This window comes from Patiria miniata, unplaced genomic scaffold (assembly GCF_015706575.1).
Source record: "Patiria miniata isolate m_02_andy unplaced genomic scaffold, ASM1570657v1 HiC_scaffold_7, whole genome shotgun sequence".
Taxonomy (NCBI): Eukaryota; Metazoa; Echinodermata; class Asteroidea; order Valvatida; family Asterinidae; genus Patiria; species Patiria miniata.
Genome location: NW_024037074.1, coordinates 22,313,595 through 22,416,774, shown reverse-complemented (window position 1 = coordinate 22,416,774; position 103,180 = coordinate 22,313,595). Strand labels below are relative to the sequence as shown.

The 103,180-nt window shown below is 42.5% G+C and overlaps 2 protein-coding genes across 5 annotated transcripts; one reads left to right on the top strand and one right to left on the bottom strand.

Annotated features, from left to right (window-relative positions):
* Positions 1 to 11,436: 11,436 nt before the first annotated feature.
* LOC119745289 (rho-related protein racA-like) lies at positions 11,437 to 48,463 on the bottom strand. Of its 4 annotated transcripts, none has more exons than XM_038221541.1 (12): positions 48,235 to 48,463; positions 42,653 to 42,748; positions 41,455 to 41,638; positions 22,052 to 22,220; positions 20,693 to 20,826; positions 19,713 to 19,818; positions 18,205 to 18,392; positions 17,341 to 17,536; positions 15,093 to 15,323; positions 14,041 to 14,138; positions 12,924 to 13,163; positions 11,437 to 11,875 (listed from the first exon to the last, which is right to left on the bottom strand). In XM_038221541.1, exons 3-12 carry the CDS (start codon positions 41,635 to 41,637, stop codon positions 11,663 to 11,665), a joined length of 1,758 nt encoding a protein of 585 aa, XP_038077469.1. In that variant the 5' UTR covers position 41,638; positions 42,653 to 42,748; positions 48,235 to 48,463; the 3' UTR covers positions 11,437 to 11,662. The 4 variants fall into 4 exon arrangements, with proteins under 4 accessions (XP_038077469.1, XP_038077468.1, XP_038077466.1 ...); XM_038221540.1 differs by lacking the exons at positions 15,093 to 15,323; positions 17,341 to 17,536; positions 18,205 to 18,392; ... (1 more) ...; positions 20,693 to 20,826; positions 22,052 to 22,220 and adding exons at positions 33,994 to 34,224; positions 35,657 to 35,852; positions 36,243 to 36,430; ... (1 more) ...; positions 38,199 to 38,332; positions 39,824 to 39,992 and having other exon boundaries at positions 11,456 to 11,875; positions 48,235 to 48,451; XM_038221538.1 differs by lacking the exons at positions 11,437 to 11,875; positions 12,924 to 13,163; positions 14,041 to 14,138; ... (4 more) ...; positions 20,693 to 20,826; positions 22,052 to 22,220 and adding exons at positions 27,537 to 28,356; positions 30,145 to 30,384; positions 31,327 to 31,424; ... (4 more) ...; positions 38,199 to 38,332; positions 39,824 to 39,992 and having other exon boundaries at positions 48,235 to 48,449.
* A 9,327-nt stretch (positions 48,464 to 57,790) lies between these two features.
* LOC119745851 (homeobox even-skipped homolog protein 2-like) lies at positions 57,791 to 68,773 on the top strand. The gene is made up of 3 exons (XM_038222485.1): positions 57,791 to 59,194; positions 64,380 to 64,540; positions 66,692 to 68,773. Exons 1-3 carry the CDS (start codon positions 58,810 to 58,812, stop codon positions 67,259 to 67,261), a joined length of 1,116 nt encoding a protein of 371 aa, XP_038078413.1. The 5' UTR covers positions 57,791 to 58,809; the 3' UTR covers positions 67,262 to 68,773.
* The last annotated feature ends 34,407 nt before the right edge of the window (positions 68,774 to 103,180 follow it).

Genomic DNA, 103,180 nt, shown 5'->3' with positions numbered 1-103,180 from the left:
TTTGAGTGGTGTAGCAAAAGAAGAAATTCTATGTGCTCCTGTGGGAGAACGGGACACCTTTGCAAAAATAGCTTCCCTCCTCCAAAGCCGGTTTGGGCCGCTAGAGAGCGTTTCCTCACTAACAAGCGCATTGTACGCGCGCATGCAACTTGAGGGTGAATCAATCGCGGACTACAGCAGAGCGCTTATGAGGCTCCATGATAGAATGGAGCAAGCTTGCGGTGAACAAGAACGTGCTGCACTGCGATTGTTGCGCGATGGGGTATTAAAGGAACAATTTGTAAAGGGAACTAGAGACATATCGGTGCGCAGGGAACTCCGCCGTATTCTAGTAGAAAAGCCTCAACTCGAGTTCTTCCATTTCAGGGAACACGCACTTGCCTTGCTGCCTGAGGTGGATAAAAATAGTGCCCGTCGACCCAAGGTCCGCTCTACTTTAGTCGCAGCGGGAGAAAGTGACCACTTCGAAGCAGCGTCGGTGGCGAAGCCTAGCAGCGACGGGTCGCCCAAAATGGCGGCTTCGGACAAGTTGATTTTGGAGAAGCTAGACAATTTGGCGAAAGCGCAATCAGAAGCAGCGAGTCAAATTCAGAATCTGACCAGTGTGTTAACGCAAAAATTGGACTCTGCAATATCCGCTTCTGCTCAAAAGTCGAATGCGCGGTATACATGCAACTACTGCAAGAAAGTGGGGCACATTTCCCGCTATTGCAGAAAACGCAAAGCGGAAGAAGAAGCGCAACAAAAGGAAATGCCAAATGTCACCCAGGGAAACTCAAGTCCTCTGCCTTAGCGGGCACGACGGTAGAGGAAAGCAATGTGCCCGGAGATAATTTTAGTGTAGGGGCTAATGCTGGGAAGGGATGTGGGAGGAGATCAGGGAGACCTTCAGTGAGTGAGGAGGAGTTGCACCGAAAATTAATTGCTCGCAGTCCTTCGGCCAGTATTGAAATTGGCGGTAAAACTGTGAAATGTGTACTAGATACTGGCGCAGAGACCTCCTTGATCTCATCCACGTTCTACCACCAGCATTTGGCCGGGAGTACCGGAGAATTGGGTACAGTAGGAACGCTCTTAAAAGTCTATGGGGCAAATAACTTGGAGATACCTATTGAGGGGTACTTAGACACTACTATCCGGGTTTTGGGGTCATTGGTAGATGCGAGTTTCTTGGTGATGTCCGACCAGTTTTCACTGACCGAACGGAGAAGGGAATTCCCTATTTTGTTAGGGTGCAATGTATTAAGGGCAATTCATTCCATGGGAGTAACACCGTCTGGGCCGTCTGGCAGTGATTGGGATATTGCGTTGCAGTGGTTAGGTGTTGATGAGTTAGAGAAATCTTGCAGGCCTGCAGATTCACAGAGCATAGCAGGAGCGCTATTAAGGACGGAGCGAACTGAGGTTCTTCCATCCTGTACAGCGAAGTTAGTGTCTTGTCGACTAGAGAAACTTCCGGCCGTCTGTGAGCACATTATGGTGAAAGCCATCCCTTTGTGTTTACAGGATGGCAGGACAATACCTCTAGGTTCTTGGTCGTTGGACGAAGCAGAGTTGTCCAATATACATGTTGTCGAAGGTGTGCAACAGGTTAGTGAGGAAAGTACCATGGAGGTCCTAATTTGTAACAATGGTCCAGAGGTGACCATCCCAGCATGTTTTGAAATTGCCACAGTCGATGAAGTTCAATTTTCGGAGAAGATTTGTCTGCAGTATACAGCAGAAGGTTTGGAGGTTTCTGTCCAGAATGTGGTCAGTGAGGGAGAAGATAATATGTGTAACATATTTCAACCCCAGACTGGCACAGAGTCTGTGATCACCAGTGCTAAGGAGCAGGCGGACACTAGTGGGCCGTCGTGTGAGTCACGGGAGGAATTCATATTTCCAGATGGGACGCAATACCTCTTGCCTCCGGGGATTAACTTAGATGGTCTCAGCAGAGAGGAATCTGCTAAAGTGGCAGAAATGATCAGAAAGCATGATGCTGCCTTCTCCAAAGGGCCTTTTGACCTTGGAGAATGTGATCTTATTCCACACCAGATACATGTCACGAGCGACAAGCCAGTTAACTTGCCATATCGGCGTATTCCACCACATCTCATGCCTGAGGTCCGCAGGTTGCCTCAAGATTTGCTAGCAAAGGGAGTTATTCGGAAGACTGCAAGTTCATATGCCAGTCCGGTCGTCCTTGTCAGAAAGAAGGACGGCACGGTCCGTCTGTGTATTGATTATCGGAGACTCAATGCTCTGACAGTAAAAGATTCATTTCCCTTACCTCGCATAGAGGAGACCTTGGAAGCACTGGGTGGGTCGCGGTTTTTCTCATCTCTTGATCTTACCCATGGGTATTTTCAGGTTGCCATGCACGAGAACTCGATTGACAAGACAGCCTTTCGGGTTCCCTGGGGGTTGTTCTCGTTCAACCGACTGCCTCAAGGTTTATGTAACAGCCCCAGCACTTTTCAGAGAATTATGGAGGTCATATTTGGCGATTTGAATTTGTCCCAGCTAGTGTTATACCTGGATGACATTCTTGTTTTCTCTAAGACGTTCGAGGAGCATCTGACAAGACTTGGTCTGGTATTAGAGAGGTTGATTTCTCATGGCTTGAAATTGAAGGGGAATAAGTGTCAACTTTTCAAGACAGAGGTGAAGCATCTGGGGCACGTTGTTAACAGTTTGGGAGTCTCCGTAGATCCAGACAAGGTGGAGCGAGTCGCGTTGTGGCCAGTCCCTCAGACTAGTGAGCAGCTGCGGTCCTTCCTGGGGCTTGCGTCGTATTATAGACGCTTCATACCTCACTTTGCGGCTATTGCCGGCCCACTGCACTCGCTGACCAACAAGACCAATGAAAAAGCGGGGAAGTCCAGCCGACCTCTCCCATGGTCAGAGGAGGCCGACTTGGCCTTCAGAGAACTCAAAGGGCTCTTGTGTCAAGCTCCTGTATTAGCCTATCCTTGTTTCAGTAAGGAGTTCACGTTGGAAGTTGACGCATCATTGAAGGGCTTAGGTGCATGCCTCACCCAAGTCGGGGAAGACGGATTGAGGCATCCCGTCGCGTATGCCAGTCGCAGCTTGCGAGGTGCTGAAAAGAACTACTCAGACCTCTCAAGCTTCAAGCTTGAGTTGTTAGGATTAAAGTGGGCCGTCTCTGACAAGTTTAGGGACTATCTCCTTGGGACTCATTTCGTGGTGTATACAGACAATAACCCGCTCGTTCATATCCAAACTGCCAAGCTTGGGGCCACCGAACAGCGATGGGTCGCTCAACTAGCACCATTTGATATGGAAATCAGGTACCACCCAGGAAAGTCAAACCGTTGTGCAGACGCACTCAGTCGACATCCGTCACATGCAACCCCGGCTGGAACCGAGGAGGTCCTTCAAGGACAAGTCAGAGGCACATTTATTCCTAGGGAAGTTCGTGTTCTTGAACAGACACAGGCTCAAGCAACGACTGAGGTAAATGGTCAGACCTCATCAGTACTACCTTTGTTTTCTTCCGAGGAACTTGGACTGCTACAAAGGGAGGACGATGAACTCGGAGAGATCTGGAGGCGTTGGTCGATCAGATGGGAACCAGGACAGGAAGAACAGAATGGAGATGCAAGGTCCCCTGGCCTGAGTGGTTGGTTAAGAGAGTGGCCTCGATTAATAGAGAAAAATGGCATTCTATACAGACAAGTGGAGGATTCTGTGTTGGGTCCACTTCTACAGTTCTTGGTTCCTAGGAAACTACGAGATTCTATGTTGGAGTCTGCTCATGACAAATGGGGGCATCAGGGGGTGAGTCGTACCCAGTCACTGTTAAGGAGACGCGCATTTTGGCCGGGAATCAGTAAGCATGTGAAGGAGCATATTCGTAAGTGTTTCCGATGCACAGTCTCCAAAGCTCCAACACCAACGGTGAGGCCCCCGATGCGCCATCTACTTGCCTTCAAACCCATGGAGAGGCTCGCGATAGATTTTCTTCAGCTTGAGAGAGGTCGGGGTGGCTTTGAACATGTCCTTGTAATGACTGATTGTTTCACTAAGTATGCATTGGCAGTCCCGTGCAAAGATCAAACTGCACCAGTTGTTGCAAGAGTGTTACGTGAGGAGTGGTTTTCGCATTATGGGATCTCTGTTCAAATCCACTCTGACCAGGGCCGTAACTTCGAGAGTAACCTGGTTAAGAAACTATGCAAGTTGTACGGCGTGCAGAAGACCCGAACGAGCCCATATCACCCGCAAGGGAATGGCCAGACGGAGCGTTATAACAGAACGCTTTGTTCTCTCATTCGATCTTTAGACAGCAAAGAGAGGATGCGGTGGCCCGAGCTGTTATCACATCTAACCTTCATCTACAACTCCACGCCACATGGCATTACGGGTGTTACACCGTATACCTTACTGTTTGGACGAGAACCAACGATTCCTTTGGACCATCTGATCGGCAATGCCCAACAGGACCACAGCGATAACTTCGTACAGCAGCAAGCTCAGCTGATTCAACGGGCGTATGACATCACCAAAGATCGTCTTCTCAAGGCAGCCGAATCCAGGAAGAAATATCATGACTCTCGTAGCTGGGGTGAACCGATCAAAGTGGGAAGCAGAGTCCTTGTAAAGAAATGTGCTTTCACAGGCAGGCATAAATTGAGTGATGCATTCCATGAGGAGCAGTACATTGTTGTGAAATTTAACGAGGAGAAAGACCTGTTGGCAGTCCGCCCAATTTATGGTGGCGCCGAGAAGTGGCTGAATCGCAAAATGGTCATCCTGGATCCAAGGGGAGAGTTAGAGGTACCTGAGACGACCTTCGAGGTATTGCCACCTATAGTTGAGTCTTCCGATGATGAGGACGAAGTAGACAACGAATCTTCTTCCGACGAAGAACTAATGATAATCCCACAGAGCCTTTTCATTCCAACGACAGAAAACGAATCAAACTGCCCTACCTTGCCCAGGTGTAATAACACCATCAAGAGAGAGGACAACGTTTCAAGCGCCCCAAGAAGATCTAAACGCATTGCCAAGAGGCGCGAACGGTGCGGTGCAGTCACGTAGATATCATAATTAAAAGTAATCGGGGGATGCCTGCTTAGCGGGCTACAACATCGTTGCCTCCATAATGATTACTTATTCTTTTTATAATTTTCCCGTTCTCCACAGGTTGGTGCACCGTTCGCCTGCCGTCGACGACTCCCTGAGAAAGTTTCGAAGTTAAACTGCCACAAGAATTATAGTACAGTGTGGGCACAGGAGTACATCAGAAGAGACAGCCTGCTTCTCTTGGGTGTTGCGAGACGGGGGAGTTTTCCCGCACGTCACTCTAGGATAGTACTATATCTTTCTGATTTATCTACATGTTGTTGTTTGTTTCTTAAATTGTTCATGTGAATATTGTTCAGAGGCCCAGATTTAGGCCATTTTATGCATTATAGGGCAGACTTGCGATGGCAGAAGGGACATCTGCGATCTTGTTTGGTCACTCTTTCCCCTGCAGGCTTCGTAGAGAGGCACATAGACGCTGTGTACCACTTGAACAGTTAGTAGGTCTTCCTGAGGGGTTTAGTCTGGAGACTGACGGTTATTCGGGACTTACATTCGAAAAGGTCCTAGGAAATCCTAGTTTCTATTTGCGAAGACTTAAAGCGCGCACTGTTGACACTTTATGTGTAGATCTAGGTACCAATGATTTGTGCAACCGGAAGAATTCTCCAAGCGTGGTTGTTCGGCGTTCTGTTGAATTTTTGGATTTGCTGCGCATTGAAGATATCAGGTCCAAGCGCATTGTGATGCTTTCAGTCATACAACGTTCCGGGACAAACCGGCCTGGACAAGTATCCGTAGGTACGTTTAATCATCGCGCGCATCGCTTTAACTTGCTGCTCAAGCGGGCTATGGAGGTGGGATACCCTTCAGTCGAGACATTTGTCCAGAAGCGTATAAACCATCCAAAATGGTTGAAAGATGGCTGCCACCTAAATGAAGTTGGTATGCAAAAGTATTGCAAAGGCCTGAGGAGTGCATTGTTGGGTTTAAAGACCTAGATGCTGAATAGCAAGCTGTTAAGTGATTAAATGTAATTGTGAAATTTATGCAGAGTGGACACTCTCTATAAACTGAGAGGCAGGGTTTTACCCACACTCACCAAGTAGTGTGCCCAAGCATCAGCTGAGGACACAGTAGCTAACAATAGTATCTGCTCTCTCTTTAAGCGTAGGCTTATAACATAATTTTGTCATTTTGAAGTGTTATTGTTCAAGGTTTAGTAATTGTAATACAAGAATTTATTGTTCACATATTAATGTGAAATGTTGAACTGACGAGAGATTCAGATTTCTTGCACGCACACTAAAATATGGAGTAGAAAAAAATCAGGTGAAAATGCCTGAAGGTGTCTGCCCTTTCTAGCGAAAGATGATTTAGGATCGATGTGGTTGTCTAAGTCAATTGTGATGAGGAAAATAGTGTACAGGTGCACACTTAATCTTTGAGATTTATGTTGATGTATGCAGATATAGTCATTTTGAATATTAATTCTAGATTTCTAGTTCCAAAACGGAAAATGTGTTAATCGTTCTTCGCTTCTAATGGTGTTTATTGTGTAAACTTTGCCAAGTGTTTTATCTTGATGCAATTCATGTTTGTTAAGTATTGCACCTTTGGTGCTTGGGTCTACCATCCGAGGGCGTATGGTTCTAAAGCGGGGAAATTGTGGGGATTTGATAATGATGACTAGTTGCCCCTTTAATGATAGCGCAGCGTGCTCCTTTAATAGGGAGTTGCCGCCGCAAAGTGCTCTGCACGGTCTAATCAAAGATGTCCGTGCGCCGTTGGAAAATAGACCCACACTTTACTTCAAATAACTACGAGATCTTTTGTATTAATTGATTTTGTAATGATTCTATTATGTGGGGTAGTTAAGGAAATCCCAATTTATCTAGTTTCAAGGGGATATATTTCATACTAGGCTCTCTTTCATTAAGCTATGTTTATGTAAACAAAGCGCAGTGATACATAAGTTTGCCATCGTTCGGTCTCTTTCAGCGTCGCTTTGACAAAAGTCAGAAGGACATCTCTGTTTGAGGGAAGCGAGGCGAGAGCCAGCCCTGGCCGGCTGTTTACATTGACAAGAACGAGTGTTGGGGGTAATAAATTAGACGCAAAATAAAAACATCTGAACCACCGTCCTGGTCTGTGTGTGTGAGTGACGTTCCTTCGAATTATCTGCTCTCCCTTACCATCTCTGGGAACAACTTCCCCTCCCGTTGATCTTCAAACTTTCAACAACCTATTTCCATGGCAACGTGGGATTACTACATGTCATTAAGGTTTTAATGAGACACATCTACCAAAATATAATCCTAGACATTATGGCACAATACTACTGCAGCAGCTATTCCAAAAATGTGTTACAGTACAAAAAAATGCTCGAAGGGAAAAACATATGGTTTAAAACTGGTTAGAGGCCTGGCCGCCAATCTGTGTGCCTGAGCTAAACGCGAGGGTTATTACTGGAGTGCAGAGTGCATGTGTTTTCTTACAAACAAATATTCTATAGTATTGAAACCGTCCAACTTTATGGAATTTTTGTGGCGATGTAGTGGGGCAGGGTCAGGGGAAATACATCCTCTACCGCCATTTGTTTACACATTGGATAGTGTGGCCATATGATGTCAACTTTCAGCAAACGGTTCTCTTCTGCACTGTGTGTATATATTGTGGCGAAAATTACTATAGCGGCAGAGTCCAAAGAGGGCGCGCTAGCGGCTGCGGGCCCCTATATATAAGAGGCCGCGGGATAGTTGCTAGAAGGAGACGTACATTGTAGACGCAGACGGAGACACAGCCCTCATCAGAGCTCACGCTATTGCGCGCTGACGGCGTGCTGGGTGGTGCGGTGGAGTCGGGCTGGCATAAGGAGGCACGGAGTCCGCGTAGCTAGGCTACTGGAGGCGGAGCGATGTACAGCTATCTGCCGATTGTAGGATGGGGCCGGGAGTGTGCGCTCACCTACCCGCCGCCTCAAGGAAGGATCGAGACTGGAAACGCCGGGTGGCGCGGTCGAGGGCGGGATAGTGGAGGCGGAATACGCACAGGAACGCTATCTAGAGGCGTACGGTTCACGGGATTCACGAGGCTATCCCCAGCCAGGCATCGCCGTGCTGCCCAGCACTGCCTAACCGTAGCGGCTAATGCGAGGCTACCCATAGAGATAATTGAGAGGCTCAGAGACCAATCACTTATTAGAGGCTAATTTAACGAGAGGTCCATCATATGACATGATTTGGTGTAAATAAATCAATCAGTAATTGAGGTCATTGACTGTTGTGCACTTAATTGTTTGTCCTTGTCCATCTTGAAGGTTGAGGGGCATGGGTGAGTGCCGCTACGCGTATAGGGCGGTAATTTATATTTCCATCCAAACAGGCCTGCATTCCCGGCTGCTGGGGTATTGATCCTAAGCTAGGTTGTCTGGGTAAAGGTACTACGGATCGGGTCACAGATATTCCCGCCACAAATGGTGTCAGAAGTGGGATTATACGCCTAGCTACCATTTGCCAACGTTCTCATCCTTGGGGAGGCGAGGACAATTATTAATTAATAAATATGACGCCTCAAATAGATAAGACTTAATTTAAATAAGACGAAGACACAAACTCATAATGACAGACAAGACTGCTAAGGAACTTCAGGAGGAGGTTGACAGTCTCCGAGTGGACCTCCAGGGAAGGGAGGATGAGCTCCAGCGTTCAATGGAGGAGAGTTCACGCCAGGAGGCTACAATAGAGAAACTAATGAGTAGGATATCTCGACTAGAGGATACTTGGAAGAGCATAGGTCAGGGGACTTCGCTGGATCCAGGTGTACACACTGGACTTGCCTCCATTTCCCAGGTGCAGGACATAGGGCAGGAGGCAACTGGAGGTAACTGGACACCTCCGAGGAGTATCATGAAGAAGAATAAGTCTTGGATGCCACAGGCACAATCTACTGGCATTAGAGGAGACACAACGCCACCTGTGGAGGCAATCGTGGAGTTAACGAAGCCAGTGGAAGTCATAAGTGAACTAGAGAAAAGTGAGGAGCCAGCTCGTGAAATAGGAGACGCAGGAGCCTCTAATAAGGAGACACCATGGCCTCTCAAACGAGATCAAAAATAACCGGGGAGAAGCAGTTACAGGAGAGGCTGACTAAGAGCTCAGGTCGCCCAAGGATTGGCCCAGACCGCTTCGGAGGTTAAAACAACCGTGGATAGACTACAATGAACACTTTCGAGTCATGTAAAATAGCCAATAGATGGGATGACGAAGAGGCGGCGGTGTTTCTGTCGGCGAGGCTCCAGGGTCCGGCACTAAAGATACTTCTTCACCATGGAGACGGAGAGAAGAAGAGGCATTCATACAGAGAACTTCTCAAGCTTTTGGATGGGCGTTTTGGACCTGGAGAGCGCGCAGAAAATTTCCTCCTGAAGTTAAGGACTAGGAGGCAGAAGCCGAAGGAAACCATTCAGGAGCTCGGCCAGGCGGTACGTGAATTGGCGTCATTTTCGTACCCGGAGCTAACGGAAACCGCAAGGGACCGCCTTGCAAGAGGACACTTCTCTGATGCGATAGCTAGTCAGTCTATTCGAGAGGGGGTATGCTGGGCCAATCCTTCTACACTTGATGTGGCGATACGGGCAGCCTTAGCAACTGAAAACTGTCGTTCAGCATGCCATAGAACAACAGATAGACCAAACAATGGAAGAGGCGGGTTAAACAAAGTAGAGGAAGACACACAAATTCACCCAGAACGTGACATGGGGGCAGTAAGGAAGACGTAATGACCGAGAGAGCGGGAACAGAGGCGACGTGAGGATTGAGAAAACAAGTCAAAGGAGACCAGATGGTACGGTGTTGAAGAGACTGGATGGACGGAAGGTGAAGGATCTTGGAGATGCTGAGACATGGGCAGAGGCACTACGTTTACTCCATCAGGAAGGCGACATCAACGAATAACCACGAGAAGAGAAGCGACCGACTCAAGGCAAACCGGAGGCACAGAAGGAACTGTCAGCCAAGCTACTCAGCGCCCAACAACGTAGCAGCTGCGCACATCCGAGAGGATCTAGGCCCAATCCACGTGACATCCCTGGAAGGGGTACTGAGAGGCAAGGTTAACCGAGTGAAGGAGGTATCGACCACCCTCGAGTACAAGGAGGGTGTGAAAGTTTGTGAGCAGCGGTTGGAGAGGGTGTACGATGTCCAGTTCGACCGAGATTTCCGCAAGAAGTAACAGCGCATCCGAGAGATCACAGAGGCAACATTTTTCGTACGGTTTCCTATGAGTTAGGCTCGTTTATCCAAGCAACCATTTCTTGAAGTTTAAAAAAGAGTTTTCTATAAAGTTTATATAAACTTTTCTTTAAAGTTTGCCAAAAGATTTCATAAAGTTTCCTATACAGTTTTATTAAAGTTTATAAACTTAAGTAAACTATATTTCTTTTATAAGGCACATGTATAAAGAGGCGCCGACTTGTTGAAGTTATGGACCCGGTCGTCGATTCGATTAAAAGTTAGATAAGGGTTTTTATAGTAATTTGCTTTGAATCTCAGGTCTTTAGCTGTTATGAACGAGGATGTTCATGCTAAGAAGGAGGCTTTGTGGCGAAAATTACTATAGCGGCAGAGTCCAAAGAGGGCGCGCTAGCGGCTGGGGGCCCCTATATAAGAGGCCGCGGGGCAGTTGCTAGAAGGAGACGTACATTGTAGACGCAGACGGAGACACAGCCCTCATCAGAGCTCACGCTATTGCGTGCTGGGTGGTGCGGTGGAGTCGGGCTGGCATAAGGAGGCACGGAGTCCGCGTAGCTAGGCTACTGGAGGCGGAGCGATGTACAGCTATCTGCCGATTGTAGGATGGGGCCGGGAGTGTGCGCTCACCTACCCGCCGCCTCAAGGAAGGATCGAGACTGGAAACGCCGGGTGGCGCGGTCGAGGGCTGGATAGTGGAGGCGGAATACGCACAGGAACGCTATCTAGAGGCGTACGGTTCACGGGATTCACGAGGCTATCCCCAGCCAGGCATCGCCGTGCTGCCCAGCACTGCCTTACTGTAGAGGCTAATGCGAGGCTACCCATAGAGATAATTGAGAGGCTCAGAGACCAATCACTTATTAGAGGCTAATTTAACGAGAGGTCCATCATATGACATGATTTGGTGTAAATAAATCAATCACAATATCTTTTAAAATTTCAATAGTTTAACCCTAGCCCTCCAGGGTATTTTGGCTAGAAACTCTGCCAAACGCAGCAACATTTGTCTAAGTGACAAGCCTGCCCAGTGTAGCAAGATCCATCAGGTCTAACAGGCCAAACTGCCTCACAGTCCTGCGGCATTCTATGGGATTAGCTCTCATTGTTTCAGAACTGGCTATTTATGCACTGGTGTTGATAGTTGAATGCATCAAAGTGCACCAGACTTTTCCACCTTGTGCACTGTGTTGCGTCTGACGGGGTTAGGGTTAAAAGTGTTGACATGTAATGGTTAATGTGGGCCAATTAACAGGCAAAAGATGACTGTACATGTATGTTTGGGTTGTCTTTAATACACAAACTGGCAAGTACATGTGATCTTCAAAACAGCTCAGCCGGATGAGCACTGAGTGGTGTGGATTACTTTTTGATCTTTTTCACTGCACTTTACACTTGTCTTCCTTCTGCCCGTATTTGGCGTTGTACTTCTCCATTGCCTCTAGGTAGCTGACGGGAGGCCAGCGGTTCTCGCTGACATACTTCAGGTTCTCCCCCTCCAGAGTCTTAAACTCCGCCCGCTGCTGGAAGGCCAAGAAGTTACTTGAGATGAAATGAAGGCACCATGCGGCCAGCTGGGTTGTGTTGTACATCTGTGGAGGAAAAAGTCTGGCTACATCAGTACGCATTACTCGTTGAGTACATGGCTGTATATGAAACTTCACAAAAGGTTATAGCCATTAGCATTTGTAACACACTGGGCACGTGTGGTCTAACGGTAGAGCATAGGATTCATGATCGTGAGATTGTGGGTTCGAGTCCCGCCGTGCCCTTGAGTAAGGCGCTTTACCTCAATTACTCCTCTCAACCCAGGTGTTAAATGGGTACCGGCATTATTCAATGCTGGGAAGATAAGACTCGCTGTGGAGGATCCCCCCACAGCAGCATTTCATGGACTCGAGTCTGGCCCAACCGCTTCAAAAGAGAGATGGTCACTCCGTTCCTGTGAACACAGGTTTGTCCCCCCCCCCCCCTTACTTTGTATTTAATAATCCTGGAATTGTTTCGGGTGCCACAGGGACTTAAGTTTAAAACTAAAAGGCAAAACCAGCCATACTAGAACACTTTGAAAATTAGGAAGGGGTGGGTAGCAGCAAACCTGATTTTTTGTGCATAATGTGAAAGGAGGGGAGGGTGTCATAGGCACACCATTATTCTGCCAAGAACGAAACCAGACAATGTGTAATTTGGATTGTTATTTCTTGTGCTTTAATACTGTAATCTAACTGGTCTAGAATAGCCACGTGTTCATAGTCTGTAAAAATGCATACTGAGTGATCCATTTGCTGCATGTAAATTGTGGGCATTACACACGCGTGTAGAACATGCCCATGCGCCCATGACTGGGAACTGCAAGTGCTCATTCGTGTCCAGCAAGAAAGCCTGCAGTTATCAGAGCTCAAATTGTAGTCATTTCATATTTCTCAAATAGTTACAACCAATTTTATATCTCTTCGACTTAGGCACAATATAACATAATTGTTGATTGCTGCGATGTGGGATATAATCCGTTTTTAACATCCTCGGGGTGCAGTTTGCCTCGTGTGCTATGCATCCCTCAGGTGTTAATCACAGCATATCTCACATATCACAGCAGTCAACACTTGTTAAATGAACTTGGGAATATCATCAGCTACAAACCTGAGCCGTGTGCAGCAGTCCAATGACATCCACGTGTGCCTCTGCTATGCTGTTTGCCACAGCTACATCCACACCCTTGGTGATGTACAACTCACAGAGATTCTTCAGTCGTTCTTGGCCGTACCGATCAGCAGCCACCATGATGCCCACGGCATCTCCCTCCTCTATAGGGGCGTGGTCAGTATACAGGTACTCCAAGAGGGCTAGGAAACACTCCGGACTCGCGTCTTCTATTCTGATCTACGTACAAGGGGAAATTGGAAATAACGATAACACCACACAAATAGTCTGTCTTATATTTACTCCAAATATACATGTATTCTCTGGAAGCTTTTGTGAATTACATGATCGTAAGGTGACTTAGGCGTTTGAATATGAAATATATAATTCAGCGAGTTGTATCTCTACAATGCGTCGCAGTTGCGACGTGTCCTGCGATCAAGTTCACAAAACATGTCATAAGTGCGACGCGTCGTAGGTGTATTTATAGCACAATTAACTCGGTGACTGTTTTTTTTTGTATAAAGTCAGCGTACAGTAAATAGTTGTCTGATTTTCAACAAAGAGTCGTCAGAAATTTGTTAAAATGTATAACAAAATGGTGGCCGTGTGATGCAGTTTTAAAGAAAAACAAGCTCTCCGTGGATTGTATAGCTACTTTGAAATTTCAACTGCAACATTCCAGGCTAATTCATCATTATTTAATGATTTTTCTATTTACAACTTTACACACATTGCCTCGGTATTATAGTCTCGTTTATGTAATGTTTATGGCATAAAACTGGCTAAGAAAAGGACCCTCCTTATTTTGCAATGACCACTAGACACATCGTAACTTGTGACGTGTTTTAAGCCGTTGTCAAGGAACTTACGACACGTTCAACTCATCGCATGTTTCGTGAAATGGATTATACGACGCGTCGCGAGTTGCGACGTGTTACACATCGTAAAATCATTCGTGAAATCAGGTGCTGGTGTCATATGAAAACTTTAAGGCGCAACAAGCATATTTCGTCTTGTAGTTCAAGAAAAGGAATCCCACAAACTCAGTTTGACATAAAATGGAGTTGCCCCCCGAAAATATAAAGTGTTACATAATTCTGTTTTTTTTTATTACCTCATCTTTGCTGCTTTCTGTGAAGACGCCACTAAACATTCCAGCCATGAATTCACAGCGAGATGTCAGCATTATCTTGTGGGCATGGATCGTTGTCTCTGCACAATGAGAAAGACAGGTCATTTTGTTTGAGTACACACAAAGGCACACGAATACATTCGAATTCAACTCGCAATGGTCTGCGAGACTAACCCCCACCTCCAATAACTTTGGATACATTCAAATTATGCAGTGGATGGATCGGGAACCAGTCTACATGTAGGTCAACCCCCAACTCTCTTTTTCTGGCTGTTGATGGGGTACTAGTGTGCACCGAACCCATGGGGTACAGAGAAATATGTTTCAATAAAATTTGTACTACAAAATGCAAAATAATGGCGCGGAAGACACCCAATAGTGTGACATCACAGGAGGGTGTTAAATAATGTAAAAGCAATGGCAGTCAAAATCGTTTGGTCATCCTGCCCTCAAAAACTTGTTTGTGCACAGGTAATGGCAATGTTGGTGTTGGCTGCCTAATGTGCAATGTACATGTACCCCTCATCATGTGAACACTGTCACTACTTATTTGACAGTTTCTTACAATGCTGAAGATCAATTGATGAACTTTATTTTAGCATAAAGCCATATAGGATCATTTGCCTTGCATGCCTTTTGTGCATTTCGAATAACACAAAATCCAAAGAAGAATGTTCAAAGCCCAAACATTTTGAAGTTTCAGCTTAGCCGATATTACACTTTTCAAGAAAACAGTGAAAAACCTTGCTTGACATTTTCATTACGAAACACGTTTTGTCTATAGCACTCTTTTTTCCAAATACATGTGCACCAGTCAACTGACTGATCATTGGAAATCACCTACATTTCTTGAGTTCTTCTAAATGACAGCAAGCCAGACGGTATAATTTCACAGGGCGTTTTACCAGTACGATCCTGAATCCAAGTAAGCTTTTCGATAATAATTTGGTACGTTACTTTTGGTACAAATGGTAATGATCCTTTATGCCTTTAGGCTATCCCATTTAATCACAGTCTACTGACAAGAAACATACCTTCAACTTTGAATTTGATGTCAGACAATGCCTGTCTGTTGAGGAACAACCACTTGGTTCTCTGGCCTGTCTGATCGTTCAGGAAAGTCCCGATGCTGGGATTCAAAAACTCCTCTTCGTTCTGTAAGTTCTTGGCGATGTCGTCAAGCTGGGGTAAGCGGAGTGTGCTGGATGCCTTCCGCAAAGCCACTATGTCCTCCATACTTGCCTCCTCCGTGATGTTAGGCAGGCCTTAATTTAAAAAAAGGGTATTTATATAAGAACCTGAATTTGCACAAGAATGTTTTCGATTGGGTTATATAACTGTTGCAGACTCTTACTCTTCAAAGGGTGGGGTTAATTGGACACCATTTGGAAAAAATGCTGCGACCAAGGGCTTCTGAGGGAGTGCGGGATTGTCCCCGATGTCATTGCACAGCTCTTCGATTGTGTGTTGACGTCATGGAAGGTCCTGCATTCCTTCAGAAGCTTTTGTAATTTATGTAAATTCTAATTATTTTTTGGTGAAAATAAACCATAACCATTACCAAAGCTGATTGCAGGAAGCAATGAGATGACTCTCCGAAAGTATTATACCATAAATTACAGCAATCAGCAATGCCATTGGGTTTTTGCTCCAGGGGTTGAAAATATGACATGATTGCAATACACCATACACGTACAGTATTCCTACTTTGCCGGGCAGTATTGGAATTCCCACTTTGCCCAGCCAGACAGAGTGTGAATTCCAACTTTATGCGGATTCCAACTCGCGACATGTCGTATGATCCATTTCATGAAACTTGCCATATGTTGAATGTGTTGTAAATTCCTTAACAATGGCTTAAAACACGTCGCAAATTATGACGTGTCTAAGTGGTCATCGCAAATAAGAAGCTTCCTTCTCTTTAATGCCATAAAAGTACATAAACGAGACTATTATACCTATACTAAGGGAATAAATGTGTGCTCCGGAGGTTTTTATCACTCTGTTTAAGACCACTTAGAGTCTGGGTGCTGGTAATTACCCGAGCTGGAGGCGAGGGTAATTATCTGGCGAGTAAGATGTAAACAACCCTTTTATGGAGATTGACGCGCACGTATCATGTTCTGCGCGATGTCGCGCAGAACGCACCTGGCGCGTTGCGTTTTGAATTTAGAACTATAAAATTCTGACTCCCTGGTAGTTTTGCGCATGCCTACGTGAGGATTGTGAACGTTCAACCAATGAAACGATAAGAGGCACTGGATTTTTGGGAGTCCACATTTCATTGTGACACTGGAAAAGTGTTTAAGACCAGCTAGCCATGTCTTTATCATCCGTTTAAGACTGGCTACGTGACGGGCTCTCGACCAATAGGAATGCGTAAACTGTCTTAGGTATTTATGAATATAAGTTGTTAATAGAAAATGCATTGAATAATTATGAATTTGCCTGGAATATTGCAGTTGTTATTTCAAAGAAGCTATACAGTCCACTGAGAGCTTGTTTTCCTTTAAAAAAAAATGCATCACATGTCCGCCATTTTGTTTTACGTTTTAAAACTTTTCAAGAGATCTGACGACTCTTTGTTGAATATCAGACAATTTACTGTACACTAAATAAATGCATAAAACAGTCACCGAGTTGTGCTATAAATACACCTACGACGCGTCACACGTACAACATGTACATGTACGATGGGTCGTAGGATCCATCGCAGCAGCGACGCATTGCAGGGATACGATGCGTCGCAATCTGCGATGCATTGTAAGTTACGATGACTTTCATGAAATTGAGTGCAGTGCGTACCTTTTCTTTTTAAACTATCATTCACCGCACACATGTGAATGCAGTGCAGTGCAGAAAATTCAACTTTGATCGAGCGCACTCGGAACAAGTCCAGCATTTGACAGGTGACCAATTTTCTGAGTGACTCATTAGCAACCAAACAATACACAACAAATTTCCTCTTGGCTGAACGACGATATGTAGCCTCGTTTCCTTCATCGAAGGGATGTAGTGCTGGGAAATTTTGTTTCCAAAACATGAAAAGCCTGAATTATGGCTGCATGTAGCCGGAAGACTAGCATCTTTGAGAAATCAATGACTGTTGATGACAATTTTGCATTGGGGTGATGTTAATTTTATTGCTGGGTTTTGCCCTCGTACAGTTTAGTCTGAAGTTTGATTTCCAAGCTTAGTTCTCAACGCTGAAATGGTGCATTGATATTTCTTCTTCTTTTTTTAAACGTGATCTCAAAGGTTTGAGAGAAGCAAGTGTCTCACCAGTGTAGAGAAACTCCAAGACATGACGGAAGGTCTTGTAAGAGATGTCTTCACTGATTGTAACCTGGGTCTTAGGTTTGTCACATGGGCTACCGTCTGGGGTCACTACATCAAGGATACCAGCTAGACCGGCTATCTTGCCCTCGTTAATGTCCTGCCAAGTAAAGTTCCACACTTTGGAGCTGCTCCCTGTATCCTGCAATGGGAAATGTAAGAGATTTCTATTTTACCAGAGTTTGACTCACTCTGATCGAATGCTGGATAGTCAATGATAGTCAACATGTCTAATCGCCAGTTCTGTGAACTATGAGATTTGAAGGTTTGCATGGTGGAAAGATACTGAGACAAGATAAGTTTGCGGTAGCACCATGTGAATAAATCTCTTTTGTGAGTACGTGTGGTTCTGAAAAGAACCGGAGGGACTCAGCGTTTCTCCTTATAACATCGCATCATCGTTGGAATCCCTCATTCTCCTGACGACGGGCAGAGCATACTTTTCAAAATGTTGAGTCCCTCCAGTTCTTTTCAGAATCACACATACTCACAAAAGAGATTCATTCACATGGTGCTTCCGCAAACTTATCTTGTCTTAGTTCTGTACTAGCCAATTGAGGGTTGCTTATGTTTTCTTTTCAGAATGTTGTCGAAATCAGTAAAGGTGGTTTCGGGGATATGAAACCAAGAAACGAAAATTGGTAACTGCCACTTTCAGTAGGACATCTGGTACCCATTATCTGTCCTGGCCCTAGACATAAACAAGCATCTGAATACAACTTCAAGAATCTTTCAAGTAATTGCACAAAAAAAAATGGGTTTAGCGCTGTTTGCATGTATGGACTGAGCAAGACAAAACATAAGACAAACCTGGTCTGGCGGTTTCAGGCCAAAGACACGACAGAAGAAGTTGGAGGAACTACACAGTACCACTTTGTGAGCCCTGATGCTCTTCCCTTCAACCATGAAGGTGACGTCAGAGTAAGATGGCTGCTCCAACGCCTTGCCTAAGTCCCCTGCAATTGTTGATGTTTGGATTTCTATCCGCGGGGCTTTACCTGAAGATTATATACAGAAAAACATATGTAAGGACACTATAGCTAGGCCTTTTGCCATCGCCATTCACTGGTTCCCACCGCGTGGTAACAGAATGAAAGCTATATGATAAAGGACCTGAACCAGTGACTACAGCCTACATTATGCATGTTTACGCATACACACAAAGCGTAAGTGGTCAAATTTAGATCATAAAAAATACCGAAAAAAACATCAATGGAGAAGGGGAGTTTCTGTGAATTAATTCCCAGAACGGGATATCTCTATTCTGTGTATGTATTTTCTGTTATAAAGAGGTTTTACCGCTTGTACTTGAAGCATAAGAGCCGCGTGTTTCTGTAAACCTTTCGGTAGTCATCGGTCACAGCCAGGGACAGCATGTGGGTCGTTGCGCAGTGCAGGTATTTACAATGATAGTGTGCCGTGTGTGCGATGCGATATACGGCCAGTGCTGGCCAGATGCGGTCATCATGAATTTCCGACTGTCGTGAGCATCATGGTGAGGAAGCCTTAAATTGTCGATCTTGCCATTATTTTTAAGAATCATCCGCCTTGGGTATATTTTTACATACGGTAAGGCAAGTTTTTATTACTTTTGATGGACAGTCTTGATAGCTTTTCATTGGCGCGAATGAAAATAATCCAGGCACGATTACGCATGATTACTTGCTCTATCCATTCAAACAGCACAAACAAAAATTTGCGAAATAAAAAAAACCTGAACCCCTTCACAAAACTTCACAAGGCTTCACAAAGTGGTGTATCACAACAAAACTTCCCCCACAGGCTTGAAAAAAATCCTGGGGGGGGGGGGGGGGAACCCTGCGCAGCAGTTATCCTGAAAAAAATCATCATCTTGCTGTGCACTAGACTTATACTGGCTTATTACACCCCAAAAATAATGTAGTTGTTTCAGCGGATACATTAGAAGCCTAATCTTGGTGGTTGGTTGGTTCATCTCCTAAATACTCCGCGTGGGAGTTTATACAGGAGACCAGAAACACCGGGGCAAACCCCTTCTCTTAGCGATAAGTGTCACTGGGTTCTTTTACGTGCATTGGATTACACAACACACGGGACCTACGGCTTTACGTCCCATCCGAAGGACGAAGCAATAATGGTTAATTGCCCTGCTCAAGGGCACAAGTCTCCGCCCAGCGGGCTTGAACCCATACCACTGTTGCCTCTGAAACACCAGAGTATCAGTCCGGTGTTCTTAACCGCTAGGCCATGACCCTAAAATGGAATATAGTCATTTGAAAAATATTTTTAAGAGCTAAAAACCCTGTTGGTGTCTCGGTGTGAGCGAGGATTCATCTCACCTGCTGGGGGCATCTCTGGTGGCAGGGGTACAAACTTTTTCCCGCCAAAGCTAAAGAGGCCCTTCTTCTTGCTTACTTTTGTCCCGCCCCGCGAACCCATGTACACCTTCACAAAACAAAAACGGAGGGAAAAGATAGCCTCATTGGTTCTGCCATTATTTCTTTCAAATGAATTTAGCTCCAAAATCCTTGTACAATTCTTGTACATGTACAAACTTCTCTCTTGCATCAAACTCTTTTTTATCTGAATGAAAACTTGTTCACACACATTACGTGCCAGGCACATACAGTGGCTGTAGATTCAAGTGTCTCTCATATTATTCTTTCAACTTTGTCACTGTTGGGGGGGGGGGGTACTTATGCATGGAGCCAGTATGCCGAGATCTTACTTATCCAAATGAAATCCTTCCAAACCCTTCAGTAGGATCTGTGAGGGTTAGGAACCTTTTGTCAATATCTATGAACAAAGCTCAAAGTATACCAGTATGCAATGCATGGCTTGAGGGTCGATATTGATATTAGCTCCGCGAGGTAAACTAGTTCCTGAGGCAAAGCAAAGGGAACTAGTTCTTCAGCTTTCAATACCGAGGGGAGCTTATATCGACTATCCCCTTAAACAAACCATGCTATTTGATTTACTTTACTCTGACATATTCACAACTTTTCTTGTCAAAATTATGTTCGTCTGTGCCCCAACCTTTTCATGGAGTTTGGGTGACGAATGTGCACATTCCCCCCCCCCCACTTCAAACTAGTTACATAATTACTTCTTAAAAAGGGCATGCATAGGAGAATCCTGGTGTGCAAGCATCAAACAGCAAAACTAGCGGCTGACATGTGATGATGAATGGACCATTCAGATGATTCGACCCTGAATATGTACATGATGTATTGATTAATGCTTGATTTTACCAACTTACTGTCCAAAAAAAACTTGTAACAAGGTAAACTAAAGACTTTCCTGACTATGTGTTACTCACAGCTTTCTCAAAGCAGTCTTTCACGTTTTTGCCATGTAGTGCGCTGGTTTCAGTGTATTCCAGGTTATGTTTCTGTGCCAACTTGAAGCCCTCGTCGAATGACACACAGTTGTGTTGGGAACTCCCACGGAGATCTGTGAAAAGCAATCATTGGACAGTTCTTACCACATACTGACGTTTGCGCAAAAGCATGTATACATATTGAATGAAGGTGAAGCATATTTTGATCAAAATCTACAGTATTCAGTCTAACTGGCACATCCCTAGTTCTCAATATATGTATGTATCTGTTAAGGAGAATACATGAAAAAATGTGGATTCGTAATTTAAGAATCCACACTTGCGAGTGTATATTCTTCGACTTAAACCATTGCGTCAAAAGAAATATTGTCATTAACAGTCCATTGAGTGGAGATGAAAAGACTTGCATATATCTCGTCGAGTCGTGGCCATTAGGGTAATTTTCACGGGAGTTTTTCGAGGCTCTAGCTTATACGTAATCAAGCATTGTGGCGTGTCTAGCATGTGCATTGTCACACCCGTACAACCAATTCATTTTGTGTGTAGGCTCCTTTCATCAACATAGATATAGTTCACTAGACAACGAGATTTCTTTCTGACTCAAAGTAGGTTTTGCAGTGACGGCAGAGAATCTGACAGTGACGATGCATTGGTAATTTCGGAAGGAAAGTTTCACGCAGACGGTCCTATTATAATGCTCATTATGGAGAACAATTGTCCGACATGTTCAAAATGTGGATTCGTAATTCCGAATCCACACTTTACTAAAGATTCGTCGTTCCGAATCCACACTTTTAACAATACTGTGGCGTCATAGCAATGGTTTAAGGGTAATTCCCCTATTCCTGTGCCTTTAAAGTTACGTTCCCCGTGCTCAATCACAATTATTCCAACCAAAATCATCATGTACGTGGAGGAATGCAACTTTAAACATGGTCCAATGTAGAGCTGCAGGACTTCTCTACCAAACAGAGGAGGTTTTTCTCAGCCAAAAAAACTGGTCACCAACTGAATTGTCAACTAGTACAGTGGCATTAGCCTGGTTCCCTGCAGTGCTGACCTGTCTTTTAAACTCCACAGCGTTTTTTTGTGTGTGTCTTACTGCCTGGCAACCCTTGTTAGCTGGTCAGGGTTCCCGCAGAAAACTTGCAATAAATTCCATGACTCTTACAGGACAAATTCTTACGCAAATATTTTTGGCATCGTAGGGGTCTATATTTGCAATACACTAGCCAGTTATCACCCTGAGGCAAGAAACCCCACAAAATCTTACAACTTGTCCATGACTTTTGTCCACGACTGTATAGGGACCCTGGCTGGTATTTGTGTACTACTTGCCTATCTTGGTTGCAACCAGCAGGATTGGAGTGTTAGGCATGTGATGTACGATCTCCGGAATCCATTTTTCGGTAACGTTTATAAAAGAATCTCTATTCTCAACGGAGAAACACAACAGGAAGATGTCTGCTCCTCGGTAGGAAAGCGGACGCAGACGGTCATAGTCCTCCTGTGCACAAAAAAAAGAGATATAAGTACTGCTTAAACTGACCGACTGCATCCCTTAATATCATGTAATTTTGTTGCTGTAATGCCTAACTTTTAACTCATCATGTGAAGGGCAAACCGCTGCTCAGAACACCACTCTTTTATCATTGTTTATACGATGAGTCTGAACAAGGTTTAATCAATTAGGACAAGTAAAAAAAATAAATATGTTTAGCGTCCCCGCCTGCTTCTTTTTTGGAGGTCGCCTCCTTTTGTTTTTTCTTGTTTTTTTTTAAAAACAAAAAAAACAAAAAATTATTAATTTTAAACAGTGACATCATTTTGGCCTCTTGGTATGTTGCATCTGGCCCATATAAAGCTGGTATACATGTCATTTCCCGAGTCCAATTGGTGGACATTTAAGAAAAAAAAACATCTTGAAAACTAGCACGGTCGGGCAGCCATTTTGAAGAAAAAGGCATGATATGCTAAACTTTTTTTTTTTTTTATTTGGCCTCGTGGGAAAAAATACAAATCCAACAATGACAAATTCTACACATCTCATGGGTCTTGAAAATGCACAAATGTAAGTTTTTCAACCTGACTACAATTGCGCTGACCGAATAGCTTTCATCAATGGTAAACTGATGGTATATTAGACCAGGGGTGTACAATGTAGTCTGGTCCATCACAAGTCCAGTTACATGTAATTCACAAGGCCAGTCACAAGAACATGGAAGAATACCTTTGTCAAAGCTCATTTGAATAGCTTGTAATTTGAATTGGACCTGGAGGACTTGTGATGGACTTGCGGGGACTTGTGATGGACTTGACTTTATCCCTGTATTAGACCCTTTGCATCGATTGCCAAAAATATCAATCTATAACTTTGATGATACGTGTTGCTATACCATGTGTACAGTGTACAAGCAACTGCAAACTCACTTATTATCAACTAAAGTCAGCGTTGTAGTACTCAAGTACATTTTCTTCGTACTCATATACTCTTCCCCATACTCAAGACAAAGTATTATAATTCATACTCGTACATGTCGTACTCATAGAGACAATCTCCCGCTGAATTAGTTTCCATAAAACGCACATGCAGAAACAGAATCAATTTCTAGTGTTTATAGGAAGCTTTGCATTTGTCCCAATTGCCTGGACTCATGTGCTCATAGTCACGGTAATGGTACTCCTACCCATAATCATGCAAATGCACTGTACTCATGGAAAAAAAGTTGCCTTGTACTGCCAACTCATACTCATGAATGACAAGGTATTTGTACTCATGCTCGTACTCCTGGCAAAGTACTTGTACTCGTGAAAATGTACTAAAATGTAAAACTACAACATTGACTAGGCTAGTCCATCGGCAATTTGGTTGTCACCCCCCCCCCCTTCAAATCAGTCTGGCCATGCCCCGATCATACCTGTCATCATACCGTATCAAAGAACAACACCTTGTAGGAATTCCCTGCGACTACGACATCGGAGGAGTAGATTTCAAATACCCTGCAGGGTACGTAGTAGCAGGGGAAGGAGCCCGTTGTGTAACTCATGAGGAGGCAGCTCTTCCCCACGGTGCCATCGCCGACAACCACAAGCTTTAACCTCTGCATTCTAGAGGGAAATGGAGGGAAAAGGGTAAGTGAAATACAAAGTTTGTACAAAGTACATTCATGTATACACCTGTGTACTGTGCATAAAGGATGCATCTCCCCATAACTACATACATCCCCCATAGGACACCATCACAAGTCCAGTCACAAGTAAATCACAAGTCCATTCACATGTTCAGTAAGAAGTAAATTACAAGTTTATTCCGAAGTCCAGTCACAAACAATTCACAAGTCCAGTCACAAGTCTATGACGGTGACTACGCCAAAACAGAACACAAAAATAAAGATGGCGTTCACCGCGATGTACCGTGAACTTACATAAATCTCAGCAAACAGTGCTTGTTTTCAGTTTCACTGTACAAATGTAGCCTACGTGTACATATACATGAACCAAAACAAATGACTATAACTTTACTCTTGGTGGAAAATTCATCCACCTGTGTGGCAGGAAGTGCCCAAGAGGTGACTCACACACCGGGACATATACCTTCAATGGATATGCAAATGCATGATACAGAACTACGCGCACAATTATGTCTCATAATTTCACAAGGTGTATAGCACGTTCAGCATGAACATGTACATGTCACCTGTGCAAACCATGTCTAATATGTCTAATATGTGCAGTTTTGACAAAATTCTGTTTTCAGTGCAACACCAAGCATGTGCTGCATGATGTGCTAAGCTGAAATTAACACAATTATGATAGACACATGGTACATTTTGCAAAGGTTACATTATTTCATCACTCATAATCATAACTCCATTTTGGGGGGGGGGGCGAGTTATTACGAGAAAAAACATTGCAGATGTTTGGCACCTTTGTTGTGACTTTCAGAGACATCTAATTTTACAGCTTTACAAGAACCATTCAATTGAAGCACTTCTTTTGTTTGAGAGTCATTTAACACGTTTGCAATTAAACATGGTAGTCGAATGGTATACAACAATACCGCTAAAGAGTACCAAAGTGAGTACATCACGCGCACTATTATGTGTTTAAAAGACATTAGCGCGAGATTCAGCCCGAGAACCAACACGCGCGCGTACTCCATTCGTTTGCACAACACTTTCTGGTTCTAATTTGACATCACACTTCGGTACTCTACAGCAGGATATCCTGGTTTAGTGAACTCGATGACACATTTAAAGGGGGACTGCGTCCTGAAATCCACTGACGAAATTGTCATGTTTTGGATTGTTTTGCTTCAATCCTATTTCAAACATCTGGTTGAAAAGCAAGGCATCTTAATGTCTTACCATTACCGGGGATCGATCTGTTAGTCGGCACTGTCAATGTCATGCACGCTTTCATGTGCATGTACTTTTCAATGGGAAACTTGAAGTTAACATTTAGGCCTACCTGTGTTGGAAAATGGACATTTTGTGTCGAAGTTATGCCCTATTTTCATAAACTTGGTGTCAAAATAACCGCAAGGCATCAGAACAACTGTCAAAGAAACTTGGCAGGATTTACGATATAGGAGCCAAAATGTACATGGTGGGGGGTTGAGGCCCCGCCCCCTCCGCACTATTGCCGCTGCTCTTAAGGTAATTAGTCTGACCTTAAACCACTCTTAAGTTATATTTTTATATTCCATGAGTGTTAAGGCATCAATACAAACTGGTTTCATTTTCTCCTCTACCGTTGCGTTGCAACGGTATCAGCGAAAAGAAAAGGAGGGGGTGACGGCCACGCCCACCCCTGTGCTTTTCGGGCTGTTCTTAAGTTAATTAGTCTGATATAAAATCATTCTTAAGTTATATTTCCATAATCTACCAGTTCCAAGCTATCACACAATACTGGTTTCGTTCTTGTTCTCAAAATTTTGATTAAATGCAAAATTGGCCCCATTTGGCATGGCACCAAAGTGGCTTGGTCTGATCTGGCGAAACTTAAGAATGGCCATTTTGTGATAGGGTCAATGATTCTATGCTTTAAGACAATCAGGGGATATATTCCCGAAATTTTGATTAAACAGTATCCAGCTCTCAGTCTTAATTGGTACATTATTAATACCCAAGACACTTTTAGGCTTGATTGATACAGCTGAGATACCGGTACGTTGTGTGTGGATATGAATGAAAAATGTGATTTATGGCATGAGTATACCATGTCATTCATGGTATACAAAAACTGAGTACAGTTCTCCATGGACATGTTTATTTCATTAAAATGTTTCTCATTTCAAAATGGCAGCAAAATCCTAGTGAAACTTATAGTGTTTGATTGATGGTCCTTCGCAACGTAGAGAACAGAAATCAGGCCTTGCACCTCTAAAAAAGTATTACAATTGTACATACGTTTCGATCTACATTTGATGGCAAAACAGGGATAAGACAATCAATTGGGATTTGGGACTTTAATACACCTTTAGATCATTAGGGTAAGCCTACATCAGCACAGTTGATTCACAATATTACTGTAAACAGATCAAGGAATGATTAAAGCAAAAGTGAGTGCGCTTTCTTAAAATTTAAATTTTGAAGAAAACTTTTAAACTCAGATCCTGACTCTAATCAAAACCTACATGCGAGTTGATGCTGATGAAGAACATGTAGTGATGTTTGAATGTGTTGACATCTTACACTTTGTAATTAGGTGGAATCAGTTGATTTAAATGCTTAAAATGACCCTCAATCAATTTTTGCCAAAAATAAGATTTGTACAAAAAAAGTGATTTAAATCAGTGATTTTTTGTTTAAAAAATCATTGGATTTAAATCGTGATTTAAATCAATGATTTAAAGGGAAGATACAACATTTGCAGACATCTCAAAATGAAATGATAAAATTATCACAAAATACCTTGCTGGATTGTCAGGGAATGACAGTCTAAAGCATCCTGTAAAATCGTGGCTCCTGGTGTGCTCACATTTTCAAGGAAAATGGTATTTTTCCAACGCTGGTCGGCCAACCAGCGTTGGAAAAAAACTGGCTTTTTTTCAAAAACTGCTCCTAATTTTTCAAAATTAGTTATTCCGCATTTTCTTTGCAATTGATTACACACCTGTGAAGTGGTACAAGCCTGCTAGACTGATTCTCTGACCTTATAATTCCCCAAAGTCTATCAATTGCTCTGTTCATCCCAAGTGGGGTCAGGGAACCAGACAACAAGATTATGATTGGTTTTCATGGTTTTTCTAGCATCTACAAGCCCAAAATGTGAAACAAGTCAGTCTAGTCAACCCTGACTGTTTGTCTACCCATTGTTATGTTTGTATGGTGCTCCAAATCTGCCATCCCATCTCGCATCTCACATCTCCCCCATATACATGTACGTGTTACCAATCTGAAGTTACATGTTTCCCATTTCGCATCTCACATTTTGTTTGGCAGACCTGACCATTGTAATACATGTATGTACAATTGGAACAAATCAAAATATTAGATTAGATTAGACTAAACTTTATTAGATTGGACTTTATTATCCCTCACAAGGGAAATGTAAATGGCCTTGACAAAGAATGGGTTATAAAAACATACAATCATTTATTAAAAATATGTAAAAATACAATAGGCCTATAGTTAACACAAACTTATAAATCCGGTGTCACATGAAAATCCGACTCTTATGAAAATCAGACCCCTTTTCCCTATTATTGGTTAATCCCTCTCACGTGACCGGTAACTTTCCTAATTACCATACTTACGCATGCGCGGTATTACCAATGAGTCCGAATTTCATAGAAACGTAAATTCACGCTACACCGGTATTCAGGTGATTACATGTAAAAAAAAAAAAAAATACTACATATATACACATATTACATTACGTTAATGAGGGATCAGAGTCAGCCACACGACAGCTCATCGTCCCAGTAGCTCATTGTACCATTTGATTGTACCATCTACTGGAACGACTGAACTGCCGTATCGCCGTGTCCTGATCCTTGGTTGTAAAAAGCAGTTACTTCTGGAGTTGGTTTGGAAGTCGGCATGTAATGGGTGATGTGAGTCGGAAAGAACTGTCTTCATTTTATTGCACATAAGAGATCTGTATAATGCCTCTGGAGACTCTTGTCGTAAACCCCACATACAGAGATGGGTTCTGCTTTTTGGTTGAAAAATGAATGATTTGTTTCAATCATAACTCATGAACAAAATGCATGTTGAACAATCAAGTTCTAACTTGATGACCTGTGCAGATAGACATTGTCGTGATATCTTTAAAAGACAATTTGTTGTGCTCTCAACCAATAGGAATAGGTCCAAGTTTTTCATGAATGTCTTTTAATACACAAACTGGCAGTGTGTGATGTGATCTACAAAACGGCACAGCAGAATGAGCACAGAGTGGTATGGATTCGTTTTTGATCTTTTTCACTGCACTTTACACTTGTCGTCCTTCTGTCCGTATTTGGCGTTGTACTTCTCCATTGCCTCCAGGTAGCTGACAGGAGGCCAGCGGTTCTCGCTGATGTACTTCAGGTTCTCCCCATCAAGCATCTTAAACTCCGCCCGCTGCTTGAAGGCCATGAAGTTACTTGAGATAAAATGAAGGCACCATGCGGCCAGCTGGGTTGTGTTGTACATCTGTGGAAGAAATTATCTGGCTACATCAGTGCATATTTCTCAATGAGTAACAAGTACAGCATGTACAGCAAGTACAGATACATTGTATATAAAACTTCACAAAATTAGCCATTAGCATATTAAACACAGTGTGTTATACAACATATAATATAATACATTGTATGTTATAATCCTGGGGTGGTTTTGGGTGCAACAGGGACTAAACAGTCAATACCAGCTATGGCAGAACACTTTGAAAATTTGGAAAGGGTGGGCAGCAAACCTCATTTTTACATAATTATAGAAAAGGGGGTCATATCTACACATTGATTTTCATATTTCTGCCAAGACTGAAACCAGACAATGTGTAATTTGGATTGTTATATCGTGTGCTTGGATACTGTTATTTCATTGGTCTATCTAGAATGGCCAAGAGTCCAAACTGTAAAAATGCATATGAGTTCTGTATGTGCTGCATATAAATTGTGCGCATTGTGCGCGCATGTGGAACCTGCCAGTGCGCCCACGACTGAGAACCCCAACCGCTCAGTCTCATGTCCAGCAGGAAACATCGCAGTTGTAATCGGGCATTTAACTGGGAATTTTTTCCAAACCACACAAGACTTTGTACAGTGTTTTTCAATTTGTAATGGCATTCATGAGAAGTACAAAAACGAGGAAAGCAGCGGATCCAAGGAAATTGCGTGCCTGTATAAGGATTCCATTTATTTCTTACATAGTTACAACCAGGGGCGGCGGAACTGGGGGGGGGGGGGGGGGGGGGGGGGCATTTGCCCCCCCCCCCCAGATTTTCCCAAGTGCCCCTCTTGCGGCCATAAATGTGCCCCCTCGAACAGTAAAGTGCCCCCTCAAGATACAACCAAAATGCCCTTAAGTATCTTACTATTTCTTCGAAGTAACGATATCCCAATAATGGTATAGATATTTTTGATATAAACGAGGAATATGAAAACCAAGTCCCAAAACCCATACAATACGGCCTGAAAACGGGCACATAACGCATATTTATCATATAATCATTGGTTTTGAAGAGCGCCCCCTATGTTGGAAGATGGTACGAGCCCCCCCCCCCCCCCCTCCCCCCCACTATTTGATTTTACGGAGGCCAAGTGTCCGGTGAAAAAAACGTGTCGACATTTCAGCACGGGTTTGCAAGTGCCCCTTTTTGGTGATGCCCCCCAGTTTCAAACCCGTTCCGCTGCCGCTGGTTACAACCATACTCTTTGACACAATATGTCATGTATGTCATCTACATATACTGAGGCAAAATGAGGGATGTCTCCCAAAATCTTGTTTTGAGTAATCAACGCCTGAAGTCTGATATACTAGAAAAGACATGCCAAAATCATATTGGTATCCAAGATTCACACTATGCATTTTTCTGGGGGAAAAAATACTCCCAAAAGTTAAGAATATTTTTCACTGCCGTTTAGCGGCACAATGCGTGTCTTTTTTTTTTTTAAAAGCCGTTTTTCGAGAAAAGAGGTTGGCGAAGTTTGGCGGAACACTGTTGAAGTTCCTGCAGCATATATCTTTGGAATGTACAGTATTAAGCTACAGAAATAACTTTGGTATTGTTGGAAAGCCAATGATTTGCGCTTTAACATGATGTACATAACTTGAAAAGTCAAAGGTGGGGGTTATTTCTCATATTGCCATGGCAGGTTACCCCTTGGGGCACTGACGGATAGATGCCCTCGGGTGCTATGGGCCATGACATATCTCACATCACAGCAGTCAACACTTGTTAAATGAAATATGGATGGTCAAACATCATTCGCTACAAACCTGAGCTGTGTGCAGCAGTCCAATGACATCCACATGTGCCTCTGCTATGCTGTTTGCCACAGCTACATCCACACCCTTGGTGATGTACAACTCACAGAGATTCTTCAGTCGTTCTTGGCCGTACCGATCGGCAGCTACCATGATGCCCACTGCATCTCCCTCCTCTATAGGGGCGTGGTCAGTATACAGGTACTCCAAGAGGGCCAAGAAACACTCCGGACTCACGTCTTCTATTCTGATCTACGTACAAGGGGAAATTGGAAATAACGATAACACCACACAACTAGTCTGTCTTATATTTACTCCCAATATACATGTATTCTCAGCAAGCTAAATTGTGAAACTACATGATTGTAAGGTGGCTTAGGTGTTTGAATATGAAATGTAAGTCAGCTTCAGAGAGCCTACCCCATTGTTTATGTGATACATTTATGCAAATAATGTGACAAAACTACGTTCAATAAATGTAGATCGCAGCGCTTGGAGGCAGACAGATGCTGCAGGGGTCCACCGCGCTGATGAGAGGCGCACCTCCTTGCTGCAGGAAAAGAGGCAGAGGAGGAAATTGTGAGTAGCAGCCCCCCTCCCCCCCCCCCAGTGTCAGCCTCCTCTCCCTTCCTCTGCGCTAACTACGGCAGAGACTGTCATGCAAGAAGTGGACTGCTCAGCCACAGCCGCCGCTGCAACAAAGACGACAACCCCCCGGGCGCAGTCCATTGTCAGTATTGACGGACGGATGCCTACTACAGTCATTTTGACATCAAGGCCATGACACACATTGTGAAACAATTTCTTTGTCACTGTTCTGATAAAGTTTGAAGAAGAGAAAGCTCTTGCTTTGAAAAAAGGAGAACTCATTGGTTCTACATGCAAATCACTGAAACAATCTTGGTCAGACACACGGTCTTGGTCCATCACGAAGGCCCCTTCCAATGGCAAAAGCATTGTGTCAGATGTTGTTCAGATAGTAGCGTGCACAATGGTTTCTCCATTGAAGGGGGGCTTGTGTGTGTACAATGATCATATGCCTCTATTGAGAAAACGTACGGATAAAAAAATTTTTTTTAAAGACTTCTGGTTTCAAGTGACACCATTTTGTGAAATCTGAATTCTTTGTCTTCAAAAGGAATCACATAAATTGTTTGACAAGAACCGAGTTTCCCTTGAAAGCTTTTTTTTTACCTCATCTTTGCTGCTTTCTGTGAAGACGCCACTAAACATTCCAGCCATGAATTCACAGCGAGATGTCAGCATTATCTTGTGGGCATGGATCGTTGTCTCTGTACAGTGAGAAAGACAGGTCATTTTCTTCAGTACACAAAGCATATGCTATTTCAAAGACAAGCCAGTTTAAGTTGTTCCCCTTTGCTCTTGAACAAATTCATTCCTTTTCTTCCAACAAATTTTCAACTTGTGACAAATTTCCGACAAGAAAACTGCCATTTTTTTTATTTCTTGGGCATCTGTATCCCTCTGAAACAGGGTTTTTATATTTGTTTGCTTTTGCACATCTGCCTTGCGAGTAGACTGGTCCTGGTCCCTATATTATCGATTCTGATATGGTGGTAGGAACCAGTCTGCCGATCGAGAACTGAATTGTCATGCCAAAAATATTTATTTTTCCATTAGTTTTAGTGCAGGTTGATTGTTGATGGTCTTATTCAAAAATCGATTACCTTTGTATTGCAACAAAAATAGCAATTTAAATATCAAATCTATTTTTCCGGGTGAATCTCAAAAACAGCACGAGTGCAACTTAAACTATATAACAGCTGATTGACATGAATGCAAGCCTATGGAATCTGTTCACAAGTCCCTTCTCTTGTGACAAGGAGAAAAATACAGTCGATTCCCTGCCCAATGTAAAAGACGATCAGTTTAGGGGTACTGTACCTTTGCTAACAGATTTCAACAAACCATAACAACGTCTAGCCCCTAGACTACTGTATTACGGACATTTTAACACCATTGCCGCAATGGGCCCACATGCAACAGGGTTCTGCACCTTCAGGTGAAAGTCGCTTTTGGGAACTCAGCGTAACATGTGCATGAACCAGTGTGGCTATGCCATGCCCTATACACTTGTGATCTCAATGGTCACATATAAACACCATTAATGTTCCTGCAAGGTTTCCATATAAAACATCAGTGATTCACATAAACCCTAACTGTAGACAAAGCATTCCAAACATCCTAAGGCCAGTATAAGGCAGAGGTGGCAGCAAGTCATTTTTTGCAAGTCCAAGTCAAGTCACAAGTCATTGTTTGCAAGTCCAAGTCAAGTCACAAGTCATTAGGTCCAGTCACAAGTCAAGTCACAAGTCATTAGGTCCAGTCACAAGTCAAGTCACAAGTCATTTGGTCTAAAAACAAGTCAAGTCACAAGTATCTTTGTCCAAGAACACGTCAAGTTGCACATTATTTTGTCCAGCTGTAATAAGCTAAAAGAATTAACCTAGCGTGAACTTACAAGTTATTTTGAACATGCCTCCTTAATTCCCCTTTTTCAATGTGTTGCAATTACTATTCTTGTAGTTTATCACATATCTGTCGGATATTAGCCCTTTGTATACTTTAATAAATTTATTTTACATTGTAGAAATAAATGTTGAGATGACCGTGAAAAAAAGACTTCCTCACTCCATTACATGTAGTATACTAACACTAATTGTTCAATTTTCATGTATACTAAACGCCTACCAATGGGTTAGGCTATCCGGTATTTTACATGCAATTGACAAAGGCCTGCTTTCTTTTCATGAAAGGTTCCTTTCAAAGTTTGTTCAAGAAATACATTAAGCAAGAGACAATTGGTCATTGAAAACTGTAGTTTGTTGTGACAGTCTTATTGAACACTTTTTAAACTAGTGGGAACTATTCATTTTACTGGATTCAGTCACTGAGGTCTATTTTCTGGAATGAAAAAGCTAATTAAAAGTATAAGAGCTTAATTAAAGTGTATTGGGTCGCTCGAGTAGGGTCTGACTTGGGTTGGTAACAAGTCATTTTTTGCAATCCCAAGTCAAGTCACAAGTCATTGTTTGCAAGTCCAAGTCAAGTCACAAGTCAAAGCTGGTATTTACAAGTCAAGTCACAAGTCACAAAAATAGCGACTCGAGTCCCACTCGAGTCCAAGTCACATGACTCGAGTCAGCAACTCTGGTATAAGGTACGTGATGTAAAATGGCAGTCGGAAATATTTGAAGAGATAGTTTGGTTATCCTGCCCGCAATACATTATTCTGCATCTTACTCAAACAAAAGTTTGCTATCTTTTTGTGCAAATCCAATGGAAATGCATGCATTGTTCACTTATAAGTGGAACATATCCCTTGATTAAGAAACCATAGTAATATGCTAAGGTACGATATCATGCGAACACTGTCACTGCTGAAGATTACTTGATGAACTATATTTAAACATAAAGGCATATGTAGGATCGTTTGCTTTCCATGTGTTTTGTTCGTTTCCAATTACACAAAATCTTAAGAAGAATGTTCAAAACCCATTCCTGTTAAGTTTCAGCTTGGTGGATATTACTCTTTTCAAGAAAACTTTGAAAAACCTTGCACAATATTTTAATTAAGAAACACGATTTCATCTATAATACTCGTTATTTCCAAACACCATTCAACTGACCGATCGTTGGAAATCACATACATTTCTTGATTTTTTCTACATGACAGCAAGCCAGACGAAATAATTTCACGGAGTGTTTTACCAGTATGATCCTTAATCCAAGTACACATTTGGATAATAGTTTGGTACGTTACTTTTGGGATAAATGCAAATGATCCTACATGCCTTTAGGTAATCCCATTTTATCACAGTCAACTGACAAGAAACATACCTTCAATTTTGAATTTGATGTCAGACAGTGCCTGTCTGTTGAGGAACAACCACTTGGTTCTCTGGCCTGTCTGATCGTTCAGGAAAGTCCCGATGCTGGGATTCAGAAACTCCTCTTCGTTCTGTAAGTTCTTGGCGATGTCGTCAAGCTGGGGTAAGCGGAGCGTGCTGGATGCCTTCCGCAAAGCCACTATGTCCTCCATACTCGCCTCCTCCGTGATGTTAGGCAGGCCTTAATATCAAAAAGGGTATTTAAAAAGAACCTGAATTTGTAATCAAAACTTGACAAGAATGCTTTGGATTGGGTTATATAACTGTTGCAGACTCTACTCATTTCAAAGGGTGGGGTTTGGACACCATATGGAAAAAAATACTCGCTTTCAGAATGTCGATGCTGCACTGGAGACGGTGGCGAGGGGCTGAGGGCTTCTGAGGGAGTGCGGGATCGTCCCTGATGTTATTGCACACCTTCTCTATTGTGTGTTGCACCAAAATATTGAGGAGGTGTGCAGTGACATCAGGCATGGTCCTGCATTCCTTCAGAAGCTTTTGGCCGTGGCGCACGCCTTCCACTAATGTCTCAATTAACGCTGTATCAACATTGGAGGATGCCAGGTCGAAAGTGGCAGATTCTGAAAGTTAATAGTTTTCTTCGTATTGCATTTCAATCTTGCCCTCTTGTACAGGTCTAATGGGGTTTGCTTGCAAAAGTTTGTCATGCCTTGTTTGCATGATCTGAAATTTTGGTTTGATTCCGTTGGTGAACAATGGAGTTGTTTGGGATCAGAGGTAGAAGATTTTTTTTTTATTGTTTGACAGTATTATTCAGCCTTGTGTATGTACATATTTATCTATTAACTTTATTTGTAATTACCGGGTTCCACGTCTTGTACAAGCATACATGTACATACTTTTTACCTGGATCCCTCATATCATTTATATTATTCTTTATACATACATTCTTGTTAATTATGTTTTGAAGATATGAAATGAAAATAAACCACATTACAAAAGCTGAATCCAGGAAGCAACAAGATGACTCTCCGAAACTATTAAATATAAACTACAGCAATCAGCGATGCCATTGGGGTTTTGCTCACAATGAATGCACAATGTACAATACATTTGTGTATTGCGCTAGCATGGCGTCGCTATGGAGCAGCGCATGCACAATATTCCTACGGTAGCCTCACACATCAGTACCTTTTCTTTTTAAAACTATCATTCACTGCACACATGTGAATGCAGTGCAGAGCATTCAAGTTTGATCGAGCGCACTCGGAACAAGTCTAGCATGTTGACAACACTTAGCAGGTGACCCATTTTCTTATTAGCTCATTAGCAGCCAGACAATACACAACACATTTTTCTATTGGCTGAACAACGACATGTAATCTGGTTTTGTTTATCGAAGGGATGCAGTGCCCGGACTTTTGTTCCCAAAACATAAAACAGCTGTAGCAGGAAGACTAGCATCTTTGAGAATTCAATGACTGTTGATGAAATTTTGCATCGGGGTGATGTAAATTTTATTGCTGGGTTTTGCCCTCTTAAAGTTAAGTCTTAAGTTTGAGTTCCAAGCTTAGTTCTCAACGCTGAAAAAGTGCTTTGTCATGAATGTTTTTAAAGTGTGATCTCAATGGCTGAGAGAAGCAGTGTCTCACCAGTGTAGAGAAATTCCAAGACATGGCGGAAGGTCTTGTAAGAGATGTCTTCACTGATTGTCACCTGGGTCGTTGGTTTATCACATGAGCTACCGTCCGGGGTCACTACATCAAGGATACCAGCTAGACCGGCGATCTTGCCCTCGTTAATGTCCTCCCAGGTAAAGTTCCACACTTTGGAGCTGCTTCCTGTATCCTGAAATGGGAAATGTAAGAGATTTATATTTTAATATCAGAGTTTGACTAACTCTGATCGAATGCTGGAAAGTCAATGATGGTCTAACGTGTCCTAATCGCCAGTTCTATACTAGCCAATTGAAAGTTGATTATGTTTTCTTTTCAGAAAGGTTGTCGAAATCAGTAGTGGTGGTTTCGGGGAAATAAAACTGAAAAACGAAAATGGGTAAGTGTCACTTTCAATAGGATATCTGGTACCGAAAAACTACCGATGTATCCGTCCTGGCCCTAGACATAAACAAAACGTCTGAATACAACTTCCAAGAATCTTTCAACTAATTGTACAACAAAAGATGCGTTGAGCGCTTTTTGCATGTATGGATTGGACAAGACAAAACATAAGACAAACCTGGTCCGGCGGTTTCAGGCCAAAGACACGGCAGAAGAAGTTAGAGGCACTACACAGCACCACTTTGTGAGCCAAGATGCTCTTCCCTTCAACGATGAAGGTGACGTCAGAGTAAGAAGGCTGCTCCAACGCCTTGCCTAAGTTGTTTGCAATTGTTGACGTTTGGATTTCTATCCATGGGGCTTTACCTGAAGATAATTCATGAAAAAATGTAAGGACACGCATGTAAACATGGGTGCAAGTTGACATGTTTTTTTTATGGCCGATATTTGGAAGGCACTTAACACAGTTTTAAGTTAGCAATGTAATTTACTCTTTTCCAAATGATTGTTTTTTGTAATCAACCCTAATCCTCCTCAATCCTCCAAAATACTCCTTGAAGGATTTTTGAGGATTGAGGCTGCAATGGCAAAAAGTGTCGGTTGATTTTTACATGGTGTCGAGTTCGTGGCTGTACCCTGCATTGTTTATGTTCAGTCACGCATCATTGAGCCCTGCATTATGCTTGATATCATCCGCCCTGCTTCTGAATGTCATCGGCACTGCCTCAACCCATTAGCAGTGATTGTTAGGGCATTTCAAATGATTGAGGCAATGGTCACCCCTCCACTGAACAAATTAAAAAAATAATGGATAATTTTGGAGGATTGAGGCTGAAACTTATTTTTACATGGTGGCAATTGGTAGACTTTGCAGGATTGAGGATGGTTCCTATAGCCAAAAGGGGCTAGGGAGGGTTTTATGACTTCATTTCAACCTGAAATATCAAACCAACACACAACCACCTGATGAGACACCTGTTTTGTATTACAATCAAAAATGTAATTGTTTGAGCGGATACATAATAGAAGCCTAATAAATAGAATGTAGTCATTTGAAAAGGACTCATCTCACCTGCTGGGGGCATCTCTGGTGGCCGGGGTACAAACTTCTTCCCACCAAAGCTAAAGAGGCCCCCCTTCTTCTTGTGTTTTTTCGTCCCGCTACACACAGACATGTACACCTTCACAAAACAAACAAAAGAAGGAAAAGATTGCCTCATTGGTTCTGCCAAATTCTTTCGAATGAATTTAGCTACAAAATCCATGTACAATTCTTGTACATGTACAGATTACTCTCTTGCATTAAACTCCTCGTTTTTATCTGAATGAAAACTGTTTTCATGTACATTACGTGCCAGGCACATACAGTGGCTATAGATTCAAGTGTCTCTCGTTTAATTCTTCAAGCTTTGTCACTGTTCATGCTGTTGAGAGGAGTCCTTGTACATGGAGTCTGTATGCTGAGATATTACTTAATCCAATGACATCCTTCCAAAATCTTCTGTAGGATCCTTGACATGCTTGAGGATTAGAGTTAAGGACGATTGTCAGTATCTATGAACAAAGCTCAGAGTACCAGTGTGCAATACATGGCTTGAGAGGGTTGATAGTTGATTAGCGAGGTATTGGCAGTTACCAACCTACAATCCTGGCCAAATCTCGCTGCGCCCCCAACCCCCCGGCCCCCTGTCAATGTTGTCTCTCATTGCGCAGTGTGTGCTCCATCAACTGGAGAGAACAACATTGACCGGGGGAGCGAGGGAGTGGGTGACCGTGGAAGGCTAAGGTTATTTCCAAGTGTCCCAACCATTTTGGCCCGGATTGTAGTTCCCGAGGCAAAGCAAAGGCAGCTAGTTGTCAGCTTTCAACACCGAGGGGGGCTAATATCGACCATCCCTTACGTATTCACGAGTTTTCTTGGCAAAATGTTATTATGCGTGATGTGCCCCCACCAAACTAGTTCCACGATTACTGAAAAAGGGCGTGTACGCTTCAAACAGCAAAAGTAGCGGCTGACATGTGATGATGAATAATATAGTAATACTTGATTTTACCAACTCATTGCTTCAAGAAATCTGGAAATAGGGTGTTAAATTGAGAAAAGTAAGGAGTTTCCTGAATAAGTGTTACTCACAGCTTTCTCAAAGCAGTCTTTCACGTTTGTGCCATGTAGTGCGCTGGTTTCAGTGTATTCCAGGTTATGTTTCTGTGCAAACTTGAAGCCCTCGTCGAATGAGACACAGCTGCGTTGGGAACTCCCACGGAGATCTGTGAAAGGCAATCATTAATGTTGGACAGTTCTTGCCAAATATTGACACGTGCGCAAAAGCATTACTGAATGAAGGTGAAGAATATTTTGGTGCAAATCTGGAGTATTCAGTGGATGATTGAATATTTGAATCCTCGGTCTAACTGGCACAGCACTAGTTCTCAATAAATCTCTGGGTATGTTTCTGGGTAATTACCCTATTTCTGTGCCTTTAAAGCTGCGTCCCCTGTGCTCATTAACACTTTTAATTTTTTTTTCTCTTAATAATTTTTCAGATGTATGCATTAGGCCAAAAAAAAACCCACCATGTTTAGCGTCCTGCCTTTTTGAAAAAAAGGAAGCAGGAGGCCCTTTTTTCCCCTCCAAAATGGCCGCCCAACCGGGCTATTTTTCAAGATGGCCGCAAAGTTGTTGTTTTTTAAATGGCCGCCATTGGACTCAGGAAATGACATACCAGCTTTATATGGACTACATGCAACAAAGAGGCCACAATTATGTAACTGATGAAAAATTATCATTTTTTCAGTTTTAAAAAAAAAAGGGGAAAAAAAGGAGGCGGCCTCCAAAGAGGAAGCGGGCTGGGACGCTAAACATGTTTTGTTTTTTATTTGGCCTTATTCTAACCAAAAGTCCTCTCCTTTTTTTTTGGGGGGGGGGGAATTTGTAACCCTCTGAAAAAGTTTTTAATATAGGGCACAAACATATCCACCTGTTGAGCAGACATGGCTCTTAATACTAATTGGGAAGGCGGGGAGGGGGACCAAAAAGTATCCTGCCAATTCAAATTTTGAATGTAATGATTAAACTAAAAGTTAACTTTTGTATTGGTAGACAAAATAGCAATTTAGAAAAGGAATCTATTTTTGAGGATAAAACACTAAAATACATGTAGAGGGGGAACGCAACTATAAACAGGATCCAATGCAGAGCTGCAGCACTTCTCAACCGTGTCTACCAAGCAAAGAAGGATGTTCTCAGCCAAAAACTGGTCAGCAACTAAATTGTCACCCAGTACAGTGGCATGTGCCTGGCTCCCTGCAGTGCTGACCAGTCTTTAAACTCCACAGCATGTTTTCTTTTCTTTTTTGGTCTTTCTGCCTGGCAACTCTGTTAGCTGGTCTGAGTACCCACAGAAAACTCGAGAGAAATGTCCATGACTCTTACAGGACAAATTTAGGGCCATGACCTTTTCACAATACACTGGCCACAGGCATGCAACTGGGAATTTGGAAAAAAAACGAGGAAACTCCAAACCACACAAGACTTTGTACTGTATTTTTCAATTTGTAATGGCATTCATGAGAAGTAAAAAAACGAGGAAATCAGCAGATCCGAGGAAAACTTGCATGCCTGTGGCCAGTCATCACACTGAAGCAAGAAACCCCACACAATTTTACAACTTGTCCACGACTTTGCGCGATAGCTTTAAAAACCAGGATTTTTTTCCATGACTGTAGGAACCCAGTGGCGGGTATTTGCAAACTACTTGCCTATCTTGGTTGCAACCAGCAGGATTGGAGTGTTAGGCATGTGATGTACGATCTCCGGAATCCATTTGTCTGCAACATTTTCTAAGGCATCTCTATTCTCAACGGAGAAACACACCAGGAAGATGTCTGCTCCTGGGTAGGACAGCGGACGCAGGCGGTCATAGTCCTCCTGTGCATGAGAAAAATACAAATCCAATAATGACAAATTCTGCACATCTCGCAAATGTCTTGAAAATGCAAAAATAGAAGTTTTTCAACCTAGCAACAATTCTCGCGCTGAACGGAAAGCTTTCAAAAATGGTAAACTGATAAGGCTTGGGATGTACAGTGTAGTCGGGTCCATCACAAGTCCATCACAAATCCAGTCATAATTCCTGAGTCCATTCGACATGTCCAGTCACAAGGAACAGTGAAAGAATAGTATTGTAAAAAATCATTTGAATAATGTGTGATTTGAATTGAGACTGGAGGACTTGTGATAGAAATGTGATGGAAATGTGATGGACTTGGGATGGACTTGTGATGGACTTGTGATGGACTTGTGATGGACTTGGGATGGACTTGTGATGGACTTGTGATGGACTTGTGATGGACTTGCAGGGACTTGTGATGGACTTGGCTTCATCCCTGTATTAGACCCTTAACATTATTACAAAAAAAATCAAACTAACTTTGATACACATTACATAATGTGTACAATGTACAAGCAACCGCAAACTCACTTATTTTTAACTCTCAACTAAAGTCAGTGTTGTAGAACTCAAGTGCATTTTCTTTGTACATTGTACTCCTATATGTACTCCTCGTACTCAAGACAAAGTAATGATATTCATACTGGTACCCATAGAAACGATCTCCTGCTGAATTAATTAGATACATGCAGGAACAGAACAAATTTTTGAGTGTTGAGGAGGCGTTTGCATTTGTCCCAAGTGCCTGGACTCATGTGCTTACACTGACGGTACTGGTACCAATACCCATAAGCATGCAAATTATGCACTCGTAATTATACTTGTACTCATGGAAAGAAAGTTGCCTTGTACTGCTACTCAGAATCATGAATGGAAAGGTATTTGTACTCATGCTTGTACTCCTGACAAAGTACGGTATTTGTACTCATGGCAAAGTACTTGTACTCGTACTCCTGGCAAAGTACTTGTACTCGTACTCCTGGCAAAGTACTCGTACTCCTGGCAAAGTACTTGTACTCGTACTCCTAGCAAAGTACTCGTACTCCTGGCAAAGTACTCGTTCTCCTGGCAAAGTACTTGTACTCGTACTCCTAGCAAAGTACTCGTACTCCTGGCAAAGTACTTGTACTCGTACTCCTAGCAAAGTACTCGTACTCCTGGCAAAGTACTCGTACTCCTGGCAAAGTACTCGTACTCCTGGCAAAGTACTTGTACTCCTGGCAAAGTACTTGTACTCGTACTCCTAGCAAAGTACTCGTACTCCTGGCAAAGTACTCGTACTCCTAACAAAGTACTCCTACTTGTACTCCTGGCAAAGTACTTGTACTCGTGAAAATGTTCTCAACTACAACACTGACAACTAGACTAGTCCACCTGCAATTTGGTTGTCTCATTCCCCCCCCCCCCAACAAATCAGTCTGGCCATGCCCCTGATCATACCTGTCCAGCCGTATCAAAGAGCCCCAGGTTGTAGGGTTTTCCTGCGACCATGACACTGTTGGAGTAGTTGTCAAATACCGTGGGTACGTAGTTGCCCGGGAAAGAGCCCGTTGTGTAACTGATGAGGAGGCAGCTCTTCCCCACGGCGCCATCGCCGACAACCACAAGCTTTAGGTTCTGCATTCTGGAGGGAAATGGAAGGAAAAGAGTAAGTGAAATACAAAGTTTGTACAAAGCACATATGCACCTGTGTACTGTGCATACAGGATCTTCCCATAACTACATACATCACCCATAGGACACCATCACAAGTCCAGTCACAAGTAAATCACAAGTCCATTCACAACTCCAGTCACAAGTCTATTCACAAGTCACAAGTAAATCACAAGTCTATCCAGTTCGTTAGTGTGACGTCACCTTCAGCACTTCCTGCACGATGAGAACCGGAAGTTAACGCAGCTACAGCGTTTGTAGCCAATGGGCGCTACTTATCAATGGTGGGCGCGCGTGGATGACGTTTTTACTAACAAGTCCAGTCACAAGTAAATCACAAGTCTATGACGATGACTATGACAAAACAAAACACAAAAATAAAGATGGCGATCACCGCGATCGTGAACGCGCAATACCAAGCTGAACCACATGGCACCAAAATCACAATTTTTACCCCAGGAAACTGTTCAAAAACTTTACAACAAATGTGTCATCAGAATTGAGAAGTTGCTTTAGATTGAAAAGGTCATTTTTGAATGATGAAAGACACCCTTGACTCTAATTTGATCAAACTAAAGAAGGGCCCTACACACCGCACAATGGCCGCACACACTAGGTACACAAATGTATACCTATAGTGAGTCAGGTTAGCACAGCGGTACTTTCTTCGCCTTCCGCAGCTGTGACCCAGGTTCGATATTGGATTTGGTTTTCAGTTCCCACACTTGATTCCATGGGTTTTCCTCAGAATGTTCTTCTGGGGTTTTCCTCCCACCTTTAAAACTATAATTTCTTCACATTGTCTTCTCTTTACTGGGCCCCATGGGGGACCAGTGGATTCCACTGAATGGGCTGCCCAGTTTTTAAAAAAAGAAATAAATAAAAATAATGTACATTTACGTGTTCATGTCTTTTTTTTTTCGTTTTAATCACATTCACATGGAACTTATGTACAATTAGGCCTACATGTAATTGAATCACTTACATTTATCTGGGAAATCCTCTTCTTCTTCAAGAACTCGTACAAACTCATAAATCTCAGCAAACAGTGCTTGTTTTCAGTTTCACTGTACAATGTAGTCTACATGAACAAAAAACAAATGGTTTAAGTACTCTTGGTGGGAAATTCATCTGCCTGTGTGGCAGGAACTGCCCAATAGATGACTCACATACCGGTATTTCCTTTATTGGATATGCAAAATGCATAATATAGTAGGCCTACGTGTGCAATGTCTCATAATTTCATAAGGTGTAGTACTTTCAATGTATGTTTCACGTTCAGCATGTACACGTCTGTACAGTTTTTACAAACTCCTGTTATCAATGTAACGACGCGCATACAGCTGCACGATGTGCTCAGCTGAAATTAAAGGGAATGTACAACATTTGCTTTTGCTGCAATTTTCAGAAATAAATGGATTTCAAGGATTAGTATGTTATAGAAAATATTGTTAAAGTGACTTTATTCACGTTTTGAGGTTGTAGATGCTGGAAAAACCAAGAAAACCTATCATATTCTTGTAGTCTGGTTCCCTGACCCCACTTAAGATGCTGGTAATGGTAGGCCTATACAACAATGTAGCTGTGCATGTACCGGTATAGCAGGATATCCTGGTGTAGTGAACTCAATGAAGCATTTAATTCTGTGTAGACCTGGTAATATGCTAATTAACCTTTTGGCGATAGAGGACACAGCAGAAGATCTGGTTTGGGTAACTCTTTTGTATTTTCCGAAATCTACCAAAATCAAAAACTACCCTACTATTGTGTACGCTATCCTTAAAACTAAAGGCTTATGATGAAAATTGTCCAAAACCATTCTCTAAGGGCATAGAATCTCAAGAATCAAAGTCATGGAGTGTTGTAGGTCACAAATTTTCACAACTAATTTACAGTGACAGAGCACAGGCAGCTAGCCTAGATTCCATGGGCTGCGTGTGTGCTCCTCCACTAACCGCTGGCCGTGTAGAATACGAAAATGACGCTGAATGACTTTCCAGAGCGCACTGCGAGCATAGTTCGAAGGCTGCATGCTAAATTGTGCGCTCAAGTATGTCCTGCATGTCACGTCACGTAAAAAAACATTCTTTTCAAGATGCCTGTACCTGAGGTGGCAACACTTTAATGGTGTTAATTTCTTTGTTTCATCACTATCAGTGAAAAGTATATGTGATAGCCTTGTGTAATGATTAGCTTAATATTTTTTGATGCAGGTTAATATAAACCCTATGAGTATCAGGGGCGGAGCCACACCCCCCCCCCCCTCCCCGGCAATGATATCTATATATATAAGAGAGAAGTTTACTCGCCCCCGAGACGATGTTTGCTCCTGAAAGGATCCGAGACCGCCAAAATCGCTCCACGTCCGTGGAAAAATGCAGAGGGTGTCTTCCGCCGGGTCGGACGCTTCGTGTCGTCCTAATTTTCCGGTATGGACCGGCGATCCGTTTCGTCGATTTTTCGTGACTGCATTTTGCGCAGGAATTTGCCGTCGTGTGCGCTTTCACGTTGACTGCCTGGCCGCCCCCCGTTCTGGCTTTTCTGCGAGTCTAGACTGTGCGAGGTCAGCGGCTTCAACGTAGGGGTTTCGTTTACGTGTTCTACTCGGCCGTTCGGCAAAAGTGTTCACCAAACGTTAGTATGGGGTGACCTTGGCAAAATGTTTTTTCTCCATGGTGCGTGGCCACCAAGTGTCCCTATTCGCTTCGCTTGCCGCCCCTGCGCCGAGTGCAACGAATACCCAGAAGGACTACACATTAGTATGCCTTGCCGCGGTCTGACCAATCGAAAGTCTACACTGCGTAGTACTTCCGGGCTATGCGTAAAACCGTCACTGGCAACGCGTACTGCAGCCTGCTCCACACCCTGGAAACGAGGTTGAGTCTACGGTGCTCGGTATTTGAAGCACAAGCATGTGACGTCGCGTGATAGAGTGCTGTTGCTTCCATAATGTGTTTACAGCTCCATGCTTCCACTAGCTCTATCATTGTCTATATGCTTCCACCAAGGCTGAGCGTTGTGAGTTCGCTGCACGTCACAGTCAGTGTCGCGTTATAATTTCGGGGGCCTGTTTGGGATCAGCGAAGGGTCGATACATTGCTTCAAATATTGCGATCTTGAACGCAGTCACAAAAAAATCCACAAAACGGATCGCCGGTCCGTACGGAAAAATTAGGACGACCTGAAGTGCTTGATTTGGCGGAAGAAATTCTCCGTATTTTTCTATGGACGTGGAGCCATTTTGGCGTCGCGGGAGACCGCGGTCTCGGAACCTTTCAGGAGCGAACATTTCTCGGAGGCCGAATAAAACTTGCTCTTATATAGATGGTTGACCAACTTGAATAAAAGTTGAATCAACTTTTTCCTCGCAGACGGTCTCGCAAATTGTAAGAAGTTCAAGTTTACGTTTGTTGAAGAGTCCAATACTGAAACTTAATTATGACCTTCCTCCATCATTCACACCGTTTGTAATTTTATGGTAACTAACACTCAACATTTCCATTGCAAATGACAACTTCACGTTTGATTACATTATGATTTATTGTCCAAACTGTACAATCAGCCTTCGCCTGTGTACTACGGTAACCTTTTCACTACGTTCTCCCGGCAATGCGACTGCCTCACAAAATGCCAATTCAACAGACCAACGGGAACATTTACAGACAGTTATCAGGGTACATAATTATCATGTGCGTAAATCGGTGGGAAAGACAAGAGGGGGACCCCCCCCCCCCCACATTTTAAAGCGGGGACATTGTTTGGTCCCCCCCCCCACTTTCTCTTCCCCGAATAAAAATTGTAGCCTACTATAATGATTCCATTGCTCAGAATACCGTGTACCTGATTCAATTACCCCAAGCTCGAAAATGATGTTTAAAAGATGATCTTTTGCTCAAATTGGTTTCAGTGGTCAGAAATTGCCTCAGATCACACCACAAAAATTGTTTTTCTATAACTGCATGTCTCCTCAATGATCCCCCATTTACATTTAACTGCCCACATTTTCATCCCCAACACTACGCCCTATACCCGATCTATGATCGGGTAAATCAGCTTGTTTATTATAAAGTCCTGAACGCTTTGACTGATCAGTATGGAATTTGGTGATCTTTTTTACCTTCTATCAGAGGTCAAAAGGGTACAAAAACAATTACGTAGGATGCCCATTGTTACCATGGCAACTAGGCCTGGGCGAGCAGTAGATTTTCCTACCACAGTACTAACAGAGAAATTTCTCGCGGGTAGTCGAGTATTCGCCAGTAGTTTACTAAATTCCATACAGAAAATAATGGCATTTGACAGTAAGATGGTAGTCACTAAAAATATACAGCATGGAAGACACATCACATTCTTCAACAATGATATCCTTACTATATAATCTGCAAAACTTTGGCTCATTTTGCTTGAAGATTTATTTGTTGAGAGAGTTAGTGGAATCCCAAGGAAACAGATGGAGGTAGTGATTCCTTTATTGCAGGGGACGTTATTAAGACAAAAGACAAGTTTGGGGCAGAAACCACAAAGTGGTTACTTTTTTCTAAGTCAGCACTTGTAAACCAAATTGCTACTCGCGAGTACATGGAGTACATGTGCCTACTTCTACTCGCACCAGGACGAGCACTAGAGTAGATGAAAAACCATGAGTAGTAGCAAACACTACTCACGAATACTTGAGCACTCGGATTACTCGGCCAGTGCTAATGGCAACCAGTTCAGTTATCATCATGATTAACTTTGTCATTTCTGTCATTAAACACGGATACATTTTTGGATCTAGAGCCCAATGTTTTGGCCCAGGGAAAATTGACTTGTTCATGGCTCGATCCTGGCTAGACTGTTTCCTGGCTAGCATCAGACAGACCAATCACAGGGCACTTTTATTGGTCGCCGTGAAAACGCTCGAAAGAGACACCACGTGATTGGTCCATCGAGGCAACCAATCCAGGTGACCAATCGAAGCACCCTGTGATTGGTCTGTCTGATGCTAGCCATGAGCTAGTCTGCTTCCCTGTTCCCATTGTCCTTCTGACTCCAATATTTTTAGGGGGCCCAGCAGGAAACATGCAGTCTAGCCAGGAGCCATGCACAAGTCAATTTTTGGGCTCGTACCACATTTTCAATAGGGAGAGCTGATAACATCCTACAATCATGCACCCTATAATACCATATATAGTGTACAAACGACTATTTTTTTTTTGGGGGGGGGAGATAATTTGCATGTCAACTTCTACATTTAGCTACTGCCATTTTTTTTTTATGGAATATTTTTTTGGGGGGGCTAGACAAAATTTCGCGGGGGCTAAAGCCCCCTTTCCCCCCCCCCCCCCCCCCGGTAGAACCTCTAGGGACACCTTTTGAAAGCACTTTCAAAGAAAATGTGAAAGAAATTTGATGTAAAGTACGGCACATCTTTGTCGCAACGAATGTTTTCAAAATGATCAGAAAATCAAAGACAGGCATGACACTATGGTACCCCGAGTTCCGCATGCGCAAAACGAAAGAAGTATCACCAGTGGGTACCCGACTAACCGTCTTACATGGCAGGATGACCGTAATACCATGTAAAATTCTGCTAAATCCACTTCGAAAGTCTGCCAAATCACCCAGTTTATATTGCTGTTCCATTGTGCAAGGGTTTGTTTTAAGGATTTTTCAAAAAATGAAGGTTTTTCAAACCAAATGTGCCATATTTCTTTCCAATCTTTTTCATTTTCCTTCATCTTCATAATTCTGCCGAAAAAAATGTTCTGCTGATTTTCTGTACAACTCATTTTTGTATGCAAATATTCTGTCAAATGTAGCCGAAATTCGGCTAGAACGGTCACTCCATTAATAATAACAGCGGATCACAATAGACATGATAGAGTGTTTTTACTATAGACTGAAGCGTATAAATACTATAATAGCCACGTTCACGGGAATGTCAGACGAGTCGACCGTTGAGACAACTCGACTCGGGACAAGTCGACCGTTGAGACAAGTCGACCGTTGAGACAACTCGACTCGGGACAACTCGACCGTTGAGACAGCTCGACTTAATGGAAATGTATACACGTGGAGCGGAAAAAGTTGCAAAAATCTGTGGCAGGACGCGGCGCGGGCATACTCGATGCACAGAGGGCGATCCGATCCGGTGGCCGTCGCGTTGGGCTGGCGCGCCCTGCCCGCGATTGAGGAACGGGCCCGGCCCGGCACGCGGGCATGTCAACCGGCGCGGCAAGTGGGCGCACCGGCCCGGCAAAAACAATCACGCTGCGCTATATCGGCTCTGTTATATGCAACAAGAAAACCTCATGTGTCATCACTCCCAAACGGCGATCAGCCGCCGTCAAAAATCCCCGGTACTATCCCTGAAACTAGGCCCAAAAACATGCGAGGCGACTTGTCTCAACGGTCGACTTGTCTTTCCATTTATCGCACATACGGTCGAGTTGTCTCAACGGTCGAGTTGTCTCAACGGTCGACTTGTCCCGAGTCGAGTTGTCTCAACGGTCGACTTGTCTGACCCCCCGTTCACGGGTCTACCACACACACAGATGCACAGAGTAAGGAAATGCCCTCACTTACCGAATCTATTTCTTTTTCAACCAAAGGGAAGTTCTCCGTGATGAGACTGACTTTCTGCTAGTACTAGTAGGCCTAATAAGTTGCGTGCTTGATGTTCAAGCAAAGCTGCTCGAACTTTGTTGTTCGTGACTTCCTCCATTCCCATTTTTATGGGAGAAACTTTGATCTAAAAATAGACGGAGGGTTGGCGTGCAGTTTGAATGATGTCATTCTTATTTTTGTCCACAACGCATCAATGCATCAATGGTTAGACTGGTTCCTAGTCCATCCATCATCGGTTTTTGAATCAATGATGTGCCGGGGATCCCTGCAGTCTCTTGTTAATTGGAGTTTGGACACGTGTTAGTGGGGGGGGGGGGTGTTGACATTTTATCTTTTGTTCTTCTTTGTTTCAGAAACAATAGAAACACTAGCATTTCAACCGCAGTAACTCTGCCCTGCTTGTATAATTTTACAGACAAAAAAGTGAAGCCTATTTCTGTTTTTAGAAAAAAAACAGTACCAATTGGCCAACCCCAACCTCAATCCTAAATCTATACGCAAGGGGGGGGGGGGGAGTAACAGGGGTGTGCCCCAGGCCGGCCCCCGGGAGTCCCGGTGGCGGAACCGGGGGCGGGGGGGGGGGCTAGTTCCCCGGCCCCCCGATTTACCCACTGAGTGCCCCTCTTGCGGACATAAATGTGCCCCCTCGAGCATAAAATGTGTGTGCCCCCTCGAGATGAAAACAAAACTTTTTGTTTTCAGTAACCATTTCTCAAAATGTAGAGTTCTGATATGAACGAGGAATATCAAAACCGTGGCCCAAAACCTCGCTCACAATGCGCCCTGAAAATGGTCGGTTTGAAGAGCGCCCCCTATTTCTATGAAAACAAATTAAGGATCCGCGCCTGCGGTGGCTTGAGTGACAGTGCTTATAAATCGGAACTCAGGGCTGAATTACGGGAGTATACTTCTCCAAAAATGTAGTCTTGGACTAGTTTTAACCGTACATGCGTACAATGCTCACGATCACTGCGCCAACGCGCGAATTTTTTTCCGTAGGCGGGATGCTCCAAAGTCATGCAATTCAGTTTTCCTTTGAATGCGTTGCAAGACGCTTAGGTTCTCGTTCTCTTTTCCCCTTAAAATACAATTATCTAAACGATGAATTCAGAGAAGAAAAACAGTTGATGAAAATGAGCAGCTACGACGTGGATTCGAACCCGGGGATCTTTGTATCCAGAGCTCCGCTATCCACTTTCCACTATCACGCTATCCATCCACTAGGCTACTGTGTGGTAGCTCGACGATGTCCGTACTTTAAAATGCTTTAAAGGTAGTTTACTAAATATCAACAATGCTCTTGATATCATTGTTCTGTTTCATGAATAAACATACTGGCCCGATCAAACTAGTGAATTATTTATGACTTTGGAGCATGCCGCCTACGGAAAAGAAATTCGCCGCCAGCGCCAGCGAGCCACTGTTGTCAAAATAACGTCCGCTTTGAACAGCGCCCCCATTATACAGATGACGCCCAGCCCTCGAACCCTGATCTCCCCTCCCCCCCTCCCTCCCCCCCCCCTTTTTTTTGGGTGAAGGTGGGGGAGGGGGTGATGGAGTGACTGGCTACTATCCAGCACTGTTGACAAAATAATGTGTCGACACACCGCTCATCCAAATTCCTCTGGCAACGCCCATTATTTCAATCCCCCCATCCAAACCTGGATTCGCCACTGGAAAGAGGTGATTTCTATTTGTGGACGTTCGGGTATGGATTACATTTTTGGCTAGTTATCCTAAAGAAAAAATAACACCAATGTATATGTATAGACTTGGTGACTATACCAGTGATCAAATAATGGCGCTATAGCTTTTGAATTAATTAATTATGTGCATATTTTTATTAGTTCATCGATCCAATAGCTTAATGGCGGCGCCAGACTCTAAAATTAGGGCGGGGTGGGATAATTGGGAGCAAGGAAATATTTTGGGGGCAGTCAAAATAAAATCTAATGATATCCTAAATCTTCGGCTGTGCATGTTTGGCGTGTTTTGTCTACCAAAGTACTAGTGTCTTTCTTTGGCCCATGTGTCCACAGAATGATGATTCACTCTCCATCTTCAACTAATCTTAACAACGAAGAAAACAAACATAATTAATCTGTTTGTAGATACAGTGTTAGGAGAAAATGGTGGGGGAGGGGGAAAACTGGGGAAGGGGGGGGGGGAGAGGAGGGCAAGGAAACAACTCAGTGGGGGGATCACCTCCTTGGTCCCCCGTAGCGCCGCCACTGCCAGTAGCACAGGACCATCAGGGTCCACCTCCCCAGATACAAGGTGGCAAAATGAGTCCACTGCTTCAAAAACAACATAATCGGTAGGGTTTTGTCCGGAGTTGGACCGCTTGGGCTCTGAGCTATAGTTTTACCCATGACGGCTTAAGGCCAAATAGCAGCCTCAAGCGGAGAGGTTTTGAGGGAGTCCCGCCAATTATGAAGAGGGTGGCATCGAATATGAAGCAGGTCGGTAAACATGATTCCCGTATACATCAATCCCGAATGAGCCCTCACACTCAGTGACACAAACTTTGATACATGACAGAGCAAAACTATATGCAGTGCCAGCAGCCAGCACACAACCCTGCCGGACTCCAGAGGATGCAGGGAAGGAAGGAAAAAGGTCATTGCCAACCCTGACCTGGGCTCGTGGCTCTAAAATAATAGGCTGAAGTTCACATTTTCCTTAGCTTTTTTGACCTTTTTTTCTTCAAAATATTTGTCAATAACATCTCATAAGGCTAAAGGGTATGATGCCCGCACTGCAACCTCCTCACAACCATTCCTAAATGACGACCCCCTCTACAAGAATTAGATTCACATCTGCCTTCCTATAAAAAAAACCAACCCGAATACACTTCCGCTACCGTCCACACCCTGTCTTTCTCAGAAGTTTCTCTCATCGTTCAGCATATTTTTTTCCCGCTCGCCACCAAATCCAATATCTAATGTATGCATAATTCAGAAATCACGGCTCTTACACCCTCCGGACCAAGAAAACAATTTTCCAGAACGGACAATGATTGAGAGAGGACGAGTTACTATTTACAAAGCCAACGCCTTTGCCGTGTCAAAGTAATCGGTTATTACCGGTGGCTTGCCCGTCCTCTGTGCTCTACCAATGGAGTGGTGGGTATGCAGCGGCTGTCATTACCTGGCTTCCCAATTTGCTCGCGTTCCAGCCCAGAGCCAAAAGGGCGCGAAAGCAAGGCACGGCCGCCATACGTTAACAGCTCAGACTGTGAAACCGGAATTGCCATTTAAGGCCCTCGCGAACGGAAACCAAATAAAACATGATTTGGGGGGAATCACAGTGGAACATGGGAGAGCAGATTCTTGATAGATGGGGGTTGGATGGGGCGTCAGATACAGAGCCACTCGAGTGAAGAGATTTAATTAAAATGCGCGTGAGCCTCTCCCTCCGCTGCCCCCTGCAGATATATAGTCAATGGAGATATGTTAACGTTGATGTATCATTCCTTGGTGCTTCTTATTTATATAAAGAGGAAAAAATGGCAGCTCTTTTACAAATTAATGAAAGGCTCGAGGCATGCATGCTCTCGACACGCAGGTTTTAAAAGTACAGCAACTTACGTGTCACTATAGAGTGTAGATAAGGTTTTTAAATTTGAACAGCGGTTTTGTGTTGACGATAATTATACGAAGGATCAAATGTGTTCTTTTATATGTCTATGTTGCTTTTGACTTGGAGACTTTGACGGAATTTGATCCTCCAGCCTTTACTAACAAGAAGCGGAATAGGTTGTCAAAACTCACCAGCACATCAATTTTGGCTTAATCATCAAGCGATGATAACCTCAGTTCTCAGTAGGTCACCTAGAATCGGACTCAAAACGAATACTCTGTGAACCACATGTCTTAGGTTGAATCTAATTTATATTTTTTTAAGGCTCTGCGACCCTTCGGTAGGATTCATAATATTGGTGAATGCGCAATGACTCGAACTCGACACCTATCTTTTCTGGGAGTCTGACAGCACTTGTTATATGCTCAACGCAAGTCATGATGCTGGGGTGATTACACATTTTGTAACTCATCGGCACTCGATCTGGACTTCACCTTCTCACTCAGCGATTTGAAACAAGATCAACCCATCAGTGATCTGTTTTTGAAATCAGTGGACGCAGAGTTGCATGCCTTTGTCTTGTTCCCCGTGACTGACTCGTGCCGCCTCCTGGCGACAATTTGCTATTTTGTTTTTCTGAGGAAACGAAAGCGCCAGCATAAAACCGCTTTTAGTAGTAATACCGTCCCTACTCTTTACAATTTTCACGACCGAAAAAAAAAATAAGGCCACTTTTCCCAGGAACGAAATACCAATTTTGCTCCCTCTCGACCCAAAGCCTGGCTCGCTAGGCTACTGGTACCCGGTGATGATAGCAATGATTCGGACTATAGACACCACCTCCCCTCCAAGGCGTCAAGACGAGAAGAAGATAATGGACTCCAAATCAGACCGATACCTGGGACCTTTACCTTACTAACTTGATACCTTACTGACTTGAGCCATATAGTCAGGATACAAACTGAACAGGCTTCAACTTGGATGAAGTGAATAGGCAACTTAGGGCAATATCCCGATAGTAAGGACTTGTAATGGACACAGTACTTGACGTCAGGTTTTTATATAGCTTCAATGCCTATATGGATTCAGGGAAGGAAATCCCAACTTTCCGATCCTAAATTAAATGAACTCGGAATCGCCTGCAAGTGGTCAGGGTTATCCTTAAATCTTAAGTAATGTGAGTCACGATACGTACAATAACGGGCTGAAATTCAGCATTAACACTGCGTTACTCAAGCCGCGAATAAAATGTGTCAAGTTATTTCACTCCACTGACCAAGCCAGTGATAAACTGGGGCCAATTTTTTAGGAGGGGGAGCACTCTTGGGTCTTCATTATCTAGAGGAGGTCTCTCAATGGATTGTTTCTGGAATTGCAAGCTCTTTTTTTCTTCTTCAAATGTCAAGCAGTGGGTACAACCTCTCGGCAGTGTTGTAGGACTCCGAGTCGGACTCGAGTCACATTTTTTGTGTGACTCGGACTCGACTCGAGTCACATTGGAAAATGACTCGGACTTGGACTCGACCATGATGACTCGGACTCGAGCTTGGTGACTCGTGACTCGAGTCACGTATTTTCATCAAAAGAAAAAACGTAACTTTACGTATTGTGCGACGAATGTAGCATTCTGTTTTACTCCGTAGACAAAACACGGCGCCGCGGAAAATCGTATCCAGGGGCCACGCACCAAAGCCTAGGGCGTTCACGACGAGCACCAGGGCCTGGTGTCCTGCCAAAAAGTGTCCGGTATTAAAAGGAAAACACATTTTGGGTCTAAACAACATGTACACACACAATGTAAACTATTTACACTGGGATTTACTTAAATGACAGAATGGAGGATTGAAAAATAATTTAATAAAAAAAAGTATTAGTTTGGTGAACAACTAAGAAGTGACTCGTGACTCGGACTCGGACTCGAGGCTTGTGACTCGAGACTCGGACTCGAGGCTTGTGACTCGGGACTCGGACTCGACGTTGGTGACTCGACTACAACTCTGCCTCTCGGAGGTTGGGCGTGCCCGTACCGTGGCCCATCCCCACCTCCTTAAACGCCAAGGCTTTAACGTTACGACTTCAGCGCGTTTACTGCATGAAGAAACTTGCATGAAATGTACGGTCTATGTGCTCCTCGAGAAACATTACAAGGTCGCAAACTTAAGTAAAGTTTAATTCAGAAGAGGGAATGATTACTTACACAATAATTGGCCGATTTTAATTTGACAGTTGGGTTTTGTACGAACATGTTCTTCCTAAGGCGTCGAAGTGGGGGTTTTGATTTGTATAAACGTGTTCTTCATAATAAGGCATTTATGCACAGATTCATTTGCATTTACTGATCTAACTTTTTTTCAATAACCTGTCTTTCTTTTGTTGTTGACAAGTAGTCTCATAGCGATATTTCATGATTTCACTCCATCATCGGCAGAAAGGCATCGGGAAGCAAGAGGAAGCCATGTTTGATGCAAAGCCTCATCGCACCTCGGCTTAAGTGGAAGATGATTAGTCGAGGTCCATCAGCCAAGAACTCCGGCTGGGCTCACCACCTTCAGACCCCTCCGCTCCAACATCATCCGGTGCGCTGGCCCGTCCTTCCCGTGCCCCGTCAGCCTTCCGGCTTGTGCCCCCTCATCCCTCGCTAAGCCAAATCCCTGGGCTAATTTGCTCACGGCCTGCTTGGTAAGGAACAACGGAAGTCTTTCACCCGCGAGAGGGGACTAACTCTCTCGTCGTCTTTTCCCTCAACTCTATGTCTCCTGAGCGTCTTATTGCAGGCGCATCTCGGCCGTCGATTGTGCTTCACAGGCCCGCCATTAGAGACATCATGAGCGGGGTCCCAAGTGACTCGGTGCTGTGTTTTCACAGCAGTGCCGCTCCGTGTGTACGAAGATGTCAACTTGGTGCCAGAGACTGTTTCATGTCATCATCGTTAGATGACTGTAAAGGAGTAGGTTGTTAGATTTTTGTAAGAGAAGACTGTAAAAGGTACAGTACGTCACAACTCAGTTTGAAAAGCGTACTTTTCCCAAAGAAAAAAAATGTATCTTTGTCCTGTGTGTAACTCGAAACATTTTAAGCAAATAAAATGCTACACAGAGGCACCATTATACTTAATTCATACAAGAATTAAATGCAATTCACATTTAGCAGTTTGCAGTTTGCCTGGCGCACTTCGGTTTCCGGCAATCTAACAGATAAGAAAACACCAAACTATTAAAAAACTTCGAGGTATGATCTACATGTAATCATGTATAAATGTAATTAAAGAAAGCTCATTTATGACGCGTTTATCTTCATTACTAAAGTGAAAAGTTTGATTCGCTTCATAATTATATTCATACTCTACATAGTGCAATTAAACCTAATACACGTGGCGTGTCATCAAACTCTGGCGGTGTATTTCAAAAGTACCAAGGAAAGTGATCAAGAAGCAGCGCTCCAGCTACGGATCGAGGAATAGCAGGGGCCGCCCCTGCCCCTCTCCCAAACAAGCTACATGTGATAGTGGGTACTTTCAAAATTGCTTTCTGCGCAATAATAGCACGGGTGTGTCCTAGCCCAGGTTGGACGACGATTTCATTGCATTACGTATAGCCTGGGCTAGGGTGTGTCCCAACTGCCAAAATGGCATGGCTCTGCTAACCACAGAATTTCACCATTCTTTGCTGTAAGAGCATGCGCATAAGCCAAAAAACCTTGCTAACCCTAAAATATGCTTACCGTATTTGAGGAATTTTCTGCTACATTAAGCGTTTTTTCCCTGCAAACTGTATTTAAGCAAATCCGTCAAATTGGGCCCAGGCATGTATGCGGCTGGGAGTGTTGATTGCTATACGTCCTGCCAGTGTCGTATGTTGGGGGGGGGGGGGGGGGGGGGGGCCGGGAGGGGCACTACGGGCTTCCTTAAATTGAGCTAAGGGCCGTTGGAGGACTAATATGGCTTCCATGGTGTTATTATACGACATGAAACACTACTTGCAGCCCTGCAGTGTACAGTTAGATTCTGAAATGAAAAATGTTAAAAACAAAAATCAAAACAAAAACACCTATAAGGGCAGACGCTACAGAATCCAACCAGCTTGTTGTCTGTTTCCATCAAACAGCCGCCGTGAGTGACGGCTCGTTATTCTCATGAATCGTCGGTGAGCATCTTTCACTCAGGTTCTGTCCCTCTATCTGCCTTTCTCCTGTCTTCCTGTAATCCAGCGTCCAAGCCGAAAGGCAGGCGCAAGCCACTGCCAAGGTTAAACGTGTCCCCTGATACATCTACTGCCGAGCTCAGCAGGGAGAGAGTGGTCTTACTTCCGTGCTTTCATTCTTCGTCTCAGAGTAGGACACCGACCGAAACTTCTTCCCCTAGCCCTCATGTTTTTCTCTCTTTAAACATCCATCCCTATACATGTACTGTCGGGCTGGGAATAGATACACCCGTCATCAGTAATATCAGTAGCGTCGGCTGGTGCAGCGCGAGCAGGGCTTGCATGCGAGTCCCCGGGGGACAGCCCCGGTGGACTTCACCGACATGAAGTCGGTATTAATTAAACCAAATGAAGCGGTCATTACATGGGAGTTACGGCGAATCAGTCGCTCGTTATTCTTGGATGATGACGCTGTTTTACTGTAGCAAACATCCTGTAGTTGGACATTAGGTCCCGGGGGAATGACAGCCTTTCATCAGCAAGCACAGACATCGTCACTGAGGAAAAATGGTCCCGAAATGAATTTCGACACGATGGTGTTAAGAATTTCGCCAAATTGTATCTCGCTTGTTTGCGTCTCTTACAAAGGCCACAGTCATTTTGTCGCCATTTCAAAGGCAAATTATCAAAGACATTTGCCCAACATTTCAAATGACTATTTGCAATAGCGGCATGCAGACAGCCAAAGTGAGGCCTTACAAAAGTGATAAAAAATAGTACTACATGTACATATTTCGCATATATTTTTTAATGTTGAATATTGTCGACACAATTACCAAATCTTATGCCAACATAGCTTATGCATTCATAACTTTATAACCCGCTGTAGGGCTAATTAATTGGAAATGTATTGATAACAGTATAAAAAGGGTCGTTTAATTATTTCTTATTCACACTTTGAAAAAAAAAATTAGGGGGAGGGGTTTCCTAAGGTAAGATAAATTATTATGTACAACATAATTACAGGAAAGTCAAATCTCACGATCAAGTGCGCCACTATGATTTTCTGAAAACTACCCCACGTCACTTACGAATAAAACGGGAAAACGTATTGGATTTAATAAGAATGTAGCGTATTCGAGCAAACAATGCAAGCGAAGTATACATTACAATTAAGGAAGTTCAGCCCATGTCCGTGGGGAGGATTTAACATAATGAACATGAAAAATCTCTATTTGCAAGTGCGTTTCGTTTCATTTTGGTACTTTTTAATTTAAATCTTGCGTGATTAGGCTGATAGAAGGTTTGTTTGCCCATTTGACTATGATGAGCTGCATCGGTCCCTGTGGCTTTTATGTGCAGCTTTTGGTCATAGCTCAGCGACCCCTCATGCCTATACATCGATAACAAAAGGCCAAGCCATAACTTGATGTAATTAAAAGCCAGCCAATGAGTTCCCGTAGTCTAGCTGTCCCAATCATTAAAAGACAACCCAAAGGTTTAGTGCATTCCTTTTTCTGAGAAGAATACTGGCGGTGTCCCTTTGATGTTGGTTGATGGTACTGCTTGACTGGGTCTGGGACACCCCCCCCTCCAGTTAAAGAGTTTGGTTTGCGTCCGAAGAACGCCCACTAAGCTTCTCGTTCCAAACGCCAGCGCTGTCGGCTCACTCTATTGTCCAGCATTGTCATCTTATTACCCTTGATGTTGTGTTTGATAATACTAATGACTCGGCCGTATGAGGCCCGTCCCAAGAAAGCTAAACCTCCTGAGAGTTCGGTTCAGGCGGGCATCAGAAAGAGCGAGCCACAAAGAGAAAACAAAATGACGAGGGGCTAATTTGCCCACCGCAAAAGACCAGCCGAGCGGAGTGACTGGTATCATGACAAGAATCCAATCAAGTAGAAATGAGACGTGTGTTAGATGCTGGTCTGACGCATGCTCGTCTCGTCAGCGTTCCACCACGCATAAGTTATTCCCCCTCTTCTCCCTTCAACCTTTCAAATGCCACAGACGTGTAATGATAGCCTTATTATGATGTCATTCCTCTTCACATGGAGCTGCGCGTACAACTTTTCGCTGCCTCTCCCAGGATTCGACCATCTGAATGGCCAGGAAATGCATCCACTCTGACGGCGGAAGGATGCGATCTTTTCAGCTCCGCTGAAATGCTTTTTGCCCAAGACCTCTCCGTTAGTGGCATTTATAGGGATTGTATTCAGCGTGTGGGGATCAATGGCATAATTCCCCCTTACCATCTCCTGAAGTTTCTTCCTAATAAGTCACGGTTTATGATCCTTTGAGAGTTCGAGTGATACCACCCCCGTGGCTTTAGTGGAAGATTCCCTTCTCCACCAACAGGGACTTTTCTTTATATGATTCTCAAGTCGCTCTCTGGCGGTATCCATTACAAACTACTGAGGGGCGGAACAATACTCAGGGCAAATCCCCCAACATTAACGAGCATTCACTTTAATTGGTTAATCATATAGTTAACTCAATCTGACGATGTCGTATGGGTTAGTTCAGTTGTTGACTTGTTCTCACTCGTCATTTGAGGCAAGTGCATGGTCGCCGAGTGTTGAAGAGAGACGTGATCATTTTCTTCCTAAAACAGCGACGGTATATTTTTCCCCACCCTTTGCTTGTTGCTATTTTAAACTGATAAAAAATATTCCTTTCAAGAAAGGAACTAATCATAGAGAAATTGCTAAACATTGAGACGTGACGGTGATAAATTTGAGAACGGTCGATTTTAAGAAGCGCATTTGGGCCTGGAGAAATTGTAGACGGGCAGAAATCTGGTCGCGATATGCCGGCAACTGAGAGTTCATCCATGGAACCAAGCCAGGCAATCGCAATCTCGACAAGTCCGGATCACTTCAACTCCTCCAACATACCACTGGAGACCCGGCTGTACCCCAGCTGCAACAGCATCAGACGGACCAGGGCGGAGCGAGAGGGTAGCGGTGCCGAGTCCGACGCCCAGGTCTCCTCACCGAACACCGAGATGGGTTTCCACTTCCACGAGTTCAGCGGAGCGAGCAGCGACTCTGACGCCGGGGAGGAGCGGCACAGAGCCCGGGAGCAGCACCGCATGAGTGGCTCGTTGAAGAATGCCAGCCCCATCCAGTCGTCAGAGAAATACGACAGCCTGATTCCGTCTGCTATCTACTCTTCTGAAGAGTATGGTCAAGGTGCGTTGACAAATCTCATCAATGTTTGAAATGTTCAATTTTGTTTGTTTGAAGTGACACTTCGGTTTCAAATTTCAGTATGGGTATATTATGAGATGGAGGTGGAAGTGTGTCTTCAGCGTATTTTCTCGAAAACGTTGCCACGCAAGTTGTTTTTACTGATTATTGTAATGCACTGCAGCTTATTGAGAAGATTCTTTATGAAAAGTTGGTTTTAAAATCAAATTAATTGCATGCTTGAACGAGAGATACTCAGGAGGTAAAAAGTTGTTTCGTAATTTGTTCAGTTTTGCATCACTTTTTGTATTACATATTTTATTTCAATCTCAATCGTCCGCGAATTGTTTGCAGGTGGTAAGACTTTGTTTTGCTAAGTTTTACCATTTTGTTTTGCATTATTATTTTGAGGAAAATCCCACAAATGATGCTTCAATATTCTCAAATGTTTTCAGATCCAAAATTCTAAATGTTACTGAGCATCGAATTTTTGATTTTTTTTGTGTTCACTAAACCGAAATTTGATTGAAATTTTCAGAAAAAAAATTGCCAAGATTTCCGAAGGTGTTCTGCCTCGAATTATTTATAAGATTGAAAGGATTAGTGTGCAGAAAAAGTTTTGTGGGACTACGTAGCTGCCGTTGGGTTGTTTGTTTGTTTGTTTGATTTTGTTTATTTTTTTTTTTTAGTGATTTAGAAGATGTTTTATCGTTTCCACCCGAACACAGTCAGTGATTAAGTAGCTGCACGGACATTTTTCAGGACCAAATTGGTAATTTTATGAGGAGTGAAAAAGATTAGAGGAGAACCGTCGTTTTCTAAATATTTAATGGTCAGAAATTGATTCAAATGATTCACTCAACTAACAAAAAAATAATGTTGATAAATGAAGAAATTTGAAATAATTTTTAAAGATTAACGGAGAAGTTACGAAATAAGGGTATAAATTGTGTTTCGCGAAATATGTGCATAAAGGACTGTGCTAGAGAAGAGCCTTTCAAAGTTTTGGCGGTTCAACAATGGGGAAATATTGCAAAGACAGTGTCTACACATTTTTCATTCATAATTATGTGATCATTAGGAACGTTTTCGTCAATGCCAATATATGCATTTACTTTAAAACCCGGTTCAGTTTTAGGGTCAGTTTAACAACATATTTTACAAACTTGACTCTTTACGACAAAAAAAGTCCCTCGTCGCTTAAGAACGGTACAAGAAAGTGTTCAATTATTTTCATCTTCCTTTAAATAAAGCTGTCGTTGGAGTGTCACGGTGATTGTGTTCGGATGATGAAGTGTACCTTGAAACTCAGAACATATCTTTGAAAATTATTCCATAAGACAGAAACTGACAAAGATGGAAGTGTATGTCTGAGCTATATGGTGTTTTTATCTTCTTTCACAAATTTTGATCCAAAGTAAATTCACGAATATTATTCCCGTAATGCCGTTTCGGTTATAAGGTGGGCTTGGAGAGGTTTGTGAAGCATGTGTTTTCTCTGCGATATTTTGCGTTACATGAAAAATAGGTAAGGGTATATACAATATATTTAGCAAGTGAGATGTTTCCACCCTAAATACAATTACATGTAGTCTGTTAGACAAACAGTCCAACAACCTAACAAATGAGTCTTCAGCTCGACATCTGTTATCGGATCGTCGTTTCGAGTGCATGGGCTTGTGATATATTATCGTTGTGACTCATATATAAGCCATTTTTGTCAGTTATCCGAAAAGGTTATTGTTTTTCTGGTGTTCAGAGCGCTGTCGTATCGTATACATCCCCGCATTCGTTTCAAAGAAGTATCAGGCCACACAATTCCATCTTGCCACAGCGGTCTATGGTTTTAAGTATGAATTATTGATTCCTGCATCCAAGACACTCATCTTTCTTAGAGATATTCTCCTTCGGATGCTTAATGGATGTCATTATTATACATTATTAACCTAACAGATAATGCGGCTGCATATTTCACATGGAGTGGGATTAATTTTGAACCTTTCTACCAAAGATCCGGTCGTATTTTTCTGGTGTACTGCTCCCCTCATAAACATCATTAAAAAAGCTATTTCAATGTACACTTCCTATACACTTGATATAATCATTTTCATTCCTTAAAATGATGCCCACAAATTGTTATAGCAAGGTTTCAATTATGTCTGGAACTCTTTGTGATTTTTGTGTGATTGTTTTAACTGAAGAACTAGGCTATTTCTGAAGCTTGCTGTTTTTTTTGTCACAGTAAGTTTGCAGTATACATATAGCAACACTGTTTCTCATCAGAATTCCTTGTGTTGCCATGTTAAGTTTCGCCACTGTTCCAGTTAGATTGTTCCTCTCGACGATGTCTGGTTGTCGTGTGTATAAATCCACAGCGTATTGTAGAAGTTGTTTTATAAAACTAAGCTTAGGCCAAAAAAAATAAGTCTCCGGTTTCTGGTATGGAGCTTGCCCAAAAAGTGGTGCGGTGACGCGGCTTTTTTTTTTTTTACCTGATTTTTTTTGAATTAAATGTCGGCTGATGACTGCAAATGGTGCCCGACTAGACTTAGTGCAAATATATGGGAGTCCAGAGAGGCCACATAAAGCTTATTCTCGATCATAACCCTATCTAAAAACACGTTGAAATTGTGCAGCAGCAGGATTCCAGTCAAACCAGTGAGTTTGGCGGTTTTGAGACATCATCTTTCATTGAAAAAAAAACTTTTTCATTTTGCCGACGCGCATGGCTACAGCGACGCGCGCGCATACCAGAAACCGGAGACTTTTTTGGGGGGCCTTACACGTATTGTTCCGTTTATGCTAGTAATTCGAAAAAATCAACAGTACATTTAAGAAGGAATGAAGATATCACAGTATATGACCGTGTAGGCCTATACCAAGCTAATATTTTACACTACATAAACAACACAACACCGCCCTGGAAAAGAAAAAAAATCTGAGATATTTTTAGGGTACGTTGTTGCATTTAAGGGGAAGGGGAAGCACTTATCTTTTCACCTGTTAAGATCCTATATCAGGCCTTTCCGCTAACCGATTTTGGCCGACTGCCTCTTACTAGCATACACGATGTAGTAGTAATTGTAATGAGATGGAAGGAACTTCAGTCAGGTTTAGTTTATTGAGGAAAAAAACGAATCGGACGGACACAATATCATGAAATCAGTTCGCACATAGGCCTACCTAGAATGGATTAAGATTTTTTTTTTTGTCTGCAATCAAGGGCGGATCCAGGGGGGGGGGGCAAAGGGGGCCATGGCCCCCCCAAAACGAGACCAATTTTTTTTTTATGTGACATCGCAATAAAGGCAGGCAATGAGTACACCACCATCTTTTCCTCCAAAAACATTGGTTAAAGTGGTCAGAAATTGCCTCAGATCGCACCACAGAGCATCTAGAATCCAAATTTTTTCGCCCACGCCGTAATTTTTTTGACCCACTTTTTGAGGGGTCCAACAATTTTTTTGGCCCCCAAAAAATTGTGTTCTGGATCCGCCCTTGTCTGCAATCGTCTGTAGCGGGTGTTTCAAGTTTGACAAATGTGATTATCAAATGAATAAATCTATTTTCTTTTCTGTGATGTGGCGAAAAGTAGGGTCGTTCATTAAGTTCTTGTGTATTTTTCCACTAAACTTATTTACTCTAAAAGCTAACCTCCCAGTAAAGCGTTTATAGTCCCAACAAGTTTTGTTGAGACGTGCTGTGAAGGACTTTCTATAAGTTACCGAAAAATGGCAATAATTTCGCATTTTTTTTTTACTTGCGTGTAAACTGGACGCAAAGTCACTGTGCTCGGCGTATTTATATCTTTTAATGTTTTTTTTTGTCCCGAATCAGTTTCGAGAAAGGTCTGTTGAAAAACTCGTTTGCAGTCATTTAATACGCACATAACTGCCAAATCACCATGACTTTTTATCATTAAAATCCGATTGTACTGTACATCTGCCTACGCTAGCATTTGGAGATTTGTAATATATAAGCTGGATGGTAGTTTAGGGAATTACTGGTAACGTAAGAGCTGAATTCTCAAGGGGAAATCTGATTAGTTCTTTTATCAGGATTTTAAAGATAGGAGAGAAACAAAGAGCAAACAAAACGAGCAAACTTTGTTATAATAAGCTTATAGAAACGGTTCGACTGTTCCAACTACTTTCTCTTTATCTCGTCTGTAACAAGCCATCCAATTGGAGAGGGCTTGTACTCTACACCAGTTCATCTATCGTTAATAACCAATTGAAAGGGGAGGCTTATTCATAATTGATTTGATATTATCGTGTAACTTAGCTCGTATCCGCCTCAGCGGGCAAGGAACAAGCAATTTTGACAAATAGGGAGAGGGAAAATTAACTTGTCATAGCGTCCCGAGGGGGGACACGGTGTACCGTCGTCTCTGACAATGATGTATGCTGGCTCGCCTCCCGCTTCATCAACCATTATTTACACAGTAATAATATGATAATTTGTACTGCCGGTTAAGATTCCGGATTCAGTGCTTAGAAATACTGTATTTAAAAAAAAAAGACTTCTTAAATTGAGTTTGTATGTCCGTTTTGATGTAGATAAAAGACATTAGAAGCTGTATTGCTGTGAAATTGAATCATGAACAAATGAAGTAACTTAATTTAATCGTTGGTTAATAATATTATCAGTTCTTAGATTTTGAATTATGGTTCCTGCCTTATAAGTCATCTCGATTTTTCTGATTTAGGCCTAGACCAGCGCGATACAAGTCATTGAAAACGAGTACCGTCTTCATATCAGCATGTTATGCCTTAAACTGATTGTGAACTGATCAATTTTTAGCGATGGAACATTTTACCGATATAAATTTTACAATTTTTTCACAACTAATCTTGTTTGGAATTACATTGTCACAGCTCGAGTTATTCCAATTTGAAAACATGTTTCCCTGGATGATTTCAAGTTACGGCTATACGAAGTTGCTGGGATCTGTGGTCTTTTTGGATTTCCTTTTTTTTTATTTGTCCACTTGCAGCTTTGTCAGACAAAAATATGACAGCCCCCAGACGTATAACGTTTCTTGATGAATCCGAACGTCACATGAAGCAACCTTGTCACAGTCCGCTTGTGACTTGTGACAAAAAGTCATGTACATACATGTACATGTAGTTTGTAAAACCTCTTAACGTAATTTCTTCTCGGTCTCTTGTTTCTGTGGTTCGCGCAGGCGACAAAGGCGTTGACAACCAAGTCCGGCGGTACCGCACGGCGTTCACCAGGGAGCAGATCAGCAAGCTGGAGAAGGAATTCACACGGGAGAACTACGTGTCCCGGCCCCGACGATGCGAGCTGGCCTCCTCGCTTAACCTCCCGGAGACGACTATTAAGGTAGGACCATGCAGCCCTACAAACAAACAGACAGATTGACTCAGACAAACGAACTTATACTTGTTAATTTGAAACCGGTGGTGTCTATATAGAAACACTGGTGTCAAGATTTTACACCGGTGATCCCATAAAGACACCACTGGTGTTGAATTTAAAACCACTGTTTATGCAGTGGAAGAATGCGGCAGTGTCATACTAAGTGAGCACAGAGACGACTCAGTAATGAAAAAAGCTATTTATTGACAAACATCTCTTCTATAATTGCCGATTGAGATAAAATGCTACTACTTATAAATTCCATGAAACAGCTCGGAAAAAGCTCTCTTGAATTGAAATCGTTGCAACGCGTTTTTTTTAACGAGTGAATCAGGTGAATCTTCCGTGTAGATAAGAGTGATACATTTTAATGGTCAGTAAAATTTGTCACAATTTTGAACGCGATCCAGACTTCAATTTAATTGCGTTTTTTCGTTTTTGCGCCCCATCCCCACTTCGCCCCATTCCCACTTCGCCCCATTCCCACTTCGCCCCATCCCCACTTCGCCCCATCCCCACTTCGCCCCAGCCGTTACATGAAAAAAATCTCATCTATTTGATTGGCTTAAAAACAATTCCAACAGATTCACTAATTGCTAACCAACAGAAAGAATTAGCCCACCACATGAACAATTCATAACCAACCTCTCAAGCTATCACTCTCCCTACCGAGAAAAAACTTGCTTGAAGTAAACTGGATCCAACTTTGTTCCCAACCCGGCTATACCAACCCGTCTCCCACTTATCTGAGAACGACAATACCTTTAACATCCTAATTTCACTCTTGGAGGAACCAATCTACATGGGGCGAAGTGGGGATGGGGCGAAGTGGGGATGGGGCGAAGCGGGGATGGGGCGAAGCGAGGATGGGGCGAAGTGGGGATGGGGCGAAGTGGGGATGGGGCGAAGTGGTTAGGGGCGAAGTGACATGGGGCGACGTGGAAATGGGGCGAAGCGTCCGACACCCATATCAAGTATGCAAACGGACACAGTTTTGTAGACTATTCAACCTCTGTTGATAATTTTCCGGATTTGAATATAGAGTGGTATATAGACAAAATTATTCATAATCTTAGCTGGCGTAAATTGAAACTGATAATTTATACTGGAGGTATGAGAATTGGATAACAACAAACAAATGCCGTAAACGTAAGAACGAATAAGCTTATCTGATAATTTTTTTTTGGCTTATTATGAAAAGAGGTTCTTTTATAAAGTAAGGCCTACACATCCTGGGGATCTGGACGTGTGGAAAATCCTTTTTAGAGGTTAGAATGGAAATTTCCCTGGATATCGAAAGAATCTTTGAGTTTTCATATGGCGAATGAGACTTATAGGTCAACAGTTACTTGCATGGATCCACAAGTTTGTGCATGTACTGCAATCTGCGATAGATCGGGATTTGAGGTAACTGGAATGAATGCAGTGAGAAATCGCCCATTGGAGCCACTCCCAAATCAGGGTCGTTTCCGGCCTGTCAGTTGGTATAGGAGTATAAGACGCCGATGAAAAGATGTCCTTCCGGGCCAACGATCGCATCCTCCGGGTACAGACAGGCGAACCAGCTCAATAGGGACGTCATCGTTAATAAAGTGAAAATGATTAACTATTCATGGTTTCAAAAGGCAGCTTAAGGCATACGGGATCCTCCTTAAAGGTTGATTTACAAAACACAGTCATAAACGGGGCATTACCCTCCGAAGCTATCGATAGAAAACAAAATGATGGCCAATGATCGAGATTAGATCGAGATGGGAAAATAAGTCGACTGTAAAGACGGTTCTGTGTATACGTCTCTAACGATGAAGGATTTACGATATTGATTTGAATTTGATGTACATTATAGCCCGATATAAGCAGAATACATGTGTAAGGAATTCGTTTAAGTGATTATTTTGAATCCTTGATGCAGTGTCTGGCGCTGCCTATGCCTATACATGTAGTTAGATTGACATCATGTTGTGTCGTGTATATGTTACTTTTTTTCTATGTTGCTTAAGGTCGTTGCTTGTTGTTGATGCTGAAAGTGATGTTGTTGATGTAGTTACTGTAGGTCCTGTTGTTCATTTTGGGGTCATCTTGATCGTTACAGGGCATACTTTCTCCTCCCTGCAGGTATGGTTCCAGAACCGGCGGATGAAGGACAAGCGTCAGCGAATGTCTATGGCAGCGTGTTCGTGGCCCCATCATGCAGCCCTGGACCCTAACCTGTATTCCCTGATGCTGACCGGCCGGCTGCCCTACCCATGCCCCTCCACTGCCTTCAGTTACTACCAGCCTGCCCCGCCTACTCTGTCACCTACTGTCGGCCCATCTCACGACGCCTACAGTAGCTACGCCATGCACCTTCGTGGTCGCTCCGCTGACCTACTGCGCTCCATGTGTCACCCCTATGCGCGTCTAGCCACCGGAGCCCCCACCTTCACCGCCTCCGATCTGCTAGCGGCCAGAGCCGGTGCCGCTGCGGCCGCCGCAGCTAGCTCGTCCTTCATCGCACCGAGTTCCGTCCAGTCGCAAACTACCCTACCGTGCGCTTGCCACCATCATTACGGACACACTCACCACACCTTGCCCGGCACTCAACCTCCCTCGACTGGGGTTCCACTATCCGGAGTCAGCCTTGGGCTCAATCGGGACTCAGAAACTGGAATCTGTGCTTTGCCGCCGTCTGTACACCATGCCTAGACACTCATAAACTCCTTAATCTTAATTTATCTTGTAAGGTAGCAGCTGCATTGAAGATGGGCAATTGTAGATCAGCTTCAAATGAAATGCAAAACATTGAACCTATTTTTGTCCTTTGCCTCCCAATCCAAAGTAAAGTGCAAAAGATATGTTCACGAAGAGAGTAAATCGATCAGTCTGTACTTGGTTTATCTGCTGTCCTCGACAGACAGTAGACAAGACATACCTTAACTTGGTTTCATTAAAGCTCCACATGGATTTTTGAAAATACCGTAACACTCAGTGCTACCATCAAGTGTAAACTTGAAATAGTAAATGAACAACTGAAACGTGCACTGAAATTTCTGACCCCTTTAGGGGCGGAGCTGTGATTGACCTCCCCATACACCAACTCCCGACTGGCCATGATGTAATACTCGTGAAGTTTCCTATACGGAAATCATTCAAATATGGAAGTGAGGTTGTCTGTGGTAAAACTGTTAGATATTTTATCTGAACGCGTAGTGCGTATGTTACGTCATTATCTATGTATATTTTGTAAATTATTTTCTTAATTAAAGCTGTAACATCAAGTTTCATTATGTGTTGCTGTATAGAGTACCGAAATGCAGCAAGTATACAGTTAAGTATGGGAAACAGAGAGTTAAAAAACACACCAAAGAATGTGAACATACATTTCAAGACATTAATCTTTCAAAGGAAATTTTAAAAGCCGTTGGTCAAGCAGCTCAAGTTCGTTCATGGTCGTGAAATTATGCCTGCATATAGTAAAACAGTTAACGTAAGTCAATAGGTGTAACTAAAACATTCTATGGAAAACAAACTGGGAGTGGAAACTGAACCAGTCGGGTGCTAAAATCCGAATGAGATCAATTAATGAGCAGGAAGATTAGTAATTTTCTGTTGAAGAACATGCTGTCTGCGTGCCAACAAACATCAGTTTTTAAAATCAAATGCCTCACAACTCATTCACACACAAAAATAGAAAGATTTTACGAATTCGACGTTGTGAAGTTTACTGACGCCATCACAGATTTCTGACAGCATTACATGTATATGTTCGTTGACAAAAAGCATCATTGACAAAGAGAGTGCATGAAGTTATAGTGAAAACATGCAATCTTTAGACAAACAGTTACTTTTTCAACTGCGCAAACATGTTCGAACGGAATCTCTTCTGAATCATCAACTAAACTACAAAGAGAAACTGGCTATAGGTGCATATAGTTTGAACAAAGAAATTAACTGGAGCGGGGTTTGAACATGCGACCTAAGGAGCACCGTTCCGGTGCTCTACCCACTTAGCTCTCCATCCCGTGTTAGCGGTTCCCCAGGAATCTCTTCTGGCTACAAGTGTGCACAGCATGGGAAGAAACATTCAGTAGGCCAATACCTTTTTAGCACAGCAAATTGGTGATGGGATTGGTCATTTGATGATAAAGGCATGACATTTGGCATTCAGTCAGAGTATGTCATGGGAAAGATATATTTGGCTATAGGGCCATCGCAGATTTGTCCTTTGAAAAAAAATATCATAGGATAACAAGCAATTTTAAAAATTTTCCAAATGGCTGCCATTGCATGTTATCCTAAGATATTTTTTATAAAATATAGGACAAATCTGCGATGACCCTATAGCCAAATATCTTTCCCATTATATTCTCTGACTGTGTGCCAATTTTCGTGCTTTTATCATCAAATGAATAATTCCATCATATTGTGCACCAATCTGCCTGACTATTTGAAGAATTGTAGTGTTTGCAGTAAAGATATTAGATTTAAAAAAAAACTAATCTGGAAATGCCTTAAAAGTTTTAAATCACACAAAATCAAATTGACCCGAGCTTGCTTAAGTTTGGTATTTTTTTTAAGAATGTAAATGATTATTTTCGGTGTTTGTCTTGGTCGTCGACTAGCCATGTTAAACTTCATCAGACTACGCAGTTAATTGTAATGTTGTGAATAAATATTTATTTTATATTTTTGTTCTGTTGAGAATGATGACTCTGGGTCTGCAGTGTAGTTATATCAATTTTAAAATTGGTGTATGCGTGCTTTGTGGGTGTGGCACCTTGAAAAATAGATTTTCAAATTAAATTGATAATTTTCTAGCATTACATTAGTTATGTGCTTTCCAATGAAACATCGCACGACAAAAAAAATCAGCCCATGATAACAAATCAATTAATTAATTTCAACGCTTGAATTAAGAGCGGGACGCTCTTAATTCGTTCTGAAAAGTGTGCACAATTTCTGAACTGCAGCGCGCCATTTAATACCAACTTTTAAAAACTGTATATAGCCTCCAAAAACAAACCAGCAAATTTATTTGTTACAGGACATTATATCCTTTAAATTTCGTTCGGAAAATAAAATCGAAATTTTGAAAAAGCACGTATATACCAACTTTAAGATTTATTAGAATTCTTGCACTGCAAAACCGGGGTGTTAAATGTAAACAGCGTCAATTTTGGAGTAAGGTGTCAAATTGAAACATCGCGGTTTTGCAATGTAAAGTAGACACGTCTGTGTCCCGACTGAAATAAAGTAACTATTCAAATACATATACATAACACTCAGTTGAATCGTTTTTGTGTGTTGTCAAAGTCCAATTCGCCCTTTTTGTGATGTAGAACAAACGAAAATTGATCATTTATATTGGATTTATTGGCTCACAGATTTCGGGTTTCATTTTTTTTTTTTTGACAAATCGACATCTCGGACCCATGTCCCTGTATAGCAGTGGGAACCATTTAGGTTAGAAGAAGCGGGCCTTTTTTATTTCATGATGTACTTTTTGACCATGCTATATGATAATGTCTCCCGTGCTGTTTTTGAGCCCACCTCGAAAAATAGATTTTGTCTTTAAATTTGAAAAGAAAAAGTAGATTAAGTTTCTAAAGTTTCGAGTTTAATCCTAAAAATAGAATCCTTTTCTAAATTGCTATTTTTCTATAGCAATACGAAAGTTGTTTACTTTTGAATGAGACATCGACTTAAAAATCGGCCCATGTTTAGTTATTGAATTATTACTTTACAATTTCGAATTATTGGCTGCCAGATAATAATTCCGTTCTCGCGGGGAAGGCTGGTTCCCGTCCCATAATCAGTATCGATCATGTACGGACCGGGAGCCAGTCTGCTCGCAAAGCGGATCTGTTTGTGCCCAAAACAAAAATACTTTTTATTATTCAGAGGGTTACAGACGTCCCCCCCCCACAAAAAAGAAGAAGAAAACTTGAGTTTTTTTGTTAGTATAAACAAACTATAGTTGAAAAGTTATTAATAGGAAAAAAAAATCGAATTTGTTGAAGAGCACGGAGAACGCAACTTTAAATTGCTAGCAAAACAAAAGTGATTCACTTTTGAATGAGGCATCGAACAAAAAAATGTGTCCATTTTTAGTTATGAAATAATTATAAATTTCAAGTTATTTGCGGCCTGACAATAATTCAGGAGTATCTTTTGTGCGTTGTGGGCACAAAAGCAAGCCAAAATAAAAGTATATTTTCAGAGGGCTGAAAACGTTCTAAACATATATTTTTTTCCCCCATTTAAGTAAAGTGAATTGAAAATTCGCTGGGAAAAAAGCAAATATGTTCAAGCAACTTAAAGAGCGATCATAGCTCATTTGGTGCATCGATAGGGTTGTTGGCATATAAACTCCCAAATCACTGCATTTTTTTATTTTAGTCGAAACATCATGCAAACGGTCGAGTACCGTACTGCAGCACCGTTTCATAGTGAAATTTTGGACGCAGAACTTGGTGGTGAAAATTATTTAAATGAGGGCCTATTCATGCGTAGACGGATTATACGATAGGCCTGGGGGAAACAACGCCAACTGATTTATATGTGAAAATCGGTAGGAAAATCCATTTCGAGGAGCTGCGACTTACGAAGAATTGTTCAAAACATCGTGTGCAACTTTGACTTTCGTTCTTAATTAGTTTGCTATACTTAAGGAGTGGGACAGAGGGAAAATTATACAGTTCGCAATGTACGCCAATCGCATTGTTCTATACAGAACCCGCATGTGCCGTCCAACATGACAAAAATTACAGGTTTTTCATGTAAATCAATATTAGGTTTTGCCCTTCACTTAAGTATAAACACTGTATACTCAGTGCGTTACCTCCCGAGTGAAAGTTGGAAGAAACAAATCACTCGGGTGGGACTCGAACCTACGACCTCCTGCTGAGCTTCCGGGATGGTTTGGCTGGTTCGAATCTTATGTACATGTAGCGGCGGGTACTATTCGTAAGATGGAATTTGCGTCGGGGTGATGTGCATCAGATGCTTCATGTATACATCGGATTCGAACCAGCCAACCGATCACGCAAGCTCGGTGGTCGAGTGGTATAAGATGTCTGCCGGGCGTTTAAGCTGGATATTTCTCTGTACCTTACTTTCCCGCATCCTACAGCGGACCACGGACCATTTGAGCGAACACTTACAATAATGCCGGACTGCCGGACGGGTGTCGCAATGGGTCATGTGGTGAATTCAGGCATCTTCACCGATTTTGCACATGTGCAATTGGCATGCAAATTATATGATGACAATCTGCACAATTACATGTACAGTTTGTAAAAAGTAACTGTAAAATGTCAAAAGTTTGGCAAACTTAGTACCCCCAACCAAAAAAAAATTCGAAGCAACGAGCTTTGCTATAAGATCAATCGCCATTCCTCCACTCTTGCAATAATTTCGTTCGCCCGTCCTTCTAATTCTCTATCGTTTTCAAGTGTGCATTCGCCCGAAACTCGTAAGTAACCGATCGTCTACAACACGCTATGGCATGCAATAACGGTGGCATTATATTGGCAAGACCAAGCGAGAGGATTTCTGTGCACGGAGTAATCAAGCGTGCGATGTTGAGAGGCCTGCCCAGCTGCCGTGGCCATGCATGCAAGTCCCCCGTGAGCATCTTGGGACGAGCCGCTACAGGCACGCGGTGAGCCCCGCACTGCCTGTCCACGGTGTGTCTTCAAGCCGACGACTACGGGACCGATCCAGGCTGGCAAACTCACGAGAGCGTAAACTAGCAATGATTAACAACAAAGCAAGCGTTAAACATTATGATTACACATTCTGCAGCCGAGCGGCCTTTCCATGTACGGGGCTAATCCAATTTCATTGAGTGTACCTTGAAGCGGGCAATTGCAACAATTTTGAGGATGTTTTTTCTTCAAGGTTGAAAGTATCAACGCTAAGTCGTAGAGTGGCCTATCAGCCGTCACTTTGAATTGTCTTTCCGATATTGCACCCAAGCTACTGATAACTCCATTGCAAACGAAGACGAATTTTCGGCATGATTGCTTCCAGGGGAGATGGAGTATGATTTGGAAGGAATTTGTAGAAATTGAGTTTAAATCGTTTAATCAGGCCATTCATCGAAAGACCAATCCAATATTTACCTTTCCCCCTAAAAACAATTTTTATTACTGCCTGACATGTGTTTTTCTCAGCACTTCGGCGTCTTGTGAATAATGGGGTAAGAGATGTTTTGTTTGTTTTGCTTTTGTTTGTTTTTCAGACTTAAATACTAGGCAACTATGTTTATTAAAAAAGTCGGGAAATTATGTATCTTAAAATGTGACAACAACATCCTCCTCGTGTACATAGAAAAGATAGCAGCCGCACGCATCACTGAAGATAGAATCCATCTGATTGGCTTTCCTAATTATCGAGAGAGAGAGAGGTGAAATTGGCAGGCCTCTCCGCAGAACCCATGGGACATTCGCGAGTCATCATCGGCAGGCATACGCGGTGTCACCCGCTTACACAGCCCCTTGTATGTTCCGAGTGTGTATACATGTCGTACCTATTTACCGTCACCTAGTTGCATCGTTGTAATTGCCTAGCATCGTAATTTGGCCGATATAATTACACAGTCAAGTTTAATTATCAACGGCCACTCGTGTTGGCTCCACTAACGTAGCAGGCGACGCGTGCCTATAGAGGGGTCTTCTCTACCTTCGGAGCACAGTGACAAAACAAGTAGTTAGGCCCTAATCCGTGAAAGAATAATATTTTCGGCGACCGCTATACTTGACACATCTGACATTGACATAACTCAAACGACATTGAGATCATGACGAAATTTGTCACAATTGTCTCGTATTCGTGAGAAGGATGACACATTGTCTTCCACCTACAATGTATTCCCATGAATAACATACATTGAAACACCAGATACATTCAGTGTTCCTCTTATAAAAAAAAAAAATATGTGCGAATTGTCAAGAATGCATCTCATTTTTTTCTTGACAGCATAATGCATCGAGAGACAGAGAATTGGGATCATCATTTTAACATGTTATCTATCAATTTGTTGAAATTGTACAAAAAGGAAGAGGAATATGAAATTCCCATTCGTGGGCCAATTGCTTTGGACTTAAAAGTGCCTATGTAAAGTAATTTATTTATTGCAGTGCTTGTAAACCCTTGTTTCCCATTAGAGGAAAAAAACAACATTTGCAAACATAAAAAAACCGAAATGATCAAATTATCACGAAATACCTTACTGAATTGTTAGGGACTGACAGTCTAAAACATCCTTTGAAATCGTGGCTCCTGGTGTGCTGACATTTTCAAGAAAACCTGTATTTTACCAACGCTGGTCGGTCGACCAGCGTTGGAGAAAACTGGCTTTTTTCAAAAATTGTTCTTAATTTTTCATATTTAGTTATTCGGACTTTTCTTTGCAATTGATTTACACACCTCTGAAGGGGTACAAGCCTGCTAGACTGATTCTCTGACCTTACAATTCCCCAAAGTGTATTTATTGCTCCGTTTCATCTTAAGTGGGGTCAGGGAACCAGACTGCAATAAGATGATAGGTTTTCTTGGTTTTTCCAGCATCTTCAAGCCCAAAACGTGAAACAAGTCAGTTTACCAATATTTTCTATAACATATTAATCCTCCAAAACCATTTATTTCTGAAAATTGTAGCAAAAGCAAATGTTGTACATTCCCTTTAAATCTCATTTTCAATTTTCATTTTACCATTTTAAGGGCATTTTGGTGCCTTTTTGGTTTTTATGCTAATGAAAATTTACATATTCAGGAGCAAAAATTTGATGTCATTTCAGGCAGAAAACTCAATGTTACAGCTATTTCAGCACAAAAATTTGCAAGAATTTTTGATATTTTGCTGGCGTAAATTTTCTTTTCTTTGTTAATTCGTTGTTGTTTCAGTAAATGATAGTCAACCAATGAGCACAGTTTTCTCACAAAGTGTTTTTAATGAGCAGATTTTGGGTCCACAATTTGAACAGAAAACCCCTCAACTGAATACATGTAGTGTCTTCCTGAAATGACATCACAGCAACAGCGCCCTTATTTATCTGGAAAAGCATGGACACATTTTAAATGTTTAAAGAAGTGCACTTTTCAATAAGATTAAAGGGAATATACATCATTTGCTTTTGCTGTAATTTTCAGAAATGGATGGAATTGGGGGGTTGGAAACATATAGCAAATATATAGTTACACTGACTTTTTTGAGGTTTTGGGTTCGAAAATCCTATAAAACCAAGAAAAACGATCATTTTCCTGTAGTCTGGTTCCCTGACTCCATATAAGAAGAAACAGAGCAGTTTACATACATTGGGGAATTGTAAGGTCAGGGAACCAGTCTAGCTGGCTCGTACCCGTTCATAGGTTTGTAATCGATTGCAAACAAGTGCGATGGTCAATTGGGGCCAGTATTTGAAAAAAAGCCAGTTGTTTCCAACGCTGATCGGCCGATCAGCGTTGGAAATTGATACAAAAATACCACTTTTCTTGAAAATGACAGTATACCAGGTGCCATTATTTTACAGGATGCTTTACACTGTCATTCACTAACAGTCCAGCAAGGTATTTCAAAATGATTTGGTAGTTTTATTTTTTGATGTTTGCAAATGTTGTATTTTCCCTTTAACTAAAAAGGGATGTCGATTTGTGTTCACACATTTTAGGAGGGGTAGAAATTTGCACAAAGTATGTTCTCAAATACAATTCATGTTATTGGCCCTTTCATTATATACATGTATAAACATGTACAGATCTTCATGCAGGACCGAAACAAATGTATACTTTGTTTCTGGTGATCCTATACTCTCCCGTAGGAGTGGACATACGTACAAAACACCGCAGTCCAGGTTGCATGCATTAGTTTCCTCCCCTTCCACCTCCGAGACTCGGGTTAAAATCCCACCTCCCCAGTCCGATTTGGTTTTCAGTACATGTCTGATTTTCAGCGATTCTTCCATAATTCTGTCATCGAGATTTAGGTTTCATCAGGCGTCCGATCTGACTATACCTGTGCAGTGTGCACCTTAGAGGAATTCCTTGGTTTCGTCACATGAAGATAAATAAAGCAAATGGAATTGCCATTAGCCAGATCAATTTGTCCAGCACATCGCCTATCAGTACGGATACTGATACTGATACTGATATCACGGCGTTGCCTGTTTAAATACATGTACTCTGGTAGACAATTTGTGGTGTCTTTTATCCGGAAACTGCGTGTGACGTTCAGTTTAAACATCAACACCCCCATCATTGGTTTCTTTCATTCATTTCCAGGTCAATCTCATATGTCTCAAACTTTAGTTGTTATTTCATTGAGGATAGAAAGGTGGCGCGTATATTGTAACCTTTTCCGCTATTATGTATATAATGAAATAGATGAAGTTTGTGTGCTGAATAAAATTTCAAGGGCTCTAACCAAACACTACCAACACAATGTTTCCTAATAATATTTTAAAGGGGATACTTAACGTTATTTAATGGCCAGCACACTGCAAGACAGAACATTTCAAAGTACCCATGCATAAGGCCACAATTTACTGCTGTCCAAAGGGCTTTGATGGTCAGAACGTTTGATGAAACAGGTAGCGTACAAGACACGATATAGGTCAATTTGGAGAACACCTTCCGTAGGTACGGCAGCCTAACGTTCGGACATTGCAGCAATGTTGTAATATACGGACAAAATGGCGCAAGCAAGAACCCAAACAAGGTGCGCCAAGATCGCCAGATCTTACCCCGTTGATTTTTTTCTTTGGGGGTACCTCAAGGACCGCGTGTACCGCATTGTGCCAAACACCCTGCATAAGGACACGGGCACACTATGCATTGGTGATTTGAATGACAGACAGGTGGAAGGTCGAGCAGCAGGACAGTGAAAATGTGAACCTTATCAGTAATTCTGTTTCAAGCTCAATAAATGTAATTCTATTTAATTGATATTCTGTTCTGTTGTTCCTTGTATTTCCTTCACTGTCCAGAGGCACATTATTGCCGTTGTGTTGACAGCGAAAGGCCTATTCTGAACATCGTGTTGGTAGTATTTTTGGGTAGTCACAAAGAAAGGCCTATATCTTTTCATGCATGGCTGAATATCAGTGAAACTTTCACGCTTAGAAAACACTGTTAACCTTTCCCTTATATAGTAGGGGAAAAAAAACGTTTCCAAAGATCATTTTTTTGACTCACCCTGTAGGATAATACGCTTTTTTTTCCTGTACAGGTTGAGGCAAAAAGAAAGTGACCTGATTAACATTTTTTTCTTAAAAAACAATCAAATTTGATACACACGTTAATGAAGCATGTCTTGAAAGAGCATGTTCTTCCACTCATCTGAATAAAACAATGTTACTGAAATTGATCCGCGCTATTTTAAGTTATGCATGTTTCACTAAAAGAACCTATTTGTATAGCTGTCCATGGAATGCCATTGGAAACTATAGAGTTGAGTGAAAATTACAGGTTACAGCACGCATTTAAATACAAATGGGATGTTAATAAAGACTGGAACATGAAATTGACCGTCAGATTTTGTGTTTTGAATATGAGGAATAAGTTCACTCATTTTTGTGAAATATTGGTGGCGATTTTTGTATGTTTTCCTTTGCAAATTTTCTTTATTCATGGAGGTGGAAACAATATGTTTCATTGTATTTAATGGGTATTCATCAGTTCGTAGAACGGTAAATGATCACTGGTACTTGGGCGGCTGAATTTTGTAATTTTTTTATTAAAATACATGTGGTCGTAACTTGGCACCAAAGTATGCAAACTGCGTGAAATTTTCACAGTTACTAGTCATAACATGGAGTTATTTTTTATCAAATAGAGCGAGCCACATAATTATTGCTAACATTTTTTTTTAAATTCAGGCACTTTCTTTTTAACTCACCAAGTACATGTATTCAGGATGGAGTTGGCGCGCTTTTTCCTGTACATAACCAATGGATGCGGGTTTCAGCAGTTACAGTTGAGAGAGAGAGAGAGAGTGTATGATAGTCGCTCTTGCGTCTAATGGCATTCGATCTGGATACATAGATGAAATGATACAGTATTATACGATCAATTCAGGACGCGCATGACGGAACATTCTCTCATCCTGTTCGCGATTTGGGCCGATTTGTTGACATAACCGTGAATTTGGCTGGCATCTCTATCTGCCCGGGACGGCCTACCGGCGCGCACCCCTCCGTTATCGGCCGGACCCATCGCTCGCGGCCTGCCAATGTCACGGGCACGCGCCGGCAAAAAAAAAAATGTCGGCAAAAAGCAAGCCGACCAAAGCTATCTCCGAAATCTGAATTCTCTGGCCTCTCAAGTACCCCTCAAAGAGCAACAAGGAAGCCATTAGGGCGCACAATGACTGGGGCATCATTCGGGAGAGATTCCGGCGAGAAAGTTAGGGAACAGGATGATAAAACCTAATAAAACAAAACGGGGGAAATTAGTGAGCGGATGGCTTCTCGCATGTAAGGGGAAAAAAAGGGTTATCTGACTGGATAAATCTTGACGGCGAGGATGCTTTTTAAGGGGAGCCACGTCGCGTAGATCGTGAAGGACAGCATTGATGGGGAAGAGAAAACTAAACGTGTTTTTACAGTTCCCATCTAAATTTCCGTATCAAATTTGGATCAACTTTCAGAGTAATTTCATAACTTGACGTTTGTAGATTGCTTCCCCGATTTCTGCATTTCAGAAAAGACAGACCCTTGCATAACGCTGCCAAGTTGTAGTTATTATCGAGATAAGGACTTTGGTATAACTTCATTTTCAAACAGACGTTGTCGTCTGGGGAAACAGGTAAAAAGGGACGACAGAATTTCAAGTGGGGTCTGCGAAGTTGCGAACTCAGGGGCCCATTATCTGGACGGGGGCAATCGATGGGTTTCTAGCATAGCATTATAACATGTGGCTCTTCCACATATTCTGAGCAAGGTGCACATGCTTCGGGAGGGAGGGGTTTTCTTCTTAACTGTTACGGTACCGAAGGCGATGGATGTGTGAAAAGGGGTCCACCCGATGTTCCCCAGTCCTTATGTTCCCCAGTCCCTATATATTCCCCATAATTATGTTCCCCAGTCCCGGTTCCCCAGGACTTAATGTTAGGGTTAGGGTTAGGGTTAGGGTTGGTGCAGTAGGGACTGGGGAACATAAGGACTGGGGAACATAAATGCACCCGTCTGGAAACCGGTGCGGTTACCCAATGGGTAGTGCACCCATTCAAACTCGTGCAAGAAACCACCGTATAATTTTGTCGGCCACTTCAGGCTTTGCACTGATAGCACGCAAAACAGTCTACACATAGATGTATCTCATTAATCGGAGCATCAATCGTTATCAGATTATTCTCATTCTATACTCCGTCTGTTCCGAGTAACCAATATCACTGACATTTGTCCATTGGAGATCTATTTTTTATTGTGTGTATTTTATATTACATAGCTTCTCCGCTTCTTCGTTTCTCTCAGTTTAATTTGCCTGTTTTTTACCTCTTGCTTTGCTTTTTATTTATCTTGTCATCTCTGCCGCTGCTCCTCTATTGTTCTATACGCTTCCGTTATTATTATTGCACTTTTGTAATGTTTGTCACATTTGTTTGTCCTTTTTTCTAATTGTTTGTTTGTGCTTCTTTTTTGATTCTAAACGTTCGTCTATCGTGTGAGTTGTTATGTATGTGTACAGGCATGTTATATGTTATAAGCTTCGGCTTTTTTTTAGCATGCCTCCATCAGTATATTTTTTCATTATTTTGTATTATAATCAAATGTTGAGAAAAGATGGAAATAAATGTTCTTGAAATTGAAATTGAAATTGAAAAAAATCATAGGAAACGAATCGGGACCTGCCCAGACTAATAAAATAATATGTTGTTATTTATGGAAGTGGCTACTTGAACAATGTGGGTAATAAAAACAGTTAACGGGGCCAAAACATGAAAATTCATGTGTACACAAAATCAATGACATTTCGTCAGAAAATCGGTACCCTTAATTATGTCAGTCTACTGAAGATTGTTTTTACTTCAAAGAGATTTAAAGGCATAAATGCAACCAGTCAAACGCAACCTCTTTCCAAGTTTGTTTTACACTTTTCTGCGGCCTCGAATCATATATGACTCATTTTTTCTTTATTTTTTTTTAGGGGGGGGGGGGTTATTGAGGAATGGCTGCATACAGCTCATTTCGAACAGACGTCATATTTGATCACTTCTACTGGACGTTATCAATTACTTCGACAATAAGTGGCTCAGGGTGAAATTGAAACAAACCATGGACGGATTACGTTCAGGATTACAATACGAATTGCGCACCAAACTCTCAAGCCATGTTTTATTTGAGGAGAAGTCATGATTTTTAAATCACGTCGACTTACTGCTTCATTACTGTCGCCGCTGTAGCGGGTTTTGTCTGAATTGAAACTCAGTCCCACCAATTAACAGTCTACATGCCGCAAAAATACAACTAATTCCCGCTCTTTTTCTCCCTCTTCGCATCCTTCTTTATGCTCCCTGGTAGTTTCGGCTTTCAATATTTGTCTTAAAGACCATGATTTTCTGTTAGAGGGAAGGCATAATCCTTGCGACTTTAGCCGCACTAAGCTACGTCCCAAGGTCGAGCGTGAGAGGGCGAGCGTGCCGTACCGGCCAGAGAGCCTCTCAGCCCCTTGTAGCTTGCCCTGACAATCATCATCGCAGGCTGAGACCATGCGTGATTGAGCTTAATGAAATAGAGATTACAGGACAGAGTCGCTCCGTTCTCGGGATTTGGCCCTCTCCCCCGATGCTTTCAAAGGGCTTGCCTTCTTAATTATTTACGATCGTGCCGGCGCCAATGTAGTATAGTAAATAGTTACTGGGCCTAGCTTCATGACTTCTCGACATGCTGATCTATGTTCTCGCATCATGGTGTTACGACAACCAAATCGCCATTAGCAGGTAAGACGAAGTATGATGGTAGCAAACAAATGGAGAAGATAATTTTAGAAAAACAAATCCTGCTTAACGCAATCTCCAAGTACTGATGTCAGTTCTTTGAGACACTTAGTGTATAACCATAATAAAAGTTTAACATCATATGACGACAAACATAAATCTCATTGGAACTACCCCTGGAATTTGGAAATATGAATAGTATGTTCATTTTTTTTAAATGAAAACAAAATCAAGATTTATCAGAGTGTTTTTATTCTATTAAACGTGAATCAGCGAAGAACAGAATACAGTTTCTTGTATTCATAATGACCGCCAAATAAAATCAATTATTGTTTTACTATGTTAAAGCAGGCCTGCAGTTTATGAAATCTGAATTATTGCATTTACTTTTCCCGCCAACACCGTCAATTCTACTTCGGTTCCCCCACACCGCCACGTCACCGTGGCACTCCCCGCCGGCACCCACAAGCCTCTCACAGCCAATTTTCTTACATTTAATTAGTCTTCGGATGGCCATTTTCGCCATCCAACTGTAGCTACAGGCTTCTCCAGAGTTGACTTTGCAATAAGCCAATTAATGAGCTGCCTCTTTCTATTATAACTTTTGATTTTTAGCATCGGGAAGATGTAACTTTCCAAAAATTAAATCTCCCGACTTAGAAAATTCAATCAAATTTGCGATTCCTTTTTCTCTAGACAAATTTCATTATGGGGCTTGGTACTCTCTTCACGCATAAAAAAGCAGATTAAAACAAAGTAAAGGTCCAAATGTCTCGCAACGGCTGATAATTTTAAACTCGTCGAATACCTAATACAACGGGCTTATTGCGGATAAACTCATCAACGGGCTTATAGGCGGATAAACTCATCAACAACGTATACTGGATTTACATGTAATACAAATTTAAGTTCAGCGCTTATATCCATTTACCTTACATATGAAAATAACAGTGCATTGAAAGGTTATGTACTGTCTGTCTGTTTTTCATAACCATGTGATACATTTGGAACGTAGGAAAGTTACAAGATAACCTAACAATCTGCATTTTGGGGGGTTTCTCACCACAATGGCCCATAAACCCAATGGCCCATAAACTGTGGAGCGGTTAGGAGGGGGATATATTCTCCCCATCCCGGGATATTTACGCCTATATATAATTATACAGAATTGTCCCGTTATCTCTGCGTGCGCATTACGCCTGCGTACGGATGTGACGTACCTGAATCATGGCAATCCGTCACATTATTTCAATTAGCAGCCACTATAGGGCCATTAGATAAAGCAGTGAGTTTTGTCCGTCTACAGCTAAGTGAAATGGGGAGTAAAGGAGTGATCAATTCACACAAGTTACTGTCATTCCTCACGGTCATTACAACTGCTGTTTCAGAGCCGGCGATACAACATCCCAAATTCACGAGTGTCTAGTTGATTGTGACATGAACTGAGGACACCTTTGCTAGCAAGTCCGAGCAGCAGCCGTTCAACCATGCATCGAAATCGATGACGAAAGCCGACCAATACAGCATCATCAAGTGTAACCTATTAAGGCAGAGATTCTGCTTCGCCTGAAATACAAATAATGTGAGCCTTGATATTGTGTCATTTAACGAAGAGCTATAAGGGCCATTCAAACATCAATGTTTTTAAATTTCGAATCCTCCCTCCCAATTGTTTGACCCACCCACTCCATTTTTCGATCTAAAAAAACCCACCTGACTTGCTATTCAATACTATCCAAATACAAAATTATGTAGGCCTGTGCCTAGTTCACCGTGTCTAAAGCCGTGTCCGCACTGGACTTTTTTTTTGGAAGGTTTTACCGAGACGATGGTAAAATGAAAAATGGTCAAATGTGACCACTGTCCGCACTTGGACTTTCGACACGGGAAATTTTACCCTGACCGCGTGGGAGAAGTAACCGAGCTGTCACAGTGTCAGTATAATGACTCACCGTACGCAGAAAACAAATTGCCGATCACATTTTTAGCCACCGATACGCTCAGTAATATTACACACGCCATTTGCATGCATAACATAATCGTTTACACGATATTATTTCATCTTGACACGCTAAATCTTGACGAAAGGGCCTATAATTCTGACGCATTTGTGATGCACGTCGTCGAAGCCATGCCGCTGTACGATGTTCCGTGCGGCAGCAGTGCCATCAGTATTCGTTGGTTCCCATCGCATGCTTACAGAATAGAAGCTATAGATGTGGGCCAGGAACCAGTGACTACGGCCTACGTACGGTACCGGACCATGATGTTCCGTGCATGACTACAGTAGCGTATCAGGACGAATTTGGATCGTAGAAAATAACATACATCGGTGGAGAAAGAGAATTTCCGCAAATTAATTCTCAGAATGTGATCTCTCTTCTCTGTGTATGTATTTGTCCGTTGAAATATATATTTTAACGAGATTTTACCGCTCGGACTTGATAATACACCGCAGCGTGTTTCTACAAAATGTTCGGCCGCTGCACGTGCAGGTTCGTGCGGTCTCTGTATGCATAACAGGGCGCTCGGGCCGGATGTACGCTTTCCTGAGCCGCTTTTACCGACTCGCACTGTCCGCACTGGACTAATCGTCTCGGGAAAAGCGACTCGGTCAGTTTTCCTGAGCGCGTGGGAAGTTTTCCTGGGCAGCAGTTGGCCAGTAAAAGTAACCGCTGGACTCAGGAAAAGTAACTGAGAGGAAAACGTCCTAGGCTGTCCGCACTGGACTTAAAATGGGAAAAGTACCCATAGTCTCGGTTAGTTTGACCAAAAAAAGTCCAGTGCGGACAGGGCTAAAGAGTGGGTCTGCCCCTCTTGCACACATGTTCCCAGATGTTTGCTCAGTTGATGTTGGAAACGACTGGTTACAGTCTTCATACTCTACTCAGTCTCTAAATGGGAACGGGGTTGAAAAAAAAACACGAATCGGAACCCTTGCGCGCGGTACTGGCGAGTCAAACAAGTTCTCCTTTGGTTTTTCTTTTATTAAATGGCAATTCTGTAAAATCCAACGTACGTCCGACCAGGTCGTTTAAAGGTGGTGGTACCTTAGATTGGTCTGTAATTGTTTTCTACTCATTAGATGTCACATTCATAGTGATGTATCACATTCACTTTTTCCGACGGCAGCGCATTACGGTGTCTGACATGTATACTTCCGAATTTACCGAATTGCCGCTGAAAAGTGAATTTCGATTTTCATTTTTTTTCCTTGACCCACAAAACTCACATTTTTGGGAAAAAATATCGAAATTTAAAAATTTTAAAACTTAATTTTTTTTTTTTGCTGTTGCGGTTAGAACGCAATGTTACCCGTACACATGCCCAAATCCGTTTTATAATCGGTCACATGATGACCAGTCACATGATGACCAGTCACATGATGACCAGTCACATGATGACAAAATGGCAGCCGTTAATTTTAGATCATGTGACTTCCTTCGTGAATTTTATAGGTTAACATAAATATCGCGTCCTGTGAAACCGGAGTGCTGCCTGCACACCTTTCCGGTGACATTGGATCCGGTGAAATCGGATGCGAAAAAATCAAACACGTTTGATTTCATCCGGTCGCCCGGTGTACGGTCAGATCGGTGCGAATTTTCAGCGAACACCTCAATTGTACGATGGCCCGATAATCCGGTGAACCGGTAAAATCGGAAAGGCGTGCACCGGGTTTTAGTGCCTTGCCGAGTAGGTGAGTTTACCTAACTACAAGCTACATTAAAAAAAGCAAAGTTTTACGCTTGGGCCAAAAAAAAGTCTTCGGTTTCTGCTACGGAGCTTGCCCCAAAAGTGGTGCGGCGACGCGGCTATTTTTTTTAACTTGTTTTTTCTTCAAATGTCGGCTGATGACTGCAAACGGTGCCCGACTAAATTTATTGCAAAACGTATGGGAACCCAGAGAGGCCACATAAAGCTTATACTCGATCGTAACCTCATCTAAAAACACGTTAAAATTGTGCAGCAGCAGGATTCCAGTCAAACAAGTGAGTTTGGCGGTTTTGAGACATCATCTTAAATTGAAAAAAAAAAGTTTTAATTTTGCAGACGCGCATGGCTACGGCGACGCGCGCGCAGACCAGAAACCGGGGCCTTTTTTTGGCCTTAAATAGTTTGTTTTATATAACGTTAAATGATCGGGAGCATGGGCAAAATGTGTTTGCAAAGATTGATCATAAGAGACAGCCAATTTGAAAACATGTTAATTCTGGGCTTTCTGTCATTTTGAACCGTTGTTTTCCATATTTTGGTTTCATGAAGCTTCGTGTCGAGGGCAGATGACTTTTGGAAATGCTGAAGTTACTGACTTTGTGTGATGTAGCTTAATAGGAGTGAAAAATAGGTATATCTTGCAGTCAAACAAAGATCTCCCGTGCCTATAAACACTGTGTGGATTAGTAAAAGAAAGAAAATCATATAGGCCTAAGGATGATTCCACCGTCTTCAAGATAGTAAATCGATCCATCTGACTTGAAGTGGAGGAATAAGAAGGATCAACTCAGGTAGAGAGGGTGCTTCATAGCGTGTATTGTTATCTCGTGACCTATCCCTCTGGTTGGCCCTTTCATGTTAAATGAGATGGAAGTAATGCAGAGACGTCGTCAACAAGTCCCTAGAGGATATTAGCCTCATCAGTCTTCAGGTCCTGAGCTAACTACTTTCCCCTTCTCGTGCGCTATCTTTTTCTATCAACGCCATGCACAACACTCATTCGCCGATTAAAAAAGTCTACATTCTGTCCCAAATTTTGATGGTGTGCGGGGCATGGTCATAAAACGATTACACGAAAAGAGACTATATTTTTTATGCCGCATGTCATTCGAATTTGTATCCAGGTAGCATGCATGGGATGTTTGTCCATCCAGAGAGTCTATTGACTTCTTGGCGCATGGTCTCCCTTTGTACCTTCCAAATTACTGAAGGTACCCCGGACGCCATCCGTCGCAGTTGGATGGGCACGGCCAAAAGAGCCCTTAGAAAGGGTCCTCTCGGGAGAATCGGAACCACTCGATAATCAAAACACACAACGCTTAACATTAGCTTCTTGAAGAGATTATGGTCGTCCACCCTGTTATCCTTTACAGTTGATGTCATGATATGGCCTGTCATAGACTCCTTGGCCGGACATCATTAAGGTCGGACATCATTAAGTCCGGAAGAGGGCGACAGAAGCGGCCGCTCAGTTGGCCCGAATCCCAGCTTCGCCCACTTAGCCATCACAAAAGAGCCAATCAGATTAAGGCTTTTGTTGGAGTCGATGAGCTGTCTGGCCGGAGTCAGGCCCCTGGTAAACACGGAGTCAGACTTGTTATTGATACCTATACGAGCAACATGATTAGTGGTACACGGCCGACATGAGTGGGATCATTAGGGATTGAGCATGATCCCCACAATGGCTCTAAGAAGGCCGAAGAGTAGACCAAAGGGGCCGATTTATATAGGAACGCTTGAGACCGACAGCACAGAGGAGAATGGACAGCCTGGGGGATGGCGACAGGGTCTCGTATAACGTGGACAGAAATTGGACCGTACATGGAAACGGGGGTTAAGGGAGCCTTGTTTCTTGGGATTAGAAGGGAGTCAGTATAGCCTTCGATGGAAAGGTACGATTCACACTTTCTGAACTGTCTGCTGAAAGCTGTTGTCCTTTTCAAGTTGAGCGGCGTCTTTGGGCCACTATATACCCAACCGCAGGATCCGACATCATCTCGGATCCTACTCATCATCTGGGATCCTACTACTGAACAGGTCCATATACTTACTACTACAGGTCAATGATCAGAGTCCAAGAAGGTCGGACTTCTACTATTTTTGTCCTATAGTCAACATCATATCGTATATCTATAGCTTGATACACACTTCGATTCTAAAAACTGCTGTCGTCTTGACCATGGAGCTCCATGTTTTGACTGAGACTCGTTATTACAGCCGGATATTTGCACGCGTTATTGATATACACAAGTCGTTACGACTCACGCAGAATCCCATGATCGTGAGGGTTAAATAGCCTATAGTATCAATCACTCGGGAATCTTTGCTTTAAGTTCCAGTAGTTGCGGAGTGGCAGAGTGCAACGGGCTAGAAATCTTAAAAGCAAAATCGGGACGGTGAAAATGGATTATTGCAAAATCGGGACAAAAATCATATTTTGCAACGGGCAAAAAAAACCAGCTGGCTACGCATATGTGTATCCCTGAGTTCTCGTGTAAAGTTTTTTTCTACAATATATCCCGCGCACAATAGACCGTAAGAAGTTCTAGTATACATCCAAAAAAATAAAATAAAAAAATAACAGGAGTAGTTGAATAAACTCCTGTGTGTGTGGGTGTACATACATGTTTGTCTTACATACGTAGTGTGGACATTCCTTTGTTTTCGTGTAGTTAAGAAAAACCAGTGAAAAAAAACTCATTTTACTCACACTGTGAAAACTCTTTCAACCCAAATTTGTTTCTATGATTCCCTTTAGTGTTTCTCTTCATTTTGCCACAAATAAACCTAACCAAAAAAAAAATGCCTCTTAACCTGTTTCCCAGAGAGGGGGAAAACTTGTGTGGACGTGGACAAGTCCACACAACGTCGCTGCTACCTGGTTTATGTGGACATCTTTTGTTCGGAAGTCCACACAGTGAATGCAATGCTTGTACATGTAAACACATTGATTCAAATCGTGGTCCACGATTGACCGAAGGTCCACTTTTGAGGTGTTTATACAAAACAGTCGAAGGTTTTCTAAGAAGTAAGACAAACAAAAGAGGGACATAGGAGGTCCACGATTGGAGCTGTTTACATAGAAAGCTGTGTGTATATGGGGGAGGGGTGTGTCAGAATGTACGGCGTAATAAGCCTCTGTGTACTGATGACGTTACACTTTGTTTACATGTGCACTTTCCTATGGAGCCAGTGGGGGCCCACGGCCCACTGAGCACTATGGGAAAGCACACACGTAAACAAAGTGTGACGTCATCAGTACAGAGGCTTATTTAAAAGTGGGACACCCCATGTAATGACTGGAAACCTCAGGTGAGACAATAACAGGCGCATTTAATTTGGGCAGTAAATCGTTTGCCGTTTTGGGCATGTCTACAGGGAAGAACTCTGAGAATTCACAAGTTGAGTGGTTAAGGCGAAGAGGTCCGATATGGGGATTCAAAATTTCATATGACACTCAGTACAATTGCCGGAGAGGGCCGTTAGTTGAGATGAGGATATGTTTTACAGGCTCGCTCGATACTGTTTCCAATTTCATTCAAAGTTGAGTTCATTCAAAGAGGGATACCGGTATCCGTGCATGTTCATCCAAATGGGACGGACCGAAAACTACCAGACGATGATTAAAGGCGTTTAATCGAAAAATAATTTTAAAAAGGAGGGTTTTATTCTTCTTCTTTTTTCCTCTTTGAAGCAGATGTGGTAGGCAGGTGTTGAGGTGTCCGTGTGTACGTAGCCTCGCACCATTGACTGTAATGATGAGCCAAGTCATTGCCATCATCTTTGCAGTTTGTTTGTTCACTTCCCGGCGGCTGTTGTGTGTATGGCGTAAAAAACAGTTTAGGGGCGGATTTGCTTTTTATTTGGTGAACCTTTTCGCATCAAAATTAAATCGAAAACTGGAGAAAAAAAACCTTACACATTATTTCGATGTTGTTTTTGGAATTCCAAATATTAAACGGCGAGCCCATTTTTATACGAGCATGTTCGTCAAAAATAAAGAGGATCGTCATCATGGGGTATAGCTGCCTCACAACCTTACCAAAACTTGTTTAAAATGAGACAAGATGCCTCTCGGAGTTTCGATGCCGTATCTGACTCACATTGAATTAATACAAAACTGTTAATAGTGTTTTGAAAATAACACATGTAGTGATAGAACTTAACGAAGCATTTTAAACACGGAATTTTAAACATAACCACCGTTTTAAAGTTCTGTCAACGAATCACAAAAAGGGAAGTGTTCTTTCAGCAAAACGAAAACAAATCACATAGGGATGTGTGTGTGAATTGTTTTCGTTTTGCTGAAAGAACGCACACTTTTTTTGTGATCCGTGGACAGAACTTTAAAACGGTGGTTGTGTTTAAAATTCCGTAACTTGAAAAGTACATGAGTGATTTGAATGATTCTTGAAAATGATTTGAAAGAATCATTCAAAAGAAAGCTTATGAATTGGGCTTTCATATCCTAGATTTTGAAAGTGCTACATGCAGAACTTCACTAAAACAATAGTCCTGACATTTGGGTTTCGTGTTTTTTACTCACCCTGTATAGACTATTGGATAGTAAAAAGTTCTAATCGAAACAAAGTTATCTTTTTTTTGCGAATTGCGAGAACATTTGCCTTTTTTAAGGTTAGACTTCTTCAATAAAAACCGAATGGTAAAAGCACTGAATCGTTAGTATCTACTGACGCGAACAGTCGCTACAACCTTTCCGTAGCCGATGGTGGGTATTCTTGCCTTTGGGAATTCCCTGTCAACTATGAACACGGGGGTGGTAGGAGGAAGCGAGACTTCACTCGGCCGTCAGCAAAATGCTCGTCCTAACCCGTGAGCAGACACTATAGATAACAGCTTACGAAGTGTTATCGTCGTCGACTTCTTAGAATAAACGATCACAAATTGATGATGGGACTGGGATGTTCGCATTGGAAACAAATCCTTTTGGAGGCAGTTTCAGTGAACGTGAGGCGGAGCTTTACGCCATAGTCCAGTTTTCCAATTTTTTTTGGGTGCAAAATTGAGTCATAAACTAAAGCTGTAATTGTTATCACGTTTGGTCGTCATTTAGGTTAAGTCGCTTGGTGTTTATTACTCAAACACAAAAAGCTCCGCACCTATTTTCCTTTTTTTGTCATTTTCGGCATGGAATTCACATTTTTAATTTACCCGACTTTTGTATGTAGAACTTAGATGGCGCTAGTCAAATGCCTCACGATTCATTTGCATTTAGGGGCAGTACATAGCCTAGTCTGGTCCCAGACCAAAGGATTCTGACTATTATTTCTGACGAATCTTAGGTCAGGTATTCGCCACGGCTAAAATAAAACAAGATGCCCCTTTCTCAAAGCTCGGTTTTGTTTCAGCTTCTGCTTTATCATTCAAAGCTTTTAAAGTTCCTGACTTCCAATCAAATAAGAATAAAATAAAACCACCTGTTTCATATATCTTACAGTTTGATATTTATGTAAGAAAATATTGACTAATGTTGAGCAAGAAACTTCAAAGTTAGGGAGCCAAATAGCAGGCAAAGCCGAAATGGAGACGACGCCGAGTTTTGGATACACCTAGGTAACCGTCGTCAGATTCGAAATAGTGCACGACGCAGCAAAGCTCGCCCCTCGTACGATCCGAGTTAACTTGATGCAAACAACCGTCATTGAATTTCAAGGTTTTTCTTTTAAATGCAAGCAATGAATATTAATATTCAACTTATTTTTTTAAATTGTTTTTTAATAAGCTACTTGCAAATAAAACCTATTTTATACTCGATACCCAGGCGCTATCCTAGAGTGTCGGCGAAATGTATTTAGCAAACTTCGGACATTTTCGAAAACGGGAGGTTTTCCTCCCGTTTTGGTCACGTGCCGTGGCGTTAAGTCAGAATCTTTTGGTCTGGGAACCAGACTAGGGGCATGCAACGTTCGTGCTCACAATTTGAGACGCGATCCACAGCGAGTCTGTTACCTTCCTAGCATTGAATAATGACCATTGCGGGCCTCGGACCCACAACCTCACGATCATGAATCCTGTGCTCTACCGCTAGACCACACGTGCCCCCAATTTAAAATGACAAAAACCTTTGGACAATTTGCTTTGTCAATAACAAATAACGTCGACAACGCTAATAAAGTTAACGGAAAGTCGCTACAGCGCCCCCATTCGACCAATGTTGTCGCTTGGTAGGTTTTTGACGGCAGATGGCGCTATGTTACTCTCATGGCATGAATTACTCTCGTATTATTGAGGGCGGTATTGTCTTGCGACAGGAGCACTCTGCGGCTGTGGATGTGGATTACTGGGGCACGTTTTGGCGCTGTGACCGTAAACATGTTTCTGGTTCGCGGCCGTTTTGGCGCTTCGGTTACCCTGAAATGACGTCATTGTTTCGACCAAAGTTGAACCGAAGTTTCCGGTCGGTTCACTTATGTTTCAAGATGGCGGAAAGGTAAACAAGCTTAGCAGACGACGTTACTTTTTACCATAAATGGGGTTTAAATAGTGGGTTTTTACCTTCAATTGGTACGAAAGTTGATACAGAATATCAGGCCTACTCTTTTAAAAACTTTAGGGAAACGCTATAAAAAAACCTCCAACTTTTGCTTTGAATGTTATTGTTAATCATGTCCGGTCGCCGTGTGATTTGTTTTGGGGTTGTGTGCAGTCACGTAGGCAGTAACATGACGTCATGAACAATTTTCCGGTCAGTCGTTTTCGCGGTGCACAGGAAACATGTTTCAGGTCAAGGCTGTGACGTCAGAAACATGTTCCAGTTCAAGGGCCGCCAAAACGTGCTCCTGTCTTCGTTTGCTTCATGCCTTTAATTTGATCAAAGTAATTCAGCACATTTTCTTATGAAACTGATCTATAACGGACATCTGTCAACGTAAACGGCTAAAACAAATTTCTTAGTTGTAAGCATCCGTCAAAATTAGTTGTTATCACTTTTTTTGGCGACAGAAGATGTGATGTCCAGTATTTAATGCTCATTACAGTCTTTCATCGGATTGTGAGTGACCAGGTTTGAAGAAAAAAAATAATGCACTTCCCTTGTTCTAACTGAACAGAACAATCGGTTCGAATCGTGGAGGAATTTTACATTTTCATTTTTTTCCCGCAAAAGTGAATTTTCTTTCCTAAATTGTGTTTAATCAAGTCCTGGTGATCGATAAAAAAGATTTCACCTTTTTTACCTCATTCATGGCTCTGGATGATCTTGTTTTAAAGGGAAGTTAAGTCAGAGAACCATTTCGTTACCAACTGACGCATGCGCATTACGGTCATTGACTATACTTGGTTGCAGAAAAAGTAATTGTCACCCCGTGTTCGTGGGAAACCTTAGCGATTAATCCATCTATGAGGGCGCACTCCATTCGACACATTAAACGTGGGCAAGGGTGTAACAACCCGCTTCTTGTTACTCCCTACACACTCGTCTTTGGATCTGAACACTGCCCCCAGTTTTTTGTCTGGAATCAAGGTTTTCGTTTGGGGGTTTTCGTGAAGGTTTTCGTCCGGAGTCGCCAAAATTTAGTGGTTCGATTGTTAGGTATTAACCACATTTCAAAAGTCTTTATAAATTAAACCTACAAAATATTTTACTTTTACGGAGAAAATATATTAAAAAAAACACGTTTGTTTACATCTTTTTTTCCCCGCTGCCTATACGTATTTCCAACAGTGAATGAAATTACAGAATTATTAGCCAAGGTTGTCAACCTAAGAATGGCGTCGCATATATTGCAAACCAAGTATAATTAGTGACAATTCTCTGCGAAGAACCAGGTCTCACAACAATGTGAACAAGATGTTTAATGCATGCAAGGTTTTCGAAAAGAAACTTGTATGACTGGAAACAAGACTACCACTCCATTTGCTCCCATCTGTGCAGACCAAGTTACCTAAGAATTTTGTTTCGCCAATGATTGCACGAAACGGTGATTTATTCAGTGATGCAGTACATTTTTAAAGAGTGATACACATTTGATATGAAAAAGGAAAAAAAAGTATTGGTTTTTTTCCGACCCGTTGTTCCCAGTGCCAATGAGTTTTGCACGTCCTTCATAAAAGATCTGTCGCACTGCAGTCATCTTGGAGGCGTGTGCTGTTGTTGAACTAGGGACACGCACGAGTAGAGACCTCTTGCGCGTTCATAATGAATGCATTGACATAACAAAAACACACCCCAAGATGGCTGCCCAATGCAATCGATCTATTGGCCATGAAATAAATTTGAAAGCAAATTGGAAATGAATCGGACACAAATGGTTATTGCTTGTACATTTTCATTTTGTTTTGTTTTATTGTAATGGATGGCCTGATTCTCCACATTGTAAAGTGTTCTGCATATCGGTTGATCAATTATGTCTAAATGGCGTTAAGCCGTTTCACACTATCGTCTTCACTACACCCGTGTTGATTTCAACACGAGTCCTCCGTATTAAGCGGAACCGCGGGTCCCAACGAACACGGGTAGTATCAAGGCTTACCGTTTGCACCAGGTTGTACACATCTGTAGATTTTAGATTTTTACCCGCAGGTAGAACCTCTTATCCTGGCTAGGGTTAGATTTACCCCAGTAGAGCGCCGCGCCGGACCCGTGTAAATGAAGCGGTGTTGGATTCTTGCTACCGTGGAGGGGGTTCCTGAAATCTTCGTGTTGGACCCGGGTCCAATACGGAGATTTGGGATAGTGTGAAAAGGCCCTATTACTAGTATTAGGCCTAACCTCGTCTAAGGCGTCGTTTTTCCCTAAGTTGTATACAGGGGTGGATCTAGGAATTTTTGCAGGGGGGGGGGGGGTTCATCAGCAAAAAAAAAAACAACTGAAATGTAGAGTCATTTTTTTTTCTCCGGACACTTGGCCTCCGTAAAATCAAAAAGTGGGTGGGTGGGATGGGTGGGTGGGTGGGTGGGTGGGGTGGGGGGGGGGGGGGGGGGGCTGGTACCATACTTTCAATGGGGCGCTGTTCAAATCTGGCGATTATTAACACTATATTACAGAATAGTGTTCAAATACCCCCTAACCAAGCTGGCTCTGTCCGTATTTTGTGCACAGGCGGAAATTATTACCAGTATATTATTTTTTTTGGGTGTCAGAGTGGTGGTGGGGGGGGGGGGGGGGGGGGGGGGGGTTCGCATAAGTTTTTATGAATTTACTTGAATATTTTTTTTTTACAGAGCTGGGGACCTGGATCCGCGCCTGGTATATCACTTTAGCCGAAAATACATGATTTTTGTATTACAGGCACCAGAGAATTGCTGTTGCTGATACTCCAATCGCTTATTCCAGAAATTACTCATAGTAGGATAAGTAGGGGAAAATCAATTCCCTGTGGCTATACCCAGTTTATCCATCCACAAGTTAATGTGTTCCGTTGTCCGCGAAATTAGCACCAAGAAGGCGTAAAATTTAATGAAATTACCATATCCGACCACGACAGAGCGTGTATCCATTGACAGCACAAGTACATGTATTAGTTTTTGGCCGGCCAAATGACGGTGAGACCCCGGGAGTAAGTTGCGGGCGATGTCTGCCCGCTACCGGTCGGTCATACATCTCCCACGGCTCATGAGACACTGGCTTCACGGCGCATTATCCAGCGGGCCAGGTGGTGGCCGCGGCCCCGCTGATTCAACGGGCTGTACGCGCTGGACTCACTCCCTCGTACCGCGTGACAGTATCACCCGAATGCTTTCATCTTCGTGACAGCGGTCTGTTTTATGACGGATATTCATCAGGCGCCCTTTTTCCCCCTTTAATTCCTCCGGCAGACCATTCCAAAGAATTGCCCTATATCACCTCGGGGGAAGTTTCCCCGAGATGAATTGGCGAAATTAATTTCGTGAATTAGCACAGAAACTACTGAATATTTCATGCAATTTAACAATCGGGGGAAAAACGCGGAAGGCATTTCATAGTTTCCCTTGGTTGGTCCGTTTCTATAGTGTGCTGCAATGAACTAATCAATCTAAAGTGTGCATTTCGTCCTCGTAGACTGGAAACGCGAAATTTCACAGACAGATTTTTAGATGCATATATGAAACATTAAAACAAGCTCTATAATATATATCGAGATGAAAAATTTAAATTAAGATGTACTGTTTCATGGTAAGGCCCTCTAGCAAATTATGATCGATCAAAATATCCAGCAAAGAATGCTTATCCTCGGGAGAATAACAATTGCTTTGTTTTCTTACAATTAATCGTTATGGAATCAGATTTCCAATAACATTTTTTGTTCACATTCAATTCGCAGTTTCATTTCCATAATCAGGTTACAGAAAGGATATTGTCAACTGTAATGTATATTGTACTTACATGAACTTGGGAAGACAAACGAAGGAATTTCACAGAAAATTCTCTGATATCGTGTGTACACTGGTACTATTTTTAGAGCAAAAGTAAACTACATTCAGTTTACAACAAATTAAAGATATTTCGATGAAAAAAGGCCACCTCCGTTAAGATAGAACTTAACGTATAGACACTTAAAGCTGAACCTGTGTTCGTACAAAGGGTTAATTTCCCATTTTTGCTGGTCCAAGAGGCCAGCCTAATGTCCTCTTAGTACCTATCTGACTGACTGACTGACTCCCCGACTGACCGACGCATTGACTCCCACTATTGTATAGGATTACCCCGTAACGCTAGTGAAGAGCTGAATGCGGTCCATTGTGTTGAATTTTTGTGTAAGTTATCATACATTTGTTTTCAAATTGGATGCTGTGGTTATATACAATGAAAGTTATGCCAACTTTCAGCAAACTGTTCTCTTCGGTTACACCTCTATGTTCCGACACCCCTATGTTCTGACACCCCTATGTTCAGACAACTCAACCTATATGTTCCGACACCCCTATGTTCAGACAACTCAACCTATGTTCCGACATCCCTATGTTAATAATAATAATAACGGAGTCTTATATAGCGCACGTATCTACCAACAATTAGGTACTCAAGGCGCTGGAAATTATGTCAATTATTAAAGAAAGGTAAATAAAGTTTATGAGAAATATGAGACCCATCATGTAGCACCTTATAATGGTTTACAAGGTGCACTGCCAGAAACACCGGGGCAAACCCCTTCTCTTAGCGATAAGTGTTACTGGGTTCTTTAACGTGCACTACACAACACACGGGACCTACGGCTTTACGTCCCATCCGAAGGACGAAGCAATAATGGTAAAGTGCCTTGCTCAAGAGCACAAGCACCATGTTCCCACGGTCAGGATTCGAACCCATGTACCACGGCACACGAATCGAACACCGTAACCATTGGACCACAGCGCCTGCACACACATATTCTTATCCCTATCCCTAACCCTAACCCTCACCGGGAGTAACACAATCTTATGTGCAGGTTGTCGGAACATAGGGGTGTCGGAACATATATAGGGGTGTCGGAACATATATAGGGGTGTCGGAGTATAGGGTTGTCGGAACATAGAGGTGTCGGTACATAGGGGTGTCGGAACATAGGTTGACTTGTCGGTACATAGGCGTGTCGGAACATAGAGCAGTCACCGTTCTCTTCTGCACTTCATGTGTACCTCTTGAAATGTGACTTTGTTTAAAAGTGGTGACATATCATCTGTTTAATGTGGGCAAAACAACACGCAAAAGATGTATACATGTGTGGGTTGCCCGTCGCTGGCCCGTTGGTATGACGTCACAGGTCACGTGGTCTATACCAGGCTTGTCTCGTTTGTTTGTGAAGTAGATCAGACAATAGGGTGTGATTGTGAGAGTCATGAATCGATCTGTATAGAGAACGGACTAGATTGTCTGCCTTGGTTGACTCATGGTTGGCCTATAACTCGAATTTCAACATGATAAATATTAACAATTAATTTACCCAGTTGACTATAAACGACACCGTTTCATTATTGAAGCGGAAGCCATTGAGTTTAAAAATAGATCGGAAACAAGAGATCAAGTAGGCTTGAAAAATGTCGTCATTATGAAGTTGTGGGAGAAATGTCTCCAAGTATCTTGGGACTCTTTGGGAAGAAATTGAAAATCACTCCATTGTTTGTGAAGACACAGATAGGTAAGCAGTCATTATGTGTGGCGCTGAAATGTATCAACAGTAAACAAGACTAGTACAGCCTTCCAGAGGAGTCTTAACAAGGGAACCGTCTTCTCATTTAATTTTGTCTCTCTTTTCTTACTTTTTCATAACCAACCGATCATCAAATTAAGTGGTGCATCACGGAAACGCATTGTATATGTTGACTCACTTGGTAAATCAAACAGCACGCCATGTCCTTGTCCGCAACCGATTACTCAGCGGTGATGATTCTAAGCTTTTCCTGAATTGTTGTGATTACACCTCGCTGTAATAGTATTAAGCGCGATTAGTTTACTAAGCAATGAGCGGCCCGGCTTTTTTCTCCCACAGATGTGGCAGCGGCCGCGCGTCCGTTTGCTCATTACAGTAAATGGAAAAGCTGCGGGGACTTTTATAGTTTGCCAATGAAATCTACTTCGCAAATTGTGTTATAAAAAGATGGATATTCAGCAACTGCTTTCGCGCAGGCACAGAGCAAATCAACACCATTAAAGCGAATTCACGATCGTCGACTGCGGGCATTCATTTATACACCAATGATCGTGTTCGTGCTTACATTAGGCGCCGCGCCCTGATGTAAACACTACCCGAAACGCATTGCCAACAGGCACCTTGACAAAGGATGGTGTTGTACATGCATAGAGCGGCCGATAGGCGGCGCTTTTTATGGTAACCGAGCGCGTGTGCCGGCAGGATCGAGGCCGTGAAGAGAGCGTAATTTCACATCATTTATTGTGTTCATCTCAATGAGCATGTGTTTGCTGATATCATTAATCTGACGAGCCGCGCCGATTGAATTGGACAAATAGAACGTTATCGGCGGATCCCAAAAGCGCTTTGCATGCAGCGAGCCTAAGGCAGGACAAAATGAAACGTAGGCCCTACTCTTGACAAATGGAGCAAAAATAAAAAGCCATTCAATCTTGTATTCGGACATTTGGATGTAATGGACTGTGAATGGTAAATTGTGATTGTGTTACAAAGCGATTTTTCTCTTGTTCCCACACACAGTAGTAGTGGACTTACATTGTTGAAGAGGTGTGGACGCGCGCTTGCACGAAAATGAGCACTGGACTGTTCCAGTCCGTGTACTTTGATGTATGATAAACCTGAAAATAGCCACGATTTAATGTGGATATAGGATTTTTCCCAAACAAAGAATGATTTTTTTTTGTAGTTTCCTCTCCGAAACAGAGAGAGTGAAAATAAGCAGACAGCCAAAACAAGCTACATTAGTTTTCTTGTCTAAAGCTTTGAGAAAAAAAAATATTGTCACAGGCAGAAATGACTTCGCTGCTGATACTACCCTCTCATACACGATTCTGCAGAATCGTTGCGGGGTCTCAGTCACTCTGACTTCCCGGCAATCTTCAAGTGTCTTTTACGCCTCATTTGAGAGAGCCATGGGAGATCGGTGTGCTAGCTGAGAAACGGGGAATAAGCAGACAAGAAGCAGAAAAAAGTATGGATAAAAAAAAACCACACTCTCCTCTGCTGTTGTGAGTGGTTCAGGATCGTATATCGGAGCGTTTATTGGCGTTTCATGCGTTTTCCCACACGCGTGACGGTAAGGTGCTTGATCGCTCTCTCAGTGCTCCAACGGGACGTGTTAGCACATCGCCATCGGCCAGTCCTCTGATGATGCTTGGCCCGAAAACAACGCCGATAGACCTGTGCAAACACACAGCTTTCCAGTCAGACTACGGGGCTGTCTTGGGTTTTGTGTGTGTTTAATACATATATTACCCTCTCTCATAAACTGGAAATTTTGCAAACAGTTTAGATGTGCACAGCGCAGCTCGGGCTTCCCCTCAACGACACGATATCTACTTCCTGAGTAAATGGGGTCCGCGCGCGTGTACACAGCAACCTGTTCCAACCATTGTTTAGAGATGGTTTTTAACCAACGTAATGGTTAATATACGATTTGCCTGCCCTCCCTCGGTTCTTGGGCTCGTTTGCTGTAGGCTTGAGAAAAAAAAATAGGCATCAAACCATTATTCTGTTTACAAATTAGAAAGGCCGGTTTAATTATTGATTCCTGCCCGATTTTCCAGCTATTAGTGGTCTACTTTTCGCAAATCCATTTTCCAAGGCTCATTGGGAAGTCCAAACTCCACAGTTTTACGGCCCACAAAGGCAAAATATGCAACCGTTATATGCAATGAGTACGCAATCTGAAGAACATTTAACCTATTAAATGTTTTAGTGAGAGCTAAATTCGAATTTATACCGGAGAGGAGCTTTTGGAACGCAATAGAAAGAGAAAGGAAATTTGCCATAGATAAAAAAAATGGGTATTTCTTAAACGCTATCATTGGGTTTTATAAAAGGAGGATCATTCTGATATAACCCTCCAATTTTAACTGTTATGGTACAAATTTGCATATTTGAGTTAAGTCTAACACATGCAATGCAACATATTGCGGAGAGTGGCCGTAGGTTTCATTAGAAATTGTATTATTGCTGATTTTCGATATTGATAAGTGTTCCCTATTGATGTATGGTCCATTCATTGGGCAATTGACATCAGTAGATCTAGCGTCCTAATCTTGAAACCGAGGGAAACAGATTTGGAAGATATTCTGAAAAAAAAGATATTTTTACTTTTACTTTTACCCGGATTACAACCAGAGGGGTGATTGCAGTTGGACTTGAGGTGTGCTTTCATGTAATGCCGAAGTTATAAAAAATTGTACACTATGTTTCAGACGGAAAAAATACTCATTTCCTATATTTGAAAAATGAGAGGAGGGTGGCAATTTTTTTTTTAGTGGGGTAGGGGTTTCGCTTCCAGGCCTAGCAAAACCGGGTTGTATTTTTTCTGATAAGTTTGCTTTTCTATTCAGCATGTAAAAACATCAGTTATCGTAAAATGGTAAATGTCGTGTCTTGGCATGACCCACTCATGCAATAAACAAAGAAAGGGATAAGTGCCAGTAGCCACAATGTTCTCGCTCATCTCTGGGTTGAAATGTTATGATCTAATTATATAAATGTGGAGTATGACTTAGGTAGTGCGTGATGAGACCGGAGTGATTTTTGCAAGTAGTTGAGTAGAGGGGTCGGTTATTAGCTTAGAGCAGACAACGTGCCTGACACAAAGTCTGGGCTCCATATCTCGCTGCAGTTCCCTATACTCAAGTACCTCGTTCACAGGGTTCCTAACCTCCTTAAACACGTTTCTACCCCCATTCTCCCCAGCAAAACCCACCAAAACACCGGGATGGAAATCATCAAACAGGATACCGACGTCAGTAGGTTATGGATGGGCATTGTGTCCGCGCCGAATGTCCCAAAGATCTAGGGGGCTAGGCGCCGCTTCTGCCCGCATCGCGTCCCTCGCGATGCCGGTCTACTCGGCGAGGAACGGGCAAGAGTAAACACTCAGAGCGCACGGAGTGAACGGTGTTACTCGCTGAGGAAGCCAGGCCGCCTCCACCGCTGACGACATGGTCAGGAATGCGATCGGTTAACAAAGTCATTACCACTTCCGCGGTTCACTCTCCTGCACCGGCCCGGCTTATAGGGGGGTATATACCGGGGCGAGGATGTGATGTGCCGGCCAGGGGGGCGAGCAGAGACACGGCACCGTGGCGATTCTGGAGGGGCCACACGCGTGTGGCGCCGAGTGGTCGCATATGGTAGGTGCCTTGCTCTCTGAACCGAAGAAGAAGATGGATGTCTTTTGGATATTTACTCGTCTCGGCGGCACGATGATAAACATTTATATAAGAGCAGAGATTGCTTTTGGATGTCACGAGCTTGAGCGAGCGGGTTTGATCTGTGATCATGTGACATTACCACTCTGCGTTTCCCCTTTTTATCATAATTTCCTTTTTTGTGGGGGGGGGGGGGGGTGGGTGGGAGAGGAGGATGTACTGGAAGCAGAAAGGTCCATTGGTGTCTATAACAGGAAATGTACTTGTTCAGGACATTAAGACAGTGCCAACGCCCTACAATGTCTATTTAGATCTTAATAATAAAGGGTCTCTCCTTTTCAAGAACGCAATTTGAAAATCACTGTCATTCAATCACCATTTATAACAGAACATTGATTTTCAGCATCTTATTGAAGAAAAGGGTATTTGTTTGTGGGGAGAATAAAGAGACGTTTTCACAATCAGCGTCAAAACACGTAATACACGTTGATAATAATCGTGATCGATACAAATTATTGCTGTAGCCAATCACGATATGGGAATCAAGTTCTACTGTTGAGACCGAGGTTGTAGACTGGGGACGAGGCTGGCGTCAGGCGTCTGCTGCAAGCTTCGCTGTGTGACTTAATCAGTGGATGTCTGTATTATGGCCACCATCGGAATTAGAATTAGGGTTAAGCTATAGCAAATTCTACTTATTATTAGACTCAAAAAGCCATGGTCATTTTTATGCAGAGTTGTAATCAAGTTATCCCAGACTGATCAAATAGGTATGATGTACTCCTTTAAGAAGCGGTATGGCAGCGCTTTGGACGTCAGGATGAGAAACAAAAGGATTTTGCACTTCTACTTGTTGGATTTTTGAACCATCTACAGGCAAGACTATTATAACAATCGCCCGCTCCGTGGGTGATAGAATATGGACACTGATTTAATTTCTTGCTTATATCTGGCATCGTGACATACGACGTATTGCAGATCCGATGGAAAAATTATCTGGGCTATTTTCTTTTTAAATCTTCATATTTTTACTTTAAAAAACCACACAAAAATCGTTCAAACAATTTGGGTAAACAATATGGTAATCAAAAGTGCGTCAACTCCGGAACATTGATATTGCTGGCATATTTACGCATCCGTTCTCGTAATGAAGCTAAAGAGCAAAGATTATGTCAATGCCTCTTTTAAAAATTGTCCCTTCATAGAAGTTGTCAGCCGCGACGGTTGGTAGTTGACCGGGAGAGTTCAGCTGGCCGCTGGGCACACAACGCCGTCAACTCGGCCGCACCTTTGGACCGCCGTACGGTACAACCAACCAACTTATCGGTGTACAAATCCGTGTCTTGAACTCGGCCCGGCGCAATAATTGGTCCATATTCTCGCTCGGAGCTTTGAGCAAACACATTTCCCCCTGTATTTCTCCTTGATCAGATCGATAGGCGAGGCGGGCATTACTAGGCAAGTTAAGCCTCCAGGAACGGAGGAACACGTCTTGTCGCGTCTCGGGCACGGTTTAGACTGCTGATGACCCGGCAAGGTTTGTAGGTTTAGGGATGCACTTTTGGAGAATCATGAGGGAGACTTTTCCCTTAAACAATGAAGGATGCATGGAAGACGGGAGACAATCGGGGCGGGGTATTACTTTTTGGGAGCGGGAGGAGATTTCAAGTAGGAGCGGGTTATTACCTTTTGTCCTAAATTGGAATAGAAAATAGTGACACTGCCATTTCAAGACCCTATCTTCGCTTTGGCAGCACCTCTTTATATAATAGTTTAAAGTCGTGCACCATCTGAACTCCAGTTTTCAGAAGATATTCCTAGACTATATGTTTTCTCTCATTAACTAATCTCACCTAACATCAAGGGAGTTAGTTAGGGCAAGATACTAGATTCTGCGGAAAGATGGAATTAATGGATACGGGGAAAATGAAAACATGCATAAACCTGATTATGCACTCTAAATCTCCTGTGTCAGATTGACCCCGAATCCGAATCCAAATTTGCTCAGTCCTTTTCGGTGTCAAAAATGACCCCTTTGTGGGTCAAAAATGACATTTGTCGAAGTCACTTTGACCCAGGAAAGTGTCATTTTTGACCGGGAGAAGGACTGACCAACTGTGGACTCAGAATCGGTGTCAATCTGATTCAGGAGTTTTTAGACTGTGGTCTATTGGAATTGTAAGCACATTCGCTGAATAAACTGCTAATGTTAGCAGGGGGTGATAACTGATAATGGGGATGAAAATCAAAATTTTGGAATATGATTGCACCCACTTCAGAGGTGATGCATTGGGTCATTTGAGGGATATTTTGTATAGGATGTGGGTATCTAGCATGAAATAAACCCCCATCCCACCCAAAAAACTAAATCTGCACTGTACGCACAGTGGACAGTGAGTATTATTGCGAAATGAATGACTTTTTTGCCCATTTTAATCGCTTTGAACACACCACTGAAGTCAATAAGACCTTCATAGATGATCACATAACTGACAATTTAATATATTAAGAACATTATTAATGCACTAGTATCACTAAATATCACAGACAGTCGGGGCATAGATATACATGTAAATGAGTAACATATATTGTATAAAACTAATATAGGCCTAGGGTTCTTTCCACACAAACGGTAACTAAAGTGTGACATTTAGAGGGAACCATAGACAGAAGTCGATACATGAAGAATTCTGTCATGTTTTTTCCTCTTTCTACATCCAATGTCCAAGTAAGAACATTGTCCACCAGCAAGTTTGACAAATTTCTCAGGATTCCAGAAATTACAGCTGATTATCTTCAAGATTTAACGTTCATAACATGGACAGACATTTCATTTTTAAGTGTTGGGAAGCAGTAAATGAAATGCATGAATTATCCTAAATTTGTTCCTAAAGTAAAGCTATCCGTTGAGGGATTGCCACTGGCCAATCTTACATTAAACCTGTAGGTATTTTTAAACTACAGGGATGTACGTATCTTCAAGACTTCATACATTTTCATAACAGGGACAGAAATTTGTCACAAATTTGTGTCCTTGGTATGAACATGTATCAAGTCGCATCCCAATTTCATAAATAAAATAGGTTGCTTTAATGTTGAATGATACCAATTCTACATTGAATAAGTAATATAAATGGAACAAGAGCTGGATTAATCATAAGAATGAAAGTAGTATGATTAAAGAATGTCCATCCATGTCCGTCTTTTCATCTTAAAGATGGCATAGTAATTT

Excerpts from the sequence above, each read along its gene's own strand:
- LOC119745289 (XM_038221540.1), bottom strand. The coding sequence starts at position 41,637 with ATGCAGAACCTAAAGCTTGTGGTTGTCGGCGATGGCGCCGTGGGGAAG. Across the intron at positions 39,993-41,454 it reads TCTTTGATACGGCTGGACAG|GAGGACTATGACCGCCTGCG; the intron begins GTATGATCAGGG and ends TCTCATGCACAG. Across the intron at positions 36,431-37,136 it reads ACCAGAGATGCCCCCAGCAG|GTAAAGCCCCATGGATAGAA; the intron begins GTGAGATGAGTC and ends AATTATCTTCAG.
- LOC119745851 (XM_038222485.1), top strand. The coding sequence starts at position 58,810 with ATGCCGGCAACTGAGAGTTCATCCATGGAACCAAGCCAGGCAATCGCA. Across the intron at positions 59,195-64,379 it reads TTCTGAAGAGTATGGTCAAG|GCGACAAAGGCGTTGACAAC; the intron begins GTGCGTTGACAA and ends TGGTTCGCGCAG. Across the intron at positions 64,541-66,691 it reads TCCCGGAGACGACTATTAAG|GTATGGTTCCAGAACCGGCG; the intron begins GTAGGACCATGC and ends TCCTCCCTGCAG.